Source organism: Pempheris klunzingeri, chromosome 6 (genome assembly GCF_042242105.1).
Source record: "Pempheris klunzingeri isolate RE-2024b chromosome 6, fPemKlu1.hap1, whole genome shotgun sequence".
Classification (NCBI taxonomy): Eukaryota; Metazoa; Chordata; class Actinopteri; order Acropomatiformes; family Pempheridae; genus Pempheris; species Pempheris klunzingeri.
The window spans coordinates 10,579,432-10,688,699 of NC_092017.1; the positions used below are offsets into that span (position 1 = coordinate 10,579,432).

Sequence of the window (109,268 nt, forward strand, 5' to 3'; positions counted from 1 at the left end):
GAAGCTCTCCATTAACTAATCAAGCCAGGAGTGACACGGGGGAGTGATAACATTTCATCATTTCCCTGCAACATCACATTGTAGAGGGGTGGGCTATTTTGCTCGGCTTGATTAGAAACTAGCTGTGCCCCAGTTCACAAGGTGCCTTTTTCAGAAGGACACAGCCTACGAAGGTCGGACCTTCAGAAGACTGAAGGCATCAAAAACACCAAAACTAATGACGCATTCAGGCAGCTTTTGTCAAAACATGAAACTCAAAAAATTCTCAAAAAGGAAAAAGATTAGTATTAAATGAAGGTACTGAATGCTTTTTGAGGGTGATGCAGATATCAATATTTGAGAGTTAAAAACATATATATGAAGAATAAATATCCATCAACACTCTTTATACCACAAACATATTGGATAAGGAAACAGGACACAGGAGTTTTTACAGTTGAAAAATAATTTTGTCAGTGCTCGCTGGTGGACGAACATTATAATGGCAACACTATTTCTAAATGACTTCCAACCAATCTGGCTTTATGACACCAATACCAATATACAGTATATGTGACATAAGCTAAAGTTGGCTGATAAGGTCAACAAGGGATTCTAGGAGACAAAGGATGCATTACTTGTGTCACCTGTTATCAAAAGAGCTTTTGGAATAAGAGCACCCTGTCTACATGTTATGATATATTCTTGAAATGCAGACTGAAGAAGATTACAGCTGAACTGGACTTATGGTCTTATGTAGCATAATTATGTAGTTTCAAAGAGGGCGTGCATGCTCTGCAAGGTCCATATGCCAACATGCATTAGGGTAAATGAATCAAACACCCACTGTGCCCTGTAGTTTCTCTGATATAATAATTCAAGACTAATGCTAGACCCCTCAAAATAAAGAAAATTCAATATTAGCTCTGCCAGCAGGCCAGCTGATTGTATTGGTTGCCATCAAACAGGCACACACTGTGACACATGTAGTCTTCTGCTGAAGCTGTGCCAAGTAGGTGTATAGTGCATGTGCTAAATGTCACGTAATATATCTGAGTGTGAGGCGAACACACAGTCAGTGATAGAACAACTCAATTAATAATACTGAACAGTGATTTGTCAGAATGACCTAGTTACAGCTGAGACACAACTGGGCTACTGGCTGTCAAGGTTGATGAAAAAAGTTGCTGTTCTGCTGTCTTGTTACAATTTAATTTGTCTAAGCCAACCTCATTTACACTGCGTCGCATGCTGCCACAGCCAAAACAATTTTAAGAGGGCTTGCAAAAAGCTACAATAATTATCACAAAAACTTCCACAAGTAAGAAAAAAATTTAAGAAACAACAGTGATGCTGAGTTGCCATGGCTACAATATGCAGAGATGGTGGAAAAGAACAGTAAATGAGGTGCAAAGTGTTGGGAACACTTGTGTCTGTCAGCTTAATCCAGGAGAGACAATAAGCACTGATGCTGTTTAACAGTCAAAATAAAGCACGCCTCAGTTTATAATCAATAGAGAAGACAACTTGTTGATGTGGTCTTAATAGCAAAGGGGACTGTATCCATCCCTGTGGAAATCATATTGTTGCAGCAACAAAAGTAAATCAATTAAGCTTGAAAATAGTGCCGCGGACCATAAAACCAATAACAAAAATCTATTAAAGAAAAAAAATCCAAAACATCAAGCACAAAAAACTCAAGTAGGGAAAATCATAGTAAACATAATTGAATTTGGTTGTACATCTACTGTAAAAGTCCTACTAGTGACTCTTGAGGTTTTAGCTGCTCCTTAATCCCCAGCTGACTGGAGCAGCATCTGACCAACACTGATATCATGTACGCCTCAACTAAGTCAACAATAATTCAGCAGTGAAAAAGAATGTAAACAACTCTTGCGTTACAAAACTTTTACATTTTGAGCAAACTTTAACTTTCAAAAAATGAGTCTTACCTTCATTTGCTATACTTGTCAGGGGTGATCAGAAAATAGGGCATCACAGCGAAGGCATCATGAGTTTACACAGATACATATCTGACGAGCTGATTTACCTGTTGCATCTGAAGTCCACCGTGCAGACTTTATGAGATGCCATGCAATATATTATCATCATTTGTAATAAATAAAATGCATTTAAATGTTGTACAGTAAATAAGTCTAAATATTAGGATATGAATGGAATTTAAGAGTGGATTTTGTGACACAGAAATATCAGTATATGGTGAATGCAAAGCATGAAGCTAGACCCACTTTGACCAACTCCTCCTTTCAAATGAGAGCCATTACCAAAGGGTACATCACTGAAAACCAGACGCACTTCTCTACTTCTCTGACACCATTATTTTTAGATAAAAACAGCCATAAATAGTGACAATCAGTTGTAAATAAACCAACCATGAGTATAGCATGACCCCTGCTGGTGACAGTCTGTATTGACACTGTCCTCCCTTAAAACTCAAAAATATCAAATGCTGAACAAATGTGTTAACTTGTCAAACGCTCGTTGTCACATACACAGCTTTGTTCGTGCGTGGTGTGTGTGTGTGTATGAATGCATGTTTATATATATACCTTGTTATGAGCTTTGGGGAGCAGTTTGGTTTTCTGCCCATACACTCCAGAGCAGCGCTGTAGGATCCCACATTTGGCTTCAGCCCAGCCTCTTCTAACAAAATAAATATGCGGCCAATCTGACTCAATGTGCCCTATAAACAGAGAGAGAGACATGGGAAGACTGTTAGACCTGTGCTGCATGTCATTCCCCTACGCTCTTTCCCCACATTCCCCATCTCTCTCCACCATCAAATAAACACATAAAATGTGCAAAAATAATCTTAAAAAGAAACAAACTTTGCTTTCATGTACACTTGATATGTTTACTCCAAAATGTTATCTGACACAAAGGAAACATGTGACAATTAAAATTACTAACAAAGATGAGACAGAACTTAAAATATGTGGTTCACTTATAAAATGCAATAGAAATGCTATCAGCTGCCAGGGAACCAGTGAACGTGACAGCACTTAATAATACAAACACTTGCACATTCTCTCATTCACCAGTAACGAATTACCATCCCGAGGAAGCTGTCTTGCCTTCAGTTTTAACTAATAAAGCTAATTATTTTATCACCAAAAAAGTAATGCCAAAGCCACATGGGCTCAGTTTAAAACATTATATCTCAGTTGGTGAACTCACCTTTTTGGCCCACACCCTCATCAAGATGTTGTAAATGTTTGTGTTCAGATGTTTACGTCGCCTCATAACTCTGTGCTGGCTGAGCAGAAAACAGTGTGCCCTCTCAATGTCCCCAGCAAAGACACTGGCCTCCAGGTAAGAGCGGATGCTCAGCTGGATGTCCTCACATGCAGTTCCTTGACTCCCCTCCTGCGGGTGGTCTGGGTTACCTGAAGATGTCAACTGGCGTACTTGTTGACTGAGCCTCCTCTCCGGCTCCTCCAGCTCTTTGGCCATGTCCTGGGCATCAGTAACAGTCTGCTTTTGGCCCTTTGTACCAGAAACCCAAGTTTTTGAGCTCTTCTGTTTCCCCTCAGATACCTTATGTGGCACGACTCCTGTCCCTGCTGCAGCAGAAGTACGGGAAACTGCAGCACGAATCTCATCCGACAATTTCATGCCACCTCTGCTCTTCTTTTTAGCTGTGGCGGAAATAGTTTTATGTGACGTACCGGGGTGCATCAAACTGCTTTTGCTACCTTTAGATTTGGCTGGAGGTTTCTCCTTGACATTCTTCTGTATTTTCTGCTCAACGTGCTGCTGTTTCTTGAATTTGCTTTTCTGCTCCAGAGTTAATTTTTCCATCCAGCGGCTGGGCTGAGATTTAGAAGCTCCTTTCGCAAGAGTCTGTCCTGATTTGGGAATGTCACTTTTCTCCTGAGGAGAGCTTTTAGGACCCTTAACAGTAAAACCCCATCTTCCAGAAGTGGGGGTTTTAACAAATTGCACCTTTGCACGTTGGACATCTAAAACGACGTCAGATTGGAGCTGGTTGATTCTGGCCTCAAGCACTGAAAGGGAAAAATAGAAAAGGCATCTAATGTGAGGAAACAAAAATGACTTACAAGCCATTTTCAGAGTATCACAGAAAAAAAGTACAACAGGCTATAATGGCTTGCAATTAGACCTTGCAAGTATTTTAACATCTCACAGGCTGGTAATACAGTAATCTTGGACACATACAATGGGAACAAATTATGGAACACTATGGAGCATTTTTAAGTCAAGGTATAATGTATGATTTTCACAAAATTACAGTGAAATGAGGCTCTTCTGGACACATCAGTGTACCAGCATGTCTATCAGGAGTCTTGGAAAAAGAGCAAACAAATATAAATTGATGTGGCAGCATATGGAGAAGAAATCCTGTCAGAGAACACTACATACAAATGTATCTGGTATGATATTGCATTTATCTTTAACATGCCACTTAGCAAAGTTTGACATTGGTGGGTTAGAAAACTGACAGCAGCTGTCTACAATAACATACCGTCTAACAACTGAGACTGTTCCAGTGCACGTTTCTTTCCATCTTCTGTCTTTGGGATTACAAATGAAACTTTTCTTCTCTGAAGCTGTAAGGGTGTCTCTGAAAAAATGAAAACAATTGTACAGCATTAAAGCTTATAGTAAATAACGCACACGAACATCCTCTACTAATCGGCCTCTGCTTCCTAACAAATTAAGCCTTCTTGCATTCATTTTGAAGCAGATTTCCTCCACATAGACACGACGAGCACTTGGGGGTTCAGAGTCAGAGTGAAGGACCAGGAGCAGCGGGGGATCGAACCGCCGACCTCTGGGCTGACAGGCTCCATCACCTGAGACTGAGCAAACACACATCTGCCAAATGGGCTAAAATAACAGTGACAATAACAGTATAAACTTATAGGTTTAATAGTTAAATTAGGACCTGGGATCATTTGCAGGTTTTCCCATTGAGTCCATAGCAATATTGGGGGCACTTGGATCATCTGAAGAGATTTCAATGAGCAAAAGCAACTAAAAAGGCAGCTCCGACCACCAAGTTGTGTCCAAACATTTACAAACTATTACAAACTGTTACATGAGCTAAACCTGCAATGTGCTCGTCCAACATTACAAGAGCTATTCAGTAAACCGTCTATTGAATTACCATGTAAGCACATTGACATTTAACCCCAGAGTCCTCCACGACACTGTCCATCACCCTGTAACTGTATAGGCTACTTGAGGGAAACACTCCTTCGGCTCACCTGATATTCGTCTGACTGTGCCGCTCCTCGTGGACACACACAGCTGACAGCAGTCTGCTAAGGACAGGCGACCGGCACACTTTCCAAATAAACTGCGACGACTCAGGCATTTGGCAAAGGCACACACTCTGAGGAGAGACATGTTGACATGTAATAACCGCGTTACTTCTGAGCTCTAGGCCGCCATCTTAAATGAGACCAAGCTAGTCGCGAGGAGCGATCATCGTACTTGAAGGCGTGGTTAGAAGATCGCAGATAAATCGATCGAGTCTGACTTTGTCATGCATGTGATTATTAATACTGTGTGTTTCCCAGGTGAGTCCTATATATTTCTGTAGTTCGGCGGGGATAAACCTTACGTTATGACATCATTGTTGTATTAACTGTATTTTTGCTGTGAGTGATTTATGTTATGATGTCACCATTAGACCTACTGGCTCAGCAGGAGTGGTTGCACAAGTTTTTGGTTATTGTATGACTACGATGCATTACCAAACGTGAGTAGACTCTCCTGTTCACATACTGTGTGTAGTTTAGGTGAAGCTCATGTTTTTAGATCAGCATATTCAAATGTGAGTCGAAAATCCAGGAGTCCATATAGATCAGCCTATATGCACATGTTGAGCTTCAGTGTGGTAAACAATAATTCTGCTGTAGGTTGTGGATTTCAAGTAATAAGCAGCTAAATTGAGAAATACAAGTTATTAAGGTTTCACAGCATGGGATCTTATATGGTCACTGAAACATTACAAATTGGACAAAGTTGGATTAACATTAAAGAATATAGTTAGAAATAAGGCTCAGGTTATACAAACTTTACATCTGTTACAGTTGTGTGGGTTCAAAGTCAAGATTGGCATTTTCAAATTATTATTTGAAATTATTTTTATTAAATAATTTTTTTAATTCTTTAAATTAAGTTTTCAAATGAACCTGGGGAAAGAAATCCCCCAGTGCCCATCATGGCTTAAGTTGCCATCTTGTCAGTAGCCAGATCCTTTTACAGCTTTTGTCCTCCCTGTTCTTCCAGCAAATGTTACTTCAAGTGGGTTCAGAACATAATGAGAGTTATTTAAAGGGCAACCAGTAATTAGATCACAATATTTGTTTGGTTATCGTCCACATTCTGACTGACTGACCAGTGTTTTACAGACAGCACTGCACTTGTTTATTCCCGTGACATTTCTTAAAATCTTCCTCTTTCCTCTCTGTCTATTCAGCGGCAAAACTGAAATGTTCATACACATCACATTTGTTTGAACTGGACAGTGAATTGTGTTTGGCCTACAGGTGGCAGTCTTATCACAGTCAATCAAAGCAATACTGGATGTCAAAGAGGAGACCAAAGTCTTCAAGTGCTTCTTACAGCAACAAGTTTTGTATCATATTTTGACGTTTGTATTCAAATTTATGTTATTTTACATCAGATATGAATACGTGATTCTCTGCAATTTTTCACGTCATTAGTATAGTTTGTAGTTTAAGTTAAAAAGGACAACTTATGAACAAGCTCTTGTGTACTGATGATATACAGAAGAAAACTGGTTTAAACTCGGTAATCCAGCACTCAAATTTACTTAATAATAATAATAATAATCAAACAAAAAAGCATATATTCATGTAATGAATACACAGCAGGCAAATCTATGAATTACTGTTCATAAGTTATAGTTCGTGTAAAATGCAGCTCATAATGTCTCAAAGCTGTTGGTTCGCCCAGAAGCTGCCACTTCAAGAGGCCACAAAATTCTTTACAGGTGTGTGTATGTTGTCTGTGGTCCTGTACAGCTCGTACTGTCATGCTGACTTGACCAAAGTACTTGTTACCGGCCCCTGAAAATTATTGTCTTCTTCTTCTTCTTCTTCTTCTTCTTCCAGTCACCGTTTGAAGTTCAAACGTCATGGTTTAAATCAAGTGTGACTCAGCTCCAAATTGAAAGTAAAACTGAATGTATCTCATTCACATCCCGTGTACTTTCTGACCCCCAGCAGTGTCGGCCTCCCCTTGTCATGCATCCATAAAGCATTCTTAAACACTTTAAATGCCCTTTGTGTCTCGGCAGGCTGGAGGTTAACACAAGCACTACTTGACGGGGGGAGGAGGAGGAGGAGGAGGAGGAGGTGGGGGGGTTGCAGAGAGGGAAATGAGGTCCGGGCAGTACATCTTTTCTCAGTGGAGGCAGTGGCTGAGAGCACAGCGGTGGGTGTCTGCTGCTGAGCTGTAGGTGAGGATCAGGAGGTGTTTGTTGCCACGGTTCACAAGCAGGGCCCCTTGACAGCCTCGTTTGATGTGGTTGGCCCCTGTCGGCGGCTGGCTCTTTGCGCTGGTGTGACAGTCATTGCCGGGTGAGTGACTGTCAATGCCTCCACCGACAAAAGAGGAGAAGACAGGCATTCATGGGGCCTGATAATGGCCAGGCCAGGACAAGGCTGCCATTCTCACACACTTTGATCATGTGGATTCTTTTGCACACCTTTGTAGGGGCTCCCTATTTGTTTAACAGATGGAGCGAGGGCTGTATTTGATGGAGATACTTCTCTGTGAGATGCTTGTGTTGGTAACTGCCTTTGGCATGTGTTTGTTAGTGCGTGTAAGTTTCTTGTGTGTGTGTGTGTGTGTGTGTGTCTGCGTGTCTGCACCACTTACATGGCATTATTGACCTGTTACCATGTGGAAAGAACTGCTTCTTAAGGAAGTTCCCCTGTGAGGCTCCACATATGTGACATCTGAGAGGTCATATTTGGAGCAGAATTTGAAAACTTTATTAAACTTTTTTTTTTTCTTTTTTCTCAAATGACACTCTTAGACTCTATCTGAGACATGCGGCACAGTAACACTTTTTACAATGTACGGTTAACTCCCCGAGCTCTGATGCAGACCTCAATTATGAAATATTAGTCATCACATCACACACTTTGTGTCCATTATTGTCCATTACAGAGAGACAGACATCATTATGGACCCTCAGGCTTATGCACAGACCTTTACTGGACTGCCGTGACTCACACAGCTCTTTCTGGGCTTCCCCAGGCATCCATTTTAAGATGGATTAAATTAGTGAGTCAATTAAAATGCCTTAAGATGTGTCATGCTATTAGTGTGTTGTATACAAGTGTATCTTAATAGGATAATTCGAAAGAGTGATGCGTACTTCAGACTTTAATGATGCGAGGTCAACCTCGGCATTCAGACACAGCTACTGTACCTATTAGGCGAGCAAAGAAACGCTGAGTCAGCAAAGATTTTTAAAGCACTTTTTCCATCCTCACCACCACCATCCTGGTCGGTCTGTCTGTGTCATTTGTTATGTGCCTCTGATGTATCAGATTAGCAGTGCGCAGATGTTTAATCACCCCTGACAAGTCACATTTTTTTCATCAAGCACTATCAGCCAGTTGGATCTCTGCTGTATCCGGCTGGATCTCTCGGAACTTTTCACAGCATCAGATAGACGACAAACTTATCATGATGCCACTGACAATAGACAATGGTCACGAAGCAGGATATGCAAAAGGCCATATCCTCAGTGGGGCTGAGCTGGGGTGGTCTGGTCAGCTCCCTTAACCACGTCCGGATGTTTGTCAGCCAACCACAGCAGACGGCTCAAAGATATGAAGCACACCTGTGCTGGGTCTGACCCGACAACACAGGCAGTGTTGGACGTGCTGAAAGGACAAATTACATAATCGTTGAAATTATAAAAATGTACTGCCCGTGAATAATATGTGTGAGATAATTTCCTTATGTGAGCGTTGTAACTCCTTACAGCGTAGCATCTACAATAAAAAAGAGAGCAGATTGTTGTGTATCTGGAAACACTTTTGTTTCGTGAAAGGAAAACAAACACCTTCCTACCACTGAATTACAAACTGGCAGAATGTCGGTGTACTTAAAAGCAGTAGGTCATGGGTGAGCAGCTAAAACACAACTGCAAGAGACAGAGAGAGAAGGAGAGAGACAAGGACGTAGCAGGCGGGCAAAACAATTAATAATAGGGAGCTATTACTGAGGGATTGTCAGTGCTAGGAGGGAGGTCGGGTTTCAGACCCTTTTGAAGACTTTGATGGTACAAAACAGGCCTCATTATAGAGATATTATCTCTATTCATACACTTACAGAGCCGCTTGGATTCCTGCTGGGAAAGATTAGGTTCCTCCACTTGAGAACATCCTCCTTGGGTGCCTGGCTCACAGAGTGGTGTTCTCAGCTCAGGGCACACTCGCACAGCACGGCTCAACTCAGCTCCATTCAGGGGGTACAGATCCAATATAATCTGTCTGTGGCATCGCCATCATCAGGCGTGCTGTTCCTCCACAGACCCCATCGTCTCAGGTTTCATAATTTGTCAAATGTTTTGATTAAACACCTGCAGGACTAATGTCGTCCCCATCAGCCTCAGCTGTAGCAGCTCTTGTCTAATTGTTGATTAGCAAATGTTACCATGCTAAGATACTAAAAAACTGTGATGTTTTGGCATTTAGCTCAAAAGTGTAACCTCACAGAGCTGCTAGCATCAGTCTTGTTTATTCCCATCTAAAGGTTCCTCGTGTCGGCTTCTAATCTATGAAATTAGAAGTTATTTATTGAATTATTTCCTGACTGGATTCTAAATTGTAAATGGGCTGGACAGTTGTACACAGAGTAGCTCAAACTGGACATTAATCAAATCCTCTGTATGCGTTACAACCTCGAAAGCATGTAGATTATTGTAATTGTCAGCATTAACGATGCTCACTGTAAAGCAGCAAGGGATTGCACGTTAAAGCATTTGACAAAGAAATGCATTATGCTCATGTCTGCTCCAGCACTGAGCTCAGAGCCCAAACATTTGCTTCTAAGAGACCACAAAGCAATCTGTTGCCACATCTGACACTCACATGAGGCCCGAGCTTTGTTGTTGACCTCACGGGCAATCTGATTTTTGAGATGTTATACAGTACATAGAATGATTGTATGATTTTAATTATGGGGAATTTCAGCAAAGGAACGACAACTGGAACTTCCTGGGGGTTCATATACTCCCTTTCTCTCTCTCGCGCTCTCTTTCTCTGTCTTTCCTTCTTTTTCTGTTTGTTTGCATGAGTGTGTGTGGGTGTGTGCATGTTTGGCTGAGAGACGCTACTCCAACAGAAAGAGAACATGTCCTCCATCAAATTCAAATATGTGATTAATATATCCTTTTTTATTACAATTTGCTAAAGAGAAGCAAACCACACATTGTACAATAGTCAGGAGATGGAGAGTTAAGAGAATGAAAGAGTTAAGGCCGTTGGAGAGGTCATAATTGGCATATGGAGTGCGTTGGGATTAGCTGGAAGCATCATATGACTAACAAGCATATGAAACAAAACAATGTGCCTCAATCATGGAGGTGAAGGGAGCATCTTAAAATGTCAGAAGGAGAAAAATCATGTCTCAGTTACTGACTGAGGAGCTCCAAAGATGGTCATCAGCTCCATCAGGGTCCTGACTTTGGTGTTCAAATGACATATTTTAATGAAACGCTTTTTACACTTCTGTCCAACATAAAACAACGTCAGCTGTTACCCAAATGCTTTAGATAACTTTGTTAAGAAATACTATTTCCTCTTACAGTGCAGATAGAGAGAGAAAACAATAAATACATTACTGAGCGCTGCCTGCAAGCACTCAGATGTGTTTGCTTTTTGAAGATGAAGAAACATCTTCATACAACACTAACAGAAAACACATTCACAATACTCTCTGTCCCTCTCTGTTGCTCTTCTTTGTTTCTCCTGCTCGGAAGCGGATAAAGCCAATGGAAGTTAACAGACATGGCAGTGGGGTTTAATTGAGGGTGAAAGACCGATTTTTACGAAGGGCCCACATAGATCTATGTTGAAAGTAGCTTTGATGAGAAGAACCAGAACATACCGGCAGGTAGACAGGAATGGCTTGCGGCGGTTTAGGGCCAGGAGCTAGGAGTTTGGAGAAAGAGGTGACTGGTTTCTTTCTCATAGGGTTTTTTTTTTTATGATGGTACGGTTTAAATATGGGTTAGGGGGACAGCAAATCTTTGGTGGCAGTTAACAAGCTTAAGAGTGTGAAGTGACTGTCATCCTCTCTGAGCACATACTTCTCACACACACTTCCAGCAGCTGACAAGCGTGGCCTCAGGGTGCTACTCATAGCTGAAACAGGGAGTCTTTTAAATGGAGGTAAAAGCCACCAGTAACCAGACAGCCCAACTCGACAACTTCTGCATCTTCTCTGTTTCTCTCACTTTTTCATTCTCTCTCTATTTATCTTTTCACGGGCCTCTGGAACATAATGAAACATAGGACAACTTCTAGTTTTCATTTGTCTTTGAAAATGAAAAAAATTAAAGGAATAGTTCGACATTTTGAGGATATACTCTGCATTGCGCTTTCTTGCAGAGAGTTAAGGACAATTCCTGGTTGCTGCATCTCTTTGGCCATGAGGGTTCTCTATAATATTAAGTTACCATTACTGAATTTAACTCATAATCATTTATTTAATCTTCTCATTTGATTCACAGCAAGAAAGCAAATACTTGGTTTCCCCCAAAATGTTAAAATTTTCCTTTTATTCAGTCAGATTGTATGAAATGTTTCTTCTTCTTCTATACTATCATTAAGATTAACACTGAATAATAGCAAATGGCTGAAATACAGAGACATCACTAGGAGCTGGAATGGATTGGCCGAGCTTTAATGCGTTGCCCTAATCAGCTTCATTACACAGCTTGTAAAAAACAGACAAGAGTGTGGGAAGTCGCAAAAAAGGTGTTCTTCATTTCCGTCCTGCTCTCCCAAATGAAACGGCAAAGATCAGAGAGGGTGTTTCATTGAAATATTAACACAGGTGATCAGAGAGTCTCTCAGGCTTCATCTGGACTAACTCTGCCGACACTCCTGCAACCTGCTCTGTGTTTGGGACTGCTTGATGATTCAAGCCAGCAGCCGTAAAAAAAAAAAAAAGAAAAAAAAAGGAAAGGCTTCCTTAATTTGCCCCATGTGGCCAGAGAGAAGAAAAGAGAGCGAAGGTGTCAAAAAACGGTCTCCTAGCTGGTTCACTGGACAGTAATGGAGCTGATTTGACCGTGTTACAAAATGCTTCACCATTCACATCAAGGGGAGACAGCAGAGGTCATGGGATAGGAAGGGGATGTAAGTCTTTCCAGGTGTGTGAAACGAGCAAAAAAAAAAAAGGAAAAAGAAAAGAGGATAATAAAATCCTCAGGTGAAAAGCAAGTGACTTGTTTCTCACAGAGTAAACTTTTCTGAGAGAGAACAGAAAGGGGACGGTGCTTGATGCAGGCTTTCTCATTTGTTTGAAATGGTTATGAATGAGAGCGGTGGCCCCACCCCACCCCACTCCTCTCCTTTCAACCCCCTAGATGCTGGCCCTGCCCAGGATAAAATGCAGGACAACTCAGCCGGTGCCTCCACAGAAGAGAGGACTGACTGACTGACTGCACACAGCAGAGCGTGAGGCCGTTCACTTACTGCTTCACTGCCCCGTGCTGGCTGACACACACTTGCCGACTGCTGCTCACACTGACACATACAGACACACTCTCACTGCCTCTCTCTCTCTCTCTCTCTGTCGCAAACACACACCGGCTCTCTCCCTCCCGTACTCACTCCCTCTCCTTCTCTCTCCCTCTCTTTCTCTCAGTATCACTCGCTCACACACACACACGCAAAGAGTCAGTCACCAACCCTCATTCAACTCCCTCTCAGCCACGGGTCAGCAGCTCAGACAGGCACCTTGTTCTTATTCAGCTGGAAAGAGTAGAGCATCGCAAGGTGCACACACACACACACACACACACACACACACGCACATACACACTCACTCACTCACTCACATTAACATACACTCACGCAAAATCACACATATCTATGCACACACAGAAAAAGACACACGCATATACACACACACATGCGCATCCTCAGACATCCCAGGACTATATCTGTGGTACAGGAAAGAAGACCTCAGTCCAAGGACGAGAACAAACAGAGAAATAAGCGACACTAAGGAGGAACTTTTAAAGGTGGATTCATAAAATTGCAACACTTTATGAAAGGATCGGGCAATCAGAATCGTAAACAAGACTGAAGATGACAACTGGAGAAACTCTGACGAGCTTGTTGCTGTAGGAAGGCCTGCTGTCACCCCAAAGTGGAGATTGGTCATCTGTGACATCCAAAGGATCTGCTGTGAGTGCCATTTCCCTCCCTTCTCTCTTCAGGACTCCCACCCTCTTGTCATCCCTCCACTGGGACATCTCCCAATCATCAGCATGCCTACAGCTTGCACAAGGTGCACCTTGGGAGCCTGACCCACCATGTGCAGATGGACGCCGTCCGTAGCTCATCTCTGTCCTGAACCTGCCCTTGGCACCACCACTACTGCAGCCTCCGCTGGGCGACCTTTCCCCCTGCCCAGTGCAGCCTCCCTTTGCCTGGCATGCTTCACCCTGCTCCTGGTCACTGCTGGCACGGCCACAGGGGCTTGTCCTCCCGGGGTTGGGCATGAACCCCTTCAGGTGCTGGCGAGTGGCATCAACTGTTCATGGACGTTGGAAAGGCACACTCGTAGTTACAATCACCTAGAGGGCGACGTCCGACTACGGCGACTTTACTCTGCCAACAAGTTCTTCCTCTGCATTGACAAAACAGGCAAGGTGGACGGCACTCGGCGGAAAAACTACGCAGACAGTAAGTAGCTGGCACAGCCAGAGTTCTTCTAAGTTCTGTATCTGAAAGGTGTGTTGAGTGTCACCGAGCGGATAGGATACCCTGTGACGTTCTCACTTTTATGGCTGGACTTTATTATCTGTTCACTTTTATAGCAGTTCATAGAAATATCCTATGGTTCTAGTGCTGCTGAGCTGAGCTACTGTCTCTGTGTTGTGTTTAGAGCAGGAGAGACGTGTTGCCAGGTAAGAAGGGAATACCCTTGTGTGGATTTAGGCTCCTCATGGGGCAGCCTGCACAAGACATTGGGCATCAGTTGGTGATGCAAACTGGGCTTGGAAAAAAAGCTTCAGTTTAACTGGGGATTAACTTGTCAAAACTGTGATGAAAGTGCATCAGTCTTAAGTAGCAGGTGTACACGGAAAGCATTCCTCCAACAAATGCAAACACACTTTCCTGTGTATTCTTCACAGTTTGATTAGTCTTAAGTAATGAGACAATAGTTTCAGTATGATTTAAAGTTAAAAAAGCTTCAGTTTAAAGCAGTGAGTTGACCACTGGATATTTGGGCTTTCTTTACAGAGCAATGTACTGTTTGCCATCACATTTGTCTGGAAGTGTGCACACAGCTGTAAATCTTTCCTCATAGTCTGCTATAATTGTGGCTCTCTCTTGGACCACATCATTCCTCGTAGCACCTGCCCAGACCGGGAAACGCCTCCCAACGTGATCACTGTTATAGGTAGAATCAGATATGCTATTCTGTTGGAAAGCCTGTAGTCCGTACCTAATTGGTGGTTCAGGGACACCTGAGAAGAGGCAGTTCATACACCAGCAGTGCCTCTTCAGTGTGCTCATCAATGGGTGTCTTTCAGATGCTTGACCAGGTCAGACGAGCCCCCTCTGGTCATGATCTGACCTCGTTCATCAGTCACTGGCTGGCTGACTGACTGGATAGCCCTTAGAGACATTTATGCCTTTGACTGTAATATTTATGTATTTGGTCGTTAATGCCTTTTTATACAAGTGGGTGAGTCAGAGTTTTTCCATACAGCTACTGGGGGCAGGAGCTGCTGCTGCGTCCAGCTAATAGGCCAGCCAGTCTGTTGCCCCTGTTTCAATAAGCTCCAAGCTGCAGACTGGATGACATTTGTTAACCTGTCGGGATTAGTCACCTGGCAGAATCTTTTAAAACCACACACACTGGTAGACATTCAAGTTGAGGTGAATTATTACTGTGTTAAATTTGGACCTGTGGGCTTATCCAAGTTGGGACATTATTCTCTCATATTAGTGGTAATATATGTCAGCTACCATAATAAAATATTACTCCCAAACTCTGCCTGAATTTGACACTTCAGAGGTCATGTTGGAGGAGTGGTAGCAATAGAAAAATGGCAACATGAGGGAGTTTGAATTGAAAGAAGTGGTCGGAGTCTTTGGAAAGTAGCAAAAGTTCTGCCTGAGGATTGTGAAATTCATGCTTTTTCTCATCATAGTCATGTCAGTAATGCTTAGGTGGTTGCAGTAGCTCTATGAAAAAGTGCAGTGCTCTTAAATGTAATGTCCTCATACACTTTAGCCATCATCCTCTCATTTCCTTTGGTGGAAAGAACGATTCTCTCTGCTCACACAGAGCGAGGGTGTGTACCTGCAGCCCGAGCCGAGCACAGCGCCAAGCCTGTGGTCATGTAGACCTTGTGGTCAGTCTGTGGTTGTGGCTCACAATGGGACAGATCTGGTTTAAGGCCATTTTGAGGTCTGACTCTGTTTCTTTGAGAGGCTACCGGTACTGCCATCGCATAAGGAGGCTTTCAATCAGACTTAAAGCCTTCTGACCCGCACTATTTCTTGATAATGATACGGCAGCCATGCTATAGATTAGAGTGGCAGGACAAGCAGGAAGCTGTACATATTTAATGACAAGAGCATGACAAAGATACTAGAGTGCAACATCAGCACGTCTCACATAGGAAAGAGGACGTATTTCTTTTTAGGATTTAGCTAATACTGTTTCTCTCTAATGTAAAACTAAAGGCGTATCATGCAATTATGCAGAAATGTGAAAACGCACACAGTGTTGTGTTGCCCTGTATTATGATTTCTGCTGTGTTGTTTTGTGCAAGATATTGGTTTCCCAATACAGATTAACCTACAGTAACTGTGCTCAGGACTGTCCTGAGGCTTCGTGCAGCCTCCACAAATTCTGCCTAGCAGTCTGGCCGACCCCTCCTCTGTCCTCTGTGTTGCCCTCACACTCTTGTCGACACAGCTATATTGCCCCGACAGCTCTGACTGCTACACCCAGGCACCGTCCCTCACCTCCACCCCACTCAGTTTTTCCAGCCCCAACTCCCAACTCCCTCTCAGGTGCAAAAACAGTTCGAATTAGTCAACAGGCTCTCTGCTAATTGAGGTTGGAAAATATTGTATCAATCCCAGTGGAGCAGGGGCATGGAACAGCTGAGGGAAGAGGCGAGAGGGAGAAAGACTGGCATGGAGGGATGAAAGGATGAGAGAGCTGGACAGGGTTGAAGGGAGATAGAGAAAAATTCAAAACTCCCATAGTAAATAAATGCATTTTTGTTCATCGTTGCACTCCAATTCACCAGGAATTTGCTATTGACATGCTAAAATACTGTACCTATGCCTTACCAGAAGTTATTGAAGGACAGACACAAGATTGAATGGTCTTCCAGGGATGAAATTCAAAACTCACAAACCAGCAACAGACAGGACAGGACAGGCTGATTGTGTGTCAAGTGTTCTGAGACAAATGTCCTGCCTTGTGAGCACGCATGCGGAAATATACACAAACATGCACTCAAACACACACACACAAACACAAAAGTTTCAGGTATCTGTTCCTGAAGTTTGTTATCAGAACCAAGCAAGTTGTAAGCTTACAGGGCCTTTAATGCATTTGGTATTCAAAACAGAGCGATAGAAATCAGACAAGATAAATGACTCAGCTATTATCTGAGTACAGCTTGTGAAACCGCATGCTCTAAATACAGATCAACCCTATAATACAAAGCACTTGATCATCAAAGTTTCTAAAAATAACTGAAACAGCCACAAGAAGAGACAAAGTGCACTACTTTGAGGCACCGCAGAGGAGGGCCTCGTCATGTTTTTCTTTTGACCTATGGCAGAGCAAAAAAGGGTTGAGGGGAAAAACACACCCAAGTGTTTACAAAAGCTCCAGAGGCAGGTACGCATCATATCCTGTCCTGGGTCATCGGTCATAGCCTGCTAATTAGACAGTACTACAGCACAACAGCTGTGTGGGCACACCCAGCAACCGTTTCATGATCAATTGCAACAGCAAATCGTAAAGCCAAGTAGACTGGTATGGAGTAGAGAGCAGAGTACAGGGAAAAAAAATACTCCTTCCACAGTCACTAAAGTCAAATTCAGTTAATGCATGAAGGCTAATTGAAATTTTATGGCATTAATTACAAGCCTTTTTTTCTCTATATTCCCCTCTCTCTGTTTGGTTTAACAAATTCTTTTTTTGGCACGCCGCACTGCATATATTTTACTTTCTGTTTCATTCTTTTCATCCCATTTTAAAGGATGGACTGTTAAATTTTGGGTGTGTGTGGCTGAAGGCATCAAACGTTTGTGCAGCATCCAGGTAGTGACAGCCCATTCACCCTTAGGAAATAAGGTCACCCCACCACCCCGCTATAATCGCAGAGGTCACTGCGGCCAGCCTCGCTCCATTCTGCCTCCACAGCCCTGCAACTGTCACAGCCAGGGTGTGTTGTGTTTACCAAATTTCCCTTGGTGTGCAACATCTTGCTGTTTGATGTGAGAGTTTTCCTAGTTCATGAGTGTGTTTGACTTGGATGGGACCCATGGGAAGAAAATCTTCCACCCTACTGAAATATGTTGTGGAAATTATTCAAACTTGTTTTAGACAGGGGAAACTGTCACTCACCAAGGAGAGACTGACTTGAAATTGAAAATGGGAAAAGGCAGGACGAGTGCTGCTCACCGATGGCTAAAGTCACCTAAAAGGTTTGACCAGTTAAGCAGTGCAAGACGATAGCAAGGAAGAGTTCAAATGTTGGAATATTATGCACAGACAATTATACATATTTGAGAATCTCCTTTTCAATTTATGGGTTGTTTGATTTATTTGTAATTTTAAAACAGCCATAATCAATTTTTGTATTATATTAATGCATCAAATGACAATATGAGAACAGCTGGGCCGCAGCTGACAAATATTCACTGAAAAAGCTCTAAAAACCCTCTGTGCACTGACTGCACAGTTAGAGACTAGGTGGTGAACATAGCGGAGCATTTAGCAGCTAAAGACACACTTCAGGCGATGAGACCAAAAACAGAGCTAAAATAGAAAATGTAACTCACATTCAACAGGTTGTGACTTCAGGTAGAAAACCATAGACTGTATATACAGATGGACGAAATTACAGCTCCTCCAAAAGTGATGCCAATCACTACTGCACAGACTCCGGCTCCAAATTATGTCACCAGCACAAGATGGCAGCAGCCGTAAATATTTTTTTTGCACAGAAGTGGAGACGCTTCGTCCATCCTTATGTACTTTTTCTTTGTTGAGTATGGTAGAAATATGACTCCAAATGAATGTTTGGTGAGTTTGCAATATCAACGTGAAATGTGATGACATGTCAGTGTTATTACAGGTCTACTAGCGGGATGTAGGGATGTACTTGGACTTGTACCAGCTATTGATATAATCATGACTGATAAGTGAGTAAAGCCCTTCCTAAGTTCATAGTAACTACTAGCTAGTTTTAAATGTTAAAGACTTGAAAAAAAAAAAAAACAGACAAAGTGGTTGAGTTTTGTAGAGAAATGTTTTAGTTTGTTTAATTTGCAACACGCAGGACATGTGTATGTGTCAGAGTTATGTTTCCACATGGACATCTTTTTTAAATTGACAAAAAGTCAGTCGACTCAAAAACACCACAATTCTCCATCATGAGCTTATGTGTTGTCTATCTGCACTCTAAGGACAATGGCATACACATAACAAAGTGACAGACATTACAAAATGTCTGCTCTGTGCTGACTGCCATTTTAAAGGTGTAAGAAAGTTTGTTCTGTCTTGGCCTTTCTACATCCTCACCATGACTCACCATCAATTCTGCTAGAGCTCAGCCCGGGATGTGTGACTGGATCAACAGCGCTGGGGCTGGAGGGGCTAAAGAGGGAAGCACCTGGCCGAAGGAAGTGCTTTGGTGTTTTGAATCGGGAGAATACACATGTTAATGAGTCTAGGAGAAGGGCTGGGGCGTGCTCTGCTCAGTATTGAGGTGGAAATTAAAGGCTAGAGGAGTGCTGGAGCGTTTCCCGTTGCTCATTAGGCATTATGTAAGGTTTCCTCTGGGTCGTCTCAACTGAGAGGGGATTCGTGGACATTTTGGATGCCAGCAGGAGGGTAAAATCCCACGAATCATGCATTTATTATCCACCCCCATAAGGACAGTGCATGATCTCAGCCTGTGGGAGACAATTAAAAAAATCAAGCCTTTGCTGGCTGTTCCTGGTATCAAGAGGGCGAAAGTTAGATAAAACATCATTGACACATGCATGAATGTTGAACATGCATGTCTAATCTCCCTCTCAAGCACACACACACACACACACACACACACACACTAGTACTATCACTGTCCTGGGAACATTGCAGTACAAGAGTGTCAGTGTCACCCTAATTAGCAGAGCATCCCTGGTTTCTGCCACCAGGGTTTGATATCATGAATGGGCTCTAGAAATGTAGCAATTAGTAGCTAACAACCTTTAGCAGTCTGGCTGCAGCTCCTCTCTGGGATTTACTGGGTTCATCAGCAGGTTTATAGAGTCTGACTTTGGCTCCAGCAGCCAATTCCTTTATAGCATCCCACAGCTCTGGACATCCTGTGGGTGTGAAGGGAACACAAAAGAGAAGTCTTCAGAGTGCCAGTAACCAGCTACATGGATCTTAAAGCCATTGATAAAAGATGTTTGCACTGGTGTTCTGAAAAGCTTCTTAAAAGCGGAGAATGACACTGAATACAAGGTTCAAGTATATCTATTTCTAAATACTTGAGGGGAGAAATAGTGTGAACATCAGAAAATGATTAGAGTCTAATAGTGCGAGATTGAGGTTTGACTTTTAAAGTTTTCTTTGGGGGAGAAAAAATAACCTTTAAACTACTATTTTCCATTTTTTCCCATCAGCAGACTAACTGTTACCATCCAAAAGCTACCTCCTTGATGACTTAGGTGCTTTATACATCATTGTAATGGGCCACAATTAATTATAGTACTGCAATGCAACATTGAGTACAGCCAGGCAGTAAGTTTTTGAAATGGGGGTTAAGAATTTGGCTTTTTCCTCAATAAGCACACATTAGTGCTGTTAATACTGGGGTTTTTTTGTGAAAGGTGTAAAATGAGTATTAATCAGATCAGTTGGGAACAGTTGGCCAGCGAGTCTTACTCATGCAGCACCACGTTTGAAATAATTCGCCAAATGAAATTCTCGTAAAAAATCTCGTACACTGCACACACATACACACGTATTGACGTAATCAGCCCATTGAGTCAGGGGAGACAGGTCTTGCCTGTCTTAGATAGACCAAGACAGATTAATGGTTTTGTTTTGACCCTTCCAATAAAGCCTCTCACCTCCCTGCTCAAACTGAGCCAGACATCATGTCTTGGAAGGCGTTTAACCACTGGCCCAGGAATAAAGCAGCTGAAAGAGATCCCCCGCTGTACACAGGAAAAAAAAAAAAGAAACAACTTGGCATCCCTAAATACAGCTACGGCTGACTGGCTAAAGCTACAGGAGTTTAAAGGTCTTCAAATTTAACCTAAAATCACTAGGAGCCGGGGACTGGGAAGCAATAATAAGAAGAATGCAATGCACCTGTTGCCCCAAAGACAGATATCCCTCTCTGTAGGGTTTGGTCCAGATCATAAAGGAAGCACCAAGAGGCAGTAAAATCAGGCACCTCAGTCTTTCTCGTAGGTAACAGAGGTAAATCTGGGTCTCGCCACCCTTTCCCCGTGAAGCTAGTCACAGGAGCACATTGGAACTCTGTGAACTTTCAGTAGACTTTAATCTCTCTGTCTCTTAGCCACAAACAACTCTCATACACTAACAGGGCAACCACAACCTGCCCATCAATCCGTTTGACTTGCATATTATTGACTATTGACTTGCTGTCAAGAAATTTGTTTACTCATGGCACTTCTGTGGAGAAATGGTGCTGCATCACACTGACAATCAATATCTGCAAATGACATATTTACTATACTGACCTGATTTGTGCAGCAATTAAGATACTCTGCACCTGAAATCCTGCGATAATCCAACATTTCTTATTGTGCATACATTACACAATTGCATAATTTCTGCATGCGTTAATGGTTTATAATGAATTTAGCTGCTTTGTGAGGCTATAATGCTCATTGAAAAGTAAACAAAACCTTTTTAGCAGATTATGATGCTATAGGATAGGTTGAGGGATCAGAATACCAGAGTGCCAGTTTATCTAGTCAGTGTTGATAAATTACACAGAGTAAGTGAAAACTTTGACTTGTTGGTGGTACTAGATAAAAAGTCACCATATCAGCAAAATCATTAGCATGCATTCTCTTAGTACACTGAATGTCTATACAAAAATTTCATGGCAATCCATCCACTGGTTTCACCAAAAAACAAAAAATGGCATTAGTAGAGAAACACTTGCGGAGAGGTCAGGGGATCGCCAAGGTCACTAGGATTTATCTTCTAGGTACCATGAACAGTCGTAGAAACTTTAATGACAATCCATTCATCATTCATTATTGATCTATTTCAGTCTGGGCCAAAGTGGTGAGCTGACCGACCAAAGGTTGGTGATTGTTTTTCATGCAATTGAAAGCAGATCATAAACTTCAAGAATCGGAAGTTTAAAGACTTAATCATGATCATAGCAAATATTTAAAACATTTAAAATCCCCAGTGTGAGTTTCGAGTGCATCCAATCTGCACTCCAGTTGTACTCCATAAAGTAGAGTACAGATATAGTGCATATTTGAATATAGACTGTGCACATTCTAGCACGAAGGCCACAACATAGAAATGCAGACCACACAGATTGACAACGTCATCAGAACAGGATGCATCTCTCTCTCTCAAATTCGAAGATTTAAAAATCACGAGTTATATTGTTGTTTGTCTTTGATTTAGATGACAAGATGAAACAAATAATCTGTTCTATTAGGTAAACAACCTCTGCGCTGAAGCTGGTGTGCCTTGAAGACAGGAGCAGTGTGGTCTGTCTGGACTAAATAACCGTGTTGCAAATGCGTTTCCTGAAAGTGGGATAATTAATGCAAATGTTATGTGGAAGGCTAAAAACAGCGACTCCCATGCAAGTCTCTGCATACCAACAGGTTGAGACCATACAGCGTCTTCCCTGAACTGCGCTACACACAACCACCCGTACCTGCTTTTTATCTCTGAGGCCATTTCGCTAAACAAATACGAGCAGGATGTGAGTATCGTGTCAGGACTCTTTGAATGTGTGTGTACATTGAGAAATGCATGTGCCTGTGTTTATACTTGTGCCATTGCGGGAGCATGAAGTGGACCCTAAACTGAAAAAGATGTGCGTTTCCTTTCCCTAATGGCTAATATGAACCAGACCTTACCTTGCACTCAATTCAGAGGCATGCATGCGTGTGTGTGTGTGTGTGTGCACATGCTGACTTGCACAAGCACGTGTGCACATGGGTGCTTTTCCCGTCTGGAAGTACATGCTCCTCATTAGAACACACAGGGTGGCATAAAGCATCGCGGTGATACAGCCAAAACAGGACAATACGGTCCACACCATACATCAGGCCCCTCATGTACAGACACTAAGATCTTTGTCCTGAACGCAGCTTGTTTCTTGTTTAATGGTTACCACAAATTTCATCTTGCTAATTTAGTTTCTCCGAAAATGAAAAAAAGAAAATTAAAAAGTTGCGGTTCTAGTACAAGTTTTTCTGTTGCCTACAGCCTGCAGTCATACATTGACTGCGCAGGCAGAGTGACCACACTACTTTCTTTTTATCTGTCTGCCCCTTCCTACCTTTCACCATCTCTCTCTGTCCTGCTGTCTCCATTTCCCCCTCTCCTCCCCTGCAGTGGATAGGATTGGGGTCAGGGCCCTTTGGCCAGTGGAGCAAGTGACAGCTCTGACAGGGCCCTGATTTCACTCTTGTGCCTTCTGTCACCTCCCTGTATGCCCATCTCATTTTAATAATGTAAATATGGGGCAGGCTCAGGCCAGAGAGAATATTCTGTGTCCTGGTGCTCGCTCACTGGAACCGCTCTGCACACCTGAGCCACACATGCACACACTTAGAGTTGGCAGTATTCTCCACACTAACTCGGATTTGGTGGGTTTTCAGACTGTTGTCAAATACAAAACTCCAAGCAAAGAACAGTAAATTCTGTTTGTTTAATGGCTTCCACAGATGAGGAAGGAGCTGACAGTGATTGTCAAAGTCCCAAAAACAAAAAGAAAATACTCAGTTACACTATAACTGCACTGACAACATACACACAACAGCTGATGACACGTGGTGGCAAAGATCCTCATATCATATGGGATGGATGGTAGAGATCGGAAAAGATTCCCATGCTTATGACTTTGAATGTGTTTAGTCATCTGGACAGCTCAAGACAATTTCATGATCTCAAAGTTGGTCGTACAGGAGTTAAAGTTGCACTCCAGCAATTAAGCTTTCTTCTTACACACCATTAGAGAACTCAAGATTAAAACAGAGTGGTCAATACTGAAGCTGAGGCCAAGATATCCTGAGGTTTGCTCCCTAGTCTGAGTCAAGTTGGATTGCAGGATCCTACATTTCCCATAATGTAACTGGATAGTGTCTTTCATTAGGCCTGCCCGGCCTCCTAAAAGCCCACTTCTTTCAATCCCCACACCTCCAGTTTGTAATGCACACTTTCTGTTAAAAAAAAAAATCAAATCTCAAGCTCAGATTGAGACCGCCCTGATGGCATCAGACTCTGGGAAGCTCCCTCCACAGAACAGACATTATAAAGCTGTTTTCACAGGCTCCTTGTGACGAGCTTCGTGCGTACAATCAGCAAAGTGCCCCTTTATGTGCACTGACAGTATAACAAAGTCAAAGCAAACTATGCAAACACGCCATATTTTATTTGAAGTGTAATGCCAGCTTGCTCACACTCACATGTTTGGCACCTGTTCATTTTGCTGAAAAGAGAGGTCACATAAGTGGCTTTCTTACCTTGTACTCTAATCTAATCTAAAAGCTAATCTGAAAATAAAAGAGTTTATGCCAACGTAGGCACAGATTCGGTGTGGTTAAAGTTGACAGGGGATCCTGGTTTGGATCAGATCCTTTTCAATGACTACATGAAGAGTTTTGTACGGAGAGCCCAGGGTAGATGAAGGTAGGAAACTGTAAACAAGCCCTTTGTTTTCTCCTGATTATGTTTCCACTCAGAGTGGCTGAGTCTGGTCTGGACAGACGACCAAACCAGCCACAGATGCAACACACCAGCTTACTGCAATTAAGTGGCACAGGGGAATGACCTCAGTCTAATGTGGATCCCGCCATCCCGGCCGGCCCTCCCAGGGTACCTAAGTGCAGGAAACTGCAGAAGCCGTGAGTCACAAAGCTCTCTGCGGGCAGATCTGTTCGTAACTATCTGTGAAGCCTTTGATAGCTTGCTGTTCGCTTGTTACGGATGTGATGCATGATTTGGAGGCAGTTTGCCCTCCATGATTAAAGAAAAGGCCTCTTAGTCGGTAATATTGTGGCCCCTCAGTACCACATAGGCACAGACGAGCAGACTGTGGGCCTCGTTAACCTTTTTCACCTCTGCTATCCCTGAGCCTCATGACACCAGCCATCCACCCCACTCCCTCAGGTTGTCCTCTAGTGTTACCATTTGTGGCTGGCTTGCCCCCGCCATGCTTGTAAATTTGGGGTTTGATCAGCGGAGGGTCTTTGCCCTCTGATTCAGCATCCTGGAGGTCCTTAATGAACTGATTGATGTTCCATTACATACAATCACAACTTAGCTTGTCCAAGGAAATTAGTGTTCAGTGGTATAACTACCATGGAGCGCATGCTGACAGGACATGCAGGTACACTAATCACTGTTTGATGGGGAGTGTGTGTGTGTGGTTGGAGAGAAAATTTCTGTGAGCTTCGTAATCGTTTTTTAGTAAACTCTTTTTGGTGGTTTTGGTATCACTTATGCACTTCATTGAACGTGTAAGCAGTATTTCAAACTGCCTCTCCACACACATAAGCAGACATATCCAGATGTGGATGGTGGGTCAGTCTGTCTAGGGATAAATCAGACAGTCTAATCTGTCCTGTGAGTGGATGGGGGGTAATTGGTCACATTTGACCCCCCGGCCTTGCGGACTGTGGGAACGCAGCCTTTATGTACCAGCGGTAATTGGCTAATGAAACACTTCCGCAACTCCTCCACTAGATTGTCATCCACCGGTTGGGATTGGGTGAGGCACGAGTGTGTGTATTTGTGTGAGTGAGGCCGGCACAAGTGGCCAAGAGGCATGTGTGCGCGAGTAGTCTAGAGAAAATGGCAGGATGCGGAACTCCCAGTGGCCATCTCCACATCGTTATCAACAGCATCAGTCTCACGATGCCTGCAGCATACTGATACATTAAGAGAACACACATTAATGCTTATGTGGTTGTCATTACAATTTGAATTTAGGTTTGAAGAAGAAAAGATTAATGGTATTCAAATGAAATCTTTGGCCCAGGGCAGGGCTTTTTGTGTGGCGCACACAGCCAGGAAATGACGTGAGTGTTTAGCAGCATTTAGTTCATAGTCTCAATATCACGGTCGATATGACACAGCCCTGTGTCATATTTCATTGAATTTTGCTCATGTTTTAGAGTTGTTTTTTGTGATAATTTATCTGGGCAAATTCATGCCCACATCAATCGAAAGACAAGAAAACCAGGGTGGGGAGAGTGAGTTGTGGGGGTGTGTGGGAGGGCACTAAGAAAAAAAGGCTAAAGTTACGGTGGTGAGACAATGTCTCTGAGGTCCCATCAAGTGAGCCATTCATAGATGCAGGCCTACCAGTTTGTGGAGCCAGGGAGACACTCCGATAGAGTGGGGCCCATGGTGGCCTTGTCTTTTTGTCCCAAGCTGACCCCTGCTCTCCCGCCTGGCCTCTGCGCCCCTCACCTGGCCTGTCCCAGCGCACTGGTAACAGGATACCTGTAATTTGCTCTAATGGCCTTTGAAAGACCTGGCTGGCCTAATCCCTGGAGTACTTCTCCCAGCAGCACCGTATAAAAGGGTGGGGGTAACAGGGCCGAGTGCGAGTCCTGAAAGAGGACCAGCCTCTGGATTGTGTGTGAGAGAATGTCACCCCTTGCGGCCGGGGCTGGGGCCGAGGGAGTGCGGGAGTCAGCTTTCAGCAGATCACCACCATGTGGCTTGTTCACAGGCTCAAAAAAACTGGGCCCAGGCTTGTAGAGAAGTAGATTGTCTCTACTTTACACCTCCCTCAGTGGCTCAGTCTGGCAGACGCGGGGAACGGGACAGAGACCGGCCTGCACACAACTTTGAGAGAGTGTACTCCAAATTGTTTCCAGATTCCTTTTGTAATTTGCGCTAAGGTAGTTCTTCATGGATCTGATCTTTTCATTCATTAATAGAAGAGATTGAAATCCCCAATACTGCAGAGCTGCAGGGAGAGCAGAAATAATGAGGCAATGGTTTGACGTGAAGTTAGGTGCCTATAAAGGTTGTGCTAAAGCAGCAAGCAGACAAAACTGACATGGAAATGGACGAGAGAATATACAGCAGGTGATGTTAGACTGTCAGATGTTAAGATGGACCTGCATTGCAGTGTAATAATAATGATAATAATAATGATAAATAGCACCATTGCGGAACAAAAGGCACTGGCCATTGAGAGAGAGAAATAATCTTATCCGTCTCATCTTCACTCTCATCCCTCCAGAGATTTTTATGGAATGTGGGAACAGCAAGTGATATGTGGGCAGGAAAAACCAGCCCTCTGCCAGTCTTTTCTCTCCTTTCTTCCTATCCTTTCTATCCATCGTCCTTGTTTTTTTGATGGGCTGGACCACATGCGAGGGAATGTACTCACTCACATGCGGAGCAGCACACACGCAGTCAGTGTGTACAGAGTGATTTACAGAGTGACAGCATGTTTAGATCTGTGAAAGTTCAAGTGAGTAAAAAAGAAAGAAAGGGTGCAAAAATAGTCCTGTTTCTTATTTCCTTTGCTGTTACTTTAATTATGTACCTTTAAAATTTTGTTTGAGCGGATCAAACATGAGTGGAGTTGAAGGATTCCTAACTGTCCAGGAATTCAGAGCTAAATTAAGCAAGAGAAACACACTGTTCAGACTTCCAGACAGTCTGAGCTCATTTGAGTAACAGAATCAGACCACAGTGCCAAGTTGCTTGATATGTTGGCTTGAACACGCTGCTTTGACTTTGAACATGTGGTGGCTGATCAGAATGAGGGCTGTACAGTTCATTTCATTACTGTGTATTTTATTTTAGCTTTTCTCGTCCTTCGTACCTTGTTTTTAAACCTCGCTTCTATTGCAAAAATAGAACAAAACGTCAAAAACCTGAGATTTGTAGCTGCCGACTGTGTGTTTTGTGTGTGTGTGTGTGTGTGTGTGTGTGCCTCAGCTTTTCATGTTTTTGTGTGGGATCAGTCCAGCCCGACTCAGGTCGGAGCAGACATATCTCATAGCTGTCGGTAAAGGATGAATAAATCATACCAGTCCTGTGAGAGTTAATAGGTATGATGCATGTCCGGAGACCCGATGCAGACAGGCCAGTAGGGAGGGAGAGGAGGGTGATCCAGGCATGGAGAGAACCAGACTGAGACAGAGAGACCAAAGAGGTACGACAGGGGAGAAGTGAGGGACAGACAGGCGCTGAAAAGCAAGCTGGCAGATGGGAGACAGGAGGAAGGAGAGAAAGACAGGTACAGTTTGTAGGACGGGAGGGAGGCGCTGCTTGTAGACCGCCAGCTGCTCTGCTTTGCGACAGAGGGCCACTCACACACACACATAAAGTTGCACACACACACACACACACACACCAAAGCACAAATCCTCTAGTGGAACAGTAGAGCTCTCAGCGTGGCAGTCACAGCTCCTGTTAAAGAGACTGTAAATTTTATATTGCTGTCCAGAACTGGTTGGTCCATTAAACCAATGAGGGCATTGCATCATATGTATTTTGAGCCTGATCACACTTATTCAAACAAAAATAAATGTCATCATTTCATCACTATGTGAATTAAACATTATGGACAGTGACTCAGCCAGGCTGTTTTTACATTAATGGAAGGGAAATCCTGAGCAAAGCCTCAACTTTAACCAAAATAATGAAGTCTCCCCTTTTCAGGAGTAAACCTCAGAATGAACAGCATAAAATAGCTTCCCCTGACTTTAACCAAAAAAGACCTTAAACCTCCTAAAAGCTGAGCAAGAACTCAACTAGGCTTCATAGCAGCAATTTTGCTGGCAAACATCGCCATTTTATAAAAAGTAAGTCAATTATTTTTCTAGGTTTTAGATATGAATTTTGTTTTCTTTCTTAGGTAACGTAGCAACCACAGATAATGTTTGTGGCAATGTGTTGGCAGCATAGTAGCACAGAACCTGGAGTTTACTGAGATTTGGCTTAGACAACTAGAAAATACATCTGTGAAAAGTAGAAAAGAGTAAACCTGCAATGTGAGAAGTACATAAAAATATGCAACTGCTTATAAAGTGACTTTGGTAATATCCTTGGCATGTGTGTGCACATTCAAAGAAGACCTGTTTTATAATTTTACTTAAAATATAGGGCAGAAAATCATTGTGGCACCCCAATCAGTCATGTCAAAGCAGGTACTTTTGCCTTTAAAAGCAGATGTAAAACACCTGCTGTGACATCACTCACTGAGGCGGGGCCAAAAGTGCTCCATGCTCATACAATTCTGCCCGTAGAGCAGTGTTACATGATTTATGTGTTTGACTCAGTGCTGATTACGGCGTGGAAATCCTACATTTTCTTATGCAGCTTTAGCAACATCCCTGTGTGTTGATGAATTCTGGGTTTATGGAGTTTTTCCAATAATATTGAGGCCATCAAATGTGCACATAAGCACTTATCTTGCTAATTTTGAGTCTTTTCATCAGTCTTGGTGTGATTGTTTCTAAGATTTGGTCAGCCTTGCTCAAATCTCTATGTCAAAAAAGTACAAGTGGTTTGTACAGTTAGCCTTAAATCAATACTTTCTCTCATCCAGTCTATTGTTTTACACTGCACCTAAAACACAGTGTCTCTGTTCAGCATCACTGTTGATGTTTTGAAATATAAGTTATAAAAAGCAGCTGAGCACCAAGTTAAAGATGTTCGTTATCTGATGTCATCCTGGCGAGAACACAACTTGAGTAAATATCAAAGGCTGGTTGCTGTGTGTGGCTGCATGAGAAGAAATGCAACGTGTTGGTCACGGTGAGTGCTGGTACAAGGAGGACACGACGTGGGAAAGAGCATGACAGTAACTGGAGAAGAGAAGAGGAAAATATACTTTACTTGTTTAAAGGAGTATATATTAACTATATGGGTTGTATTTTTGCTCATAAATCTATTCAACTATCAGTTATTAGTACAGTCAATATAATGACTTGATTGATTAGCACTAGACCACATATCAGCGTGTTTTCACCATTTAACCTCATAGCGACCCCCTCAGCCTCAGAACGAGCCATTGAGGAATTCCTCACCATCTGCTAATCAAGGGCTGTGTGCATGCAGTGGATTTGTCACAGGGGTCAAAAGTCTGGTTGATAAAGTGTACTTTTCCAGGAGAAATCCTCATCCATCCACTGAAGTCATGGTGCATCAGGAGACCATGTTTACTCTCTGTTTGTTTTGTATATGTGTTGTGCATTTTTTTACTCCATCTCCATCCTCTGGTTTCAGCTAATCAGGAGCCGATTGATCGGTTGGCTCTTCCAACCTGTCCTGACCGGGCACATTATGAAGCACTCGAACAGAATATGATGGAAAGATATGTAGCTACAGATGCAAAAGAACCACTCGTAACTCATAGCTGTCATTTTTGCCTTCAAGTGGGCTCAGTCACACCAATAACTCCTTCCTAAACACCTAGAAGTAAAGAGGGGTTGCTGTAGCTCAACTGTTAATAGAGGCAGGGCTGCTTTAAATGACTTTACTTCCCATTTGGGGAGCAGAAAACACAATGATATTCAAACTGCAAATTATTTAATTCTGGCACACTGCGTCCTCTCTAAATTATCTTTCCGACTCTGCAGCATTGTCATATTTCACAGCAAATTGAAGATCAGCTTTCACATCAGCCACTCACTGCAATAAGATCATCACAGACTCAGTATCACATGCCACACCGTAGAGATATCAGCGTGTTGCGTGCTCTATAACTGTCAGGCTATCAGGATATGAGTTTCCTGACGAGACATTCCTTCATCTGCCAGCTACCAACTGTAATATGAGGTGTATGAGATTTTTCTTTTATTCAAACAAAAGATTAGGAATGTTAAATAGGTTATCTGCTGCCCTGCTTGACCTGTTGCCATTCGACCCGACCCCGGATAAATGGAAGATAATGGATAGATGGATGGATGGATGGATGGATGGATGGAAATAGGTTATCATTGAGACAAAGCACGTGCATTATGCTGCCTGTTTGCCCTCAGAGCCACTAACACAGAAGCAGTGGTGCTTGTGCTGACACACCATTTGGATTTGATCAGTCACCACATGCTGAGGTCCAGTTTTTTGTTGCTCAACTTTATGTTGTATGGGCATAAACAATGGCCTCTGCTCCAAATCAGTGACACGGTCGTGCTTTATGGACTATTACATGTGCGATGTCAATATCAAACACTTGTTATGAATCTGTCTGTGCTGTTCTGTATCAAGGCCTCGGTATGCTATGAACAAACATTTTGTACAAATGGGGAAAAACACTTGCCATCATAGGCTCCTGCTGGCTGCATCCCACTGCCACCACAACCTCTCTCCAAGAACTCTGTTTCGTTTGCATGTCATTGCAGTCTTAACACGATAAATCGCACTAATTGGGATAACAGTGCACACTTTTGAGCAGTCACTCCTCGTAGGCAGTCATTGTGTTGTACACATGAAAAGTGATTAAAGTAGTTATGAGAAGACCTCTGCCTGCGATGAAGTTTTCCGCTGCACCACAGAAAAGCAGTTGAATCTCTTTGTCTCCTTTTTAGTTACATAACATAACATTTATGTAGCTGATGCTTTTATCCAAAGCAACTTAGAATAAGTGGAACTTGTTGTAACAACAATTTACAATGTGGAAACAACTCAAAAACTGAAAAAAATCATGCAAAACATAAAACTAAACAAATATCGTGATCGTGATGTCGTCTGACAAAATTGACATAAATGCAGGTTAATGACTGTACTGTCTTTTTCTCCTATATTGATATACTGACAAATTATTAATCACAGAGAAAATTAGACATGGCTAAGGATCCTTTTAACTGTCCTGCCACACAACGCTGCGATCCTCACTGGGCAGCTCATGTCATGGTCATAGCAAAAGCTCAGTTTTCCCGTAACAAACTGAAACGTCAAGCCGGGCTTCTTGGATTTAACCCTTCTTTTGGAAAAGCTCCCTCTTGAGTTGAGAAAAATTATGTTTTAGTGAGGACAAAGGGCTGACATAAAGAGAACATGATGCATTTTTGAATTTAAAAACCCGCCTGCTGTCACACCTCCACATACCGATCAGAAAGATACAAATATTCGTAGATGCAGCTCCCCTAATTCCAACATCTGCATTTGAAAGCATATTAAATGAAAGACAAGTTAACTTTTACTCCCAGCATATCAACGTATAAACGACATCACCCACAAATTAAGAGTACTGTCTGATTTATTTGTCCGCAGAGTGTTGCATCTTTTTTGTTTTTTTGCTGGTACACCTATTACTCAATGCATACAAATATATCTACATAAACATACTAGAATATATTTATATTTTGGTTGTAAGTAGGTCTTAAACAAAAACTGGCCTTGCTAATGATTGGTTGGCATTTCACTGTACATTCAAGGGTTAATGTCCAAGTTTCCATATCACACCACCTGTGATGGCCTCCACTAGAGCGCCTGTTCTCATGGTAATCTCTCAAGGTGTTTAAAGCAATAGTGAGTGATGCAGCCTTTGTCCGTGCTGATACACACAGGCGGCTGCTTCGCCCAGTACCAGACCCTTCGAGGGGGTCATGGCAGATCAAAGGTGCTGGTCACAGCCATTAGGCCCGGCAGCCCAGACCCGACATGAAAAGCTTGTGTTTTGAAAAGGAGGGCAGAAGGAAAAAAACAACAGGGCCCTCTTCGTTTAAAAAGCAAGCAAACTGTGAAATAATTGAAAAGGTATGTCAATCAAGAGCAGGAGCACAGCGGGAACTCCAAGATTCCCAGGCTCTGCTCTGGTCGAGCACTGAGCCATGGAGGGCTGCTCAAGGGGGCAACCCAAGAAATTAAAGACCTGGGAAAAGGAAAAAAAAGAAGACAGGAGGAAAGGAGCAGAAAAATCTCTTTTTCTCACTCTCTCTTTGCTCAGTCTTTCACTCTTTTCTGCTTTAAATTTGTGATGAAAGGAACCATTTTGCCACACTTTGTAGAGCCCCATTCAAAATGCTTGGTCATTAATAAGATCTTGTCTAGCTCTTCACCTCTCAGGTGAGTAACAAAGACTTATTGGGGGGAGCAGCCATTGGAAGCACCTGCCCCCACCGCCGAAACCCCCATCTTATAACCAGCACCTTCACCCTGTACTCGCTCCCTCCTCCTCCTCCTCCCCCATACCATGAGTCTGACAAAAGGGAACCCCGTGAGAGTGTCTCTCTCTTTCCTTTCTGCCTTTTTTTTTTCAAAGTCAGAAAAGGCTTGAATGATCTGACGATGGGCTAATGTCCAAAAAATGGGGGACGGAAAGAAAAGAAAGAGTAAAAAAAAAAAAAAAAAAAAAGAAGACTGGGTAAAAGACTTTTTCTGTGCTTTTAAAAATCCCATAGAGGAGAAATAAATGGCAAGTCCACAGTTGACTAGACATGTATAGTGCAGGATTTGCTTGTAATGGCAGCTTGAGCTTATTGACAGTCCCAGCCAAAACATGTCAAAGGTTAAGAGATCTTGCCAATTGCAAGTGGGAAGCCAAAAGTACCTTTTTCATGAGCTCAATAGGGCCATCAGTTGATACTTGCTCAGCAGAACACGGAGCAGAAGTGACCTTCAGTTTCCAATGCAACTCATGAACAATGAGTTGATTTGTCTCTATTATTTCTCCCTCCTCTTTGTAATAGTGATATTGTTCAAAGGATTTCAAACATTTCTTGAATAAAGATGATGCGTAATTTCAGAATAAACATAACCGACTAAAAAAATTTCTTAAAGATTTCCATCAGACCATGTGATACAAAACAGGGTTTATTAAAGACAGGATTTCCCCTCACGCTTCACCTCAAAATGTTTGATCCAGAGATGAGTTCTGTTTGTCCAACCTAAATTTAGTTTTTTAATCAGGGTGATACGATTATCCAATTTTGGCACAATAAGTTGTTTTAGGATATCTGAAGAAAATGACTTTATAATAGATGCAACAGGTTCAGCCAAAAATGTTATCTTCTGTTAAACTATATCAATATTACAGCACATCTCTGCGGTTCGGAGGCTGAACTCAGCATACAGCTTTCCTTCCAGTAATGTGACCTTTGGATTTCAGCAGTTAGGAAAACCCTCTAATAGCTTGAAATACCTCACTCTGATTTCTCAGGCTTTGAACACAATGGAGTGACTTTTCAAAGGGGGGACTGTGAGTTATATGGATCTAACTGGTCTTTATAGATGTGTGGTCAAGCGTCCAGAGCCCAAGTGATTTCTCTAGACAATGAGAAATCCCCATTTCATGTCCTCAGATCTTTTGTGTGCGTTGGTTGCTACACCGGCACGTATGAATGAAATGACATGTAGGGTACCTATGGGACCGGAGGAGAGAAAGGACGACATTTAATGTGCTGTAGACATGAGTTGCTGCTATGGATATTAGCCGGTAGACTCCTCCAAATGAACATTAAAAACTCTAACAGAAGCCTTAAGGTAGGGTAAGGTTTTTTGGTTTTTTTTATAATTCCCTTTTCAAAACCTTAGATTTTACTGTTCACAGCCAACTCCTTGTAATGTCTCAGATTTGACAAACATCCTTCCAACACACCTACTGTGCCTGGAACTCAAACCAGCAAATAATGGCAATTACTGCTGGCACCACTTTCAGGCACCAGCGGTTTTCATTGGCCTGGACTAATCCCCCATAAATCCTTGCAGCGCTCCGATCACCAGTCGGGCCTCAGCTAATTGCTTATGAGTCCCTTGCACGCTCCAGGTGCCACCGTAGCACACCCGGTGTTTGTAAACACAGCTTGTAAAGAGGGGGCTGCCATCAAAGTGTTAATGTTTCCTCGGAGGATCAGAGGCAGAGCAGGAATGAATGATGGGGGTGCAGCTGGGCCGGTACCTGGATGGCCTCGACTCAGGCACTCCCTCCTTCCTCGCAGCTGTGGCAAGTGGAGAGAGGGCTTCATTTACACGGCCCTGTCAGAGAAGAAAGACACTCAACAGGAGTTTGTGTTTGTTTATCTTCTCTTTCCTCCTCTTTACTCTTTGTACTTCTTTGTGTCCGTGCCTAAAGTAGATGACCTCACTTGGTAAGCACGACTGGTGATGTTCAGAGCAGGAAAAAAAAAAGTTCGAGGTAGTTGCGTGTTTAGGGTGATGGGAGCAGCAGATGTGTTCTTTTTTTTTTGTTTGTTTTGTTTTTCAAGTTTTGGAGCCCTTCAGATGTGCTCTTTGAAAGCAGCAGCAATAACCTGATGATACAAGCAGCTGTCCTGTAGAGAAGACCCAGTTAGCTAGTTGGTCAGTTAGTAGCATCTTTGTGCACTACACAGTATTTTAAAGGAAAGGTTCACATTTTTCAAGTCTGTTTAGAATACGCACTCAGAGTTTTTGGTCACTGTAATTATTGCTCCTGCCAATATTGGCCTTAAAGACATCCTTTCTTAACATGATTACAATGTAGATTACCATAAAAAATCCACCGTCCTCTTTTAGTCTTTTTAGTGCCAAATTGCATCTTTCTCATACCGTCCCTCCACTAGTTTAAGATGGAAACACTGTCCAAGGAAACGAGCAGAGACACAGAATAAGGACTGTGGATTTTAGCTTCCATTTCTACATGTCAAGTGGCACCAAAGAGAGGTCACTTGATGGTGACAGAGTAGGGAAGAGGTTGGTGTGGATGAATGGATTAACAAATCATTAGACTATAAAATTGGAAATGTTATAACTGTTGGTCAGTCATTTTAACTCAAAAAGGAATATTTCTTAACTAGGACCCTAAGCACAATCTTTCCCTAAACTTTAACCTTGAACGATGTATTTTGTAGTTTAATTCTGAGAACTTGCTGTGTATTAAGATCACCTTGAAAAAATGTGAACCTATCCTTTAAAGCTTGGTCTAAAACAAATATGTAACTCATTATTTAATCCAAAAACACATTAAGTCGAGCATTTGCGCCAAGTTCAGCTTCACTGTTCTTTCCAAACTAAATCTGGATTTGCACACATAAATAGGCAGAAAAAACTGCAGTGCAGGGGGAGTAGCACCTGCGAACCCCCCAGTGTGAGCGTTTATTTTTCATTGCTGGATGGCTTTAACCAGCGAGGCTGGTCAGAAACTCAGTCACTGCCCCATACAAGACTTGCGGTTGTACCAAAGCAGCTGGGGGGTTGGTCAGTTGTGTGGCCAGTGGCCCACTGCAGCTTTTATGACTCCTTCATTTCCTACCAGCTTTCGGTCACCCTGTCCATCAGCACCTTGATCCCATGGTATGCTTACAGCATCCGTCCAAAGCCAACAATCCGTTTTCACAAATATCCAGCAGTGCCTGGCCTTTGAGCAACAACAGTACATACTTTCTCTGCTCAGACTTGGTCTTTGGGGTGTAAAAAGAAGATCTCGTGCTCTGATCAGATAGCAGATCACATCAGGGTGCTTTGAAGGTTTAAGTGAGCAAATAGTCGGAAAAAAATGTCATCCAAAAAAGGTTCATCTCCAGCAATTAGCTGCTATTCAGGACCCAGCGGTAAGCCAGCAGGTCATCTCCAAAACATCTCCCTGTCGTAGCCATGACAATGGGTGTGTGCCTCTATTTTTGTATGCAGACAAAAACCAGATCAAGAGTGAGCCACATGGGACTTGTTTGCAATCAGTGCCCAGAGGAAACAATTAGCCCACAAGCTTGCCAGCTTTTTCATGGGGTGAAGTGAGTTGGAGAGGCTGCTTAAGTGGTCAGCAGACATGGGTTTTATGTGCCACACTAAACAACACTGGGCATCATCAGGGTGGTGTCACATCTGCAGTCAGGAGGCTTGGATGGATGCAAGGCGCAGACACTGCGTATGTGTGTGGTATAGAGGTTCAAATAATAGGGGATGTGGTCTAAGACACAGAAAAGTTGTTCAATTAAGTTTCTGTGAGAAATAATGATAATAATTTCCCAATTTCTGATATGATCAAGCTTTGACCTGTTGTTCTAAATGCCCTGAGTTACTCTTCATGTCTTCATGGCATCTCTCTCAGGCCATTGTCCGTATCCTGTGCGTGTGTGTGTTTTTTCTCTTGTCCTGGGCTCTCTCCCCAGAGCATATGGCTGTCTGGTATCCTAATCGCTACTGATAGAATGGCTTTTGATGGGGAAACTCCCAGAGCTAGATGTTTCTAACCAAGACTCTTGTTCCCTCTTTTATTTTTCAGGCCTGATGGAAATCCGATCTGTCAGTGTGGGAGTTGTTGCCATCAAATCTGTCAGCACCGGGCTGTACTTAGCTATGTCCAAGAAAGGCACCCTCTTCGGATCGGTGCGTATACAACCTGGCAACATTGTTTCTGGAGGTCAGGATGGGAGGGCTAGGAAGGGGAGGAGGGCGGTGAGGGTAGGGGAGGTATATATGTATAGGGGTCCCAAATGAGTGCCTCCCAAACATGCTCATTCTGCTGAAGTGAAGGGAAATCTCAGGAATCTTCTGCTGGAAAGTCCAGAATAGGTCACAGTGCTACAATCAATCACGGCTGTACACCTGGGCCGTGCTTGATGATACCTGCAGTTTGAGTTGGCTTGTTCCACTGTCAAAATAGGTAGCAGAGAAAAGAAACCCAACCAGCAGTGACAAAGAGCCAGCTGGGCTCCTTTTAAAGTCTTGCGTGCCATCTGCCAATTATTATTTCACACAGCAAGCCTTCAGAAGTAATCACCCCTCTTTGTTGAAATCAGCCACACATCAGACCTGAGGTGTGTGGTGTCTAGCTCATGCATTCACATCTCGGAAAAAAAGAGAAATCAGGGACAAGCAATCAGTCAGCAGCAGTGATAAGGGAAGTGCCTCCAACAAGCCGACACAGTAAACAGGACATAAACAGGCCAGAGTACCCAGGCCTTTAGTAGACTCTGAAACCTCCCATTATAACAAAAAGGCAGGTGAATCACAGGCTCATACTATCCTGATGTTATCGCAGACAAGGCCTCATTATGGCGGCACGATAACAATCTGGAAAAGGGAATGCAGCAGAACCTCTTGTCACTACAATATCTTTCAAGACTCTTTGACTAACTGATAAGAAGTGGTAACCACCCACGGAAAAGTGGCTTTGCTGACTGTTGGATTATCTTCACAGAGCAAAATACCTGTAGATAAAGCTTGTAACTCTAATCAAAAACCAGATCAGAAAAGAGTTACAGTGACTCTGGTGGAACTGTAGCTTTAATGTTCATAAAAAATTTATTAAGTTCATTATCAAGTACATTAAGGTTCACCCAGATTATCGCCAGTTCATATGGTCGGGTATTTGGGGGTTTTCATCTTTCCAGTAATAATGTCCCAGTTACTCGGGATATTTCACAGACCTCATGGTGATCGGTTTCAGTCAGTGATCAGTTTTCAGAGTCAGTCCCAACGAAAACTTCACTGCGAGGCCTCTAGATTATTGCAAGTAACCAGAACATTGTTTCTGGAAAGACATATTGCTGTAGGGGTTTTAATTGTAATTTTTCAATGTTTTGAGCAGCACAAGTGAAATTCCACTTAAATAAACTGTATTGGGTTGAGGGATGACTGAGGATGTTGTTTTTTGTTATTTGGGTGAACCAGCCCTTTAATTCCAGATGAAAAACTTCCATTGCGGCCTTAAACCAGTTAAATACTTTGTGATGAAAAACTCTATTAACTACAAACACCTGGGAAATCTTTTACAGCAACAACAGACATTAACCTTTGCGCACTTCTTGGAAGCTGGCCCAGTAAAGCACAGCAGGAACAGCAGCCAGCCGTAAGCTACGCACTCATCCTTTATGACCTCCTCAACCTCTCTGTCTTCCTCCCTCTGATCATAGGTGAAGTACAACCCGAGCTGCAAGTTCAAGGAACGCATTGAGGAGAATGGCTACAACACGTACGCCTCCCTCCGCTGGAAGCACGGCGGCAGGCAGATGTTTGTTTCGCTGAACGGGCGAGGGAAGCCACGGCGAGGGCACAAGGCTCGACGAAGGCACCCGTCCACTCATTTCCTACCCATGCTCCCCTCCTAGCTGCCCAAGTGTGAACTCTGACCGGCAACTGGCTGGCTCACCTGCCTCCTCACACTAGTGTTCGTCTAGCCATGATGGCGATCTTTATTTTTATTATTTCATCCTCCTGTCACATAAATGTACATTTGTTGAGGTTTGTAACATTTGTAGAGTTAGTATAATATGTACTTTTAAGTTATTTTCTCCATTTTCTAATGATGTTCAGTAATACAGTCCAGTACAGTAGAATTATACTATCTTCAGGCATCTGTCTGGCTACAGTATCTGTCTGTGTGTTTGAACTGCATGTGAAGCGGCGTTTAGGTGACTGAAAAGGGACAGTAAGGCTTGGAAACAAAATGCTGGTTTGTAATTTAGTCTATTTTAGATGCTCACCTTAATAAGAACAGAAGCATCTGTTACAGCAAATATAATGATGATGATGATGATGATGAAAATATAGAATCTGTGATGAATGAAATAGTAACAGATCAGGGCCGTGGTTGCCAATGACGGCACTGTGGTCATGTCCCCAGTATTTGGGGTGTTTTTTTGAGGGGAGGTGGGGGTCACACTCTGCGATTAAAAACGTACATATAGTGGGCACTTCATACAGGCGGGTTCTAGCATTTTTAGACATTATAGTGCATACTTAACCTTACAAAAAAGCAAACGTGAATCCATCATATTAAACACATTTCTCATGTTCATCACATACGGAGCACCATTTCACATATAAGGCATTTTCATATCGAGTGGATTATTTCTGGACCCACACATGGTTAATCACATGTGAAGCAACATTTCACTTAATTCACATATAGGCATAATGTGGGTTTTGGACAATTGACATGTGAAATTAATATGTGAAATGTGAACTTCACATGTGCTATGTTTTGTAAGGCTAAATCTGACCACTTTTAGGACAATGAATCAGTTCAAAAAATGCTATATCTCCACCAGAATTGTGTTCGTGTGGAGTAAAGTACCGTGCACTTACATAATTAAAGAGTTAACAGAATAAATACAACATGGTAAAATATAAATTATTAATGAAAAATTGGAGGGACTTGGACTCATGATGTCAGTGTTTCTAAAATCTATATAATTTCTAACATTGTCATTGTTTCCTGGGATATGCTGTACTGACACTACTGGATAAGAGACATTGAACTGTCCAGATAAGGTGAAAATCTCTAGATATGACAAGAACACAACAGAAACTAAGCTAACTACTGGGATAACATGCTGGATTTTCTGAGATGACCTTTGTATGTATTGCATGCTTCTGTCAGACTTCTTCTCCCATTCAACAAACCATGGCTTATAGATTAGGAATCAGTATCAGAAATAATACAGTGTGTTTCATTTAGTCTCTGATTCTTGGTCCGTAGTTCAGTCATGAGATAATAATATACATTACATTTTGAGTCATTTAATGCATTATAGCAACTGTAGGTGCACCAGACGTCACATAGCAGAAAATTCATTAATTTTGTACACAGTAGTGAATGGTTATTACATACTGCCTCTCTGTCAAGTCTTGCTAACATTTTCTCAAGGCTGTTGCTAATAGAACATTTAATATATTTAAAACATTTTGTACTCTTTAACTGTTTGAAGTTGATGTTTATTGTTATTGTCTACTTTTGTGTTCGACTGTAGTCATACTGTTAAAAAAAGAAGGGAAAAAAGTAATTGTATTGAAGTCCATATTCTGCTCATTTTGTTTGGTATTACTACTGGTTATTGGTACATTTGTGATCCACTTATCATAAACAGCTTCCAGCTATAGGCCAGTAATAGTAGTTTGTATATAAGGCCAAAAACCAAACAGTCTAGAGTCATCAGAGCAAAGTAAAATCATTTGAGTGCCTTGGTCCGTGCTGAGTTCGGTAAACTTCAATAAAACATGTGACGCAAATGACGTGTCATGGCTCACTCCCTTGTGCTAGCAAGCCTTTCTTAAATCATCATGTGCAAAAATAGCATTTTAATCTTGCCCTGTGCATGGCACTGATTGTTAAGTGTTGGTAACATCTCCATCCGAGTACTCCAACATTATCCCCCTCCTCATCATAATCATGACAACTCACAGCAGGAGAGGCGTTGATGTGGAGGACCTCCCCGTGTCTGATGAAAGGTCTGCGGTTATGAACTATGCAACCGAGCATCAAGGTCATTTACACACAGACGAGCCCTCCAGTGGCACAGGAGGCCACTCGGTCTTTTCAGTGAACAGAAAGGAGAGTCGGGGATGAATAGTGCCTGTTTGAGGTGAATAAAGGCCAACCTTTCAGCTTGTCATAATGTGAGATTACTGTGACGGGGTACATGTCTGGTCAGAATGGCGTGAAGTCACACTGTAGTTCAGCTCCAAAGGTCTGGGTGCAGCACACAAATATCAGCATGGGGGGTCTGGCAGTACTGTTGCCATGCAAATGTCTTTGTCCAGCCTGTTCTCATACTGAAAAATCCCAACAGTGGTCGATTTTTCATGGGCGTTAAAAGTTATTTTAATTTACATCATGTATGCAACATAACTTCACTTCTGTAACTAACACACTAACCCGAATCATGATATTTTCCTAAATCTAACCAAATACTTTGGGTGCCTAAACCTAACCAAACTGCAATGGTTTCACAATGTTAACGTACTTGTTTTGTTGTTACATTTTGAAAGGTAAAGGCTAGTTGTTCTCTATCTGTTACTGTTGTATTTAAAATATTGTACAGTCCTATATTTTCAGTGAAAATCTGACATTTTGGGAAATACACTCATACAATGTTAGATGTTAAGTTTTATACCACTTTACTAAAATCAGCACCTCTAAAGCTAATTAATTAAAACAATTGTTGTTTGTTTTGCCCATTAAAATAAATTAGAATAAAAACAACTAGTCGCCAGGCAACCAATGGAGTCCAAGAAGTTAATTGTCCCAACCAAAAAGTTGTCACATAAACCCCTCGTAAAACAACAAATTCCAAATTTAACACTTCAGTTTTTGTGCAGGCTAACACGTCCACAGTTTTTCATGTTTCTAATCTTTGTGCTGAGCTAGGTTAGCCGGCTACTGTTGGTAGCTCAATCTATTCATCTGACTCTCAGCAAGAACGCAAATATGCATAATTCAGACAAACAACAGACAAAATACACGATATACCTTTCAGCTTTTTTGCTTTCTTGTTGTAAGACAATACAAAGTTAATGTGGTGCATTCCAACTTTACAGGTGTCGCTGAACATATGATCGTTATCCAACCCTCAGCTGGCACAGACACACTAAAACGTGCACGGCTAAACGTAATCCCATTTTCTGCCTGTTCTCTCGATTGACTCGCCTCTTTGTCAGTGTGTCCTCCATCTTTTCTCCTCTACCTCTCCACTCTCCTCTTTTAACCGTCCAAGAATCTCTCCTTTCTTCTTGGCCCGAGGGTGCGACTGGCTGTTGGTGCCAGTTCCAGGGACACCAAATGGGAGCTGTAATTATCATTGCTCCACCACTGTCCTGTCAGTGTGCTCGCCAGCAAAACAAGAGGGATCCTTTGGAAGTCCTGATCAAAAGCTCTGGCCTTTGATCATGAAGCAAAAGGAAAAACCTAAACACTGTGCAAAATCAACGAGGAATGTCCCAAAGAGAGACCCGGTGAATGGAAATGACAGCCATCCAGAAGACATCCTCAGCTCCTCCTCTGCCTCGATGTGTTGATGTCAGGAGCACAGGTGTTTAGGCTGTGTTTGATCCGATCGGTGCAAGCAGAGGACTGAGACAGTGAGTCATGCAATGATGTTGTGTCTGTCAGATAGCACCTGGTAGGCAACACAGCAGGTCATGTCTTCATGTCTCTGCAAAGGCCTCTTCACAATCTGAATTTGATGGAAATGTATGCACAACTAAAACTTCGTAAAGTACAGTACATGGATCAGCACATCCGTGAAAACACTCACTCGGATGGAGGAGTTCTGCATGACCCAATAAAAATAGTGTTTATAGAGAAGGTTACTTTGACTGCTTCAAAATTAATTTGCAGCTGAGTGACAGAAAAATCTAATAATAGAAGCCCATTTTGAGGGCCTTAGCCAAAATCTACAGGGGCACAAGTCATGCTGCTTCAGCGACAACAAACCACAGCCTCTGGAACCTTTGAAACCCTGTGTGGTCATTTTCTCTCACAGTGACTGAAAAGAACTGTGGTGGGTGGGAAAGAAAAAAAGAGCCCCTCGCCACTCATAATACCAATCTTATGTATGTAGACGAAAATGGGAGGGATAGGAGGGGTTGGGGGGTGGCAGACGGACTAAGGCACAATTTTAAAGCGCTTATTGAATTGCCATTACAGCTCCTGAGACTAATTGTGGCTGTTGTGTGTCTCTCGGTGGCCTAGGGGGCTCTGGAGTGGCCCTGTATGCTCTTACTCAGTGGGGTTTTCAAACCGAGTGGCCCTGAAAGAGAACAGGACCACCGTAGATCAATGGCAAACCTTTCACTCTTTCACAGGCCCTCGCTAATCCCTCTCATTTGTCTGCCATTTGTTGAGGCACATTCACAGCTCCCTGAATTTAGGATTAGGCCTTGTTTTGTTACAAAAACAGCCCAAGTTATAATGCTGAATAGATGGACTAAAGGGTGGACGACGGATGAGTGTGCATGTGAGTCTGTGACCATGTGTGCATGTGTGTGTATGGTTATCAGGTATACACTATGTTTATGACCAAACACGACAATACAGGCCTAATTCAGGGTTGTGTCATAGTCCTCATTTCAGTGATAACTGGTGTAAAAAAGTTTGTAGTTTTCCTTTGCAGAGGATTTTTTGTAGTTGAAATGTTCACACAGTAACAAAGATCTAAAAAGCAGCTGAATCTTTTTGAACGCTGTATTGAGTTCCGTAAGATTATACCACATTTTTCTCAAAGTGCTAACACAGTGACAATCTGAATTCCAAGTACAAAGTGGGTGTTGCGTTCAGACAGAACCACTGCATGCAAGGCCAAAAAAAGATACCAGCGTGCAGGAATAGCTGCAAGATGAAAATGTCTCAACATAAAGTCTTGCTTATCCCAAGGCTTTATGAATCTGCTTTATAAATGCAGACAAACAAGCACGAAATGGAGAGAGCTCAACAGAAACACACACACACACACACAGGAACAATTTCTAGTAAGCTTACCGATGACTGTGCAGTTTGAATACATTCGCGGTTTCGAGCAAATAAACATGGACTGTGCAAATGGTCCAGTGGTCGTATTTGCATGAATAATGTAACAAAATGAGTTCAGAAATTTATGTTGCACAATTTAGCTCTGTTCAAACTCTTAAAAGTGTGTCATTTTTCTCTGAGATACCAAATATGTCACGCTGTTGTTGCTCAATAATATCTAGACTTGGTGTGTAATGGCACAGTCGTAAATAGAGTGTAAAGTGTATTTTATAACTTTGGAGCTTGTTTAGTGGGAATAAAATGGGAGTGTCATGGTTAAAGGTTTGATGACTTGATGAGATGATTATCACCACTTAACAGTGGCATCATTTATAGTGAGCTTTGCTCTGTCAAAAATGAATACGCAGATCTTCTAACATTTCCAAAACTATCTTACTCATATGCTGTGTTTTCATGTCTTCTATTTCATAAGAGCACAAACACTGAGTTCACTGCCTTATGTCTCCTTTGAAAATAAATATTTCATAAAAGAGAAGAAAAGCATGGACAAATTGATTTATCACAGTCAAATACCTGCAAAGGAAATACAATTTCATTAAAGTTGCAGTGATTCCCTTTGAAGCCTAGAGTTTGTCCTCATTGTGCTCTGTCTGAACCTGAGCATGTACTTGGACAGTCTTGGCAGCCTGCAGCAGAGCCATCAGACTGAGGCCTTCTCATCACTGAGTGGATTAGCGTTCATGTCTGAAGCCACTTACTGGACATTAGACAGGGCTGCTGAGTGGCACATGCGCCACATTTCCCCTAAAGCCCTGCCATGCCACGCCGCAGGTATGTGATGTGGACCAGCCAAACTCCATGTCGGGCATTCTCTGGATGCCTGCAGTTGTGCCAGACACCGGGGGAGAAGGTGAAGAGACGGACGGAGAGACGATTGTGTGAATCAGAATGGATGAGAAGAACAGCAAGGAAAGTAAAAGTAAAAAAAATCTTGTAATGTGGGTGGATAAACAGAGTTTAATATTAGCAAGATGTACTGAGGAAGAAAATGAGAATTACTTGTTGGGTTCAACGTTAGGGAGGGAACGAGTGCAGACATAGACATGATAGTAATTCGTGGCTATGCATTGCATTAATTCATGTACAGGAGATACAATGTGTGGCCATGTTTTGATTAATGAAAGCGCACGAGAGAGGTGTTTCTACAGAGAGCCAGCACAGCAAACCAGTTTGTCCTCAATGGCAGCTGTCACACAGACACTAAACACACTATATGAGCCAGACTGGTAGCATCTTGTGCATAATGCGCTCGTTGGTAGTTTCTGCTTCCCGAAGAAGGAGGGTCATAAAGGGCAGGTGATGCCTCGGACTGATCCATCGGACTGATCCATTGGCCTCATCGACTGCTGGACTCTTTATTAGATTGTTTGTTCGCTTACACTTCTTATTTATTTCAGTGAACTTTGTAAAGCACTGTGAGACAACTCTGTTGTGATATTGGGCTATACAAATAAACTGAATTGAATTGAATTGAATTGCTCAGCCCTTTTGTGCCATAGGTTGCCCGTGAGAGGGCTCTGACACTCAGCTTGTCTCCAGTGGCGTAGCATACTGGCCATTTGGCACACCGTGACAAATCCCAGTGGGCTGCTGTGGACCATCAAAAATCTATAAAGTGTTTACTGACTGTCCGACCCTGTCTTTCTTTACTGGCCCTCTCTGTGAGCCTGTCATTCAGGGTCTATATGAGACCATGCAATGTGGCTGTCTCAACACGACCCCAGCAGCACTCAGACTGGACATACAGTTATTTGGTGCAGTGAACTTGTCATGTAGGTGAGACAAGACAGAGCCAGAGCCACTACTGATTGTGTCGGAGCCCAACAAGGCTGAACAGATTACATACACTACTCATCTTATGCACACGAATGAATTAAAATGTGTGGTCCCAAAAAAGCCAAATTAAAGAACAAAAATATGATTTTTCAATCTGACAATCTAACAATCTGTCCTGAAAATGTGAAGCTACAGCTAGGAGACAATTAGCTTAAGGTATTGGGGTAAACAGCTAGCCTATTTACAAATGCTAAATAATGTGTTAATTAGTCACTTTGTGCTGATAAGCAGATCTTTATTTTCAACGTTGGACAGAGGCTAATTGCTTTCAATTTTTATGCTAAACTAAGCTAATTCGTGGCTGACTGTGGTTTAATATAATGTATCTGAGCCTCAGCGAGAAAGGAGCTCACCTGGTAGAGCGTGTACCATTTATTATGGCTGTGGTTCAAGTCTGGCCTATGCCCTTTGCTGTGTGTCATCCTCTCAATGTTCCTGCCTTTGCTTTTCTCTCTCAAATAAGGCAGAAAATGATAAACAAAAGTAAGAAGACAAATACCCTTGTCTTCTTTAACATATGCTGTCCAGACAGAGCACACATATTTAACTGTAAAAAGAAGAGGTACTGTGCAATCAACCAGTCAAGTGTTTAATGGCGGTGGACGCATTTTTACCCTCATTAGATTATAAAGGTTGCACCACTTGTGAGTGGTAAACCTCCAAAATATAGGAATACATATATAATATCAAAATGTATATAAGCAATTACAGGATGTACAAATTCTAAGAATATGAGATGAAGATCACTGAAAAGGTGTTGGCAGCCTAAAGGGGTACAGACCCTCTCCTATATAGTTAGGCCAGCTGAGGCAGGCCAGCCACATGTTGGCCAACATCCCAGTCAACATCATGAGGTTGTCTTTGGCCGTTAGTGACTGGAAAAGACCAAAGTCAGTGCTGCTTCATGCAAAGTTTTAGCTGTGCCAAAGCCTATCCGCCCTGCCCCTCAAGCCCTGCTGTGTGAAGTAACTCTCCATGCCAGTTAAACCAGACAGACTCTGTGTTTTGTCACTGCGTGCAGGATGAAATTTTTTCTACACTGCAGGTTTTTAACTTCAAAGATTAACAGGTGGATGTTCTTCCCTAAAAGCAAAGTTTGTCACTGTCAAAATCTGTTTTCTTTTTCCTGTAAAGACGTTTGAATTATTGGATTAAAATCTTTGGGCTGTATCAGACAATTAGCAAGACGTGCAAATGTCAAGTCTGCCAACATGTTGTAGAAGAAAGAACTTGACACTGGCTGGAAAACGCCACATCCACTCCAGCTGAGTCTGTAAGGGGACAAACTTCCACTCAAATGTTGGCTAAAACTTGAGCTTAGAAACAAGCTGTATATAATGTTTATTTTGTTCAGTACCAAGACGCATATGTAGAGACAGTGTGGAGCAGTTACAGGGAAATTTAGACTGAGAGCAATTCTAGCAAGACAGCTGCATCTAGACACGCTGTGAGGTTCAACTGCAGGCCAAAGTCAGAGGCCTAAAGGACCGATGACAAATCCCCCCCATGGCTTGACACCTTTGTACATCACATGAAGGCCTGAAAACACATAACAGTGACACAGTGCCCTAAAAATCTTTTCGGTGTGTAATTACAGACTTAATAAACATATTCACATGCATTAATCACTTCTGTAAAGTGTTTTCTACCCTAACAAAGAGGCTGTCCACCACATTAGTAGATGTCAAAGCAAGAAACAAAGAGTAAAGCCAGAGTTAAATATGATGACAGTGTGGATTCAAACAAAAATGACCACAACCTAGCTAGAAAAAACAAAGCTCAGCTCTTTAGTACCATGTAGTGATTTCTAACATCTTGTCCTGCATGTCTCCAGCCTCAGCACCAGACTCACTGGCTGTAGCGGGAAGAACTCAAATTGATCGGACTCTGCGGTCTTGTGTTTCATCCCTGAGCCTGGAAGATTCTACAGTTCGTTGTTGCCATTTATCAGAGATTTAGATTTTAAGCATTTTCTAAACCCAAGTCATGAAAGTGCACCACATAATCAGATATCAGGTTATACGTTGTCTGATATCTTCACATGATTAGCTATTATGGATCTTTTTGGTTTTGGCTGCATGCTTCCATGACAAACCTATTATATACCTTCTTGTAATCTGGGAATTATAACCTACAAATGTCTGATTTCTAACTAGGATACACTCAGCAGAGGGATGGCCCCTTTTCATGTACCAGTGTCACACTTAAAACAGTCTTGAGACACTATCACATGCATTTGTAGTAGGAAGGCACAACTCACCGTTTTGCTTAAAGTGAGGGTGTTGACTTAAATAGTCCACAGAAGGCCGACAGACGATGTCGGGAAGATTCATTAGACAGCTCAATTTGTGACTTTGCATTAGATTTGCACTGATGGAGAAGCAGCGCCTTCTAATGGTCAAAAAGAAGAGAAATTTCTTAACGTCTTTATGCAGACTCTGGCACTCTCTGCTGGATATCATGAAGTACTAACCACAGTAACAGCTGAGATGAAATAAAGGCCTGCTGTGTAATTTTACACTTTATGGTATTCAAATGTTGATATGGAGCTATGCTGTAGTAGGACTTACATGGTGCTGCAGACATTTAATAGATACATCCTTACCTTATCAGCATTTAACAAAGCCATCCCCTGTAGTTGTTTATTATAACTCTGCAGTGCTGAATGTTTTATGGTGACAGTTTTCAAAGTCTCACCCTGTGGGTCTCCCCAAGTCAGAGAGGATCAAGACTACTGCATTCCAATATTTTTGCCTACATATCTGGCACCATTAACAGTATGCCAATTTAGCTATTAGCAGTTCTATAAGTTATAGGCAACTATAACTGGATGACTTATTGAAGAACATTTAAAACTATGCTGAGTGAGTTCTAAGGAGAATATTTTTTCTATGATTTCCAAGAGGATTTATGGACTTTTATTTGCAATGGGACATGGGGTCACAGTGGTGTGTGTGATGCACCAAGGACAGGACCCAAATGCATATGACGAGGCAGACTGAGAAAAAGTTCAGGGATATATTGACAAATAAAGCTAAACTTACAGTCATGAGGCAAGCAAGGGTCAAACAGGAAGTCAAATAGCAAATAAATGTAAAGAGACCTGCGGGCAATCCAAAGTCCAACAGATCAGGCAGGTAAGTGGGAAGTGGATAAGTGCGGAGATGGGTGGGGCAGTCAGGGGATGAGGAAAGGGGGAAAAGTCAGAGGGCATCTGGTGGGTGGATGGACAATGGAAATGAAGGGGCCTGGGGAACAGGGACTGTGGGTGGAGGGGAGGGACAGAGACATAGAAGGAGTTTTTACTGTGGGGAGCAGAAATATCTATTTGAGTACCATATTGGGCCTAATGATATTTGGACATGCATACAGCCCAGATGCAGTGAAACCAAGCTTTTTACCTTTAATAATGATAAAGACCAGATTAAGTCATAAGAGATTTGGCTCTAACTTACTGTTTTTCTAGACTGGGGAGGGTTTTTGAAGTACTGCAAGAGGGTAGAAGGCATAGTTGAGTTTTTACTGTTATTTGGACTTTGGACTGTTGGGAGTGACACCCCCTTATGGTCACAAAGCAAAGAAATAATTAAAGTATTTTGTCTGACACTGGCCCTCTGGAGTGGGGATGTGATGTAGGTTACATGTTCGAGACTTGTCAGTTTCAGCATTAAAAGACATATAATAAGACAATAATATGCTTCTTTAGACTGCTGTCACATGATGAACAATGTAACTGGAGTATCATAGAGTGTCATACCTGTAGATAGCAGTCTCTGTTACTCAAAAGCAAACACACAGCAGTGCAAAGCTCACAGCCATAAAATAGATCCACAGCAAAAAGCCTTCCCTATTTTCCTCACTTACTGAACTCATCCAGTTCACTAAGTAGGATCCAAACAGTAAAAGGAGGTCCAAAAAGACCCAGAATTAACAAAAACCAGACACTGACAGAAAGTGAAAGAGTCTGATGCAAAAGGAAAAAATTAAATGTTGACTGAAATCAAGTTGGGAAGAGGCAGCATGCTTCAATGTGACAGGCTGCATTAAACTCATTGTAACAAAGGCAACACTGCATCTCTACCCATCACTACAAGACAGCAGCATAGACAGGATGTAGCTAAAGAAGTCAAAGAGAGGAAGGTGATAACCACAGGGTCACTTATGACAAACTGATGTATAAAGGACACTTCATGTTTGAAGTTTGCTGCCGCCATGATGCACGCTCTGTACAGCGTCTTGCTCTTCCATGTTCTGACATGTTTCGGAGGAAATGGTAAGATTACCACATCTGATTCTCCAGCTCAATGAGACATTAAGATACAATAATACATTTAAATTTTCTCCCTATTATTTTAGCGATGAGGAGCGAAATCATAAAAGGTAAAAAGACCAAGCAGAAGTCAATGCTGTATATGGCTTCAGTGCAGAACAACAAAGGCCACATATGTGGAGGATTTCTTGTCAGTGAAGACTTTGTAGTCACTGCTGCGCATTGTGACCGTTGGTGAGTTACCTTTCCTCTTCAAGCAATCTACCAAAATACAACGTAGACAATTCTATCAGTCTCTCAATCATGACTTATGCAGGAATCCTACGAGCGTTGTTCTTGGCACCCACAACCTGAATAAGGTTGACAATGAAACAATGAGATACGCTGTGAAGAGGTGCAAACACCCATCTTATGTGGATACTGCATCTGGAAATGACATCATGCTCCTCAAAGTGAGTACATACCTCCTGAATCTCGTTGTCCCATAATAATGACTTCATGTATCTATATGATCAAATTATTTGCAGTTACTGTATGTTATGCTACATAACATAGTAGGGTTCATTGAATTAAATTAAAGTGTTTTCAAGATGTGTAAATGTAAAAAACTATCAGAAGCGATTCTTTTTCAAGTTTGATACATATAGGGTGTGCACCAGTACATACTGCTTCCAGGAAATAACCTTATACTCACACTTTTTGTCCTCCACTGACAAAACCCCTCACGTTCTCATGCCAAGACTTTTTGTTTGACCTTTTATGTTACTTAACAAGGTCAGCGATCACAATGGAACCTCTGCAGCTTCATTCAAAACTCACACAAGTACAATGTGATAAAGTTTAGTTTCTTTTTTGGGGGGTGACTGTTCAAGCTGACACATTTAAGCTTGACAAAGAAAATATAATTTATTCATTCAGTCAGTTTTTTTGCAGGTGAATTATTATTGTTTTCAATGATAGCAGGGTTATGGCCACCTGAGATATGGAAGACAAAAGGTTTTAATGTTTAGATTTTTTTTTTTTGTTTGTTTTTTACATAGTTAAAGTTACTGGGATTTTTTTTCCCTCAAAAATTTCACTTATTTAATTTAACATGTCCCTTATCATAATCTTTTCTACAAAAAGTACATTACCAGGCACTGTTTGTTAATGATGTGTATATTTTCTCAACTTTATTGATCAAACTCTTCCAAACATATCACAGTGAAACTTAAACCACAATTAACCTTTGCAAACTGTGTATTCAGGCTTTAACAAAATTGGGGGTATTGAACAATTATGCCAACTTTATGGGCAACAGTGTATAATGAAGCATGAATTGTTCTACTTCCACTCAAACCCCACATCTCCAGTTAGTGCACAATACTCAGAAGTGGAAAACTTGAAATCTTTAAATTTTGGTCTTTTCTGATGTGCAGACCCATGTGTAATATGACAACACAGCACTCGAAACGCCATGGCACTACTGCCAGCTTCAACTTTCAGCAATCATTCGTTAGCTTGAAGTCTGCTGGAGAAAAAGGCTGTTATGCTATAAAATGAGATGTTGCCAGTGTTTCACTCTCTTATTTTGTGTCTCCAGCTGTTGAGAAAAGCTCGCCCGGGCAAAAAAGTGCTCATTAAGCCAATTCAACTACCAAATCATGAAATAAAACTTAAAGAAAAGAAAAAGTGCCACATAGCTGGATGGGGTTCCACAAGAAGTCGGGGTGAAACTGTTAACGATCTGCAAGAGGTGGAGGTTCCTATCATTGACCTGGAAAAGTGTCAGAAGTTGTGGCACAACAAACTTCCTGCCAATGTTATCTGTGCAGGTGGATATGGAACAAAGAAAGGATTCTGTCAGGTATGTTTTCATCATAGAGAAATATGATGCCAACTAGCGTGCAGTATAAACATTTCAAATGGAGAATAAACAAATGAACCTTCTTCCTCCTCACAGGGTGATTCTGGTGGTCCTCTGGTGTGCAACAGGAACTTGGCAGTTGGTGTTATTTCCTTTAACAGCAAATTTAACTGTGACTACCCAGATGTACCTAACATCTATACAGACATATCACAATTTCTTCCCTGGATGAAAGAGATTCTCAAGAGAAAGAACTGTTAAATGTAAACATGTGACAAATTGTTTTTGAAAATTGGATGCATAAAATTTGACTCTATTGTAAATGTATTTCGTGTCAGATTTTCAGTCGCTGTCAACCAGATGAAGAACTGTGACACTTTTCATCAGTAGACACAGGTTCTTTGTCCTTCAAAACATTCACAAAATTTCTCACGGTTAGTTTAAAGTAGAACTTACTATCTCTGCTCAAAGTGCAGCACAAATTGAACACGTTTATTGAATACAGTCTATAGCGTCCACAGCAGATTTCATTTAGACTGCCATCTGTTGAACAATGGCCATAAATACCACCAGCAAGCTATAGTTTCATAACTGTGACTGTGGGAACTGTAGTGCTTAAATCTGCAGCTGGAAACTGTGGTTTCCGTGGTTCATTTATTCAAAGAAACAATGTTGGGTTGCACCATGTTGGTCTGCACCAACGGCCCTTGATTTTGCATCTGTGTTTTTTGCTTAATACATGAAGGAGAAGCATCATGGTCCAAAATTTATCAAATCAAGAGAATGAAAGTGACAGAGCTGCAAAATAAAAATAAATGGAGAATTAAATGAATAGTGAAGAAAATTGATTCATGCAGAATATGTGTGTGACACTTAATGAAGATTGAATTAATCAGTGTGAAATAAACTGTGTGACATCTGTAATTCTCTTAATCTGTCATTAGAAGACTGTTTGTTTATGGTTAGTGTTTTACCCATGACTCACTTGGCGTAAAGAAAGAAAGAAAGCTGGCTGAACACATCAAAATACAACACACACACAACCAAACACACAACCCCTCAAGTGTTGCTGTAAACGCAACTGAAAGATTTCACATATGTGAAAGTCTGTGGGACATTTTTGCAATTTTCAAAGCACATAATCGGCCATTTTTCATCTATTTGCTCCTCCCAGCATGTGTCCTTCCTTTGAAACTTTCTCATATGTTCCTCTCAGTCATAGTGCTCCTTTAGGCCTGTAGCTGTCAGCCCATGATCACATGACTTCAGAGCATTAGATTCATACTTGTGAGAATATCGAAACTGTGGTTTCTGTTGCTCATTAAGTCTTGGAAGGTTTTGGTGTAATCGTAATAGCAAAAAGTAGATCCTGAAGAACTTTGCCTTTTTTTATGCGGATGTCCGATCAGTGTTGGTAGTAAATGTGGTCAGTAGAAGAAATAAATACCTCAGTGAGTGCTATATTGACTGGGATAACTGTGTTCTTCTGCTGTGAAATTCATTGTACTTCCTTGTCACCAGTGCTGTCAAAGCTTGGCTAATCAGCCTGTTCTGCTGCAATGAATTTCAGCATGGAAAGTTTCGGTTGGGACATGTTTTTGAGCTGCCTGTTGGTAACACTAACCCAGAGAGAGCAGAGGATTTGGGGGTTTGGGATTCAGAAAGTCTCCCACAACACATCATGGTAAATATAAACATTGCACTCCATGTACAGGAGAACTGCAAATACCAAATAGCAAAGTTACCCTCTAAATGCACGGTCTGCAGAATTGAAGAAAAAAAGTGAGAAAGTGAGTAAGTGAGAAAAAAAAATCCAACCTTCTTCAGACTTCCCTCCAAAACCACTGCCCCACAGCACATGAACATATACTGCCTGACTACTGTTGGAGAGTCACCAATGCAATATAATAAGCAAAAAATAGGCATCAAGAATGTCCCTTTTGCTCATAGTCACTGCTCACAGGCGCACATTGAGGCCGAACTACATACTAGATTACTCTTAGCTCCATGGATGTATGATTAGCTCACTAAATGACAGTCTGTTGCACTACACAAAGTTGAAAGCTGTTATACTTCAGCTGTGTGCTTCATGCTGGGAAAAACTCAACAGTCTGTCTCTGAGCCATGACTCACATTTCAGCTGCACTGTCAAGCTTGCTAGCTTTAGCCTTGCAGAAGACTGCAAGAGAGAGATGTGCAACAAGTGCATGGCCAGAGTGTGAGCGGATGCAGCCCCATAGACGGGCAGCTCAGCCATCAGCTTATTACAAGCCTGTGAAAGCCAGAGACACTGGATACATTTCCTTTTTTTGTTTGTCAAACCATTTCGTTTATTGGTTGTTATAAGACTGTTATGAGAATTTCAACAATTTCTAAAATTATTTACAAAAAGGCATTGCATCCAAACAGTGGTTGACAGAGAGGTGTAGCTACAAAAGAAAAATGTTTGAGTGAAATCAGATGTAGAACAGAGTAAATGGGTTAACATTACAGGCTGTGTTAAACTCATCACATGCTGATCACATTGTGCTTCAGGCTGCCCAGGCAGCAGAACCACAGGCTTTACATGAACTGCATGAAGCTTTGCTTCTTTACTGGCCACATGCACTCGTCGCTAAGGCAATTAAAGGTCACACTGATGCACAAAGGACGCAGCAACAGAAGTGAAGGTGAAGCAGATGAAAACCACAGGGTCTCTTACTGAGCAAACTGCCGTATAAAAAGCTGACACCCTAAAGACAAACAGGTTGTGTTGAGTTTGCTGCCGGCACCATGCATACTCTGCACAAGTCTCTGCTTTTTTATCTCCTGACAGATCTTGGCTTTAATGGTAAGTGTATCAAATATGGTAATAAGTTTGTGGTCTACAAATGCCTCATTGCTTCATCATTTTTTTCTATTATTCTTACAGCACTTGGGAGTGAAATCATACATGGTAAACCGGTCCCAGACAACTTAATGCTGTATATGGCCTCGGTGCAGAACAGCAGCGGCCATCATATATGTGGAGGGTTCCTCGTCAGTGAAGGCTTTGTAGTCACTGCTGCACACTGCGACCGCGCGTGAGTAATTAGCAATCAAACCAAAAGAACGTAATGTTTTATTCATTTGATTTGATTTGTTGGCAAAACTCCTGACAGCCTCCCAATGATCACTCATTCAGGAATCCCACAAGTGTCGTTCTTGGCACCCACAATCTGAAGAAGACTGATAACAAGAAAATGAGATACAGTGTAGAGAGATCATGCAGGCATCCATCTTTTGACAATGTCCAATCTGGTGATGATATTATGCTCCTCAAAGTAAGTGGGTATTTAATCAGCCTAACAGTCTGGCTTTAAATCACACATTTTTAGTAAAAGAGAGTAAAATCTCTCACTTCCATGTTCTGGTTAATTCAGGTCAGGCCTGATGTTAATATTCAGGGCAATTTCATCTTCAAGTATTTCTTTTAATCTGAGGTGCTATAAATCGTTTTTTGCTACTTTTTTGCCATTGTGATTTTTTTGTGTCTCCAGCTGTCTCAGAAAGCTCGACTGAACCGCAGAGTACAACCGATTCAACTTCCAAAGGCTGAGATTAAAATACGAGATAAAGGAAAGTGCCGCGTAGCTGGATGGGGTTTCACAAGAACTGGTGGTGAAGTTGTCAAAGTGCTGCAAGTGGTGAATGTGTCTATTCTTGATCTGAAGGTCTGCAAGGAAGAATGGGGCCACATTCGAGTTAAACTTCCTGCCAATGTTATCTGTGCAGGGGGATACAACACAAACAAAGGATTCTGTAAGGTATGTTTTCTGTCCGTTTATAGAGAATGTCAATGGGTATCTAGTCTCAGACATTTTGATAAACAAATGAATCCTCTTGCTCCTCGCAGGGTGATTCGGGTGGTCCTCTGGTGTGCAGCGGTGTGGCTGTTGGCGTCGTGTCTTTCAACAGGGATTTAAACTGCAACTACCCAGATGCACCCAACGTCTATACGAACGTATCAAAATACCTCTCCTGGATCAGAGGGATTCTCAAGCAAAAGAAATGTTAAATGTAAAAAGTCAGCATACTTTTATTGTATTGCATTGCACAGGCTCCTCGGCTCTGAAAATGCCCTCCAGTTTGCATCTGGTATACTGACACTTAATGCCTTTAAATTCTGCCTTAAAACTCACTTTTACTGGCCTTTCATAGCAACTGACTTTTTTTCACATCATGGGCTGGGTGATAAGTTCATGAATTACGCGATCTATGAATAAAACTATTGTTATTATTATCAGTCATTATATGACAGTGTTTGCTCTTTATCTCAAATACAAAGTAAAGCTTCAGTGTCAAATGCCAAATCCTGTTCTTTGTTTCCTGTGGTTACATTCTTCAAGGTTTTCTTTCTTTTCTTTGGGTATGGGAAAGGAAGGTAGGAAAAAAATTGGTCACTTCAAATTCATCAAACTTCCACTCAATGTAGCTGAGAAATATCCACCAAGGGGGTCCTAAAGATAAAGGTTATTTCAACAGTGTTTGTTTAGGTTGTGGACAGACAGACAGATAGACAGGCCTACTAGCATAGTAACATTACGCCACAACGACTCATAGAACAACTCTCTCTTAAGGTGACAGGTTTTAACTGCAGCAGGAGAGCAAAAAGTTTAACCACGGGGGGGACAGGACAGTGAATCATCAGTAAAGGGGTGACAGAGTTTGGCTTAGACTGGGGGGAGGTTTGTACTACACTGCAGGGGGCAGACATGCTTACAGAAATATCAGACAGCTGATGGGGAAGCGCACACCTATGGTAAGAAAAGTTTGACTGGTTCCTTTCTGCAGAGTATAATGACACGCTAACTAAACCAAACACCAAATCTGATGATACTTTATCTGAATATAGATTTGTGAGGAGTAAACCACTGAAAAAATTTACATGCAACACGTGAAAGCCTGACGTCTTACATGACAATCCTCTTGCCAAAGTCAAGTTGTCAAAGACCAAGCACGAGCACATTTTTATTTCATTTAATATATCATATATTGCTATATATAAAGCAAAGTAAGAGTATTGCTGTCTGGATTTGCATATATTTTACTCCTGTTTTTACGCCTGTACTAACTGGAGCATTAGTTTCACGGTCGTGAGAACATCAGTCCTCAAGTCAATCTCTAGAAACTGTGGTTCATCTCTGTGGTCTGTTTCAGAATTCATAGAAATGTTTTTGTGGGCTATGCCAAGTATTTTCACACCAAATATTAGTGTTGCATCTGTGTTCATCATATGTTACATTAACACAGCTAAATCTCACTTGATGTGACCAATAAACATGGAGAAAGTCCAAAAAGGCCTAGAACTAACAAAATAAAGATATTTAAAAAATGAGAGGAAGAAAACAGAAAAAGTTCATGCGACTGTCTGTCACATACTAATCAAAAACTGGACTTAAATCTCAGTGAACGGCACGGCTAAATGTACAGGAAACCAAGACAGTTTGCTAATGCTGCTGCCAATACCCTCATTCCACGGCATACCATTTGATTCATTACCCAAAACAGCCACTGCCCTCAGCAATGTAAGTGATATTAAACAAATATAATAATTCCCAATATAAGGTCAGAAGTCATAGTTTCTACACGTCACAATACAGTTTTTCTCCAGGATTAATCAGTGAAAGATGTCACTATTTAGATTGTCTCCAACTGCATTTCAAATCCAACTAAAGTTCACTTGGTGTGGGAGAATATCATCCACGAACAGTGCGTCACTAGAGAAGAAGATCCAGAGAAGCCCAGATTGAACAAAACAGAGAGTGGAAGTGTAATTCATATCAAATGTAATTTACATAAAAATACTGGATGAAATGAAGGATGAAGAATTGGATGTTAAACTCGTCACATATTAACCACATTGTCCACATATGTGCTCCAGCAAAACCACAGTCAAGGATATCACAAGGTAAAAAAAAAAAATCCCATTGCAGACAGAATGTGGCCATAGAGGTCAAAATAAAAAAGATCTATTTGACTCCGCCAGAAAGACATAATGGAAAACATCTGCACAAATGTCTGCTTCATATTCTGACCTCTTTAGGAAATTAGTTTCAGTGCTAAAAAACGGATAAACTCAATTACAATGTTTTTCTTTTATTTTTTTCAGAGCTTATGGTTGAAACCGTACTTGGGGAAAGAAAAACCCAGTGAACTCAATGCTGCACAGTTTATGGCTCTGAGCAGTACAATTAAGGTCACGCACTCATCAGTGAAGTCTTGTGATCTTCATTCACAAATTGGTGAGTCTTTCATGTTCTGATTTGTCTTGCACACTCAAGGCTGGATTTACCCGCTAGGCGCCCCAGGGCAAAAAATGGCTATGAACCCCCTTTTCTTTTGAATGAAAATGGACAGCCCTGTTGTTTATGTATGTGAATGTTACTTGCTTGAATTATCAATAAAAATTTTCCATTTATGAGAAATATATATATGTTAAAATAATCAAAGCCTTAAAACAAAGGGCCCCTAAACAAGGAGTAGAAAATAAAGCATCAGTTGCCTCCAGGCCCCTGTCAGTTTAGTTTATAATGGGCTTTGGTAGTGAATAGAGTATTAACAAACAAACTTGTAATGTACTAAAATACCACAAACTAGCAGCCACAAGATGAACCTGGGACCTTTTAGCCACCTGCGGGTTTGTGGCCCCGGGGCTTCAATTTTTATTCTTTAGTCTACAATCAGAACTAACTTTTGATTTTACTTTCTGATAAGACATTAAGTCTGCAATTGTAAATCTTAGTAAGTAAGTATTTTCAACTATTGTACAACATGGTGAAACCTTTTTACATTCATGAAACTTATTTGTTCCCTCATTTTATACAATGTCCCACCCAAGTTAAATGGATGCTTTACTGGTGCAATTAAATGTCTTTGTAAAGATGCTCCTTCAGATAGCTTAATGTCAAATAATGAATTGGTTTCATAACTGTGAAGCAGGAAACGTTTCTGTGGTTCATTTTAGGATTAGTATCTCATTTGTTCATCAAATCAACATGGACATACACTAAAGTGTTACTGGCTCATCAAGTTTACCTTGTTGTGAACTTCACAAATAGGCTCAAAAATGGTCCAGAATTAACAAAATCAAGAGATGGAAAGATACAGACAATAAATGATAAACGAAGTGACGATTGGACTTTCACTAGCAGCCAAATGGTGAAAAATGTTGACTTCGACAGTAAAGAGTTTTGGTGTTGCATCAGTGTTAACCACTGATTAAATGAACAAAAGGTCCTAAAGGTCCAAAAGGGTCGTAAATGAGCAGACTGAAAGTGTCCTATATACAAGAAATAAAACAAAAAAAGAAACATAAAAATAGAGTCTGCACACTAAATAACGCTCCCATGAGCAGTTATTGCCACCATGGTAGCATCCATTTTTATATTTTCATCTTTATTCTGACACCTTGGAGTTACTGTGTTTGGATCCGCGTGCTTCCACTACATGTTTACAGACTCTGTAACCTGATCACACACTGATCACATAATGTATGTGCTTCAGGCACCAGATAACAAGATAGAGCAGGTTGCAAATATGCAAACGTCCATTGCACAAAGGATGTGGTTAGAGGTCGAGATAACATAGATGATAATTACACTTGCCAACAAATCAGACTGCTATATAAAAGGCTTTACTTTACACCTTCAGGAACACAAGTAACTTGTCTTGCTGGCATCATGCACGGTCTGCACAAATTTCTGCTTTTCCATGTTCTGACGTGTCTCGGACAAAACGGTAAGGCTATTAAATCTGATTATTATTCTCCAACCATTTAACAGAACATTAACCTAATTTGGACTTTAACTTATCTTTGCAGTATGTGGGAGCAAAATCATAAATGGAGAAGAAGCCCCGCAGAACTCGATGCTGTACATGGCGTCGGTGCAGGCCAACGGGGTTCCAGTATGTGGAGGATTCCTCATCAGTAAAGACTTTGTAGTCACTGCTGCACACTGTGATATGTGAGTCAAATTTCTTCATCCAGGATTCATTATTTAATGAAATTAAAAATAAATGAATAAAAAAAATACAGATATACATATAAACTATTGTCAAAATAAAAGCATCATTTGTTGATTTATTTTGTTTGAGAATCTACGGACAATAAATTTAAATTACAACTTTTCAGGAGGCATCTACATGTCGTTCTTGGTGCCCACAATCTGAAGAGCGCTAACAAAACAGTGAGATCCATTGGAAAGAAGTGCAAACACCCGTCTTATAATAAAGTCGGAACAGGGAATGACATCATGCTCCTCAAAGTAAGTATATGCTCACTCAACCCAGTAGTCCCAGATGACATCTTGCATGTTTACAGTCCAATAGTTTCTAATACTTTTAACCCTGGAGAACCCAAGAATCCTTTTCTTCTTTGGAAAATTATGAACTATGCATTAAATGACTGCTATAAGTTCACTGAACACCAACATATCCACTTTTTCAATTTTAACCCTTTATTCCCTAATTTAGGATTAGGGCCAAATTTGACCCATTGGGCTTTAGGCGTATCATTTCAAAGAATCACAATAACAAACACTGTCAATGCAAACTATTTTAAACTTAGGAAAATAATAAGTTAACCACACAGCTACATTTAACAATGTTTTTTTTGCTTTATTTGTTGCATGTTAGAACTGGATTTCAAATGTACAAACACACTTTGGCCAATGGAAACAAGAACACAAGGCCAAAAAACTAACACCATGGGTCTTTGCTTATCAAAAAATCAGTTCTGCTAGAGAGAGGAACTCACACTAGACATTGTGGTAGTCTTTGAAACAATTTCTTTTTTTGTTGATGCAGAGAGGAACTGCACATTTTTCACAGTGCATTTCAGTTTTGAGGTCCTTGCACACAGCACATCGACGGCAATTTACTTATTATATATATTTATATATAAAATAAGTAATAAGTTATTATATTATTATAGTTATTATAAGTATTAGTCTCTGGCCTTGTACTACCGAGGTAACTTAGTAAAATATATTATACAAATGAATTTATTTCAAGGCTTTAGCCAAATACAGGACTGTCACCATTCTCCATCTACAAAGTCACTCAAAGAACCAAAGGGTCATTTTTGACCCGACATTTTTTAACCCATACACCCAGAGGGTCATTTTTGGCCCATCGTTTTTTGAACTAGCTCAGAGTTGCTAATTTATCCAAAAAGAATATAAAACGTACTTCTAGGCATTCTGCAAGCTAATACTAGATAGATTAACAAAAAATACACAATTTTACCAACCACTGGTTTGCTGAGAAGACCATTTTGTTTGGGTAGGTCAGTCATCTTGTCACTACCACTCTGGCTCATGTCAGTTCAATATTCATCCACTAAGTGTCTCTATGCAGGGGTCAGAAGTGGCACTCTGGGTTTTTGAAGTTAAATTTGACAATTTTTTTTATGTTTGTTCATTTTGGGTAGCAGCAATTAACAGCGGCCAAATTTGACCCCGTGGGTTCTCCAGGGTTAAAACAATTATAATATAGATACAATCATATATTGACATAAGCGATATATTCACTAATAAGCTATCTCGAGTTTAAGAATAGATGGCACTAAGCAGACAGTATTCATGGAATTATATTTACTAACACGTTTTCAACATTAAGAAAATGCATATTTTACAGTAACAATCACAACCTCCAAAACACCCAAATGAACCAAAGACCCTAAAGCTTAAACCTTAGACACTACTAGTTGGTCACAGGACAATTCTGCATCAGTTGAAATAGTGATTAAATAGGTAGGATGCAATTAATAGATACATCATGACAAATCAAAATAATAATATAATTTATTACACAGCTCTATCGAATACTTGATTCTAATTGGTCAATCAGAGCATTCTACGGCCAAATAAAATTTCTGTGTGAACATGTATAATAGGCTGTTGCTTCAGACACTGTTCTTACAGCAAAACCAATAAAATAATTTTTAATCAATAAAATCCTTTTTAAAGTCAGTATTTTGTGTCAAATGGTTGGTTTCTTTATGATTACGCCATGTAATAAGCAAGGTAATGTGCAGCGAGCGGTGGTCAATGTTGCAAAACAAACCCCTGACAGGGTGATGCAGGTCTTGAATCATCCAGTGACCCAAACTTTAGGAGAAACACAGCTCACTGGCATCAGACAGTTTACTGACAACATGCCGTTGGTTTGAGTTTGTAAGCACATAGATGTGTCCATCCTCAGTCCAGAACTCTGATGAGGAGTAAGGCTTTCTGATTTTGTGTGTTTCCAGCTGTCAAGTGAAGTTGAACTGGGCAGAGAAATACAGCTTATAAAACTTCCCAGCTCTGACATGAACATAGAAGAAAACAAAATATGCAATGTAGCTGGATGGGGTTTCACAAGGACTGGTGGTGTCCCTGTTGATGCGCTGAGAATGGTGGACGTGTCTGTCATTAGCTGGCAAGCCTGTGAGAAGAAATGGACTGGTCTTCCTGCCAATGTCATCTGTGCAGGCGGATACAACACAACCAAAGGATTCTGTCAGGTATGTTTTTTCGGTCCATTTACAGAAGTGTCAACTGGTGTCAAGTCTAAAAAAGAATGAACAAATGAAGCCTGTCCCTCCTCGTAGGGTGATTCTGGTGGTCCTCTGGTGTGCGACGCGAGGGCTGTTGGTGTCGTGTCTTTCAACAGACAGACCATCTGCGACTACCCAGATTTTCCAAACGTCTATACGGACATCTCAAAGTTCCTTCCCTGGATCAACACGATTCTCGAAGAAAAAGATTGTTAAATGTAAAAATCTTACAAAAAGCTTTGCTTCAGCAAATAATCATTGTATTTGGGGGGGGAAGTTGTGTCTGAGTCGCTCTGTCACTGTTTGCTCTTTAATAGAAAAAATAAATAAATAAATGATTCAAATATTGTTTCCTCTTTCCTTTATCAAAGATATTAATTGTGTTTATTTTGCTGTGACTGGCTTGTGCTGGGTGGAGCCTGTCAAATGTTTTACTGTTATGCAGTGTGTTATTGTGGAACTATTTCATATACCGTTGGGTGGTTTAATCAGCAATGTAGCATCGCTTTCCTGTTAGAACCACGTTTCACTAAACAGTCAAATTGTCTCTTTTCAGCTTTGTGACGATGCGTTTTCCATCTCACCCAGGGTGAGGGTTTTAAATTGTTTGTTTATCTTAAGAAGAAGGAGAATTTTCTCAGGCCAGAGTGAAGCACTGCATCCTTCAGTTTATCAGAAACAGTCACATTCACCAAATTTGGTGATGGTCGGTTTGTCCTGTACAGGAAGAGTCAGATTTGTGAAGTAACTACAGCTGCCAGACAAATAGTCTGCAATAGAGTCTGCAACACGTTGAATTACGCAAAACCACATTGTTTCTTAAGAACGCTCTTTTTAAAACACACGTGATGTAACCTTATGAAAGGACAGTGATTTAAATGCAATCACTAACATTGAGGAATAAACCACAAATTTGTAAGAATACACCACACTAACAGTCACACTCAGACTGCACATTTATCCACATAATTTGGTCTTTAACTACCATTCATCCAAAACATTGGACATTACATTTGCTAAACAGGTGTATAACTTTCAGTTCAGTTCTGTTGACATCGTTTTTCAGTGGCATATCCTGTTTGACAAGTTTAACTTTCAGAGCAGCGTGAGCATCAGTATCTCTAAAGCTGTTTGAAGTCCACCAGTGCTTCAACTGTGAAACCCCTAGATTTGAAAATCTAAAGCCACATCTTTTGTAATCCCATCTACATCTTAAAAAAAAAAAAAAAAACCCAAGTAAGAACAAGCATGTCTGAGCCCTGTTCAGCTCTGGAAACACTTTTGTTGTTATTGTCTGAATTTACAGCATGTTTCTGTATTTGCAGCACATTTTCCAAATGCTGCGCATCTGTTGTCAGATTGTCAGATAAAGATGTTTTCATCTATTTTCTTAAGTTGCAGTGTGCTAAGCTCTGTGCGCCACCGTCCATGTGGGAATTTGAACCTTAAAAGCAGCGTGTGCCTCAGTATCTCTAAGGCCATTAAAACTCCACCAGCTTCTTGCTTCAATTATGAAACACTGTTTTCAAAATCTAAAGCCACATCTTTTGTAATTCCTTCTATAGCTTAAAAAAATAAAAAAAAACATGTTAGCAAACATACTGAAGCAACAAACACCACAAAATAAGCAAGATGCTCTCTTCTCCAAAACTGATAACACCAAGAGTAGAAGGTGCTGTTTTGCTCAGAGACCATGGAGATCATCTTCGTACTGCTGCTGCTCTTTGTCGTGGATGGTGAGCTATCTGTATATAGTAATGACATAAAAATCTACATTTACTACTAAACTCAAATAAGCATAAGCAAGTGATGAATGACGCTTTTGTGTTTCAGGAGCTGATGGTTCTCGCATTGTTGGAGGCAGAGAGGCTGTCCCCCACTCGCGCCCCTACATGGCCTCGTTGCAAGTCCGTGGGGGCCACAACTGCGGGGGACTCCTGGTGAGAGAGGACTTCGTGCTCACAGCAGCACATTGTCAGATACCTATGTAAGACTTAAAAAATAGATCAATATTGTTCTTTTCTATTGGCAGTTATAGGATAACACCTTCAACAATTATAGAGACATTTAAAATTTCCAGACATAACTAATCCATCACAGCAAATATTATATGTTTTATTTTGTTGTCAAACTAAAGCTAAGCCAAAAGGTAACTTTGGTAGTTTTTAGCAGTTAAATGTGCACTATACTGCAATGAATGGAAAGCACTGATTTGAAGATATGAAATGTATCTACAAACTTATGTTATGCTTTGAAAATTGTCCTTGTATTTTCTCTAAACACACACTGACCCATTTGGAAAGAGAGACATCAACATCACTTCTAATGTCATCAATCAACTGTGATTTCTAGATCATACAGAGTTGTGCTTGGAGCTCACTCACTGACTGCTAATGAGCCTACAAAGCAGGAGTTCAGTGCTGTGAGATCCATTCCACATCCCAACTATGATGGACATGCAAATGATATCATGCTTCTAAAGGTGAGGACCGTTTAAACAAAAGCATAAAAGACGACGTTAAGATTACAAAAATCTAGAAACAAGTACTTTTTATAATGCATTTTTCTACCATTAATCTCCGTATCCTAGCTGGACCGCAGAGCTGAACTGACTGAGGCTGTGCAGCTGATTCCTCTGAACACCGGCAGGTTGTCCCCATCCAGTCGGTGCATCGCAGCCGGCTGGGGTTTCATAGATAATGCCAACACCCTACCAAACAGTCTTCAGGAAATCAACGTAGACATCGTGCCACAGAGGACATGTCAGATGCAATGGGCACCTGTTCCCATCGCCGTGTCAATGGTTTGTGGAAATGGGGTCCGCATCTTTCAAGGTGCCTGCCGGGTAAGAAAAATTCACTGTTGAGACGTTAATCAGGCACCCAAACTGACCTTTGAAGTAAAGTTCGAGAGACACTAAACAATAGAAAGATCTTTTTTTCCTTGTGCAAAATGATGCCGTTTGCCATTTTATTTTAGGTTTGCAGTAAGCAACTGATCTTGAGAAAGAAAAAAAAATGACACATGATATTTGAAACACCTTCTGTTAAGTGTCTTGTTTCTTGTCTGTTTAAGGGGGATTCAGGTGGACCGTTGGTGTGTGATGGAGCTGCAGCAGGTGCTGTCTCCTTTGGTGGCCGTCTATGTGGAGACCCGAGGATCCCCGATGTCTACACACGCATATCATCCTTCACGGGTTGGATTAAAAGCGTGTTAAACAACAATTAGGCAAATTATATGGTGAATGGCAATGTGCCAATATCCTCAAATAGGATATACTTTCCAAGACAAGGCTCTTATACCATAATTTACCAAAATGTGGTGTCATGTTGTTTAATATCTATTCATCAATGCAGTGCCGTCAAGTTGTATCTTTCAACAGACAGTCTATACAGACATCTCAAAGTTTCTTCCCAATCAACAAGATTCTCAAAGAAAAGAACTGTTAAGTGTAATAATCTTACAAAAAGCTTTGCTTCAACATATTTTCATTGTATTTGAGAGGGGCAGTTGTGTCTGCGTCGCTCTGTCACTGTTTGTTCTTTCACAGAAAGAAAAATAAAGCTAATAATTCCAATATTGTTTCCTCTTTCCTTTATCAAAGACACAAATGGTGTTAAGAATACCTGCAAAGGACATTTTTTCAAAATGTCTAATGCAGTGTGCAGTAACTGGCTTGTGTTGGCAGAGATTCATTAAAGTGACTTTGGTCAGAGAAGCAGGTCAACGAGGACACTCAGGCTCTCAGATTTTGTCACAATGCAGATTATTGCAGAAGCAGTGGGATGAAAACATGAATAAAAAATTGAACTTGTGAGTTAACCTAAAAGGATCAAATTATATGTAATTATATATTATATAATCTAATTATAATCAGAATCTCATCATTATCTAATTTAAAGTGAAGCTCATTGTCTCCTTAGCACAAAGCTATGTAACCTCAGTGAACCAAAGTGAAGAACTCCTTGATGTTAGGCGGCTATGAGCTTCAAGGTACAAAGGAACAGCACTTGAACGTGATGAAATCCAGAGGTGTCCATTGTGTGGGCATCACCCATTATGTGATGAAGAACATGTTGCATTGTGGTCTCTCAGGTAAAAGAAAAAGTTTTATATTGTAGTACCAGTGAATTTAGAAATGAACATTTATTCATTTATGATGACAAAATACATACATTAAACAGTGTGCACATAATAGTTAACATGATTTTGCAGCTAGATTTATAGATTCATACAAGAAAAAAATGTAATACACTAGAGTTGTACATTATCTCATGTTTGTAGTGTTGCTGTCCCGTGAGCAGCATGTAACTGTAAACTGTTACATTTCAACACTGGTTCCATGTTACAGCACAATTGGTCTGCAGCACAATGAATTACACAAAACCACGTAAGTAATGTAACTTGATGAAAAGAGGAATTAACTCTCATAACCTTTAGCAGGGTTTAATGATGAGCACTAACATGGTGGCAATAAACACAACTTCATAAGAAACAACCACACACACACTTGTACTTCTCTCATTGATGTAATGCATTCCTTAGCCTCTTACCCTAACCTTATCCATCACAACTAAATACTTAACCCTAACCCTTATTCTGACTTTAACCTCAAAACCAAAGTCTTAACCCTCAAACGGCCCTTTGAAGTTGTGAGAATCGGCGTAAGTGTCCTCACATCCCAAAAATGTCCTCAGTCTCCTGGTAAAATACATATTCTGGTCCTCACTATGTAGCAATTATAAGAACACACACACACACACACACACACATACACACACACACACACACACACATATAAACACATATTGCACTTTTTATTTGTCTTTGCCACTTTGATATATTCATCTTTCAGACAACGTGGACTTCCATTTTTCAAAAATGTTTACCTTTGCCAAATAGGTGTAAAACTTTTGTTTCATAGACATTATTTTTTGGTGACACATGTAGGGGAGAGCAGGGTGAGTTGAGCCAACTGCAATTAGCTAACTATTCGAGGTATTTATCCCATAGACTGTATGTAAGAAGTGGACGCAGCCACCATGATGTCACCCATTGGTTTGTGAACTGCCATTTTGAAGCCCCGAGTTTGGTTTCATGTCTATCACCATCTTGATTTTTTGGAATCACAAGTGACGTTCGTTCCATGAAGGCCGCCTTTGATTGGTTAGTCACAATGTTGTCCCCTCGTAAATGCAGGTTTAAGACACTTCAGCATTGGCTTCAGTTTTCAGATCCACAAGCTATGTCCACTTCTGAGATACGGCCTATGGTTTATCCATTACTTTTAAGTGACTATTTAAAGTGGTCATTCATTAGTTTTAGTGAAATATTTCAAATGTAATTTTAACAAAAGTATTTGTTCGTTTTGTTAGTAATTTGCAGACATATGCGCAGGGAGGGGCATATTTATTTCAAGCAGACATATACAGTTAGTAGCTCTGATAAGTAATGTATGTGTTGTTTATGTGTCAACCATGGTTTCGGTTGGATACATCTGGTGTTGATCTTAAGGAGCCTAGAGGGACGCAAGAAGGGTTTGTTCGCATTAAGGTCTCTCTGTGATGTGAATAATAATGGCATGTCTCATGTATTCCTCAACCGAAGAATAAACTTGGCAAAATTAGGCTCAACCTTTGGTTTTATGTCTGTGAGTTCAACTTCTCATCTCAGCAGTGGAAACTCTTTAACAATATTTTAACTATTCATCCAGTACTATCAGCTAACCATTGTAGTTCTTTATCCAGCAGGCCGGCTTTTAGATCATTATTTCTGGAGGCTATTTCGATGCTAAGCTAACAGGCTAATGGTGATCAGCATCAATGGTGGCTTCCATGAATTCTGAACAACACATGCGCGGCATTTAGAAAATGCACCGCAAATATACAAACATGCTACCAATTCAGAAAATTATGTCTTAAATTCTTTAAAAATTTACCTTACTTTTCAATTTCAAAAATACGTAACAATCTGGAATCTTGAAGCTTCTTGCTTCAATTATGAAACACTGTTTTCAAAATCTAAAGCCACATCTTTTGTAATTCCTTCTACAGCTTAAAAAAAGAAACATGTTAGCAAACATACTGAAGCAACAAACACCACAAAATAAGCAAGATGCTCTCTTCTCCAAAAATGATAACACCAAGAGTAGAAGGTGCTGTTTTGCTCAGAGACCATGGAGATCATCTTCGTACTGCTGCTGCTCTTTGTCGTGGATGGTGAGCTATCTGTATATAGTAATGACATAAAAATCTACATTTACTACTAAACTCAAATAAGCATAAGCAAGTGATGAATGACGCTTTTGTGTTTCAGGAGCTGATGGTTCTCATATTGTTGGAGGCAGAGAGGCTGTCCCCCACTCCCGCCCCTACATGGCCTCGTTGCAAGTCCGTGGGGGCCACAACTGCGGGGGACTCCTGGTGAGAGAGGACTTCGTGCTCACAGCAGCACATTGTCAGATACCTATGTAAGAATTAAAAAATAGATCAATATTGTTCTTTTCTATTGGCAGTTATAGGATAACACCTTCAACAATTATAGAGACATTTAAAATTTCCAGACATAACTAATCCATCACAGCAAATATTATATTTGTTTTATTTTGTTGTCAAACTAAAGCTAAGTCAAAAGGTAACTTTGGTAAATTTTGGCATTTTAAATGTTCACTGTGGTGAAGTAATGTATATGTTTCAAGTCTCTGCAAGGTGATAGTTGTACTGTACTGCAAAGAATGGAAAGCACTGATTTGAAGATATGAAATGTATCTAAAAACTGATGTTATTCTTTGTAAATTGGCAGTGTGTTTTCTCTAAACACACACACTGAGCAATCTAGATAATTGTGATTTCTAGATCATACAGAGTTGTGCTTGGAGCTCACTCACTGACCACTAATGAGTCTACAAAGCAGGAGTTCAGTGCTGTGAGATCCATTCCACATCCCGACTATGATGGACATGCAAATGACATCATGCTTCTAAAGGTGAGGACCGTTTAACCTGTTGTTTACTGGGCTGTAATTCAAGGAAACAAAATCCACCTCATTGTTGTTTCTTATTTGCACAAAAGCAAAAAACAAGATGTCATCTACAAATGAAAACTTTCTGTATTTTTCTACCATTAATCTCTGTGTCTCAGCTCAACCGCAGAGCTGAACTGACTGAGGCTGTGCAGCTGATCCCTCTGAAGAGGGGCAGGCTGTCCCCATCCAGTCAGTGCATCACAGCCGGCTGGGGGGATATCGGAGATAACAACACCCTTCCAAGCAATCTTCAGGAAGTCAATGTGACCACCCTGCCAAGGCAGATATGTCGTAGGAGATGGAGAGGTGTCCCCATCACCAGGTCAATGGTTTGTGCCACTGGGGCCCGTATCTTTCAAGGTTTCTGCTCGGTAAGAAAATTCAATGTTTAGACATTGGTCAGCCACCCAAACTGACCTTTGAAGGAGTTGTCTTTAGTGTGTAACGGTCAAGAGACACTAAACGATAGAAAGATTATATTTTGCAGTTTGCCATCTTATTTTGCATTTGATTTGCAGTCAGCAGCTAATATTGATAAGAGAAAAAAACACTGAAGATATTTCAAACAAAGTGTGCCTTCAGATAAGTGCCTTGTATCTTTTCTGTTTCAGGGGGATTCAGGTGGACCACTGGTGTGTGATGCAGCTGCAGCAGGCGTCGTCTCCTTCTCTGGCCAACGATGTGGAGACTCGAGGACACCTGATGTCTACACGCGCATATCATCCTTCAGGGGCTGGATTACAAGAGTGTTAAACAACAATTAAGCGAATTAGATTGAATGGTAATTTATCAGCATCCTCAATTGGGATGTGCTCTCCAAGACGAGGCTCTTAATAATATACAGACATAGTGTTGTGCAGTGTAATGTCTGTTTAACAATGCAGTACTGTACCTGTTTAGATGACTTTTTTGTGTATTTTATTTATCACACAGTAAACTATGCATTCAGAATTATAAATTCCTTTTTTCTTTCCTTTTGTGCTTGTTGATTTATTAAAAATCAAACATGATACCACCTTCATTCTTTCTCAAATTTTTTTCTATAAGTAAACAATAAAGGTGACTGGACAGCAGAGCAGGCGAGGCATTCAGCTGAACTACAAGCCGAGCCTGAGTGGATGCACGCTGTTTAGTTGGCTGAGTGATATTGTGTGCATTTATAGTCAGTAACTTGCAGGCTGTAGCTGTATTGTTCTACTTAATAAAATGTTTTTGTAACTTAACAGGTAGGCAGGTTGTACACAATCATTTAGGTTGAAATTATCAAAATAGAGTAAAATATTTCACAAGGGTGAATAGTCATGGGCTTCGTGTTATATCAGAGATTAGGTCTAATAAAACTATTATAACTCTGTGCTGTAACTTTAACACTTCTCTCATGCTGTATGTCCCCTTAAGGCAAATTTTAGGCAACTCTTGCGTCACAGAAAATCTCGACCTCACACACCCCACTGTGGTCTGTCTCTCCTCATGCTATCATGCGCACTAATACCGTAATTACGCTACTGCAGAAAACAATTGGACGCAGCATGCAGCACTGTCAACAACACCTGTTTAACTCTCCGGTCGTTAAAAGTCCATATCATTGCCATCGAAACAACAATTCCCACGATTCATTGCGCGCGTCTTCACGTTCTTCCCCGCCGCCATGGTGACCGAAGGCTCGCTGGGAAGTAGAGTCTCTCCCCCGCATCTCCCATTTTCCACAGGTTTCGCGAGATTTACACAGGCGGGTTGGCGTGTGGCAACATTTCTCTGCCAGACGAACTGAACAATACTGATATGAAATCTGCGTAAAGGTAATGAAAATATGTCCCGAGGGCGAAACACGGCTGTCAGCGCTCAGTTGTTGCTGGTGTTTGTTAACTTAGCTGCCAGCAGGAGCACCGAGGAGCGGTTAACTAGTTAGCTAGCCGCCTCCACTTATCTTACAGTAACATCTGCATTGAGGTAGAGCGAGGACAGACCTACCGTGGGAGGTGGAGGTGTGTTGGATATAGTCCAGGACAGGTGGTGTACGGTTTGACCTACGGCGTAGTTTATCAGGCTCGCCTTGTCATATTTCATATGTATGTTGCTAATTTATGTAAGTTAATTGCACCAAAATGTAACCGGCTAACGTTACATACTGTTATTCGTCGTATAGAGTGAAATGGCTGACGTTTTCTCCTCAAGTAGAGTCAGATACATTTTTTTTATATAGGCTCTTTTGTCATTAACAGAGGCGAGACAGTCTGCTAATGCAATGTGAGTCTCGCCTCAGTAACATTACAAACACTGACCTCCATGTCTGTGTAGTTACAGTAAAAAACCCAGGAAGTTGTTCCATCATGCTGATCTATTGGCTGCTGGAGCTGTCAGTCTCAGCGGAGCAGCTCGCAGCCTGTCACAGGTCTCCGCAGACAGGCTGTCCTCTCAGCTGGAGCACAGGCCTTCCTCATGCTACAGAGTCTACAGTACATGTGAAGTTTGGCGGCTGTCACACTCACTCACATAATAACTGAATATTGCCCTGTCTTTCTCTTAATCATTAGCCTTTGAATTTCTGGAGGCATGTCCAAGAAAAGGGGCAGGTATGTAGAAACAATACTACTATATATGTCATCACATGATGCCATGAATGGTGGTTTAGAATATGGTGTAACAGTAAAATTATAATGTCACAAACAACTACATGAACATCATTTTATGCTTGGATTAAGCTTGGAGCAATGATTAGCTGCATATGAAATAGTAAATTAAATTACAATGGTAGTAATGTTGCACCTGAATAAGAAAGGTTATTTGACTTTTAACCTGCAGCAACTCTCCAGAAACGGCTCACATGCAAACATTCATGTGTGATCACTGGAGAGTTACGCGGCCTGATATTATAAAGCCTTCTGTATTTGTTTAAGGGGTGCACTTTGTTGTAAAGCTTAACCACAGACACGCAGACCTGCATATCCATCCTGTTTTACCAGGAAGCGGAGTAGCGGGGAGCTGAGTGACATGTTGACCCCGGACCCCAACAGCATTCTGGGAGTCCGCATTCAGCATAACTGGCGTGAGAAGGGGAACCAGAGCAAATGGAAGGGGACGGTGCTTGACAGGCTCAGTGTGAACCCCTCTCTCTTCATGGTGAAGTATGACGGCTTTGACTGCGTCTACGGCATCGAGCTGTTCAAGGATGAGAGAGTGTCGAACCTTCAAGTGCTGTCGGAAAAAGTTGGTGAGTTAGTTAGCCTCTCTTTTTATCTGCGCCCGCTGGTTTTTGAACCACGGCAAATATTCGTCATAGGATAAAGATGATCGCAATATTGGGGTTATAGTTTGCTGTGTTGCTCACTTTTTTTCTACTGCATGCAATTTGCAACTTTGTCTCCACAGTTAACAACAAGATCAAGATACCTCCAGGGGCGGAGGAGCTGGTAGGCAAGGCCGTGGAGCATCTTTTTGAAAAAGAAGATGGAGAGAAGAATGAGTGGAGAGGCATGGTCCTCTCCAGAGCTCCAATCATGACCAACTGGTATTATATCACTTATGAAAAGGACCCCGTTCTTTATATGTACCAGCTGTGGGACGACTACGCTGACGGAGACCTCAGGATTCTGCCTGAAGCAGGTACTGGTAATCTAGATATAACCAAGACAGATTGGTTCTTCACGAAGCTTCATTAAGTCTATTGATAATCTTGTCCTAAGGCTTTACAGCAACTGCTTTGTGACGCGAATTGTTTTTCCACTACGCAAACTTGTTTAATTTATTTGGGCATGGATACCATGTGAGTGTACCAGCAGTCACGGTGGTTGTCTAAATCTGTATTTATCACAAGTCTCCATCAGGGGGATTGACTCCCATTACCAAAATCATGCTTTCTAAAGGGAAAACTTCTTGCAGCCATGGACACAGATAGTCTTAGAAAAACGTTTTCAAGACTGAATGTTTGTCACCAAAGTTAGCATGTATGAATATTTCTGCCAAAGCTAAATAATCAGTAATCAAATAATAATAATAATGATCTAATCAGTGCTGTAGCCATGTTTAAACGTACACAAGTTGCTGCTTATAATAATACTCAAAAGTTTGGGCACACATACACATTCACAGCAACTCCAATTTAAGTTCTTCAGTCAGGCGTTTTAGTAAAATGTCAGAATACAGAAGCATTAGACAGGATACTGAGGCTTTTAAAAACACATGTCCTACTTTTTTGGTATAGTCAATAGAACGATTGTTGAACTGAGATGGTGAACCTTTGTTTTTAGCAGTTTTCATGCAAGTTTTTGTTCAGAGACCAAGTCTCACGACATTATTTTACACTCCCTCTGAGATACTTTAAGTAGGTGGGGTTTGCCGAGTTACGCACAAGCACGTTTCAAAACAAACTCAAATGAAATTGTAATGTTTTAATGTTTCACTCCTCAGAAAACAAGCACCTGTTGCCTGCAGACAGGAAGCCGGGAGAGGAGACGGAGAGTCTGGTGGGGAAACAAGTGGAGTATGTTACTGACAAGGGTGTGAAGAGAACAGGCCTGGTCATCTACCAGGTCCCAGCCAAGCCCTCTGTCTACTACATCAAATATGATGATGACTTTCATATCCACGTCTATGACCTGGTCAAAACCACCTAGAGATAGTGGACACTTGATCTCACTCTCCAGCCTCCGTCCATCTGCTTCTGTTTCACACATTGTTATAATCTTGTTATTCAAAGCCATGGCAGGGTTGAATAGTTAATATGCTTTATTATTCAGAAGAAAGTGCAATCTGTTTTCCATATGCACAGCAGAACTGTAGCACCGCTATGCTTGGCTAATTCAAGGAGAGGGAATCGACTTGTTTTAATGTTGCTGCTCTACTTTTTACATTGGACAGTCCAAGATTGCACTGCCCAACAGCCGTTAAGTGCAGTTGTTACTGCATTTGCATTGTTGTCCCTGAGATACTCGCTGATCTGTCCTTTAAAGTAATTATCTTAATTAAATCCCAGTGTGACTAAAAAAGCTGCTATTTTCCTGTGGATCATCTAAATAGCATGATTAACACATTATTTGGGATAAACGTCTTCCACTGACTGATGGATTGAATTAAATGGGCAGATAATTACGTGTACTGTGTTTATCTAACCCAGTTATCAAATTAAGTGTTACCACTGGAAGGGACGAGTGGAAGCAGCATTGCAAATCACCTGAATGGGGCACTGATATTTTCAAAGGCCTTTTAGATTATGTGGAAGTATATTCCTGTACCTTTGCACCATGTTTAGTATTGTCAGATCAGATCCTTTGTACTGGTGATGAGGATGCAGTTTGCTAAATTCTTATTTGAATTTGATCCCACACAAATCATAAAGTGCCTTCCGGCTTGTCATCTTGCAATATTGTACATATCGTATCTCCAACTAGCTACGCTCGACATTAGTCATCGCCTATGAAGGTTGCTATTTTTTTTTTCGTTCAGAAGTGGCGACACTGACAGCTTGAGGAAGGTTTTGCAACTGTAAATTCATATTAGTGCTGTGTTTTGCTGTTAATGCAGTATAAAAACGTTTAAATATAACATGCATCATCATTAGTTGTATAATCTCACTGTTGATATTGTGGGGAGCACTTTATTGTATAAAGTTTACATGTTTAGGATATGGATCACTTCTTAGTTTCCCCAAAAAGCCTTTTCCTCAAGAGCAAATGTGGCCGAAAAAAATGCTTTACATCACACGCATGGGAAAAAAAAAAAGTGTTGAAATACATTCAGATGACAGTATTTAATATGTACAACTTGTGTAAAATGCCTTGTAATGTTGCCTGTTGTGATTATTCTCATTTATAGTAATATGAAAACACCACCAGCTTTTAGTGAAAGGTCATTAATATACATAAATTATATACTGAATATTTAATATAACAGGTATAAACAACCGACAATAACTCTGGTTCCAGTCTTTATAACTTTGTCTTGCAAACATGACATGTATGCTTGCAGTTTGGATTTCATCCCAACTTTGTCACTGTCCTAGTTGCTGAATTGGTAACCCTCAGTAAAGTAGTCACTCAGTAAGTATGTATACTGTTATTTTTAGCTGTACAAACTCTGCATGCCTCATCTGAACAGAGTGACTGGGGATTTTCAACGTGTGGCAGAATCAGTACTGTTTGTTTAACCCACATTTAAAAAAAAAAAACAAACAAAAAAAAAGGTTAACACGGTGCTGTGGAGTGTTTCGGTGTTGTGTAATGTGGCATTACAAATGACTGTGCGCTCGTCTTCATGCTTTCAGCTACCTTCTCCTGTTCTAAAGTTGTAGCATCAACAGGCCATTGGTGTCATTATTATTCTGTCATGAGTAATAAAACATTTTTGCACATTTGTTTGGTCGTGTTCTTTGAGCACACTGCCACGATCAACGTGCAGCATATAGTTTGCTTAAATAAATCAAACTGAGGCTGGACGTGTTTTAGGATTTATGTATTATTTAGTCACAAAGGTGACCCTGCATATATACACAACAGACATTCTCTCCATAACATTATTTGGGTGGTTTGACAACAAAGGGAGTTAGAGTTGCATACTAGACAGTGTTGGGCTAAATTAAACTTGAGGTTATACACAAAGTGACTGAAGCGACCTTTTTAAAAAAGCATTTGCTTCCTAGCATTATGTACAGTACACCCCCGACCAATGCCACTTATAACTTAAGGACACAGTACCCATTCAGGAGACTCTCCTTGCAGCCGAATTTCAAAACTTCTCTTCGTGCGTTTTCCTTTATGTTGGGTGTTCCTTCTGTCTTGTGGGGGGCTACAACTTTTGAAGAAGTAATGCCATTTCTCAAGTGCAAAACTCAAAAAGACTGATAACTGTTGGGTTGTCCGGAGAGTTTCTGTTCACTTGGTGAGGTCTTTCACGTACTGCAAACCCTGACTTGTGTATTCATTTGCTTTTGTTGGAGCCTCCGAAAGAGATGAAATTGTTGACCGCACTCCTGCAATAAAATAAAACAATCAGTGGCAAAATTTGTGCCTTCCCCTTAAAAGAAAAATAAACAAGCTTTCCAATCAGTTCTTACCAGAGTTCCACGACTGTCTAGGGGAGAATTCAATCTTTGGCATGGATGGAAGCTGAGCCTAAAGAGAGGGGTGATCTATTAGTCTGAAACAGTATAGTTATTGCTGTGCAGTTATGTAAATCTTGTAACACTTCTAAACCAGTACAAAGATAAAATGAGTAAATTGTGAAAAAAAGTGGGAATAGTCATGTTACTCCAGAATAGGGATATAAATTTCATAATACAGAGACAGAGAGGCAGCTTGCTCCGGAAAGAGCCAAGGGTCATCCCTTGAGGGTCATTGGAGTTTCCCTCCCCTCGGTCCAAGAACTCTTCCAGAGCCGCTGCAGGAGCAGGGCACTGAACATTGTCAGGGACCCCTCACACCCTCTCCAAAAACTCTTTCCACTGCTGCCACCGGGCAAACGGTTCCGTAGCATAAAAGGCAGAACCACCACACTGATCAGCAGCTTTCTCCCACAAGCTGTTAGAGTGCTGAACTGCTGACCTGGAATAGGCTCACTATTGCACTTTAGTTCACATCTGCTGCTTATGGACATTTTAAACAATTCACTGACAATATTGCTGCAATATGTCTCAGGGATGTGTGCCTGCGTGCGTGTGTCCTTGCATAGATGTGTGTGTTTTATTTTATTTTTACGTTCCTGGATCTGAGAGAAGTGAGACAAGAGTCTCATTTTGCCTGCACTACTGTTGTATGTACAGCAAAATGGCAATAAAGTTTGATTTGATGAAAGATTAGTACCAATCTTCCTATCTTGTGTTGCACTATCATGCCTGCTATTCCGGATCAGAACTGTGATAAGCATGTGCATGTGATCTGTACCTCCAGGCCAAAGTACTTCATCCATTCCTCTATGGCGGGGGGTATTGCAGCCTTGGCCTTCCCCAGAGCCTCTGAGCCCTGCTCACTGCTTCCCAGCAGACCAGAGTCAAAGGCGACGTAGAGAGCTCCTCCAGCAATAGTCACCTTGGTGGCCAGTCTGACAATAGACGAACAGAGGAGGTCAGACTATAAACCAGCATTTCCCACCCCCGAGCCCACTCATTAACATGTCAGACTGACTGAAAACACCACGACATGTTAATTCAACCCTACTGTTGTCACAGTACACGTTTAAATAGCAATGTTGGTTAGCCATTTACAAAACATTAGCTAACGTAGAAAATACGTGCAAGTCCAATGGATATGCTCTGTCGATCTAGACAGAGCACTATAATTTTACTCCTGAGTCATTGAACCAACTAACTAACTAGTAAGCCAAGTGGTTTTAGATGGCAACTGAAAACCCCTGGCAGGCAGACTGGCAGGTAACTTAGCCTCAGTTAGCTAGTTAGCTACTGTTCGAGCAGCTAGCACGTAGAGCAGCATTACCTAATGGAAAAATACAGGGGTAATTAAAAATACTAACTTTATTAAGGGCAAGATCCTTGCCGCCATGGTCCACAGCGGTGTAGTTTCCTTTTACGTACTGTTACGCCAAGTATGTCAAAAACGAGCAGGGGTGAAGGCTAACCCTGGCTATCTGGGTAGCGCTAACCTGCTGAAGGACAACCCTACTGGGGCTCTGTGTACAGAGGTTGTGTCAATAAAGTTGCGCTTTCAAAGGCTAACGCTAACTTTATTTAAGAGCCGCAGATTCGTGCTTGTCTTTAAAAAAAAAAAAAACCAAAAAACTAAAACATTTAAACATTTATTTGTCGCCTCGCTTAAGTGAATCAGTTATTTTCAGTGAGGTGTTGTTTAAACACCAGACAAATATAAATCGATACTACTGTCTAGGTAGCAGGTCAGGTCTGATTCAGGTTCTATCAACCTCTTATCGGACCAACACCGGGGTGGTCATTCAAGGCAAGAAACCGAGAGAGGAGGGGTTACACACATTTTATTGGGATTCCTTGTGCAGCCTGTGACAGGCAGACAGTTTTGGAGCTGGGGTTGAGAAAGTCTGTCCTCACTTCTGAACGCTGTAAACAAACAAGTTTCCAAAATGGGAACTCTCGCAAAAATCGTGTTTGCTAGTATATGTGTTGCTTTCCTTGCTGTCAAGTGGACTGCACCTCGTTTTGATGCAGGTAAGAGAGACGCAGCTCTAAAACTCGTGATTATGGTTTGTGCCTTTGTAAAGTGCAATTAATTATCGACGTGGCTGTTAACTTCTTTATTCCTGTGTGTGGTCACTTCAGTAGCTGCAGACATGCAGAGATAGGTCGTAGACGAAGCCATGGCAGTGTTGGATCTACAGGTGGTTGCTCCACACTTGTTGAGTGTTAGTCATTAACAGAATTGTGTGAAGACTGTCAGTGCTAAAATGAGTCAAAGAACCCTTATCTAAGGAAAAAGAAACTTAAAACAGATGACTGCAATGAAAATGACTAATGTCAAATAATAAAGTCAGATGGCCATGCACCAAATTGGGTTATGACACACTGTTGATGGTGATAAAGTACAATAACTTGCCAGCTGACCAGATGAAGTAAAATTTCTACCTAAAAAAAAAATACTTGAATTAATGTTTTTGACTGCTAAGGCTGAGTTTTCTTCTCCCCTTCTTAAGAACCATTTAGATGCAATAAAAAACCATGTAAAACAGCATTAGTGTGTCTGTAATGCGCTCGATTTTTATATTTTCAAACGAACAGTTGTGAGAATATATATTTATACGTACTTGTGCTTTTACTTATACTTTCCAGATTTGTAAAAAAGTGTGAAACCATCCACAGCAGAATGCATATTTCATGTTTTTTTTGTGTGATTCTCCACCATGTTTTCAGTATAATTTGGTCATTAAGCTAATCTACAGCTGATTGATGCAATATAAGACCTTTATTGGCCTTTGATGGCTCATTTGAGAAAAAACATCATCAGTAGCAAAAGTGTTCAGAAAACTGTTATCTCTTTACTGATAAGCAGCCATTAAGACAATTGAGTGTAGGCTCTGGCCAATTTACAACATTACAAGATAAAAATTTTATTGATTGATGTTACTAAAAAGCACAGGAACAACAGAGTAATCTGTTATACACCCACAGGTTTTCATTTTCAAGCCAAATGCTTAAAAATGCTAAATTTGCACAACACATTAAAAGATATTATTCAAACGGTTATGATCTAATCTTTAATCAGTTGTCTTTACATCAATTGATGGTCTTCATTGCAGTGTGACCCATATAATCGGAGCTGTGCAGCCCAAACTACATGGTTCACGCTTGAATATGGACCATGTAAAGTCATTATGTAGCCGTTTGGGTGACGGGATGCCGTATATGTGTGCTGCTCCGCAATGCACAAAGTATCTGTGCATAATAATGATGATGAAAGTTTAATGTACCCTTGGGGACATTTAGAAAAGCACGAACAAACTGAGCGAGTAATCTGTGATAATCTGCCATGCTTTTGGCTTGTGACCGAGAAACCATTTAGGAAGATATTTATCCATGCTGTGAGGATGCAGAGTAGAGCTGGGTTTCCACAAGTAATCATATGATATAGTTTGAGTCAATGCGGCACTGTTAACATACTTAATCATGCGACTTTCAACAGTTGTTCAATGTAGATAGTGTATCGACATTTTATATGACTGCACTGTACAAATGGAGAATGAATTTTGATGATTTGTTTCAGATGCACTCCACATCTATAGACGCACAAGCACGCATTAGCCGGTCTTTATGTGAAGTCTTTATGTGCCTCCATATTTAATGAAGCGTCCATATTTAACGAAGCCACATATCAGGCAGTGTACTTAGTTCACTGAATGTCCTAGGTGTGGCCCTGAGTTGGGGAAGAGAACACTATCAAACACGTCTCTCACCAAAATCTCAATGATGGCAAGCAAAAGAGTGAAGGCACTGAAAGGAGTGATCAGTGCACTGAATGACTTCAGAAAGCGATCGTGTCAAACATAATATCTGACCATTTTATCACTCCATACAAAGAAAGCACAGAGGAGTCTAATGAGAAATTAGTCAAAGTTGAGAAGTTTCAACATGATAAAATAACATATTGAGGACTGGATTTAGTTTGTTTTGTTTGTTTCTATGGCAAAGGCCTTTTGAGCTGAATGACTTTACATAAAAGGGGGGATCATGGTTGTATGGATTCAACCTAAGCTTTCCAAGTCATATACCTGTTAGCAGAGATACCAGAGCAGGCAGCATCATTACCAACATTTCATTGGCACTCACTTTTAACTGTTTCTTAATTGTCATCAACACAGGCTGTGGTTACACCCCATACGAGTATACCACTGTTTTTGTGTCTCCTGTATCTCACAGAATCTCTCAGAGGTGCCAGGGTACTGGTGACCGGGGCCAGCACAGGTATTGGTGAGCAAATGGCATACCACTATGCCCGCTTTGGAGCCCAGGTAGTAATTACAGCAAGGAGGGAGAAAGTGTTACAGCAGGTCAGTGAACTTCTTCGGTTGTTTGAGGTGCCTGCATTGAGCCACAAGTGTTTTCTGTTTCATTTTCTGCAATTGTGCTGGACAGTTAATCCATACTTGCTCATCTGGGTTTACAGGTGGCAGAGAAGTGCCTGAGTTTGGGAGCCCAAAAAGCTTTCTACGTAGCGGCTGACATGGCCAATGAGTCAGACCCTGACAAAGTGGTAGATATTGCTCTGGAAAAGCTTGGAGGGTTGGATTACCTGGTTCTCAACCACATTGGGCCGAGCCCCTTCAGCATGTGGGAGGGAGATGTGGAGCACATCAGGTGGCTGATGAAGGTAGTGCAGCTTTTTAAGGGTCTATCAACTTGTGCAAGGAGGGGAATGCACTGATCTTTATATAAGTGTTTGTTTATGGGCTCTTCACAGGTCAATTTCTTCAGCTATATTCAGATGGCCTGGAAAGCTTTGGCCGCCCTTGAACAAAGCAAAGGATCACTGATGATTGTTTCATCACTTTTAGGTAGGTTTGCTATTTTCACACATGTTGAGAACAGCAAAGTATGAAACAAATCTATCTATCTATCTATCTATCTATCTATCTATCTATCTATCTATCTATCTATCTATCTATCTATCTATCTATCTATCTATCTATCTATCTATCTATCTATTAAGACCAAACATTTTCACCCACCAACTACAAATGACTCATTATTCTCAGTTTTTATTTTTAGATAATAATCATATACTAAATGTCCTTTGTATCACACTTTTTCACAACAATTACTTTCAAAGGAAAAAATAAAAATTTTGAAATGTGATGTTTCCATGTTTTGACCTTGGACACAGTTGGCAAAAGAATTTTGCCACAACAATCCATTTACTTGCTGTTTTGGGGCTTTCAGTCATATTGCATGATCTTCATCAGCAGTCATGGAATTGTATTTCCAGAAGAAAAAAATCGACTAAACACTCTAAGGTCTAGTATGATACTCCTTCTGCTGAAGAAGATCAAGTGATATGATCAAAAACTCAAACTCCTCCACTAAATGGACCTCATAGTGAGACTGTTTTGTAATATGATGAAAAAGGCAGTAAGGCCTATTGGAGATATTGAATATTCTTTATTTTCCTGACATCAGATATGTTTTATTTGCCATTTCATGATCAAATAAACCATAGGAAGGTCTTGTCCACCTCAGATGAGTTTATAAGTAGTCCCGACCACATGTGAAACCACAAGGAAACGTTGTCCTCACTTGTACACATATTGGAAATGTTAAAATACTGGTGAATCCCACAAAAGTTATTCATTTGTATTTTTGACAGGATCAAGTTTTTGAGTACAAAGGTTTCATACATGAGGCCACAACAGAGTCAGATTTGTGTTGGAAAACCTGACTCTTATCGATGCTTCACAGGTAAAATGACCAGTCCCTTCGTGGCACCGTACACCTCAACAAAATTTGCCTTGAATGGTTTCTTCGGGACTCTTCAGCATGAGCTGGCGATGAGGAAGAGCAACGTGTCCATTTCTATATGCACACTGGGGCTCATTGACACTGAAGCAGCCATGGATAAAGTCAGGTTAGTCAAATATACAGTGAGTGAGAGATATTTGTGAGATATTCGTCTTCCAGCTACGGCAAAATGATCACTAATGCTTTTTTATCTCGATATGCTGCAACTTCTTTGGCATATTTTTTTCCCTCTTGCCATCTAATGTAGTTAAGAGCAGTATTTTTCTCCATCCTAGGGGTGTCACTAAAGTACCGGCCTACCCTGCCACAGATGCAGCCTTGAATATCATCATTACAGGAGCCACAAGACAGCCGGAGCTCTTTTACCCTTGGTTCACCTACATTGTGAATCTTAGTAAAGACTGGTCCTTTTCCATCACAAGCTATATCATCCAGAACTCCTACAACTACATCCCATGAAAAAAACATCCATCTGTAGTACCATTATGCAGTCAGTAGTTTCAGTACATGGGTTCTTCTTTGGTTAAGAGCTTTCACATCGTATTTATCGTGTATTGATACACACTGGGCTTGGTGGTGCTGTGGATAGTCCTGTCTGTAACTGAGCCATTCCACTACCCAGTTTTAGCCTGAATATTCGAGCACTCACATCTCTTACTTTCCAGTTGGGAAATTGTTTTCCTTGCAGCCAAGTGGATCAGGTTACTTTATAACTATAAAACAACCTGAACCTTGTCCTGTTTTCCCCATCTTTTGGGAGCAGTCCACTTATAAGAGGTCCACGGGGGAGAAAAGCGCACAGTTTAGATTAGTTTCATTTTTGCCTACTTCAAAGAGATTAAAAGGGGTTGCAATTAAAAAAAAAACAAAAAAACTAATCCACCTGGTTTTCTACTTAAAAGACAACTAATGGGGATGCACACATTAGGAGAACGTGCTCTTGAGAAACGAGTCAGGAAGAGGAAGTTGCTGAGGAGCAGAGGGCACTTCATCTTCAACTGAGATTCAGTACATCAGATGATTGACATCACTGCAGTTCTGTGGTGTGAGTGACAGGCTTGGTAAAAGGAGAAAACAAATAAACATACTTTTTCCCCAATCACACTGTATCTGTTCTTGCTTGTAAAGCCTGACCTTGGGGGGTATTTTTGCCCTTGAGAGGTGATATGAAAGAAGGGGATGGAGAAAGAGTGCAAATGAAATGCGACAAAGGTTACCTGAATCAAACCTGAGATGTTCTGAGTATAAAGTCTTAAACTCTAGGCCAACAGGACCCCCCCCCCCCCCCCCCCATAAACAGATTATTTCGGCACAGAAATTGACATTACAGCGCAAAAAACAAGTGTAAACTGCAACTATTAATACATTAATTCAAAAGTAAAATCTTAATGCTGAGTGAAACAACCTTTGAATGTTTAAACTTTAAAATACTTTTAATTCATTTTGTAATTAAAACCTGTTGTCATAAGCATCAAGTACATGCTTGATACCACGCTTTAAGAAAAAGAGGTGTTAATCTGAATGAAACAGTCCCTTGGTTGTCCACATGAGGGCAGTAGTGCCAAAGTAGTGACAAAAGATGACTTCAATTTATCTCCAGCAACCATACGGTCACAGGCAACAACAAAAACTTGACAGCAGAGCATCATGCATTTGATGGTGATGTAGCAGTTTGTTTGAATTAGTTTTTAGCTTTATCTTACACACTAATGTCTTTGTTTGAAAAAATAATTTGGTCCTGAGCCTTCACAGATTGAATCATCTGGTTTTATTTATCTATTTAAAAAAAAAAAAATCTCCATCACCATATCAATCCTCACACTCCCTGTTCCCTTTCCTGTCTTCACTGTTCTCCACCCCTGGGTACCTCTCCATCTCCATTCTTCTATATTTCATTTAGTTTCTTCTTTGCAAAGCCAGCCACAGTAGGCGTTGCAGACTTCCTACAGAGCAGGACTTTCTCAGTGGGTTCCTTTGTGTCTTTGTTCATCATCCCCCAAAAGCACCGCAGGCTTCCTGTGAAGCTGTTGGCTCAATCCATCCTGGTGGTCTTTTCTTCATTGTAATACACCCTAGAGGTTGTACCCTGCTGACAGAGTGGTTTTCTACTGGATACCCAGAGTGAGTTGTCATTGTCAAAAACAAATGCCTCACTAAAAATTATAGTGTGATTTGAAGACTGGAGAGACAAAAAGAAGAGCACTTTCTCCTGGATGCATATAAATGACTCTCCTCGAGCGAGAGGAAGTGGCTTTGAATCTGTAATGTAAAAGTTTGCACAGGTTCTCTTGCACTTTGCTGTTTTCTTGTGGTCTTTCACGTGATATGACTGATGGGGAGACATCATTGGAATACATGTTCTTTTTGTCCTTATCTTGACACATTTGATGATTTGAGAGGATTGTGGAGATGGTATAATCTCCCCGCAGATGCAGTGGAGAGGAAAAAAAAACTCATTCGTCCTCCCGCTTCGTCTGTCTCTCTCAGTCACACACACACACACACACACACACACACAAATATGGTGGGGCCTCCTGGGGAGGAGAGCAGGCATGGCCTGGGAGAGCAGCCAGAAACACCTGCAACAGATTAGTGTTCCTAATGCTAGGTAATAAATCCTCTCACCCTTCTCTAGCATCTCCATCTCCACCAAGCATGGATCTTATAGGCTGAGGAGCATCCACCCACATCCCTCACTGTAACACTGAAACCTCGATGCATCCATGAATGTATTTATTCTGTCTTCTTCAGCTGTTATCCACTGCCATGCATGCTGCAAATTAAACTACACTACACTAACATAAGCGCTATCCTGTTGGTTCAGTATCATGTAGGTTTTCCCCCAGGGTTTTTAGACTGGGCTCTATATCAAGATCAAACATTTTCATTATGACTGCAAACAGCCAAGGCCAAGACCAAAGCTGAGGCTGGCTGCTTTACTGACTGCACATAAAACTTGAAAGGTGGCAGACTGATTGGCCAATTGGACTCGTACTTACAGAGGTATGTAATGGAGGTTGAACTCTGCTTTAATATCCTTGATACAGCGTATTATTTAATCTCTATGTCGACACATAAATTAAGGCAATCTGCATATGTGCTACAGCAGTAAAATCAAACGACATGTAAAATAAGTCTACAGCCTATTTCCAGATAGCGTACAATATGTCCTCGCTTTTATATTTGCACAAAGCGTTTGCTGATGCAGCAGAAATGTCACGTTTCAGACCATAAATAGCCACCAATCCATGGCAATGGCACCTCAACCATCATGCACGCGTCCCAATTTATGATTCTCTCTTGTCCTGCTTCTTTGAGCACAAAGGACACCGCTCCACAAATCTCTGTCCAGCTTCATCCATCAGTTACTTTGAGCACTACAGAGAGAGTGGCCTTGATGTACACACATGGATCGTGTCATGCCTGTTTGCTGGGTTGTGTGTGTTTGTGTGTGTGTGTGTGTGTGTGTGTGTGTGTGTGTGTGTGTGTGAGAGAGAGAGAGGCATTTATCACCCACCAGCTTGGGAATGACCAAATGGTGAGAATGGGACCCAGGAGCCTCCTGTATAAAGGTGGTAGAGTAGTCCATGACCAAGAGATAACATGCGGATGTATTGAATCTGTGTCAGTGTGAGCCGATAATGTGACACAGGGAGACAGTAGACAGTAGAAAGAAAATCAAAGGAGCAACTGAAAGTAATTACTGAAATGAACATCACACAAAAAAATACATGTTTAAAAAAAAAAGTAATAATATTTCATCAGTCACTGAACTGTTGTAAATCAAATGCATTCATAAAATTATCTTATTGAAAAAAAAACCCTCTTTTACTTTCTAGCCTGGAGTTAAATGAGGAGGTTGATGCCACTCTCATGTGTGTGCAGCAAATATGTAGCTGGGGGCAGCAGTCGGTTAGCTTAGCATAAAGACCAGTAACTTCTTTAAGTCTCCACTAGTTGCCTGGCAGCTCGTCCCAGCAAAGAAATATCCTGCACATCGTAAAACGGTGAATTAACATTCTCATGCTTTGGTTTTTGTATGAATTTGGACAGAGCCAGGCAAACTGTTTCAAGATTCAAGATGTTTTGTGTCCATCCAGTTATACCAGTAAACCTATGTGAAATTCTTATATGTATATGTAAAAGTAATAAAGATACATTTATGTATAGAGAAATAAATATTTTTCCAAAAAAAAAGGACGGCAGTGTTCAGTATAAATAATATGAAGACGTGTATACCTATGTATATGAATCCTATAAATATAAAGGATATAAAATAGTCTAACATCCTATAATATAAATATTTTTAAAAAACTGTATATGTTAGTGTACTATAGTGGTTTGTTACATAATGTTGTTAATAAAACAAACAAATTATACATGTGTTGTATGATGAATGTAGGCTAGTCTAAGTAGGCGAGACTTGTAGGCTACACATTGTCTGTGGTAAATATAAACTGAAATCACATTTCCTCCATTTATTGGCTCTTTAAGTTGAAACCAGCCATTGATCTACGTAGTTGTGTGAGCCGATTAATTTTGAAAAGAATGTTAATCTTCCCGAATACTGAGCTTGCGCATGACCTGTGAAAAGTTTTCACAAAACATTGAGCTATGATAACAAAGGGAGAGAGTGAGCGAGAGAGACAGAGGGAGGGGACGAGATGAAAACCTATGAAAGGGAGCGTCAATGTGAATAAAAACCGTGGGTGTGAGAGGTGGCAGAGGTGGCCCTGTGACCCATGACCTCCTTCCCCCAGGTCCATTCAGAGCAGCACAATAGTTGACACCTGTGTCCTTTCAGTACTGGCACTATTATTATTTACATCAGTCAGAGGGGGAGAGAGAGAAAGACAGAAAGAGGCCAGAGGTGCTGTGAAGCAGAGTGCACCAGCCTCATGCCAACAACACCCCCTCTTCCCCTCTCTCTTTCAAAGACAGGTGCCTTCCTATCTCTCTCTCCCTCTCCCTCTCTCTCTCTCCCCGTGTCTGTCTGCCAGTCTCTTCCTCTAATTATTTCAGATAACTCCAAACACATCGACACAGAGGAGAGACGGGGTGTTTTTACATCCTGTACCTAATGGCCTGACAGTGCTCTACTCCTGCTCTTCTGTACCACCGTTAATGCAGAGTTCATCAGATTGGATTAGGGGGGGGGGAGAGTTGAAAATGCTAATGCACACGTCTGTCACCGGAAATACACTTTTAACCCCTAAAAAAAAGTTTCCTCTTTTGATAATTTTGCACCTGCAGAAGCAAGAACCAATGATTTAACCTAATTAACGGCACCTACTTCCCCAAACCACCATGAAAAAAAATCAAGATTATGTTTTCGGCCGAATGACGAACAGTTTCAGTTGCATCTGAAATGATCAAACACAGGGGGATTTGCAGATATTTGAGTGTTTGTAAGAGCTGAATGACGTTTGCAGGACAATCCTTTCGTTATGTTCTTGTCATTTGTCATTTATCCCTCTCTTGCTGAGCAGGCGAGTGGGGAGAGTCACAGGGAGCATTGGTGGCAGGCTGGGGGTTACATGAATTCTTCTTTTTTTTTTCATTGGGGGAGAGAAAGCCCAATTAACAAAGGATAAGAAGTGAACCGTAAACACCCTCAACAAGGCCCAACAAACCTACAAGAACAAGAGCTGTCTCTCTCTCTCTCTCTCTCTCTCTCTCTCACCCCCCTCTGCTGACCACTCCTCCCTCCCTCACCTCTCCTCCCCCTCTTGCTCACTCACTCTCTTCCACTTCCCTCACAAAAGGAAGGCTCAGAGCTTACAAAGTGCCAATTAACACTGAATGTTTGCCCCTCGCACCTCCCTCTCTGAACTGCTGACAGCTCTGGTGTTTGGGTTAATACCAAAGGCCTGCAAAGAATTATAATTCTCCTCCTTGCCCCATCCCCCCTTCTCTCCCTCTCCTATCCTTTTATTTTGTTTCCAATGGGGTGGTTTTACAGTTCAATGCACAGTCAAAGGGTGATATAAAATGACTTTCCAAAGAATTTCATTTGGGGAGAAGAGGGGCTGTGTTGCATTGGGGCAGCCAGGGGCAGGACCAGGGATGGGGGGGTGGGCCTGATGAGGCCAAGATAGAGAAAGAGAGACAACCATAAATTAGGAGTTGAAGACAGCGAAAAGATTTGTATAAAATGTTTGGCATCATGTGTTGATAAATACTTTTGTTTCCTTTTTTACAGGCATGAAATGACCATTCACTGTAATTTCTGCCCCTATGGAAGACATCTATATGAGTTCTCCCTTTAGGCTTTGTTTGCTGTTTCTCCCTGTATCATCAGCACATTGTATGCAAAAAATAATCCAAACACATCCACACAACAGTGAACACACACAGATATGCACACACAACCACACCGTTTCTCACCCATTGGAACCTTAGGTCCCACTTGAGATGAAGATAGCAGTGTGGGTCATTTATCACAGGCAAGGCTGATGGCTGCGCTACGCTTGTTTTTCTCCCTCGTGAACTCCAATAAATCAGCCTACTGAATAAAAGAGCGGCCAATGAGAAGAGGTGAGAGGGTTAAACTCTGGGAGAAACAGAGACCACTAGACTCTTTAAGGGAGCTTCTGCTTGCACTCAATTCCCTGCCCAAACTGGGTCTGTCTCGACAATTTATGACCTCTTGGGACCAGGTCTCTCCTCTTTCTTTACTTTGGGCTGAGGTGCCTGGTAGAAATGGGTTATTGTTGGGGATGGAGCAAAGCTTGAACTAAACTTTGCTAGTGTTGACAAAAGGCCTCATGGACTCTGCCAGATCACAATATAGTTTAAAATGAACACGCTAAATACGGCAGCATTGTGCAGATTTTACACATCAAAATGGTTAAAGTCATGGGGGTGGCGACTACATATGTGAAAAAACTTGCTTTTGTGTCTTTTGTGTCTTTCTCAGCAGAAGTTTTGAAATAAAAAACACCTGGAGTTATTGATAGCTGATCAGCTGATGAGCAGCTGGAAGCGACATTAGCCACATTAGCCACAACCAAAAGTACTAAATAGTTCTCTTTTAAAGGTTGTGTGTAAAAGCAAGCCTGCCAAGAGTGAAAGTAACTTTTGAAAGGAGACATAACACATTCCCCCACTTACACAGCCTCTCTTGGTCTGCTTTAAAACTTGACAAACTTAAGCCAGAAATTGCTGTCTAACTGACTGTACTGAGTCATTAGAATTAGCATACTTGTTATTTACGTATGCAATTTATGCATTTACCATAATCACATCTCTATGACTTGTGTCCACAGTGGCAGTTGTATGGTAGAAGTTACATAGTTTTGCTTTAAGGACATTAATGACCCTATTTTATTATCTTCCAGAAGACAACAAAAGCTTTAAAGTGAAGGCCTTACGGTTAGGATGTCATCCACTGGCCCTAAAAAGAGAGTTAGTGGTATTGGTGGTGTGGAACCAAGCCAGACTGGCTTTATTTACATTCACGTAAGGGGAGCCGAGCAGGGAGCTGACATGACCTGACACGGTTCATGGTTCCACCGCTGAGGGCTGGCTGGGCCTCCACCTCAACCCTGGGATCCTGGGGTCAAAATGTTCTCTAGCCTCTCTGGGATGAAGGCTTCTGGAGAGACATGTGACTCTGGCCTCCGCTTTAAATCCTGCATTCTGGGATTTACTTGAGATAAGGAGAGTGCAAAATGGGAACGTATAACTCGGGGCGATAGATGAAGAATTCTTGTGGGACTGAAAAAACAGTATGCAAGTGCAAGGAATCAGATTTCCACATTTCCAGACATATGATCGAGCTACAGTATATCATTTTTATCTGAAGATTTATATGGAAACAGGTGCTCCTCCTCTGGCTGAGCTGCCAGGCAGCAAAGGAACACTCAATCTCTCTGTAACATCTGATTCACATGAACTATAATTTCTGCCTGCCAAATGACAGATCCAAAGGTCAGCGATGTGGCTGTGTCAAATGAGGGTCGTGAGAAAAGCAGAAAGGAGCACGTGCCTAGAATTAGACGAATGTCAAAATTCGATCTGCTTCTTTCTCAAGAAGGGCACATGTGAGAGGACTCACTTTGGCCTAAGTGCAGTTGCAGGGTCTCTCTCCGCGAAACAGGATTTCCTCTTTCCTTCATTTCAACATTCTTCTCTTTTCTCCCTCAATCTTACATCCTTTATTCCTCCCAAACCCATAGGAATTTCATTCGATGGGACCGTGATGTGAGTGGTGCGTGCATGTCTGGAGTCTGTGTGACCCCATCAGCGCTGAGCAGAACAGAGCAGACGGCCATGGGGGCCGAATGTCCTGCGGGACCCAAATCTGGCTCAGGATCCAGGACCGTTCTGCACCACAGTGGATCTCTGGCAGTAACTCATCCTCTGTCTGTGGTTTGGGATGGTGTGGAGGTAGGGGTGAACTGCAGGTCAGCCATGGAAAAGCTTGCTTTATTGTCTGTCTCAGAGGATGAAGGATAGAGGGAAGAGAAGGAGAGAGAGAGAGAGAGAGAGAGAGAGGGATGGTAGGAGGTGAGGGTGGATGGGAGAGGAGGGAATTTGGTGGTTGGGCGAGAGGGGAGAAGAACAAGGAGGAAGAGGAATATGTTAAAAATTAGGATAAAAGAGGTTTTGACATGCAGGTTGATGGAGAAAAAATATGTAATTCTGAGGGTAGAGAAGTGGACACTAATTCCACATGTCAGTCTCCTGCATCTTTGATTTTCAGCTTTTCCATATGTCAGACTGAAAGACAGGTTTTCCTTTAGCAGAATGGCTGTACACACAGGGTTATCTTTAAAGCTGAGCCAATACCCCTGACACCGTATTTGTATTGACTGCTAGATCAGAAGCAACTTCTCCAGGTTGTATATGCTCTACAACATACATACAGAGGTTATGAACGTTACACTGAGCACACTTGGCAGTTAGCACTGATAGGGGCACTCACACACAATGGAGAGAATACGATCCCATCATCCTCATGAGCAGATTTGACGAGTTCTCTAGGTTATCAAATGAGATGATTTCTACCAGATTTTGGGTGTCACACTTCCTCGCTGAAAGTGATTGATGAGTGCTCAGTAATTGTCCATTGTGAGGAGATGTCAGAGGGAGACGGCATGTCACCTCGCAGTGAGAGTAAAAGAGCCGGCAAATGGAAGTGATTACATCTAATATTCTCCATCTGGGAGTGATTGCCTCAGAAGACGAGTTTCAAAGAGGAGTATGGCGGGGAGAAAAGAAAGAGGCAACAGTAATTTGCACAGGATTTACAAATCTCCTGAATCGAATTTGGGAATCTTTGCGCACATCTTGTTCTATTCCCTCAAGACAATCACTCATGAAATGCACGCACACATGCATAAACAACTCCACACAAATAACTCGCACTATTCTACTGCACTGATGTATTTATGCCTGTGAGATAGCTTGTTGCACAAAGTCTACCAATCCCAGGGAATGAAGCCATAATATCCTACAGCATGCTGGATTTTGAGGCTCACACATCAATACTCAATATATCTCGCAGTCTGTCTGTGAGCAATCACAAACTGCCCAAGAAATGGTTGCCAGTGTGTCAGAGTGGAGCTGGAGCCAGGTCAGAAGTGATCAAAGAGAGAGGGAGAGAGGGGGAGAGAGAGAGAGAGAGAGAGAGAGGGGGAGAGAGAGAGGGTTATCTGGTCCCAATTACATTCAATCATGGGAAAATTGGCAAAGTGCAAAGCGAGAGAGATCTTCATGATGAGAGCAGGAGGCCAGATGAGCCGCGGTGGTCCGCAGACTATTCTGACTTCACAGAGAAGACGGGAAAATGAAGACTAGTTGAGATTTTTTTTTTCCCTTTTTTTTATTTCCCTTTTTTTTTCTTCTTGAGGGTCACAGTAACACTGACTTTACCACTATTTTATTAAATAATGTAAATTACAGAGGAAATTCAAAGAGTAAATGAAAGCTGGCAAATCAAAACTACATGAATGTAAAAAAACAGGGAAAAATCAACAATTAAAATAAAACACAATCTAAAATAAAAAAGTGTATCAGGATTGTTGGTCTGATCCACGCTGAAACATGAATAAACACATGCACCACATCACATTACAAACAATCTATTACCACTGACTATGACATCACCATTAGTTACGCACTGGCAAATATGCAGCACAATAAAATGTTGATTTAACAGTCTTTACACAACATCAGCTACACAGTGCTGAGCAATAACACATGACTTCTTTTTCTTTTCCTCCTTTGTGCGATATGCGTAAATGTAGTAACTGTAGTAATGCAGTAATGTAACTTGTGGGTGTGGAGGCTTTATAGCTGTTTTAAGTTGTTTTGACAGGGTTGGACTGAGAAATGAAAGTAAAGTAACGCTGAATGTGTTACATTACTCGTAACTTTCATTGCTACACACTCTTGCTGCTAGTTAGTAAAGCAATGCAATAACTTTCTATACTGCAGTTAAAATGTTCCACTAATAATCTATAAACCTGCTCCGTTAATTGTTTGATGGGACAATAATAAACAAGATCATGACTTTAAAAGTATTGCAAATCAGTGGTTTAGATAATTAACTGGTGATAATGTGAGACAATGTAGTGATAAGTTAAAAAAACTTTAAAAGAAGATCAAGCCTCCAAACAAAGGCTTCTCTTTGTACACAAAGGAATTGAACAGACCACATTTCCCCACCTAATGAATGCTGATAAAGTGAGAGGAGATAACCAAACAGGCATAACAAAAGGGATTTCTCTCACTCAGGGTTTTGCTCTGATTTGTCAAGTGGCTCCATCTCCCCTCTGATTGGTCGGGAGCGCTCACCAAAGAATGCTAACAAAAAAGTGACCCTCCAGTGAGCACCTCCTCCCTCAAATCCCTACATCCCCCACCTCACCCTCCCCACTCTATGTCCCTCGACCCACCCACCACCCCCCTTTCTTCCACCGGCTCCCCTCTCTCTCGCTCTCTCCCAGTTGCCTCACGGCTTGCTTTGACCCATCTTGCACCTCCCGAAGCCCACAACAGACGCTTGGTGTGTGAAGAAGGTCAGGAGTTCAGGCTTGGCTGAGGCTCCATTCCTCCCTCTGCACAGAGGAGGCCTGCCCTGCGGGTTTATAATTATCTGCCGTTGGCATTCAGCGCAGGTTCAAGCACAGTGCAAGCGCTGGCACCAGCGTGGGGGGATGCGCTTGGCTACACACTTGGTGATTAGTTGTCCCTAATTGTCAGTTCCTTCTTCTTTTTTACCTTTCTCTCCCTCTCTCTGTCTCTCTCCCCCTCACCAGTTAGAACATCTTTACATAAAACTCGGCGCTTGGTTTATTGTCCCAAAATTGCACTCGGCTGTGTTTCTTTTCCGCCTCATTATTCCTTGGATCAGTTTTGCTAAATTCTATAATTCCTCTCACAAAAAAAGAAGTCCCCTCTCTGGCATCTGGACACGAGGTTCCTTCTCACAGATTCATACATTCACTGACTCTCATCTCAATATTCTGTGGTCGAGTGACAAGAACATGCAGTGCCTGTCCATCAGCGCACCACCAAATGTTTCTGTTCACTGACAGACACAGGTATGTTCAAGGAGCTGAACAGCCTTTATTCTTAACTCAGTGTGGATGAATAATGAATGCTATTTTACCTTCCATTGCTTTTTATGATAAATTTAAATGTGTAAGTGACTAATTCAAGGTTATCCTCATAGCAGCACGGCTGCTGAGATGACTCAGCTCTCTTAACCTCAGTGATGGCAGATGCAAGAAGCACGCCATAAAATCCCTGGTAAAGAAAAGACAAGGAGAGCTGAAGTTATACGGCCTCCACAGATGGTCTGCATGGGCCACAGTCATTGACATGGGAAAACCATGGCCTTGAAGCTGTCGTATTCTTGTCTAAATGTGCTGCCTCTGACCAAAATAAGTATCACTTCATACTCACCTTGAATTTGTGTTTTTTCTTCTCCTCAGATTTAATCTGCTCCCGCAATCTGAATTTATTTTCAGTATCAAAAAGGACACAAATCCTTCTCTCTCAAATGTTGTATACATAGTTTATCTTGTGATTCACTGCAGATTTTCTCTCCAGTTTTGTGGAGCAACTGAGTTGGTTTCAAAGGTGAGTGTGTGCTTTCCATCAGACATTTATATTGGCACTGACAGACAGTGTGATAAATGACATTGGATAAATCCATTCCTCAATGCCTTCAGAGATGTCTCCGCGCCATTAGTCACTCACACTAGAGATCGCTGCAAGAGTCCATCATTGCTGCTCTGAGAAACACATCTGCAGACCTTGAGACAGACCCTGAAATGGGCTGACAACTGAACCAATACTGTTGGGGGCTGTTGGGGGAAAAGAAAGAGAGGAACAGCAGTCAGGCAGATGTGGAGCCTGGAGGGCTGCCAAGCAGCGCCCCGTCATCCTACAGCAGACCCTTCATCTCAATATGAGTGAGGGAGAAAGAGAGAGAAAGACAGAGAGAGGGATGTGGAAAACAGCAGGGAGTAGGAGGAGGAGAAGGGGGACATGGATAGATTTTGTACAAAGGCTCCATGACTATTCCTCCATCTGAGAACATCCTCCAAAGCTCTTGGCATCATTACACCGTGACTGCACACCCACAGTTCAGTCAGCGGTGCCAGCTGATGTTAAGAAGAAAAAAACAAATTGAATTTGAAATAATTTATTGTGCAAACACCTCACTGAATGCAGCACCTTGACTAGCCTATTATTCTTTGACATTTTAGTGGAAAGTAGAACTAGTCCTTTGAGCCCTCCATAAAAATCTATATTTAACACATGCACAGATGGTTGGAATAAAACCCACATTTGCCCCTCTTCCCCTCTGTTTTTAGTGCGAGGAAGAAGTTGAGATTTTTGCCAATTTCCAAGAGCTGTGTGAGATGAGACATGGACTTTTGACAGGTGTTTGTTTGAATATCAAACAGAGCTGTGGAGGCCTGCAGATGGCAGGCAGATTGCATTCCAGACAGGGGCTTCAGTCTGGGTCCGGACCAGTGGGGGAGAGCCCATCTTTGCTCCTCCATGGTTCTCCGGGGAAACAGATGAACAAACCTTTCGTCTGCATGACTACCATCATCATCATCATCATCATGGCCTTCACCGCTGGAAGAGACGTCTGTAGACAGTCTGTCCACTCTGGAACAGCATAGCACTTTGTTTTTCCATGAGCTGTGTACAGAGATGGGCTCAGTGTTGAGTCACAAACAAAGACTTTGGTTTAGTGTTTGATGTTTGTGTATTTGGCCGTGTCTGATGTGACTGAATTTTAACCAAAACACTTGAATTTGTGGAATGTGAATGTATCTAATTAAGTTGTTTTAATAGTTCTTTCTTACGGAGATTTTTGCTTTGTTTTTATTCCTTAGCTTCTGGTCGTGATGTGTGGCTGGAGACAGTGTTTAGTGTTTGACTACATACAGGGTAGGGTTAGAGGTATACAATTTACAGTATTTCAGAGACAGCAAAGAACAAGGGGAAAATTATCACCCAAACTATCAGCTGTAAACATTTATCATGTTTATGGGTTGACTTCCTGGTTCAACTTTGACCTACCATACTTGCAATGGGAAATTATTATTGATGTTTCCATTTAACGTCCACATAAAGTGTAGATATTCTAATTTGTTTACAAACTATATATCTATTGGTGGTTACTATCTATGTGTATATGGTTAATAACACTGCTATGATGTGTTTTAGAGGACACAAGTGTCAGAGAAGTTATACCCTTAATTCCTTAATAAGATAGATAGATAGATAGATAGATAGATAGATAGATAGATAGATAGATAGATAGATAGATAGATAGATAGATAGATACATAGATAGATAGATAGATAGATAGATAGATAGATAGATAGATAGATAGATAGATAGATAGATAGATAGATACATAGATAGATAGATAGATAGATAGATAGATAGATAGATAGATAGATAGATAGATAGATAGATAGATACATAGATACATAGATACATAGATGCATAGTTCACCAGCAGAAGCCATAGAGAGACTCTCTGCTGTCCTCAATTTCCCACCTGTGTTGCTGGCTGGCTGATGGCCTGGTTAGCTGGCTAAATGGCTGATTTGCTGGAGAAATAAAATGAGAGTGGGAGGAAGGTATGAATAGCTGGCAGCGTGCACCTCAGTGAGTCAACAGACATTGAGCACCGCCAAAAATGGCCCATGTGGTGTGGGCTAATACAGAGGCCAGTAAGTCAGGCTGTTTGTTCTAGCCTCGGTGCTCTGCAGTTGTTTGTTTCAAGCCTGTTATATTAGACAGTTGCGGAGTGTCTAAAGAGAAATGGGAATGACTGAAGAAGAGGTAAGAGGCCTGAAAACGGGCTCAGATCCGTTCCTGTAGACAGATCCTGGAGAACATGGCCAACGTCAACAGGAGCAAGGCCAAAGCTCAGTGCTCCTGCCCACACATACATCACCTGTTTGGGTCTCATTACATAACCTCTTTAGAGAACAACTGCTTGAATGTGTTTCTGTTGCTCCTACGGGTTTTTACTCTACAGACATTAGTAGCTCTGCAGCTGCCTGCCTCTTCACTTTCATGCAGGTTCTCTGAATAGCTTAGGAACTGAACCAGCAAGAATAAATCCCCAAAGGGAAAGACAAAATTCCCCGCAGTTCTATTTTTTAGTATTATTTTTTGTAGTATGAAGAGATTTTTCTAAAAGCAATTCAAGACCATCTGCACTTTTAAGGGGGAAAAAAAAGTAGAAGTCCACACAACGTGCACCAGATGTGCTTTTAGGCTACATAGCCAAGTCTCCATCAGCAGCCTGCACTCTCCTTCCCCTGAGGGTGGCAGTCCGGCAGCATGCATAATGCCTGAGCTGTTTCATGCAACAGGTAGCCTCAATTTCCACATTCACCCCCACAGCTTTTCAGGAAAAAGGCATTCTACAGATCTCTCACTGTGAACAAACCTGCAGAGGAGAAGAGGAGAGTCTGTTCACCCTGCAGCTCCATTGTGACCATCCCCATGCTGCTTTCTACTGTAACAATGACCTGTGGATAAATGCACGGGCTCCCGTTCCAGCCCCCTCCCTCCCTTGACCCCGACCAACGCTGAGGTAAAGACATGAGGTTATTTTCTTAACCCTGATACAAGACAAATAGAACTCCCAGGGAAATGATCTGGGGCCAAATTTGTCTTTTAATTCTAAAAAGATTGCCAAGGAGGGGGATACGCTGGCTGGAATGTTTGACTCCCATCTTTCCAAGACTTAGGGGGGTTGGACGCTAGTCAAGCAGAACTGAGGATTTAGTGGCTTTTTACAAGGAGGCTTCTCTCTTTAAGTTAGACAACTTCAATCAAGGTTCCTGAGGATTGTTCCTCCCATAAACACGGAAAGTTTTCATTGTACTTTCACTCTGACAAAAACCACATGACACTGGTAATTATGAAAAGCCAATAAAATAGCCCACATGCTAATACTGGCCTGACATTATGACAACACAATGTCACCACATATCGTAAATGAAGTGAAAGAAGTGACTCCTGCCACTCATCTGTAACTCAGTAACAGTATAGTATAATATAAATCAAATCTCAAGTGTACAATTTTGCGCCAGAGGGGCCAATAAGATGGCAATTTGTGAGCCTCACCCTGTTTGAGGTTGGTTAAGTCTACTTATCTACAAAAAGAGTTCAAGGTGAGGAAAGCCCCTCAAACAAACACAAACTTTGAACAAAGGAGGGATGGAGGAATCTGTGCTGAAAGAATGTGGCTCCTCTTTCAGCTGTTGGTATGCTCCCGGCACCTCCTGTCAAGAGAAGAAAAATCCCAGGAAGAAACAAACTGAAGAAATGCAAAACAATCCCAACCTCCTGCTGCCTGCCGATTGATTGATTAGGACTTGTCGCATTTCTCTTCTTGTCAAATTGCTGTGGGCATTGAAGGAGTAAGTTTGGGTTAAGTCACACATGGACATTTAAAGTTATAATTTTGATCTTAATGAAACTAACCCTACTTGTTAAGACTGTCTGCTTTTTATCAACAACAGGCTGTCAAGGCATTTAGTTTCTGTGATTAAATCTTAAATTAAGTCATTTTTATTAAAAGTGGCAGAGTCCGCCATTCCTGGGGTGGATTCAAATTGCCTTCACACGCATGAAGAATTCACAGGAAACAATGCATGTATGTGACGTTCTGGGTTTTTTATATCTTTTTTTACATTGATATCAGCCTCACAGTTGACTGCTCACTCTCCGGAAGCTGCATCAGAGCTGTGTGAAACTGCTGTTGCTTATGCAAAATGAATGCTCTGTTGCTGGTTCACATTAAAAGCATTCAATTAGCAAAACATCAGGCGGCTGTTATTGTGAAGCAGTTGCAGGAAATGCATGTATTTGTCACCACGGCGAGTGCCAACCATGGTCATCCATCAAAAATGCGTCTACGAAACAATGAGGGTTCAACACCTCCAACTTTACTGTGTCCAGCATGAAATCAGATTACTGTTGCAATTATCATTGACTAATTTCTTCATTAAATTACACTTGACTGCACTGTAAACAGACATACAATGGCCCTCTGGATAGCTGCTTAAGAAGCATTCCCTGTTGTATTTAACTGCACTTGCTGTTACTGTGGTATCCACAGGTGTCACCAAATCAACCACAGCTGAAACATAAAGGGTTATAAAATTAAGAGAGCAGAATTGCGTAAACCAAGTGACAGTGATAATTCTGAATCAACCTTTTAAGCATGAATGAATCTCAATACTATTTTCAAACCCTTTTAGTGTAAGAAAAAGAATTCCATCTGTGTCACACTCAAAGCTGCTTGTTGGCTTGTTTGTTCTTCTCCTCTTGTTTTGCTTTCCTCTCCTCAAGCTGCAAGTCTTTAGTCAGAGCTTTGCTTTGACAGGTGAAGATCAACCGGAGTCATCGCTATTGGCAACCGTGTGGGATTGGAGGGGAGAGGTGGCCACGGGGTCAGCGGCAGCAGAGTTATTCTATACCTATGCAATAACATACCCGGCGAGGGCAGAGTTCACAACATGCCTTTATCCTCTTCCTGCAAACACACTGAAGCACTATTTCAGATTTAACTGCAAAAGCAACAACAAGAGAACCACCACTTATTTGCTTGTATTCATTCCTCTCTCCTGTCAACAAGAAATGATGAATGGCATCAATACAAGTACCTGCGTTAACTACTATGTTAGCTTTCCTTTCAAGTGTGCCATTATAAGAAGACAACTATCCTGTATCCTGCATCCTGTTTTCTGATGAATGGTCAGAGAGGCGTAGTTGAGCATTATTGACTTCCTCAGCAGACGCTTAAAACAGCGAAACAGCGGTTGGAGCGATTAAGCAGCAATCACATTTGTAATTATGATAATGTCAATTGAGCTTGTCAAGGATGAATAATTTCAGGGGAGACAGTAAAATATACCTAACAAGGCTTCTCTCAGCGGTAAACACAGGGCTTTTAAAACTGTAATTAGCCCTTTAATGTCTAACACATGGCTTACAAGCCATCCATGGGCCCAACTTCCCTTCTCTCAACCACTTTCCCCTTCTCTCTGTAGGACACACTTTTCACATAGCTGGAAATCTAACCACACAAATAGGAAGCTCTCTCAGTGGGGTGGGGTTAAGGAACAGCCAGGAGTAATTCAGCAATTGTGGGACAAATTGTTATTTTCCTGTGCTTAAAATAGACACACAAGAGATGCAAAATATTCTCACTGGGTCTACCTTTTGGTTGAAGGCAGTGAATAGAATGCAAAATATTTTCCCGACTATTATGTGCTTCTATTTGCTCATTAGGAACCTAAAACACAAATAGAAAAGCTATTTGTTCCCTACAATGCCTCCGAAAAAGTTCAGAGCCAAAGAAAAAGACAAGATCTGAAACTTGCAATTGCAGCACCCCACTCTCCAACCACCCACCACCACCAGTGCACCCCAGCTCTCCCTCTGTGTCCCACAACTGCCCCTTATGCATCCTCTCTACACACCCACCCAAAGTGTTCAAGAATTCCCCCTTCAGAGACAGACACAGATAATTGGTCACAGATTTTTGTTGGCAGGACACAAAGGGACCTCCTATTCACCCCTATGCAGCTGTCTACTTCCCATTCTCCCATCTCTGCTCCCCACTAGTTGCGTCCCCTCCAACGGTTCCCCCACCACCACCACCACCACCACTATGGGACCAGAGCTGAGCTTCTCCTCGTTCCCCAAACACAGCCCCTTTCACTGCCACAATAAAGCCATCAGGACACATGCCTCTCATGACCTTGACCCAGAGGCCCATTCTAGCCTCCTTACGCCTCGAGGCCTCAGTGACATCTGTGAGACCTTTGAATCTGTTACTAGTTGTCTTTGATAAAAGTTTTCCTCTACTTATTGATCCACTAGCCTTGATTGCCGCACCTGTAGCGTGACACATAACTCAGAGTGTTCAGTGAAAACCAGGATTCTGTCCATGATAACAAATGTAAATCCTATTTTTGATGTAGGTTTGTAGGACATGGCAGTATAAACTATAGGGGGCAGAAAAGAGGTCATTCTTACTCTATAACAATGCAACATGTTTTTTAAGCTGTACATATAATGTGCATGTAAAATATTAACCTGCCAAACTAGTAACTGTGAACTATGATATTTCCCTCTGATGTGTAGTGGTGTAAAAGTAAAAGTAATGTATCAAAGGCCGTGAAAACATGTTTTCATAATCAGCTTTTTACTATCAACAATTGAATCCTACATTGAAACACAACAATCTGCATTTCAGCAGTTTTGGTTATTTCGCAAGAGAGATTTCTGTATTTTTCTGTTTTGTCTGTGCTGTTGTTGCTGGTTGGAAGTGTGGCGGAAACATACATATGCCCGTCCACCAATCAGGATTTGAAGGGTTTGCTAATAATACAGAAGTAAACTTTAAAATAAGAATTTTGCTTATTTAATCATGAATATTTAATGTTATCAAGAAAAAATGTAAAGTTTTCAGGAGCTGTAAAGGTCCAGATGGTAACTTTTGTAAAACAAACAAAAAAAGTTTTCTGTCTTATTTGCTGAAACTGTCACAATATTATGACAGTATTACATGAGTAATTTAATCTGTGTAAAAAAAAAAATCTGATTCCTTTGGCTCCTCCTAATGCTCCTACTGGCAAGTGCAAGAATTCATAGTGCCTGAACAAAAAAAACCAATCAGAGCCAGGTGGAGTCTCTGACATAGTATCAGTCACTGCTCGTGCACACGCTGCACAGCTCCCCCTCCCCCGCACATGCTCTCACTCACTCAAGTCAATATGTTCAACATGCAGCTTCAGGACGAGCTTTTCAAACATTCATGTTGCAAAGAATGTCAATATGAGTATAGCAGGGTTATGGACACAGGTAATGAAATGAGGAGCGAGGATCCAGCTAAAATATAGCCAGGCAACAGTCACTGTAAAACAAGTTATTTCTAGCTATGTGGAGTTTAGTGTTGTTTGTACTGTTGTGTACACCATGTTGTATATCTAGCCTCTTCAGTTGCCAGGGTTTCTGGCCTGCATGTGCATGACAGCGTCCTCTGCAGAGACAAGCTTTGCAGGCAGAACTGAAGTGTGGCGGAGAAAATGGGGAGGGACCTGGAAGTTGTTTTTCAAATACTCAAGCAACTCCACTCTCTTCTCAGTCTTACCAACTGCACCTTTATGTGCAAAAAGAAATAGAAATAAAAGTTTAGTAAATACAAGTCCCCCCACAACTGTGCTAAATAGACAACACATGTACATACACTTACATTCCACCACAGTAAAAATGTCTTTATTTGTTATTTATATGTCATTTCTCATATGAACTCTGGACAATGTTTGAAGAATCAGGAGTGGTAGAGTGTGCAGGAGGCAGGGTATGAAGGGTACACAAAAAGTACAGTAATGTCTTGTTTACAGCACATCGAAGACCACCCTACTGCTGACATCAATACTAAATGTATTTGAGTGTATCTGCAATGTCAACAAAAGAGTGGAGAAAAGAGTTCACATGTTTGCAGTCATCCGGTTTCAAGCCAGTCACATGAAATGTCATCAGCGCTCCCACTTGCTTGTTGTGAAATCTCTGGACAATGTCCGTTTAATATCCGACTGATTCTGATTCTGATGTTTGTGTTCTCACACACAACTCCTCCAGGTGATGTCTCGATAAGTTCGTGGTTGCAATACATGTGAGATAGGGGCTCTTGTGCCTCCTGGACATTAAACCAATGTGTTAAGGAAAGTGCATGATTTAAGTGTAAGCAAGACAATATATTCACTGTATGTTCCTCTTGTTATGATGGTCCTAAATTAAGAATATATTTGAGAACAAAATCACATCTCTGCAGTGAACATTGAACAATATGGCAATTATATTAAAGTTTGGGAAGGCACAGACAGTAGAAATGTGTTCATACAGGAAGCCGAGGAAAGTAGAGCAACACGTTTCACCTTCAGCTTCCTGCACTTTCTCCCTCTTCTACAGAGCTTAATGGATTGCACGTGTGGAGCTGGTGTTGTGCTGCTGAGCACTAAAAAGACTAAAACAGACACAAGAAGGAAAAACTGGAGGCACAAATAAAAGAAATTGTGCGGTGCTGAAAGAGGGTGAAAAGAGAAAAAATAAGAAGGAACAGTGAGAGTTCACTTTGGAGGGGAAGAAGGAGAATAAGGTGATTACAATTCCAGTCACAACCAGCACAGCAGTTTGTGCAGTGATCCTAGATTTCTTGAGCAACCGAGCGAAGCTGTTCCCAAGGGGCTCGTGGGAAGGCATAGGTCAACCACCCCTTTCCTGACTCACCACATGTTAAAGGAATTCAGCGGTGCATTGTGGGATATGACACCAGTAACCCCCACAACTAAGTTTCCAAATTACTAACACATACATTCTCAAACCTATCTGCTATTTCACCATTGGAAAAATGACAAATACTGATGTGAAATGGGAATGTGTGATTGTCATAATACTAGAGAATAAGACACATGAAGATTAAAAAGCCACGCAGTGAGTAATGGAGAAAATTATCATTACTTTCTTTTTATTTCAGTCGATATAATTCTCATCATAAAAGCAGACATCATCAGCTGTTTTCATGTTTTTCCTATGTCTTTTCTTGGAAGATGGCCCATGATAACCTCACTAATAGACTGCTCACTTACACTGGTGAAATTTGGGGTATTTAACACTTATTTATCACAATACTCTGGCTTTACTTCAAGGAAAAAGTTCTTATCTGTTTACCAAAGGGAGACAGTGCAAGGCTATTGTAGCAGAAGTCAAAGATAAGACAGACAAACAAGATTGTTCTGTTGGAGAGGCAAATGTTTGTAATTGAGTTTAACATTCCAGCATGCAACTGGAGGATTTAATTTATTTGTCACATTCCTCCTTCTCTTCGCTCCACAACATGAAACTAATTACAGGTTATTAGTAATCATACCTTAAAGTTATGGGCTGTAACTATCTGCTGCTCAGCCGGAAATTGAGTTAGGGAGATAATGAATGAAAACTGAGCCTTTGGACTTTTCAGAATCAGGGCCAGAAAATTGCTGCACGTCATTACCACACACACCCATGTCGAGAACATGTCTGTTCACATTGTGCCATTTGGAGAACGACGTACAACTCAACAAGGGGGGAATAAATAGAATGCATGTGAAACAAACTGTGACGATAAACAATTTTTTGACTGCTGATAGACGGATTATTTGTTAATGATTCAGATCATCAGAATTATGGTAACAATTTTGTTAGGAGAAAGTGTTTTTTTAAACAGCATAAACATCTTGACAGCCAGAGAACTTTTGTCCGTTTATGGGGCAGTGTTTCACAGAGTAGTCATTTCCGGGTTTTCTTGTCATGCTGTGGGGCCTGGTGCTGTGATCGGGGTAAACGACGGAGCTGATGGACATCTGTCAGCCAGCCAGTTAAAGAAGAAACAAGCCGACAGGACTATAACAAAAATATTAGGGAAAATGGGGAGAGAGAAAACAGTACTCTGATTACATAGTAGTGAATTGCTTTTGCATTAGGGGACAAAAATGTAGCTGTTTTGCAAGACAGATATAGCAGAGCAAACCATCCAGCCTGGGAGGGCTTTGTCTTTGCCTGGTCATCTCTGACATCCAGAGCCTGAGTCCCTGTGAGCCCAGAGGGACTATTTGGAGCCACAACAGGCCCCAGGGAGGCCTCGGCCACAGGTGGTGTCCAGCAGCTGCTACGGGTCTGTATTAACAAACACACGCAGCCTGTACTAATGCACATTCTCTAAACACACTCACACACATGCCATCAAACTGTATGTATATAAGTGTGTATAGTGCATGCCAACATAATTGTCTCAACGAGGGCTCATAGATCCAACCGCAGGTATGCAAATGCATGGAACAGCAGGCACACACACATATAGAGCACATGCTATAAGATAAGGAATCATCCGTCCATGCTTACTGACAGACACACCCAAACACACACACACACACACACTCCTTCCATAAACATAATCCACCGCTGAGCCAAATTATGCATTTACTATACACACACACTCTTACACCAAGCTATTGTTTAAAATATTCTGCCAGCATCTGCTCTGCACACATGTCAGCACAAAGTCTGCCTGTCGCTCAAAGCTAAAGAGAAAAAAAAATTATTCCCCCATGACACAATGGTATAAACACGCAAACATATGCAAACGCCACGCATAAGTCAGAGCAACCACAAGTGTTGCGCGCACACACACTCACAAACACACACACACTCAAACATGAAAAAGAAAAGAAAAAAAAGTACGTCTCTCTTCTAAAAAAAAAAAAAAAAAGTGTGCACTACGCCTAAGTACACCCATTCTCACACCCACACAGATTCCTGTAAGTAAACTCCAATGCTGCTGTGCATCTTTCAGCTGTAATGTTAGACACACACCCCAAGGAGGGAAAACCCGCAACTTTACAGTTTTACTGGCTGGAATTGACTCGATTTCTGGATTATGACAGTCTGCACCACAATAGTCGACACGTCTTTGTATTTGGCAGTGTCCATCAAAAGTCACATATAATGAATTTTACTTCTCATCGGTTTTATACCAAAACAGTACATTTCAACACTGATTTAATTATTTGGAGATACATTTCCATTTGGTGAGCGCAGTACATATATGTAGAGCGTATTGCAAATGTAATTATGTTGAAATATGGAGTGGTTGAGTAGTCCATTTGACATTCCTTTTTCCTTAAACACAAGTAAAATTACCTCTGTTATGTAAGCCAGAACAACAACCTCCAATAAACATGGTAAAGACTAGCTAACTTTTCTAGCAGGACTACCCAGATGAACAACGCTGGCAATTTATCTTGGATTCCAGAGCAATGAGGCAACAAATTAAAACAGGCATTAGTGGTGAATTTGAGCTTTCTCAGGGAGTAACAAGACACATGACTGACAGCAACGTTATGCAAACCCTCCCACAATTGTCCCTTTCATTGGTCCCAGGATTCAGACTTGTTGCCTTCCAAAAGTGTGACTCACCGAAAGGGAGAGAGTTAGGTCTTGGTGGGTGGGATTCATTCAAAAAACCATACAGCAAGAAAACATAAGTTCATGACAAAATAACCAAGAATTCACGTATGACACAACAACAAAGAGGGAGCTGTGTTGGAGCCTCCAACCACCTCCACATGTTTCCTCATTAGCATCTAAGAGTGTCATGTGTCCTCTCACAGTGCACTAAACAGAATCAACAAATCAACTCTTGTCTGATGCTCCTGGTTTACTTGTGTGTTTGCAATAATGCTTGTGAAAACCACCCTGTGCCAAAAATGCAGCTGTGAGTCTCATCATGCATGTTTGCACGCAATGGTATACGAGGGCACAAAAGGCATTTCTTTGGATGTTTCCGGTGATTTTAAGAGGGGCTAAACAACACAGTGGGATCCCAAAGGGGGCTGCCAGCTGGGTTCACATGCTCCTCTTCCCAGGTGAGGGCTAGGGACTGTGTTGTATGTGCAGGTTCTTTAGCTAGAGTGGAGGGAGCATTGTGACTAGCACTCCAATCCCTTGATCTGACACATTTCATGGCTGCCATACAGACAAGACACTGCCCTCAATTTCCTATGACTGAGGCCTCCATGAGCTAAAGGCAAATTCTTTACCTGAGTCTAGGAAAATGTGTTTATTAGGAGACTTCTCATAATATAACTGTTGTGAGAGTGTATAGCAATTTCGAAGCAGTTGAACGAAAGATATCGGTTTTAATCCATGTGTTCCTCTTTACTTGTCTTTACTGGCACCAAGATTACCCACAATGCCACTTAACTGCTGTCAGTCTGATCTCAGATTGGATTGGATCATGCTAGCAGCGGCTAATGTGGCCTCAAGCCGCTAGCCTCATGCAGAGAAGAGGGGCAGCCTACAGAGGTGCGGCAAGCTCACGTCTTGCTCACCAGAATTTTCAATTTTTCATATTTATAGTCTTCAGCCTCTTTAGACACTGACTCGAGTGACATCATTTGAGGAAATTTTTCAGACTTTAAAGACAACTTATTCTTTGTGTGGTACTCCTGTAGTGGTACATCTGTAGCCCTGTAAATAGATTAAGATGTGTAAAATGATTGGAGAGTTCTAATTTAAGTGCTTATACATTTCTTTATATTATATTATGTAGATATAAAAGATAGAGAGAAGGCATGTGATCAGTGAGGAAAGTTGGTCTAAAGTGGTTGCATAACCTTGAGAGTGAAGCTGTAATTTATGAGGTGTCTAGAGAAAGATTAACAACCTTATCTCTCTCTTTGTTTTGGTTGCGTTGTCCAGAGTGAGTTAAGATGATGGATTCAGGGTGTGAGAATGTTGTCAGGGATTTTGACTCCATAAGCAAAGAGTAAATAAATGTGCTGCACATTTGGATCAGTGGATTCAGTAATGCTGATGCATGAAAGTTAGGTGGGTGGTTATTTGTCAATACTGCAGGCCTTGTCTTGCTCCTCCATGTTCAGCTGTTATACCGTATATCTCTCATCACATGGCTGCGCTGGAGGCAAAGAGTAGAGCGAGAATTCATGGGAGTCTGTTTGAAATGATTGTTGTACTCCTCTAACGTTTGTATTTGTCTTTCAGGAGGCATGGGGCGGGGGCTGGGGGTGTGGGGGTGTGTGGGGGGGTGACTCTAAAATCTGACAAATTGCTGAAAATTGCCTTCACACAGTCATTCCTGTTTGGACACACTTGGCACATCTGGTTGTGATCTGGCAACAAAAGCGCTGTGGCGGAGAGCTCAGCTCTCAGAGTGGTGCCACATATTATCCCCTCCTCCTCCTCTTTTTCCTCTCTCTCTCTCCTGGTTTGGTCTGCAAACATACTGATGTTCATGCCTCTCTCTCCCTCTCTCCTCTCTCTTTCTCTCTCTCTCTCTGTGGGGCGCTAGGAGCCGATGGTGTTTGTAGTGATGCTTGGCAGTTGTCCCACCAGAGCATTCCTGAGCTCCTCTCTGACTTTAAGGGTATCAGTGGGTTGTAATTGAGGCGTCTGTAAGGATGAATGCAGCACTGTGACGCTGCAAGCAGCTCATATTTTCAAAGGAGAAAGCTGCTCACAATCTGCCAACTTTAAACTTTAAACACAGCCAATAAAAAGATCCTAGAGATAAATTCTCTGTGTTTGGCACGATGTAGCACACACGCCTTCACGCACACACATACACTCACTTTAGTGATTCAAAAGTGAAGCATCACAATCTGCAGAGATCTTTATGTTGGTATTTGACTCTGATCACAGTGTGTGGTGCAGCAGCATCATCCAACAGTGTCTTATAAATCCTCACCTCATTGTTTTACTGTAGTCTTTGCTAATCGCTGTGCTCTGGACAACATCTGCTGGGATGACTGCGTGTTTTCCATGTTAGTGCTGCTTATGTTATAATGTCTCCATGGAAAAACACATGACATGAATAAAAAGTAAGCTGTTCCACCAACTCAAACTGCTCGAGAAAAAGGTGCGAATCACGACTTTAAAAAACGCCTTCGATAGTATTGGACATATCTTTGTCTTACACTTTGCGCCATGCAGCTACAAAGATATTTTCCTCCGTTTATGAAGAATTCATTTGATTTCCCTCTCAACTCTAAAAACAAGCTTGCGTTTATGGGAAAGTGGATTAGAGATTCTTATATATATTCTTTTGCAACATACGTGTCAAATGAACATGCTCTGGATTCTGAAGTAGAGGAGAGGTCATGGGTAAATACTTGCAGTATTGTCAATCCTGCAGCTGTGGATTTGGAGAGAAAAACTGAGTGCACAGCTGCACACTGAGGCCTCAGCTTCTCAAATTGCTTCTGCCTCAGTTTCCTGCCCTCTTTGCCGAACAGGCCAAACCAGGCCCTTATTAGACCCACCCCCACCTTAATAATCCATGATGTCACCTCAACATCACTTTTTTGTTTTTCTTGATTTTTTTTTCATCCCTGCTGCTGGTGCCACCCCCATTGTTTGTTAAATATTAACAGGTGTTGGAGCGGAGGAGGAGGAGGAGGAGGAGGAGGAGGAGACGAGAATCCGTTCTGCTGAAGTTCTTCTGCTCCCCTCCGTCCGTCTATCTGTCCATCTACTGCTATCACCACATCTGCTTCAGTTTTGACTTCCCCTGGTTTGTTTGTCCATCTGTATTTGTGTTTCTTCCCCCTCCTTTTCCTCTGCCCCCCCCCCCTTTCAGTGGAGAGAAGCTGAGGAATGATCAGTCAGGCTTTGATGCCGCTGGCCCCTGCCCTGGCTTTCCACAGCACATGAGCCCAGGCAATTACGAAAGCTCTCCTAGCCGACTGCTATTACTCTGTAATGCTCCTGTCTGGAGCAAGAGGAAGAGGAGGAGGAGGAGAAGAAGGAACAGGAGAAGAAGGAAGAGCAATGTTGATTTGATATC

The 109,268-nt window shown here is 41.5% G+C and overlaps 8 protein-coding genes across 8 annotated transcripts in view; 6 read left to right on the plus strand and 2 right to left on the minus strand.

Annotated features, from left to right (window-relative positions):
- polrmt (polymerase (RNA) mitochondrial (DNA directed)) overlaps positions 1-5,398 on the minus strand; it is a 50,578-nt gene extending 45,180 nt beyond the window's left edge. The window contains exons 1-4 of the mRNA XM_070831827.1: positions 5,232-5,398; positions 4,487-4,585; positions 3,178-4,007; positions 2,550-2,683 (exon numbers count right to left, since the gene is read on the minus strand). Of these exons, the coding sequence (XP_070687928.1) occupies positions 2,550-2,683; positions 3,178-4,007; positions 4,487-4,585; positions 5,232-5,373 (1,205 nt within the window). The 5' untranslated portion in view covers positions 5,374-5,398. The remainder of the gene's footprint in view (positions 1-2,549; positions 2,684-3,177; positions 4,008-4,486; positions 4,586-5,231) is intronic.
- Positions 5,399-13,009: 7,611 nt separating this feature from the next.
- On the plus strand, positions 13,010-39,112 carry fgf22 (fibroblast growth factor 22). The gene is made up of 3 exons (XM_070832568.1): positions 13,010-13,940; positions 36,866-36,969; positions 38,499-39,112. Exons 1-3 carry the CDS (start codon positions 13,568-13,570, stop codon positions 38,691-38,693), a joined length of 672 nt encoding a protein of 223 aa, XP_070688669.1. The 5' UTR covers positions 13,010-13,567; the 3' UTR covers positions 38,694-39,112.
- Positions 39,113-49,935: 10,823 nt separating this feature from the next.
- LOC139202871 (duodenase-1-like) lies at positions 49,936-52,770 on the plus strand. Its single transcript, XM_070832463.1, has 5 exons — positions 49,936-50,003; positions 50,087-50,234; positions 50,317-50,452; positions 51,583-51,846; positions 51,943-52,770. The coding sequence occupies exons 1-5, from the start codon at positions 49,943-49,945 to the stop codon at positions 52,105-52,107; spliced, it is 774 nt and encodes a 257-aa protein (XP_070688564.1). The 5' UTR covers positions 49,936-49,942; the 3' UTR covers positions 52,108-52,770.
- A 1,821-nt stretch (positions 52,771-54,591) lies between these two features.
- LOC139202626 (transmembrane protease serine 9-like) lies at positions 54,592-62,751 on the plus strand. The gene is made up of 11 exons (XM_070832167.1): positions 54,592-54,676; positions 54,758-54,908; positions 55,010-55,148; positions 55,365-55,631; positions 55,721-55,879; positions 57,977-58,109; positions 59,518-59,604; positions 59,687-59,831; positions 59,999-60,131; positions 62,120-62,374; positions 62,462-62,751. Exons 1-11 carry the CDS (start codon positions 54,619-54,621, stop codon positions 62,621-62,623), a joined length of 1,689 nt encoding a protein of 562 aa, XP_070688268.1. The 5' UTR covers positions 54,592-54,618; the 3' UTR covers positions 62,624-62,751.
- Positions 62,752-64,067: 1,316 nt separating this feature from the next.
- Positions 64,068-70,451, plus strand: LOC139202629 (uncharacterized). The gene is made up of 10 exons (XM_070832170.1): positions 64,068-64,143; positions 64,241-64,394; positions 64,760-64,889; positions 64,998-65,252; positions 65,483-65,632; positions 68,559-68,625; positions 68,723-68,876; positions 69,262-69,391; positions 69,547-69,801; positions 70,042-70,451. The coding sequence occupies exons 1-10, from the start codon at positions 64,101-64,103 to the stop codon at positions 70,192-70,194; spliced, it is 1,491 nt and encodes a 496-aa protein (XP_070688271.1). The 5' UTR covers positions 64,068-64,100; the 3' UTR covers positions 70,195-70,451.
- A 693-nt stretch (positions 70,452-71,144) lies between these two features.
- On the plus strand, positions 71,145-75,779 carry LOC139202474 (spindlin-1-like). Its single transcript, XM_070831972.1, has 5 exons — positions 71,145-71,229; positions 71,965-72,003; positions 72,394-72,641; positions 72,800-73,033; positions 73,838-75,779. The coding sequence occupies exons 2-5, from the start codon at positions 71,984-71,986 to the stop codon at positions 74,041-74,043; spliced, it is 708 nt and encodes a 235-aa protein (XP_070688073.1). The 5' UTR covers positions 71,145-71,229; positions 71,965-71,983; the 3' UTR covers positions 74,044-75,779.
- An 81-nt stretch (positions 75,780-75,860) lies between these two features.
- On the minus strand, positions 75,861-78,049 carry micos13 (mitochondrial contact site and cristae organizing system subunit 13). The gene is made up of 4 exons (XM_070831973.1): positions 77,891-78,049; positions 77,305-77,461; positions 76,479-76,536; positions 75,861-76,394 (listed from the first exon to the last, which is right to left on the minus strand). Exons 1-4 carry the CDS (start codon positions 77,917-77,919, stop codon positions 76,297-76,299), a joined length of 342 nt encoding a protein of 113 aa, XP_070688074.1. The 5' UTR covers positions 77,920-78,049; the 3' UTR covers positions 75,861-76,296.
- A 341-nt stretch (positions 78,050-78,390) lies between these two features.
- hsd11b1la (hydroxysteroid (11-beta) dehydrogenase 1-like a) lies at positions 78,391-83,440 on the plus strand. The gene is made up of 6 exons (XM_070832351.1): positions 78,391-78,554; positions 80,757-80,887; positions 81,004-81,207; positions 81,298-81,391; positions 82,293-82,458; positions 82,628-83,440. Exons 1-6 carry the CDS (start codon positions 78,470-78,472, stop codon positions 82,809-82,811), a joined length of 864 nt encoding a protein of 287 aa, XP_070688452.1. The 5' UTR covers positions 78,391-78,469; the 3' UTR covers positions 82,812-83,440.
- Positions 83,441-109,268: the final 25,828 nt, after the last annotated feature.

What these genes read in the sequence shown, in the direction of transcription:
- fgf22 (XM_070832568.1), top strand. Translation starts at nt 13,568, where the DNA reads ATGTGCAGATGGACGCCGTCCGTAGCTCATCTCTGTCCTGAACCTGCC. An exon ending in GCGGAAAAACTACGCAGACA is followed by an intron (nt 13,941 to 36,865) that starts GTAAGTAGCTGG and finishes TTTATTTTTCAG; the next exon opens with GCCTGATGGAAATCCGATCT. An exon ending in AAGGCACCCTCTTCGGATCG is followed by an intron (nt 36,970 to 38,498) that starts GTGCGTATACAA and finishes CTCTGATCATAG; the next exon opens with GTGAAGTACAACCCGAGCTG.
- LOC139202871 (XM_070832463.1), top strand. Translation starts at nt 49,943, where the DNA reads ATGATGCACGCTCTGTACAGCGTCTTGCTCTTCCATGTTCTGACATGT. An exon ending in ATGACATCATGCTCCTCAAA is followed by an intron (nt 50,453 to 51,582) that starts GTGAGTACATAC and finishes TTGTGTCTCCAG; the next exon opens with CTGTTGAGAAAAGCTCGCCC. An exon ending in CAAAGAAAGGATTCTGTCAG is followed by an intron (nt 51,847 to 51,942) that starts GTATGTTTTCAT and finishes TCCTCCTCACAG; the next exon opens with GGTGATTCTGGTGGTCCTCT.
- LOC139202626 (XM_070832167.1), top strand. Translation starts at nt 54,619, where the DNA reads ATGCATACTCTGCACAAGTCTCTGCTTTTTTATCTCCTGACAGATCTT. An exon ending in TGATCTTCATTCACAAATTG is followed by an intron (nt 58,110 to 59,517) that starts GTGAGTCTTTCA and finishes TTACACCTTCAG; the next exon opens with GAACACAAGTAACTTGTCTT. An exon ending in CAACCAAAGGATTCTGTCAG is followed by an intron (nt 62,375 to 62,461) that starts GTATGTTTTTTC and finishes CCCTCCTCGTAG; the next exon opens with GGTGATTCTGGTGGTCCTCT.
- LOC139202629 (XM_070832170.1), top strand. Translation starts at nt 64,101, where the DNA reads ATGGAGATCATCTTCGTACTGCTGCTGCTCTTTGTCGTGGATG. An exon ending in ATGATATCATGCTTCTAAAG is followed by an intron (nt 64,890 to 64,997) that starts GTGAGGACCGTT and finishes TCCGTATCCTAG; the next exon opens with CTGGACCGCAGAGCTGAACT. An exon ending in TCTTTCAAGGTTTCTGCTCG is followed by an intron (nt 69,802 to 70,041) that starts GTAAGAAAATTC and finishes TTTCTGTTTCAG; the next exon opens with GGGGATTCAGGTGGACCACT.
- LOC139202474 (XM_070831972.1), top strand. Translation starts at nt 71,984, where the DNA reads ATGTCCAAGAAAAGGGGCAG. An exon ending in AGTGCTGTCGGAAAAAGTTG is followed by an intron (nt 72,642 to 72,799) that starts GTGAGTTAGTTA and finishes TTGTCTCCACAG; the next exon opens with TTAACAACAAGATCAAGATA. An exon ending in CAGGATTCTGCCTGAAGCAG is followed by an intron (nt 73,034 to 73,837) that starts GTACTGGTAATC and finishes TTCACTCCTCAG; the next exon opens with AAAACAAGCACCTGTTGCCT.
- micos13 (XM_070831973.1), bottom strand. Translation starts at nt 77,919, where the DNA reads ATGGCGGCAAGGATCTTGCCCTTAATAAA. An exon ending in TGAAGTACTTTGGCCTGGAG is followed by an intron (nt 76,537 to 77,304) that starts GTACAGATCACA and finishes CCCTCTCTTTAG; the next exon opens with GCTCAGCTTCCATCCATGCC. An exon ending in TAGACAGTCGTGGAACTCTG is followed by an intron (nt 76,395 to 76,478) that starts GTAAGAACTGAT and finishes ATTTTATTGCAG; the next exon opens with GAGTGCGGTCAACAATTTCA.
- hsd11b1la (XM_070832351.1), top strand. Translation starts at nt 78,470, where the DNA reads ATGGGAACTCTCGCAAAAATCGTGTTTGCTAGTATATGTGTTGCTTTC. An exon ending in TGCACCTCGTTTTGATGCAG is followed by an intron (nt 78,555 to 80,756) that starts GTAAGAGAGACG and finishes TGTATCTCACAG; the next exon opens with AATCTCTCAGAGGTGCCAGG. An exon ending in GCAGCCATGGATAAAGTCAG is followed by an intron (nt 82,459 to 82,627) that starts GTTAGTCAAATA and finishes TCTCCATCCTAG; the next exon opens with GGGTGTCACTAAAGTACCGG.